This window comes from Micrasema longulum, unplaced genomic scaffold (genome assembly GCF_059751315.1).
Source record: "Micrasema longulum isolate JH-2025_06_02 unplaced genomic scaffold, ASM5975131v1 h1tg001119l, whole genome shotgun sequence".
NCBI lineage: Eukaryota > Metazoa > Arthropoda > Insecta > Trichoptera > Brachycentridae > Micrasema > Micrasema longulum.
This window is the reverse complement of record NW_028278307.1, coordinates 129,809-234,537: the sequence shown is the minus strand read 5'-3', so window position 1 is coordinate 234,537 and position 104,729 is coordinate 129,809. Positions and strand designations below refer to the sequence as shown.

Here is a 104,729-nt window from a genome sequence, read left to right as displayed (position 1 = left end):
TGAAGCGTAAGACTGATCATCTTACCTTAATGCAATCGATAATCGAACTATGCTGCATTTGGTTTACTAATGCAGCGTCCTATGCACCACTGAGTGCAGAAAGGGGATGATGATGATAAGAGAATACACGTATTTTAGCATCAGCGAAACGCACACCACGTTCAGATAGATATTCGTCTGTGTTGGTAACTCCTGGCCGTTGCACCGTCTAGGGGGGTGGTGGAGTACCTACCCCGATCTGCATCATCCCCCTCTCCTGCAGTTCGGGTACAGAATACAGGCAACAGGGGGGCGCCACTATTGATTCACGGGGAGACTACCATGACCGCTCCTGACCCCGCCAGTGGCAGTTTATATTAGACTATTCGGGTATTGCATTGTCATATCCAACTCGGGTTCCACCTGACGTCTCTTTAAATTTAATCTTCATTTTATACAAGCAGTAATAAGCGCTCGGGACAAACTAGAGAGACATGCTTTACTTAAGTAAAATGATTAAATTGTAATGTACAATTACAGCATAATTTTGTAAATCCGAATTATTTCGTAAATATTAATTTAATTGAGTATTTTCATACTAGAACGTTTTTTTTCATAGTCCTAGTAGTAAAGCTGATCATCTTACATTCATGTTACAAAAATTCCTAAGATACGCAGCGATTGGTGTACCATGCAGCATTCGGTGGGGAAAGGGAATGATGATGATGATAAATTATTATGCGTTTTATAATACTTTAGATATGCAATTTGGTATGCATTTATATTGATTTCATCATCATCAGCATTCCGCAGCGTATATTGATCATTTTTGATATGGAAATTGAGATGATTATTCTTGCTATTTATAAATGGAGCTTCTCGCTACTATCCGTGGCCCTGTTATAGGTCCTGTCGGATATACAGATCTGGTGGCTTCTAAAAAGAATTTCAAGGCTTTTAAAAAGTTTTGTAATCATTTCGGTTGATCATGTCCAATCAATTTAATTCCAGTCAGTGAAGAATTCACTTCCCTCTCTTCTCAATCCAATGAAGTACATATTATGTACTTCTAGATTACTTTCTTTCAGCACAAAGATGCTAAGGCTACCAGATTTCAGAGAGCTCCTTCGGGCAGCTTTTCTCGTTTGACAACGAGCAAATTTTCCGTGTATGTAGGCACCACCAAGGAGACTTATGTCCTCAGATGCGGTGTGCGGTATGTGGTGGGTAAGCTGCTCTTCATAAATGCAAAGCTGTATTTTGCGCTTTTTTACGCTGCATCATATTTACAAACTACAAATTAGGTTCCGGAACTTAAATTGAATGGAATGCAGGACAGGTGCTTAATGCTGTGTCTTGTGTAGGTATAAATAATATATATCAATACCAAATAATATTAATATTAGCATAAGTACGCCGCAGATATTGAGCCGAGAAACATGCCTCGGAGTATATGGCACTTCTACACTGGCCAGCTCCTGACAACCCAACATCTTCAAAAATACTTAACAATGTCATAGATAATAATAATATACTAATCGAAGTACTTTGATGTGATTTGGTATAGATACGTATTGTTTTTTTTCTGTTGCTTGAGTGCATGTTGTATGGGGCAAATTATTCTAATGTTTCCTATATGTATTTGGGTTTTGTGTCGTTGTTTGATTTGTTTGTATTACTACGTTCTTCTTCCTTTCCGACGCGGGATCTGTATTCCTTCACTGTCATACTGGAAAATTAGAAAAAGGTGATTGTGCTGACCATGTGTATTTGATTGATCACAAATTGACAATACTGCAGTGAGGGGTACAATGAAAGCTTTTAAAGTGTCTTTGTTTTGTTATTTCTGCGGTTTGATTGTACAGAAATATTACGTTTTCGCTTAATTAGTTTTTTTTAAATTCATATTGATATGCGAAACTGAAGAAAGAAAAGTCTTTATGAACAGTTTCGGGAAAGGGGTGGATGCTTTCATTATAATCGAAATACTGTATGGACATACACATGAAAACTGATAAACACAATGCGCCACTTGCAAGTTTTAACGATAATAAATAAACACTTCATGCCAACCATGCCGGGAATCGAACCCGGGACATCAAGCATAGTAGTTTAAATCAGTATCAACGCGGCGGACTTTCTTTACTCGGTGACTTTTTTCAGATTTTTTACTTATTTTTTTTTTACTATTGAGTTGAGAACACGTGCACAGTATTATTATATTGGACACATATAGGTACCTAGCTGTATTCTTTATTCCTCCGGACACAAAAAAATATTAATACTTAATCGACCTCTATTCCTGCAGCCAATGAGTCAATACTTCATAGCGTGCACAACATTGGTATTCCAATCGCAATGTATCTCAATCATTTGTTATTTTGAAGGCAAGTTGTCAGGTAACTAAAATATTTTTTACAAAAATCTTTCATGCCTTTGATTTAAGGAAAACGCAGCAAGCAACCCTCACAGGCCACGGAGGTTTTATGAGCTATATTCATTGTTTTAAGCTCTCAGAAATCAATAGCTGTCCATGTGATAACGAGAAACCAGAAGATGTCCCTCATTTCTTGACGCATTGTCCCATTTTCAGGTAAGAGCGAATGCAGCTAGAGGCGCGATGTAAAAGTCTGGATGAGGATCTAGAAGATATCGTAACAGTATTAAGTCATAAAGACTTATCGCATGATGTAATATTATACATGGTAAAATACTAAAGGTAATTGTTGAAATGAATAAAAATAGGACACAGAATGCCGACCGCTCTCAAAGTGGAACGGAAGGTCTGTTGATGCCTTTCAATAGTCCCGCTTCTCATGTTTCCTCTTCTTAAAGCAAATGCGGAGAAGTTCCTTAACAAGGCCACGGCCGATTATCCTACCAGATCCTCACACTATAGTCAGAGTAATTAAAAGGGACATACCTTCTGCAGTTAATATAAGCCTTGTACATAATGAGCAAAGCAAAAATAAGCAAATCCTATTTTTAAAAAAACATATTTTTTTTAAAGGCAAGATGTCTTACAGCACAGATTTTACATTATGAACCGCTCTCGCGGCACGATAAAACAGTTTTTCTCGTGTATTTTGTATGTTTCTCGTGTTTTTGTATTTTAGCATTTGGAATATCATCCCAGGGGTGCAATTATGAATCTTCTCTATCCCCTAGAGACTGTTTAATTTGGGGATATATTTTTTTCCATGCAGCAAATTTTTGCTTCATATGGCCACACTAATGATCAAACGTCAAACAATATGAACACGTGAAATCAAACATGATGATTTTCATTTAGAACATTATTGCAACCTTAAACATTACTCAAAACACTTTTAATTAGGTTGAATTGACCAAACCGTATAAGTTTTATTTTCGTTTTGGAAGCAGTTTTATACACCATTAACGTTTAATCATCAGTATGGCCATTATATGAAGCGAAGTGTCGTCGCATAAAAAAAAAATCTTCAAATTAATCACTCTATCGCGGGTCAAATCACTTCTGATCTGGATTCGGATAAGGAAATTAGATGTAGAATATAAATAGCACGATCAGCATTCAATGGCATGAAATCATTCTTCTGCAGTGATAGTCTTAATTTAAAACTGAGACAGAGGATGGTCAAGTGCTATGTGTGGTCAATACTGCTCTACGGGGTTGAAACATGGACTCTCAAGGTGAACTCCATGAACCGATTAAAGGCTTTTGAAATGTGGCTTCACCGGAGAATGCTGAAAATCCCGTGGACAGATTTAGTGACCAACGTGGAGATGTTGAGACGAGCCAGTGCCGAAAAAGAACTACTGTCCTCAATAAAACAGAGAAAACTCGCATATCTGGGCCATATCATGCGCGGAAGCAAATATATGCTTCTACAGATTATTATGATGGGAAAGATCGAGGGAAAGCGTGGGGTTAGAAGGCGACAGATGGCCTGGCTGAGAAACATCCGCGACTGGACGGGAGTGCGCGGGGTCGAGGCGCTGTTCCAGTTGGCGCAGGACCAGAATCCTCTAGAGTGATCGCCAACGTCGGGGAGACCTGATATGGCACAGAAAGAAGAAGAAGCGGGTAGAGAAAATCTAGAATACCACCCTGGTGCCAGTCAATAAAACACATTTTTTTAATGCATATTTTATATTGACCTAATCGAAAATCGAACCCGAGGCCTCCTGCATGGAAATCAAACTTGCTAACCACTTGACCACAAGGCGCTATTTTGAAATATTTTCTGATCTCTCTTAAAATTTTACCTGTAGAATGAGGAAATTCAGTGCTACAGAAAACTAGATATAAAAATGTTACATTTAATTGTACGACGAAGTTTCTCGGAAGCGCATTTTTTTTTTTTATGAAACACTTTGAGTTACGTCACAGGTTCTTCTTCCGAATCAACCAATGCTAGAGTGTTGTTTTAGATTTCCGGTGTCCGTGAAGCCAACTCACCAGTCAAGACAACTCACCGACGACAACTAGTGACGTCATTGGCGAGGTAATTTCGAAATTACAAAATCATAGCGATGATAATACGACACATAAAAATCTCATTATTTAATTTTCGGCTTAGTTTGATAGTCTATAAACAAATAATAAAATAGCCCCTGAGCTTCCTCTTCGCCGATCTTAAGATGAAATAAATCGATTTACTCTATCACACATTCAAAAAAATTACAACTGTGGACAGTAAAAACTTTGATATTTATTATATCTTTTGTTCGTTGTTTTTCGGTATCGCCCGAAAACTTTCTGTACATCAAAAAACTTGATAAACATGCAAAATCATTGAACACAGTGGCGGTTCCAATTGGAAAAACTAACACGATCACAATAATCAATACACGAATCGAATAACGTAAGTTCTTAAGTCTTCATTGACAAAAAATAAAATATGTTCATTAACATTTAGGTTAAAAAAAAAATTAAATAGCCAAGTTACGATTATTTTATTTTTTTACTATGCATGGCTTATTTGCCATAAATAAATACAATATTACACTAAATTATATACATCTACATTCAGTACATACGTTGGATTGTATAAGACATTTAAATAAACAAACTGCTTAAAAATTGTACAGTATAAAAATCCAATACAATTGGAGAAATTAAAATTAACCTTGAAAATACAAAACACCCTGTCACCAACCATTCAACATTTATTTTATTTATAAAACAAATAAAATTTGTTCATGATTAAATAATTCGTAGATATATTTACCATTAGATACAAAATATATTCGTATATGAAGAGAAAACATGGAGTTAAACATTCTTAATATGTTGGTTTTTAATCATTAATATTCCTTGCAGGCAATAAATAAAAGGGCTCATTATTTTTATTATTGTAAAAATAATGAGTCATGTTCCGGACGCGCATATGAATTGGATTAGATTGCAGACTAAATGTAAATAAAATTATAAATTAATTATTAAATGCAGCTAGGTACCCCGGTTGGCTGAGTGCTAGGCTCTCAACAAAGAAAAATAGTTCGTTTTCGGGCCTGGCCTTAGCGATACCGGGGACAAGATAGTCAGAGAATGACTTCATAAGTATGTTTTATAATGTTTGTAAAGTCCTAAAAAGGATTGTTGTATTGTATAGTATGTTGCGCGCATCGCAGCTATCGGTGAAATTTACGAGACCTGCGGCCAACGATGTACTGCGAGTGGTGGGGGTGGAGCTACCCCCGCCACTCTAGGCCAGCTGGCGCAGCGTTACGGCTAGCCACGCGGAGATTGACGCGTGCTACTTTAAAAGGCATGTAGTATTGAGAAATTTTAACCGTGAACAAGTGTTTTACTTAGTTTGTCCGCCCTGTGTTCTCCCATTCTTCGCTCCACCTTGCCAGCTGACTGCCTTTACCCCTCTACACCACTTGGACGAGGTGGAAAGTCATTTTCAGGGCTATTGAGGTTGATTTGCGGTCGTCGCAGTCCTGCCTACCTTCCGACATTGTTTTTGACTCTTTGTTTGGGATCGAGAGGCTTTTCCTTTACGCCGGGAAGTCTGACTGCGGCAGATGTGGGTGATGAACCACCACAAATCGTGGAAACGCGTACGTTACAAGTCTTTAAAAAAAATAATGTTCATGTTTTTTTTTTACCATACCTAGTACCTAAGTTCCTTCTACCTATAAGTTTTTTAACAATTACTACATTTTGCTTTATTTAACTATCCGATATTGCCAGTTTTTATTGATGTTCCCCTTTTGAAAGTGTGATATAACAAACATTATTATTAAAGTGTATTTATTTATTTACATTTTATAAAAACGCGTGGCAGACAGGCGCCGTGGCGCAGTTGGTAAGACGGCCAACTGTGAAACTGGCGTCGCGGGTTTGATTCCTGCCAGTTTCAAGAAAAAAATTGGTCTGGATGTTGTCGTGTATTTTTCATTACTTCCTTCCATATCTCCTCTATCCCATCTGCTGACAAGCTTCTAAATAGAGGCTTAGTGGGTTATTCCTTAAAAAAAAAGAAAAAAGGCCCTTCTAACTTTATAATAATGTACAATAATTGAATATACAAGATTATTATTTAGAAACTTTTTCTGTCACAATTTCGTTTCGTAAGATCGTACGTTCGTCATATGTATATCTTACTTTAAAGCAATCAAAAACGTATTTCGCTCTCGTTTCCTCTCATACGATACAAATGAGTTTACGAAACGAATTAGTTACAGAATAAAGCTAGGGTTTCCTAGGACAGCGGCGCCCGTATCTTAACGGCCGCAGTGAACGGTGATGCGGTGGACAGCCGTCGTAGTGGTGACTAGAGAATGGTTTTATTTTTTAACGGTGTTATCAACACCATTTTTATAAGAAACCACTATCTAGTCACCGTTACGACGGCTGTCAACCGCATTAATGTTCACTACGGCCGTTAAAATACGGGCACCGCTGTCCTAGGAAACCCGAGATTTAGGCCACTAAAGCTCGGGTTTCCTAGGACAGCGGTGCCCGTATTTTAACGGCCGTAGTGAACGTTAATGCGGTTGACAGCCGTCGTAACGGTGACTAGAGAGTGGTTTCCTATAAAAATGGTGTTGATAACACCGTTAAAAAATAAAACCACTCTCTAGTCACCACTACGACGGCTGTCCACCGCATCACCGTTCACTACGGCCGTTAAGATACGGGCACCGCTGTCCTAGGAAACCCTAGCTTTAGGCGTCTTTTAATCTTATTTTAATTTGTAATTTATTATTCATTGTTCATTGTACGATTCTATAAATAAATCAATTACACTAGCTCTTAACTCCTGTGTTGAGTTGGAACGAATAAAGTAGGTATTAATTCAACATTTTTTAAATATTAAAATATTATTGTAATAGGTGAAACGTATAGTCCACCCCTGTGTATGCTGTGTTGTTTGGTCATTAGTAATAGTTACAAATCGATAGTAAGAGTTTTATTTTTTAAACGTGACCTTTTTTGTGTGAAAATGGAATACTTTTTCAAAAATTTTAGCATTGCTTTTGGTTTAAAATTATTACTAATGATCAAACAACCCGACCAAAGTGCCTGCAAATAGGCAAAGTTCTCTTAAAGGTTAATTTTACTATATCTATAAACATGTTTACAGAGAGTAGATGTACTTTTTAAATTCAGCAATTGATAGTAATAGATTCCGAAAATATTGTTAAACTATTGATTTAGCAAATATGCCTATTACTAGATTATTACGAAGCGCCTTTGGACAGCGACGCGCGCCGCGTCTAGACGGCTCGTCCTTACCGCCATTCCGCCGCCCTCTGTCCTGGTCCTGTGTACCACAGCCGCCCACTGCCAGAAAGCGGGAAGACGCACGGGTCGTTGGGCGGGCCGTATTTGTTTTCATCTTCGTCTGGGAGGCGGTGCCAGACACTTAAACGCGAAAATTTTCAAAATATTTCAATCATTTCGTTACGAGCGAAAGAAACCATCGAGTTTTAAGTTTATACAAAGTGAGTAAAATTATAAATTATTGTCTCTGCTTTAAAAGTATAAACCGTAACAATAGCCTTCTGTCATTTTTGACAACTTTTAAACTAGTAAATTGTAATCGTTTGTTATAACCAGAATATTAATTATTTGGTGGGTAATTTGACGACTTGACAAGTGTTTAAATTTAATGCGCATTAAAAAATCAGATTTTTGTTTAAATTCACGCCTATTGTAAATAACTTTTTGTTTTATCTCTTTCTTTGTTTTAGTTACCAAAATGGAAAATGACATTAGCAAACCGTATAAACTTTGCGACTTGGAGAGAGAGAAACGTAAGGGTGTCGTTGCACAATCTTTGGAAGATTTAATGTCTAAGATTCCGGAAAAGTTAGAGTTTCTCGCGGATAGCACATCCATTACCATCGTCCTGGAATCGGATGGAACTGAAGTGGACGATGAAGAGTATTTCGCGACGTTGGAACCAGACACCAGTCTGATGGTACTTCGTGGGTCGGAGAGGTGGTGTCCGAACGTGCCGAAGTGCCACATCAGTCTGGACCAGACTGACGATGTCGGCATGGAAGACAAAGAACAAGTGGCGAGTTTGGTTGGCCGACTGCAGCACAACTTGTGCCACATCTCTCTGTTGGGAGGACAGGACTTAGAGCTGCTCTCCGATATGGACCCGGACAGCTTGGCTGATATTGTTTCTGAAAAAGATAACAAAATATTCCTCGAGCAACTAAAAGAAGCTTCGGGAAGGTATTTAAATATTTATTTTTTGCCCTTGCTCGTTTTTGCTGGCACAATTTTTTGACAATTTTTTCACTTTTTCTCATTTTTTATTTGATTGGTTATAATTTAAATGACTTTGTGGCGTTTGTTTATTATTTTATTCATTTAAGTATGCACATAATATTGTACCTATACTAGGTGTTAAAATCGTTGATATGTTTTTTTAAACAAATAATATCAATTATGGTTCATTTCCATGTTATGTAATGCTCTATAATCTATTGGCAGAATATCAACTCCTTTGTTTTAATCTTTTTTATGTTTATTCTTATTACTTGTTTTCTTAATTTAAAGCATTAAGTAATGTACCTCTCAAAGTTGGTAGATCTGCAAACATATTTTTTTTATATACAACAGGCTAGAAAGCCCAAATACAGCACAGAACACCCAGGCTTGATAGAAATCACATTTAATTTGTGTTCTCACCGTTAAAATGAACCCAGAGCCTTCCGTGCGTGAGTCAAGAATCTTAGCCATTACACCGTGGATGCTGCCAAAAAAAAACTTTACGATAAATAGACATAATTTTAATACTTGTCCTTATTTTACATAGATATGACATTACAAATATTTTATTTCTTTACCCTAAATTGTGATAGGACATCTAATTTGTTTATGGTGCTTAAAATAAAATATTTAGTATTGAGTTTCCCGCATTTTTATGCTGAATTATTTACTCAATCCACCCTTTATAATTATTAATTTATCTTGTAATTTAAAAAAAATAAAATATTCCCATATGTGACTACACAACATCAATTTATTTGTTGCAAAAAATACCTTTAATACATTCATTCAAATATGATAAGAAATAAAATCGTACTTATCTACATGTTATTATGTAACTACAGATTTTGCAATATTTATGTTACTCAGAGACCTATAAAATTGTTTTTTTTAAATAAAAGAGGCCCCAGAGAAAAATTATATTAAGATAACCTTTTATGTAGAACCGTTTCACGACATCACAAAGTAGAGCAGTTCCTTTGGGAATTTAACAGCGTAATGTACCTCGTAAACGTCTGTTGTTCTGTCATATAAAGTATATTCTACCAAAATTTGCTTAAATGAGCTTAAAATAACAAAGTCACAGTTGTGCGTTTACATTTATATTTTTAAATCATGCAATAAAAAAACATATCTTCCTTCTCATATCCTATGAGATTTGTCTTTACATAAAAACAAGCTGTATTTTCAATTATTTTATTAATCCTGCATTTAAAAAATACTTTTCTTTATATGTGGAGGGCTAGTTTTAAAAAAATATATGTACATAATCTTATAATTTGTGATTTATAATGAAAAAAACTTCCAATGGGGCTGGTGTATCCCATAATCCACATAAAAGATTCCTGAATTTTATCTAACAAGTAGTATAGGATTGCAGAAATGTTAACATTTTTATTTGAAAGTATGGCTTTTTTGGTTTTCCTTTGTATAATATTATTGTCTTTATTTTTTAGAATACTTTTGGAGAAGCGGCAAGCACATGATGCAATGGAATTACTGAAATTATACCACCAGAGTGTGTCTAATGGGACTGATGAATTGTCGGCCAAACAAGAGAGAGTTTAGACTCCTAAACACTTTCATCAATCAACACAACAAAAACATTCCTCTACCCCGTGTGTTGTTTTCCCAAAAATAACGAACTAATCATATTTTCCCCCCTGTGGTTTATTGGATGTTACCATTATTTCCCTATTATTTCATTCATAAACATCAAATGACCCGCACTTTCAAGTTGATGAAAGTTTTAATTATTTAAAATGATCAAATGTCAAGGTTTTACGCGATGGTAGTCATTGTAATACTAATTAATATTTATGTACACAAATTTTAATCTTTAGAAACTCCATCACAAACCCTATCGTAATTATTATTGTGAGATGCTTTTAAGCTAAGTGTGATATTAAGTTATCCACTCACATTAAGCTTGTAATATGATCCTCACAGTGGTATTTTATGTTGTATTGTAACAAGTATGCCTGTTGTATTGTGTAATGTAAAAAAATCATGTACCTATATTTTTTTACATCAGTCTAGTCTAAATAAGAATATTACACTAAAAAATCTTTTGAAGATTTAAAACATAAAAGTGAAATCTTAAATAGGCATAGACAATCGGTTATTTTTGTATATGCCAATTTCTCAACTGCAAACATTAGTAAAATAGAAATATTATGCTTTTGATATAAATTTACAGTTGGCATTTCTGAACTTCTCAAATCATCCAGTAAGCCATAGAGAGAATGGAAATGAAGAAATTTTGTAATTGAAAGTGTTTATTAATTTTTCAAGACTGATAGTTGTTAAATGTTTCTGTTTTCGCATTAGTCTCTAGTAATCATTACAAATGACTCCCAATAATTAAAGAAAAATTGCTCAACCATAAATTAAAAATAGTGGTAAGAGCGTCATTTCTACTTATTCAGAAAATAGAAGTAAAGTAAATCTACAAGGGATAGAAAATGATTGTTTTACTCCTTTGATAAGCAGCGCAGAAATAAAAATATGCTAGTTTCTTAAAAAATAGATTATACAGATTTTTTAACACTGAGCGTAAATGGATGTGTACATAAATATGTACATACGTGTTCATAGATATGTACACATGCACATTAATATTTATTTAAAGATTTAATTTAGTAGTAATAATCAATAGATTTTTATTACACATTATATAACTAGTGACCCTCCCCCCTCCCCTGTTATCAAAATATGTAGTGAGTAAAATCCATCTTATAAGAATAAATGTACTTTGAATGGGTAATGAATACAGTATTTTAAGTGGAATCTAAACATAATTATCACTTCTCAACCAAATAATCACCCATTATGTAACATTTTCTATGGTAACATTGTTTGGTAGGATTTTAAATACATAATCACAAATGTTTGACACCAAAATAATAAGAAATTCTTATGGTATATTTACATACATAATAAAAAAATATTGTAACATATTAACCCTATACGAATATCCCTAGTTATTAAACCCTTTATTACCATGTTATTAATATTACAATTATTTGTATGCACAGCTATATGATAGTAAAACCCCAAAACAATTTTGTCACAATTCCAACATTTTATGTAACACCGAATGGCTTTTAATAAAGAAAGGAATTGATCTCATGTGACTGTTTTAAATTAAATTATTTTTTATCTTAATCCACTAACAATAAAAGGTTTACAAAACCAGAGATAACCCCTTTTGTTTTCAAACTGAGATTTCTGTGAATTATAGTCTAGAGAATTTTTTTCTAGCAATTAACTGTAATATATAGTTTATAGAAACAAACATATTATGTAATATATATAAGAGCCTTTTTCTCTTATTCGTGACTTTACTAGAACTTATAAATACTGTCGATCTAATCTGCAATGTCTAGAAGTGGTACAATGTAAACAAAAATTGAAAATGAATCATCTTAAAACAGTAATGATTCATTTTATTCTAACTAGAATCTTAGGCTGCTTATCCACCTATGCTAATTATTAGCTCTGATGACTGCGAAGCACTCAGCATAGATGAATAGGACTCATTTCAGTCCCGTGCCGGTTGCCGCAAAGTATAGTCAGATGCTACTGTTATTTTGTAGTGTATCTATGTATATTTCGTAGTGTATCTGGTATATATATCTACAAAAATGATTCAGTACATCTTTCTTTTCATTCAGCTAATCTAGGGCGTCCCATAAACATTTCCTCTCATGAACTTTATTGGTTCATCAACCACACGCCTGGCGTCAATATTATTACTACGAATCATTTCAACTGTAACTATTGAACAAGCTCAGTATACTCATTAGTAGTGGAGGGCAACGCTACATGCTCAGCGGGACAATGGCCACTTAGCGCTGTTACATGAGTTTTATTATAAAATGCTATATTGTTAGAATACATATTTGCCAGTCACCATGACAAGAAAGATAATTACAATAAGACAAATTTTATGAACCAAAGCAGTCAACTGAGTACTTAGCAAATATTGCATAGCTAGATATTGTGCTTGCAATTAATAGTATTTTCGGCCCCGTGATGTAATTCATAAATATTTGGGTTATGCACTGTGGTGTCAGATTCGAATTCCGGCTAAATCTCAGTAATGATACCTATTTGTTAATGTTGAGATCCACAAAGTTTTCAAGGCCGAGACAGCCATTATCGACAAAAATAAGAGAGGAGTGATGTGTTGGTTTGTACATTTAGAAGAAATGAATACAAAAATAATGACTAAAGAGATTTATTAATTGCCCTGAGGGCTCTTACAACGGTTTAAATGTACGTAAAGTATATATAGCAACAGTTATGTAATATAATAATAGTACATAATAGTTTTAATTACATGTAAATTGTAAACAAAAAGAGTAGGCCTGGAGATTTCCAAAAACAATTTTCCCGTGGCCTTATGTCGTAGACTCACGGATCAAAAGTCTGAGGTTCGCATCCTGCTCTACTGCACCCTTATTCCCATTTTCTAATATTGAGTTATTTAAAACTCATTGAAAATGCCCCCCAAAAATAAAATATTTGGGTAAATCATAAGAATGCAAATGTTTTTTTTATATCAAAATAAAAATAAAACATAAATTTTTAGAGGAATAATTTATTTACCAAGCTTAAATTGAATAAGTATTAGGTACATAAAATAAAACAACTTAACAGCGCTGCTAGGACTAACACGATTTTTTAAAACAACATTTTTTATTGGAATGTGTTTTTTTTGCATATTTCCTAGTTCTGATACATACAAAAAATTTATTTGCCAGATAAGATAGATAGATTTATTTATTTATGACAAAATGCATTGTTTTACTTTACATATTACATTACGTATGAGGGGATATAATACACGGCTTTTCAGGGCCAGACCGCGAAACTTCAGAGGAACATTCCTCATAGTAAGCTTTAAAAAAAATCCCAATAATTTTTTTACAAAAAAGTCATTTAAAAAAAATATATATAAAATTTTTTGCTCTCAAAATGAAGTAAATCTTTTATTTCTCAGACTAGCATCCCTTCCGCAAACCCGCACCCCTACCCCTCTCTGACCAAAAAAAAAATGCCATAAAAACGTATTTGACCAATGAAGGGATATGCACCAGACGAGGACAAAGGAAGCGGCTGGGTAGGAGAGGGGTAGGGGTTTGTGAAGGGAGTGATTGTCCGAGTTTACTTTATTTACTACATTTTGAGATTACATTTTTTTTTTTCAAATGACGAAAAATTTTATTAGGATTTTTTTTAAAACTTACCATGAGGAATGTTCCTCTGAAGTTTCGCGGTCTGGCCCTGAAACACAAGTATATTATGACACTAATAAAAGTATGCCATAATTCATCTGACCCGGAGATTTATAGGATGCTAACCCGTTTCCTGAATATCACCATACAAACTTGTGGACTCCGGGTCAAACCCGGAGAGGTGGCAGCCCTAAAAGGAAGTAAAGAAGAATTGAGAAGAAAGAAAAAGTATATTAAAAAGAGTTGAAGAATTGGTCATTCGGCAGATAGGACAGCTGATTGAATTGGAGCAGGAGTAGTGTGGAGTAGGTCCAACAGCCCAGTTCTGTGCACGCAAGCCAGGAGAGAATGCCAAGTCTAGTGTTAACGTAAACAAATTGTAACATGTGTTAGGAGTCTGGTGATCCTTGGTTCTTCATGATGTGAATATTAATAATTGCAGAAAACTAAGTCCAAGAAAGACATGGCATAACCAAATACTTAAAGATGGACAGGTTAAAAGCTGGAATTATCAACATCTTTTGAAGGTGAGTTTCATATGTTAAGACAGAGTGGTGTGGCATCCTATCCTCTCTGACTACACCTATGACAAAATGGTGTGATGGTTTGTTCATTTTTCTTAAACACCGAGTGTTTTGTATCATTTTTATTAAATCACCGCAGTAATCGCACCTCTCGCAGTGAGAAAACATTAAGGAACACATACAATGTCGATACTGCAAATAGCATAATCAGGATTTAATATAACATTGTGAAGATCCATAATTGTTTCCATTGAAGGCTTGTTGACGGTCCAAATACGATTGGTTAATCAATGCTTTATTGTAATACGTTAATCATTATATGAACAGTAAAATATTAACCAATACCAACATTCAAATGAAACATTATTTCATTCAAATTAAATATAAAAAACATCCCCTATATAGCAATAAATTCTTAAAATATGTAATACTACCTACAAAGAAATACAAAGATAGTTATTTAACACCTTTATTTGGTTGATAGTAAAATAAAAATGAGTTACATATTTTGTTTATATATTTGTAGAGCAAGCATTCAAAAGGATCCCATTCATAATAATTTATGTATTTTTTTGAGAAAAAAACAAACTATCTCATTCATACCCATAATATTTAAAGAATAAATTACAATACAGTACAAGAACTCTTTTCGCGGAACGGATTAACTTTTTGGCTGGTGAAACCAACAAGCAAGCAGTCTTCCTGCTCATGGTCGGTGATGAACTTGACTATGTCCGCCACAGCTTTAGAGACGGGAATACGCTGTATTGCAGCTTCCCGCCGTAGCTGTTCCGTTACAGCACGCTGCTGCTGCAACGTAGACACCATCATATCCATAACGGCGGTATCTGATAGGCCTATGTTGAAGGAAAATCAACAAAACTGCACAAGGAGAATTGGGTGGGGCGAGGAACTTGTGTCCTTCGCAGCTGATTATGCTGTAACAAAGGTAAACAGCACGTTAATACACGCAATAAGCGTAATTATAAAATGAACTTTTTTAAAAGCAAATTTATAACTTACATGACAATAACTGGCCACAATTGCTTTCCAAATAATAGAACGGAAGGACGATGGAGGTAACAGCTAGGGTATAGCGGCCAGAAAAGTCAAATAACACAATTTAAATGGCTACTCTCCGAAATACCAACCTTCAAATGAAATGTCAAATTCTACCGTGACACTAGAATTTTTCTGAAACAAAAGTTTTCCTTTTATACTTCGAGGGAAATCAAAAATTATTTTTCTTGTTTGTTTTGTTATATTTTTTAACTTCTACATCGTCTTATGATATTCAATATTATATTTAGTAATCTTATCCGTAGTAAAATATTAAAACTAGTACCTGCACGTATTTTTATTTCTTTAGTTTTGTTAAACTGTTCGTCTAACATCACGGATACATAAATCTCGTGGGCCGGCGTTCGAATGTTCTTGAATCTCGAACACAACGTGGTTTATCTTTTATAAATTCGTACTTTATTAATTAACCTATTGGAATGGCTCTTCACGTACCAAAAGCGCCCGGAGTGGCCCAAATGTTAAAAGATGGAGCACGGGTAAGTATCTTTCAATAATTTTTACAATAGTTTTTATTCCCGAGGGCGTACTGAAGATGATTTTATAAATATTTTTTTAGATGTATTCCGGGTTGGAAGAGGCAGTTTACAGAAACATAACTGCTTGTAAACAATTTTCACAAAGTGTTCGTTCTGCATACGGTCCGAATGGAATGAATAAAATGATAATCAATCATATCGACAAGCAATTTGTCACAAGCGACGCTGGTACCATAATCCGAGAATTGGATGTAGAGCATCCCGCAGCCAAGCTTATTGTCCTCGCAAGTCAAATGCAAGATGCAGAAATCGGCGATGGCACTAATTTTGTGATTGTCCTCGCCGGAGCCTTACTGGAGGCTGCTGAAGATCTGTTAAGGTTAGGTATAACCACCTCTGAAATAGCAGATGGCTATGAACGCGCCCTAAACAAATGTTTAGAAATTTTGCCACAACTTGTTTGTTACGAAATCAAAGACTGCAAGGATTTGGAAGCAGTTAAAGTTGGATTGAAATCATCAATCATGTCAAAACAGTATGGGCAAGAAGATTTCCTTAGTGATTTAATTGCCAAAGCCTGTGTATCAATACTGCCAGAAAAGACAACATTTAATGTTGACAATGTACGAGTTTGCAAGGTAACTATATTATCTGTTACTGTACCACCACCACCAGTCTCAAATTTAACTTTCCTTCTTCTGTTTAATTTTCCAACGTACTGTTCAGGTTTCCTATATTATTATTTTTCTGCCTTTAAGAACACTAAGCAGGATAAAGACTTTATGACCTACCGAATGTAGTAAAAAACCCTCAAATATTTTCAACTTCACCTGGTACTTAAATAATAATCATTATTGCACCTAACATTTTTGGTAAAATATAAATTTTTGTAGTGTGTCATTTTTTACAAGAACTCGCACTCCGGGGCGGCTCAAACCCTCGATTTTAAAATCAGAAACTTTACTGTATAGTTTTAGCTTAGTAAGAATGTAAATTTAAGCACAGAATTGTTAATCGTCCTTGATGACTTTTCTCAAAAATGGCAGTATATAAATCAGTCAAATAATTTATTATTATTAAAAAGCTTTTTTGGTAAAAAGTTTGCACAGAAATTTCAATACTGTTTTGAATACTTTTACCACATTCCTAACTAAAGCCAGCTGCACCTGTATGCATCAATTTTCGGTGCCTCTCTACATGAGTTGTTGCAGCCTACAAGTCTTGTATGGCATGGGCATGAAGTTCCGTATGCAGAAAAAGTTGAGATTCTTGTTGATGGAGATGACTTCATATTAATTATAATATTTCCAATTATGACTTCAGATTCTGGGTTCTGGTCTCCTTCAGTCGAGTGTTGTGCAAGGAATGGTGTTCAAGAGGCAAGTAGAAGGAGATGTATCCAGCCTTACCAACGCCAAGGTTGCCTTATTCTCCTGCCCGGTAGACATCAGCCAAACGGAGACGAAGGGAACAGTACTCATCAAAACTGCAGACGAACTACTCAACTTCAGTCGAGGAGAAGAATCACTTCTGGAGAACCAGATTAAAGCTATTTCGGAAACTGGAGCCACAGTTATTGTTGCCGGTGCTAAGTTTGGAGATATGGCCATGCACTTCATCAACAGATATAAAATGATGGCCGTCCGTTTAAACTCTAAATTTGATTTGAGAAGATTAAGCAAAGCTGTCGGTGGTACAGTAAGTTTTCTTTTCAATTTTTCAATCAGACTTGGGGAAACCGGGGAGCTGCATTTTTATTGTTTTTACTCACTGGCTATTCTGTGTTTAAATACATTTAAGACCAAAAAGGGGAACATAATATAAGGCTAGAGCACCACACTCAGCGAAAATTCAGGTTGCAGATTTACCGCCGTCGCGGTAACATCCACACTAAATATATCAGTCGACTACCAAGCCTTATTCGGTAGACTCGGGCTGTCCACCGAATGTGGCGCATCCCATGAGAAAACTCGCAATACAGTGTGTCATACTATTTTTTAATATTAAATCTTACCTTGCGGCTAATAGTCTCAGGTAGAACTTGTTCTTTTTGATCTCAAGGTTCCTTGAAGGATAACATGGGTCCTTAGTTACTTTCCATTAGGTATTATTGCAAAATTCTAATAAAATACTGAATTTCTTGCTTGGTTGTGAACAACGGTGGGAAAAGACAGAATAAAGTGGTTCATTTCAAGTTTATTTATTACAAATCAGTAAAATATAGTTTTACAGACAACGGACATATATGTTTCTCAAGATGTTCAACAATTATTTATGAGGAACTTAATTATAGTAAACAGGATTAATAATAATTGGAGCAGAGATCTCTCCTAGTAAGAATTAAAATTGAAAATAGCCCATTATTAAAAGGATTCGAAATTAACCTACAATGTGATTACTTCTAAGTGTCCTAGAACCGAAAATAATTTGGGCAGCGGTTCCCCGTAATGAGGATAAAGATTTGAATAATCCTGCGTATCCATTAGTTCACTGTAGTATCACATTAGGAGTCACTAATTTTCGAAGTATATTTCCACCAACCTTTATGAAGAGATGCACGCGAGGTACCCACATAATCCTCTGAGAGATTCGAACCATTCTATATTATTTTACTTGAGAAGGAAGTACTAGGAACACCAGCAATTACGAAGGATCCTAGAAACGGCGTCCTGTGTCGATTTGCCATTGAGGAGAAAAACTGCTGAGTCACGCCTCTGCAGGATGAATCAAAGAAAATGTCGACAACTCAGGTTCAAGGGCGAGATTCCGGGGTAACCTGACTCTCCATACTACAAAAAAATGTATTTCTTTACAAACGGCTCGAGAAAGTAAGTTAAAAAAAAACAACAGTTCCGTGCTGTATACTGTACTTACTAAATGGAGATTTGTTAGTTGTTACGTGGTGTATAAGGCTAAACAGCCGTCATAATGGATTCTAGCTTAAAATGATCATACGTATCCGATCTGTGGACAATAATGAAAAATTACAAATTTGTATAAGCGAAACAAGTTGATTTATATATTCGAAAGTTGTTGAAGACTTACCGGAAGCTGGTTTAATTAGAATACAAGTTTTTTTTTGGGCACAGCTCAACATGGTGCATAGGGAATTATACCAAAACTCCCATAGTTATTTGCGAGGGAAAACTGGCCTAGCGCGGCGTGGGCACTGCTCGCGAACCAGATTGCAACTGGCTGGCTCGCCAGCGGCGAGTGCTACGGCCCTGTATTCAAAAAAACTAGTGTGGTGGGAGGTATCACGTGACCGCCGCGGAATGGCTGTTGACCGCTGTCGGGTAAAGCGTTTATTTACGCGATTGATTTGTTTTCTATATTCAATTTTACTTTTAAACTATAACGGTTCTGATTATCTTATAGGTATAATTATTTTTGTCACGGGACGCGACAAGTGTTTTTTTTTATTTTATTTATTTAATGCACAAAATACGCAATTTTATCATAGAGCACAAGTATAATTTTTTATGTCCCGACAAATCCGCCTCGTAGTGTAGTAGTTGGCGTGATTACCTAACCTGCTTGAGATCCCGAGTTCGATTCCTGATAAAGTCAACGTGAAATATTGATTAGGTGGTTCTACACTGCAATATTCTATGTTCCTGAACTGACGCCTGGAGCCTAAGGCTGATCACCTTATCTTTATGTGGTAGATGATCGGTATACGCTGCATTGAATGTACTAACGCAGTGCCCTATGCAGATTTTGTGTGGACAGGGGTACGAAGATATGATAACAATAATATTGTAATACTTGCGCAAAAAATTAAATGGTATCAATATGTACACGGTATTTCAGGGCCAGACTGCGAAACTTCAGAGAAACATTCCTCGTGGTAAACTTTTTTGAAAAATCCCAAGAATTTAAAAAAAACATTTTTTACTAAAAAAAATATTATTGCAATTTAAAAATGGAGTCAATATCTCGGGCTAGCATCTCCTCCACAAACCTCTACCCCTACCCTACCCAGGCGCTTCCCTATTCCGCGGCCGGTGCGTATTGCTTCATTGGTCAAATGCGAAAATCCGATTTTCCAAAAAAAAAAATTTGATGTTTTAAAATAACATCATAAAAATTAGTCCTCTGACGTTTCACGATATGGCCCTGTAAACCCATATATTTTAAAATAAATATGTTCATATTTGAATGATTAACTCGACAGGTTCTTCCCCGACTGACTGCCCCTACAGCCCAGGAGTTGGGTTATTGTGACCACATCTCTGTTCAGGAGTTTGGGAGACTACAACTGTAGTGTTCAGGCTCGAAGGTGCTAACTCCAGAATAGCTACTATTGTAGTTCGTGGTGCGACCGACAACTATATGGATGATATTGAGCGAGCCATTGATGATGGTGTCAACACATTCAAAGGAATTGCTAATGATGGAAGGTAAAGTTATTTTAATTAAAAGTCTCAATTGACATTTTCATTTCTTTAGTACTATTCCAAAAAATGTACTTTTAAAAAAATCGCACGATAGTTTTTTTTTTTTTTTAATTAATTGAGAAGTTACAATGTCATCTGTCTACCAGTTTCGTAGTTCATTAAAGTTTCTAGGATTTTTAGGAACTAGGTAAAAAAGTTAAATTCTATATATTGTATTTTTAGTATGTCCTAGTACATGTCTAGAATCTAGTACATGTCTACAAACATTTAGGTATCTCAAAATATTGTTCAACTAGTCCTATGAGTGTTTCTGTGTCAAGGCGGATGAGGAATAAAGTTCTGAGTGTTAACTAAAACCAGAACCAATGGCTTCTCTGGTAAAAATCCTGAAAAAGAAAAATGAGTGGAAATAAGCCGCCTCATAGTGAAGTGGTTGGTGCAATCGCCTACCATGCTTGAGGTCTTGGGGGGTTTGATTCCTGACAAGGTGGACCCGAAATACATGTCAACTTTAAAGGTGGTTCTACAATGCTATCTTTCATAGTTCCTGGTGATCACCTTACCTTCTATACAAAAAAAATATCAAGATACACTGCAATTGGAGTACCGATTCAGTGCCCCATGCACCACGGGATGTGGATAGAGAAATTACAATGATATATATAAATGTTCAAAACATAGGCAAAATGTTGAATATTTGTTAGTAGTCATACCCCTCCCCTATCTGCACTTGAAGGCCTGTAGGGCACTGCATTAGTACACCAAATGCAGGGTTTCACAATCATCTTTTATGTGAAGGCAAGGTAGCCTCACGCAGCAGGTATCAGTCGAATGACTGATATTTTGCCATGTAAACCCGTTATAAGAGAAGTTCTCCCCCCGTCTCTGTTATAATGTCTATCAATTTAAAAAAAAAAATTTTTAGGTTCTTAGCGGGGGCCGGAGCAGCGGAGCTAGAGTTGGCTCGCCACCTCACCAAGTACGCCGATACCCTCCCTGGTCTGGAGCAGTACGCAGTGCGCAGATTCGCCGCGGCGCTGGAGTCATTCCCCAAGGCCATCGCAGATAACTCGGGCTCTACGGCCACCAAGGTCCTGGCCAACCTACATGTTGCCCATCAGGTAATAACATACACCTTTAAGGTATTTTTTTATAAAATGATTCATAGTAAAATGATTCGTGGGTTTATGTCACCACGTGTTAGCAACAGCCATTAAATTATAGTGTTGCTATGTTGTAGCAACTATGGGCGATTATTATTGCAACCGTCAACAACTTTCCAGTTTCTGGGGTAGCCATGTTTTTGGTTAGTTTTCTGTGTTTATCATTATTATTACTTGTTATAGGCAGGCAGCCTTTGCAAATGTTTGGGGCACAAATTATAATTGTGCGTGGTTCAACTTTTAAATGTCAAAAATAAAAACGGTCATTCCTTCAAACAATGTTGTAGAATGACATTCAACATATGTTTTGATCACTAAATATATAAAAATAAATAATAAATAAAAAATTGGCTTAGTTTGATAGAATTAACAAATAAAACTATACATAATAAAACAATAAGAACAAATGGTAAAATAAATAAAAATCCCTGAACTTTCTCACTATACCAACTGCAAAATATATTTATCATACATATTAACAAAAACTTTTGCCTAGACTTCCACATTCCCTTCTCAGGGTGTTTTCCCTCTCTGTTGCAACACTAAATAACTTTTTTGTCCGCAGGAGGGTAAAAAGAACGCTGGTATCGACATTGAATCAGAATCTGATGCATTCTGTGACGCTAATGAGAAGAAAATTTATGATCTTTACTTGTCCAAGATGTGGGGCTTAAAGTACGGCACGGGAGCTGCTTGCACTATTCTCAAGATCGACCAGATCATCATGGCCAAGAGAGCCGGGGGACCTAAACCCAAGGCAGGGGGCAACAACAGCGATGATGAATCTTAAGTCCAGAGGACTGGATTTATTATTATCTAATCAATATTTATATTATATTCCTCGACTTTGGAGTGCTTCCTGATGTCGTATTTTAGCTTTATTTTATACAAACATTCACTAAATGTGAATGCCTTCAAGTATTTTAATTAACACGCTACCATCATCTAACCACACAAAAAAAACAAGCGAGATTCCGACTTGTAATGGAAAATCGGAAACCATTCATCATCATCATCAAAATAAATAAAGTAACACACTGTTTTGAGTTTTATTTTTAAAAATCATTGTTAATTAGCGTACATTTACACCTTTAAGTGTTTGGGAAACAATATTTCCCTTTCCGAGAACAGCGAGTGGAACTCCCTTGAAGCAAGCTTCCTTATTGTCATTTGTAAGAAGATCGGGTGCGCATGTTTCAAATATCTTTTTCTTTGGATTTAATTGAGCGTCGGGAATCCTTGTAAAGCCCTCACAGTGGACCAGATCTCCTGGAACAGCTCCTGCGGGTGGATTCAACACTTCTACTTTATCAGGAGATGAAGCACACATCACCATTCCTTCGGATGTAACTCCTCGCATCTGAAACAAAACATTTATAACATTGATGGTTTATCAATGTAAAAGAAAGTTAAAAATGTGTGATGCCAATTAAGGGGCGCAGAAAATAATGGAAGTAATTTTTCCACTCAATATCCCATATTTACGCATAAAAATTATAAAATACTCCCTAATATTTGGGTTTGTCCAAATGTTTGTAGACAAAAGACTTCATTTCCCAAGGAGTCATTAAGATCAGTCTGCCTCGTGTGGTCAGCGCATTTGCCTACCATGCAGAAGGTATTGGGTTTGATTTCTGACATGGTTGAAATGAAAATATCTATTTAAAAGGGTGTTTTTACACTAGAATATTTCTGGACTGGTACCTGAAGCGTAAGACTAATCATCTTACCTTAATATGACAAAAATAATCAAGATACACTGCAATCGGTGAACCAATGCAATGCCCTATGGACCATTAGATATAGAAAGGTAATGATGTTAATTAAAAATAAAATGCATATTTTATTTCTATTTTAAAAATTTTGTTTCGTGTAAATAACATATTAAACAATTTACCTTGACCGGTTTCAGGTTACATAGAACCATAACAAGTCGATTCTGCATTTCCTCTATCGGTATATGATTAACTAATCCAGATACAACAGTTCTAGGAGATGGTTCACCGCAATCAATTTTTTCTAAATACAAACTGTCTGCATCAGGATGTTTCTGAACTTCAACAATCTTCCCGATTCTCAAATCTAGTCTTCCAACATCAATAGGAGCTTCCATGGCAGGAGCAGTAACGGGTTTCTCGGGTTTGGGTTTTTTAACTTTAGCATCCTTGATAGGGAGATTAGTTTCCGTTACCTTTTGAGATTTACTTGGTTTACTCGTCGCTTCATTAGTAATATGTTTTGGTTGCTCTATTGAGTCTCTTTCTACGGGTAAGAGTATTTGTTTCACCCCATTTAATGTTTCCAGTCTCACTAATTCCTTTAATGCTTTATCAACTTGCTTTTGTAACACTGTGTTTTCTTCTTCTAAGGATTTAGCTCTTAATTTAATCTTCAATTGTTTAAGTTCTTCAAACTGTTTAAAAAGTTAGATTAGTATTAATGTTCTTGAAAAGGGTTAATTGATCATAAAATACGAAAATAGTATACCTCTTTTTTAACAATTTCAAGTAGTTTTTCTGCGTTAGCTGAGTTGGATTCCAATTTACTCATTGAAGCCGTAGGTGACATGATAATATTTTTATCGAATAAATTAGAAAAAGGGCTGGTAATTCGAGCGCTATGCAATTTGAAACAATATTTCAATTTCTGAGAATTTTTTGACCACATCTCCACATGTCAACTTATGAACTAAATCGTAACTTATTTTTTTCTCACCAATATTTGAAAATAGTCTTTATTGTCATTTACTTAAAGCATATTTTCCATTAAAATCTCTAGTGCAATTTCCCGTTTTATTTATTTAGACATTTTAACCTCCATGTGCATCTTCTTCTTCTTTTGATGCCTTGTCAGGTCCCCTTAACGTTGACAATTACATAGAATGAAAAATATAAATAGTTGCAAAATGTGGTTCCTTATCTGATTAATTGTAAAAAAAAACATATGGGGACACGGCTAGCAAAACAAAATTATAATATGCGATAATTGCTAATATGAAGAATTTACGTTCAAGGAAGTATTTTTTTAATTCATTTTAAAATATACGTTATTGACAGTTTTTTACAGTGATTGAACGTTAACATATAGCTCACAATAATGAAAACCCTATTTTTATTAAATATAAGCTGAGAGTCCCAAAAAACCAAGCCTTTATTTTTGCTTGTACTAACACTGCCTAAAAGGAATGTCGCGTATGCCATTCAATTATTTTTTAAATCTCTGGCTTGAATCTAAAAAGGCTAATTTGAACATTCTCGCGGCCGCTGAAAACGCTTTTTTAACGCGTTTCATATAGCGTACTTATATTTTAATAATTCTATAAAACGTTCTCTTAGTCCAGAGAATATAAAATTTCACAGCGTAAATACACATTATACATTGATTTATTAAATTACTTAAGGAATAAATATAAAAAAAAATTATATACATAATTTTAACTTTGCTACACTATGGGAGGTATTTTTAATTTTTTCTACCCCCTTGAGAGTGGTAAATATTAGGATATTTTTTTTATGCTACGACCATAGAATAAATAGTATAATGACTAAACGTCGAATGATGTATAAAATTGTTTAAAAATAAATACGGTTTGGTCAATTCAACATCATTAAATGTTTTTTGGGTATGCTTAGAATCGAATTAATGTTTTACATGAAAAGTCGTATGTTTGATTTTACGTGTTCATATTTATTTGACGTTTAATCATCAGTGTGGCCATATATAAAGCAGATGTAAACGCATGCAAAAAACAAAAATCCCTAAATTAATCACTCTCTAGGGGGTAGAGAAGATTCAGAATACCACCCCATGCATTATTAAATATCTTATCTGTATTGTATTTTTTGACAAATATTTATTTTTAACATGTATTTACTATATTAATATATGTCATAATATTTATAAATGCATTGATTTTAATATAAAAGAGTCCCGCTTAAAAAGGAATTTTCTAATAAGTTGGGACGTAAAAATGATGTAATTGAGCTAAAAGAAAATTGGGTGTATTGAACAAAAAAAATAATTTATATTTTATTAGTTAACCTTGTTTGAATTCTAACTCGAAATCTCATTTTTTGTAAGCAAACATGTTGACTACTACAACATGTATAAATGCTTGTGACCGAGCATAGTAGCAGCAGTTGATTCAGATTTCGATTACTATCTATACACGATGTTATTTTGTTTTGGCAAAAGGGTTAAAAGGTCCCAATAAAGGAAAAACAGTGTATCAGTGTTGGCAGTTTTATAAAAGTAAAAAACCTAAGATTATTAAATTCTCATCCCATTATTTTTAAATATTACAACTCTTCAATATCATATCAAAATCAAATTGACACATCGGAACAAATAATCAAATAATAATCCGGCATCTGGAAAGAGTAAAAAAGGGTTCGTAAACCCTCTAATAATTAATATATCGCTAAATAATATTATTAGAATATTACAATGGCCGCAGATTGGGAAGAAGTCAAAAGATTAGCTGCTGATTTCCAAAAAGCTCAACTTAGCTCAACTTTGCAGAGGTATGTTTTTATAAATTATAAGAAAATCCGTATGTTTTCAACGTTTGGTTACTACATAATTGCAATTTTTCCAGACTCTCCGATAGAAATTGCATCGAAATCGTCACGAAATTAATTGAATTGAATTTACTGGAAGTTATATTCACTAATGATGGTAAGGAATATCTGACACCTCAACAAGTCTGCAGAGAAATAAAAGATGAACTTTACGTACGAGGTGGAAGAGTCAACCTTGTTGACTTAGCTAAGGAGTTGAATATAGAGTTCTCTCAAGTTGCTGCTCGGGTGGGAGATGTTTGTCAAACAAATAAGAGTATTCGTATGGTGTTAGGACAATTATTAGATGAAAATTATATTACGAGAATTGCCCGGGAAATCAATGAAAAGTTGATTCAAAATGGACAGATCAATGTTAGCGAGTTAACCTTGTTTTATGATTTGCCCGCTGATTTTCTGTTGCACTCTGTTCTCGAAAAACAACTCGGAAAACTAATTCACGCCAAACAAGATCCTTTGGATTCGAGAATATTCTTTACCGAAGCCTTCGTTGCCAGGTCTAAGGCTAAAATCCGCGGTGCCCTCGCGGCGCTATCGAAACCGACCCCTGTTGCTGCCATTATCAACCAGTGCGATATATCGGAAAGACTTTTCTTCACATTAATGAGAGAAGTATCTTCGGCGGGAGCGGTGACTGGTAAACAAACTAGCTCTCAGTACATTCCCCATGTGTACAGTAAATCTCAGACAGAATGGGTAGTTAACTCATACAAACAGAGTGGTTACTTGGACTATGATTCTCTTGTGCGAATGGGAATCTCCGACCCCAAAACATTTATCAAACGCACTCTTCCCAATGAAGATATGAGCTTCCTCAAGACTTGCGCTATTGGAAACCAAATAATAGAGCAAGTTTCTACTGCCATTGAAGAATGCAACATAACTAAGAGCTTTGTAGATATATCTTCTGTATTGCCAACTGTGATTGGTGAAAAAGATATTGAAAATTTGATAGCTAAGGCATTAACTCCACAGTTGCAGAAGTCATTACTTGTGTTTGGTTCTTCAGGTATTTTTTTTTTATACATAATTTTATTAGTAATATTAAGACATTGTAGAGTAACATAGCTAAAGTAATCTAAATAAAAAGTAAATAAATAATTATTGTATGTAACCACTTACCGTAGCACAAAAATACAAAACCATTGCACACGCTTTTAGTAGTTAACATTAACGTTCACTGATTATATGTTTATTTATTTTTATGAATTTATACACTGATTCCAGTACTCAAATGAGATTTAGGTACGGTGTGAGAATTATTTCATAGGTTTAAATATTTCTAACAAAGTAGGTGGGAAGGATCTGATGTCATACTGTTATATCTGTTCATATTTGTACATGATATATGTAATGTCCCACTTGATCATTCCAACTTTAATAAATATGGTCTAAAATAGGTACTTTATTTTAAATTAATCTTCTTTTCCAGTAATTAGTACTCACTATGTTGAGAAAATCACAGTTCCTTGCTATACAGTGGTAAACAGCAAGGCCAAAGACTTTGTGGAATCAGGGGCTTTTCAAAGGCTGTTTACAGATAAACAACTGTCATCTTCTAAGGCTATGGACGATCATCCTACTCACGTGGATATGAAGGCCGAGCGGAGGGACGAGCGGCGAAGAAAAGCAGCCGGAGGCAAGGGCGGAGGGGGAACTCAGGGTAGAGAGACCAAGACCAAATCTGTCAAGAAGCACCAGAGGTCCAAACAAACAGCTCAGGATTCTGATTCTGATGAAGGACCCGCCGTAAACACCAAGAAAACTAATCCATCTACTCTGGAATTGCTCTCAATAAAGGAGATCAAGAAATGTATCAGCCCGGCACTCGAAGAAGATGGGATTGAGTACTTGGGAACATTTATTGCTGAGCATCTTCATCTGTAAGCTTAATTTTTTGCCCTATTTCTAAACAATTATTTTACTACTGCTTGCAGATTATGGATATATGCAGCTCCACTTCTACTGAGCTACAACTCTTTGCTAAGAAACTGCATTTCCCTAAATGATAAAAATAGGATTTATTAAAAAAAAATTAGTTAAACTTAAAATTTAGTTGATTTATTAACATCTTCAAAATCATTGGTTATACAGATTGAAAAATTTTAATTATGTAAATAATTGTGACATAAAAATAATAAATTATCAGTACTTTAAAGATTGCTGTATATTTTATTTTCTGATTTCAGGTTTGTAAATAAGGCAGGTGCAACTGAAGCGCAAAAAATATTCGAAAGCACCGTTGAGAATACTTCTCAGATTAGACGACAAACTCATTCTTCATTACAAGATAAACTTAACACACTCATTAATGATATTAAGCACTATGAGAAGGGACTCAAAACTTTACCAGCTGATCAACAACCTCAATTTGTAAAATATTTACTTAAAACTCAAGGCACGGACATAGCTTCAGAGTTCTTTAAATACGTCGCTAATGAGTGCGGGTTACAAGTGTCTGAGGAAGCTTTGTCCACGGATCAGAGGAACAAGTTGATAAATGATGTATCTGATGATTACAAGGGTGTACTGATAGCGCTCAATAAAAGCCTGATTGGAGCCAGTGTTGATGAATTCTTACAATGCGCAGAAAACTGCCTCGAGGGTTGTAGTATGGTCATGAAAAAGATAGACAAAAAGAAGGACAAGTATGTTTATTTATGTATTTATTAGTTTAAATTTGTTTATTTGCACAGTAATACTATTTTTAAAATATGTTCATTCTAATAAAAATGAAAAATATATTTAGTAATTATTATACATGTCGTCGCCTTAATTTGAATAAAATATTAGTCACTAAATGATAACTTTACAAGAGATAATAAAAACTTTATAAATTTGTTATTTAGTAAACTTTAGTGGTTTTTTTATATATATTTTTTTTATTTTTCCGGTAGGTACGATTTTTAAGTGTTCTATGCAAACAAATGTAAAATACAGTACTACTGACCACCTACTGACTTGCACGGTATTCTAATGAGATACTTATTTGAGATACACGTTATTAAAAAAATGTGTTTTATCTCTTTTCTTTCAACTATTTATTTGTTCAAATGACAGTGATCATAATCTCAAATACAGAAAAAAAGATACTGAAAAAAATTACCTGTGTTGTATTCAAATTAAGGCGACGATGTTTTTACAACATATTGTCATTATTTTTTTGCCAGGGTTTTCGAATTTTTTACCCGGCTCTCTATTAATAAGCATTAATATAATATTAAACGGTATTAATTTACTTAATTGCTATATGATTACTTAATTTTTTATTTTTTTTACATTTGCCTAATAAAAGTACTTCTTTTTTTTATAGTCCAGTCAGTAAAATATTTTTTGTGATAAAACATAACATAACACATAATTATCTTATATTTGTGTTATGATAATATATTGTTCGCGGTCTGGCAACATTATGCAGCCACTTTACGCATGCCCGCAAGCAAGATGTCATTTAGGCGCGGGGGGGTAATTGGGAAACTTTTGGACTCAGTGCGATGTATGCAAACTTAGTTCTACGCGCCTTCTGGTATATTATAATTCTATGTACTTACCCTTTTTTTTTAAAAGATCTTTTTTTTGTGATATACCTGGATAAATTAATTCGGTGGCCATTAAAATGAATACATATTTATTTAAAAGGATATTATATTGTTAATAATGTTAGCATATTTTGAATTCAAGGTCCCTCATTTTGTCCCATAAACACGGTCTCCTCGAACAACTAGAGTCGTGTAATGATGCGGCCCTTGTACTTCACCTCGCTGTGTTGGCCATCTTCACAATCACCACACAGACAATGTTGCATGCGTCTGGTCGCCATGTCGCCACCATTCTGGGATTCCTCAAACCACATCTAACTGAGGAACAGAGACAAGAGCTGTCCTCATTTCAAGGTATGTACTTACATTCCATTTTGGACGTTAGATCTTGTTGTGAACCATCTTTGATAATGATTTACTCTTAAAAGACTGTGCTAAAAATACCTCTGGAATCAGTGCTGTATCTCGTGTTTCATTAAGCAAAATATGACTATTTTTAAATACAGGTCACTGAATATTCCAAATTTGTGGATTAAAATATCACTCGTCTTTTATTTTCTATAATAAATTAAATACTGGTATTTATATTTGTTGTCTAATGTTTAGGTTCATATTGTTATTCTTTTTTGCTTGTGTTATTATGTTTATTTTATTTAGTAAATTTATGTAACTAGTTTTTGGCCGACATTATTGTTTTGGTAGAAGGCCCAAATAAAGAGGAAAAAAAGTAAATGCACGATTATTGAATTTGACGCTGATTTAAAAACATGAATATTAAAATAAACACAGCCAAAAAATGTACATCTCAATATATAGGTGACGGAATGACCGAAATCTTACGTAGGTGTTTAAGAGTTAAAAATAATCCTTTCATCCTTAGTAATGACAATTATGTATTTGTTTTCGTCGGTTACCTACTCATAACATTTTGTAAAAACATTTTTTTTAAAAATGTGGTAATGAAATACTTAGTAACAATTTACTTTTCAATAATCTGTTTTTAACATTCAAATATATTATTACGAAGTGTCCACCTCATGTATGCATCAAACAAATCAATGTTCATATTCATAACTATGGCTTGCATGCACCAATGCGCAATGTCCCGATTGTGTCGCATTGTAAACTCGAGACAAGACCTGGACTTTTTTGGTGCAAGTCTTTCTAGATGTAAACACTCACTAAGATAGACCAGATCTTGTCTTGAGGTAGTAATTATTATTTAATTTTTGTCCTAGCTTTAATTTTCTTTATTTGTATTTTGTTTGGAGAAGATTTGGCGAGATCAAGATATATCAATAAACACAAAAAAGCGGTTGATGGAAGCCCTGGTATTCTCCGTTTTCCTATATGGGGCTGAAACATGGATAATGCGTGCCTACGAGAGGAAGAGGATCGATGTATTCGAGATGTGGTGTTTGAGAAGGCTGCTGCGTGTGCCTTGGACAGCCAAAAGGACGAATGCATCGATTCTGGAAGAGCTCCATATTACAACTCCTCTGTCACTGGTGTGTCTGAGGACGATACTGTCTTTCTTTGACAATCTAGAAAAGGCAATAATGTCTGGCCGAGTTGAAGTTAGGAGAAGCCAGGGTAGAATCCCATATAGATGGATTGAATAAATAAAGGAGGCTACGGGGCTAAAATTTGATGTGTCGGTTCGTTGGGCTGAGGACAGACTGGAGTGGAACAGACTAATCAGAAGTGTTCATGGTGGTCACAATCCTCGGCATTGAGGGACCAACTTGGAAGAAGAAAAAGATTTGTATTTTATTTCTATTGTGCCTGTATGTATTATAAAGATTTGTGTTTGCCATTTTTTGAATGGACTAAGTCCGTTAAAAATAAATAAATAAATAATATTTTGATTATTTATGTGTCTTGGGTCTAAAAGGGCCAATGTTGGGTTTAATTTTTTCTTGCCAACATTTTGTAGAGGGTTGATGTAAATTAAAAAATACACATATTCAAAAATGTTATATACACGTAGATATGTTGGTAGTGTTTTTTTATTGAAAATAGTTTCAAACATCTAAAACAGTTCATTATAATGCCACAAAATAGCTGTAAAGTTACTCTGCCGTAATGTTGTGATTTACGACATTGGCCCTTTTAGACAGATTTTAGTGTAGTATTTTATAATGATATATATATATATATATCAGGGGCGAACCGTCCGTATAATCGATTATTCGCAGCTTACCATTATATTTCACTACCAATAATAATGTTTTATAGTAGTTTTAATTATAGGAGAATAAATAAAATAATCTGTATTTATTATAAATTAAAGTCACTGTTTATATCTTCCTCAAAAAATAAATATAAGCTGCTAAATGCGGACCCAGCGCATTGCCCGGTTCCGATTATTGCAGCTTATTTTTCAATACAAATGTATACTGTATTTTAACATTCAAAAACCCAGTGCGTATATTTTCCTTGCTAAGTTCACTTGCAGATTACAGATATTATTTCATGCTTCTCTATTTGGAGAGTAGCATTTCGAGCTTTATTTCCTAAAGACCATTTTCGTTTGATAGTATTCTATTGACATATGACGCCAGTTTTTTAGTCCGCGCGTTTTAGCTAGTGGCGCCTCGCTCGGTGTCGTCAATTTCTTGCATTATTCATTCTCAGTTTAAAAGGAAACAAAGCTGACGGCTCGGCGCAGCGCAACGCGGCGGCCACGACGGTCACGTGACATTTTTGTTGCAATATTATTGCGAATATTTCTAATGAATGTTATGGTTAGGTTATGTTATGTAATGTAATATTTAAAGTTAAAATTATGTATTTTGGCATAAATTAATTAATTTAAATCTAATCTTATTGTTTTTTTTTTAATTTTTCAGAAAAAAAATATATAGTAAAAGAAAAAAAAAAATTAGTGTACATAATGGGAGTGATGTCTTACAATAGAATGTTTACTTTCTTTTATATTAGTACCTAAATAATTGCAGTATAAAATGTAAATTACAAACAAATATACGGTGTTTTTAATCAGTGCCAAACAAAAAGGAATTATGAATATACTTATTTTATTATCCTTATTTTTTAACATATTTTATTATTTTAAACTTTTGCATACATGTTCTGTCTTAAAATAATGGAGAATATACCTACATATTACGCAAAGTTATTAATTATTTTTTGTTTGTTGGGTTGTTGGTTAAAATTATTTTGATTAAAACTAAGTAGGTATTGCGTCTTCTGTTGCCAGCAGGTGAAACTGGAGCTGGAGAGATGAAGTTGTTTTTACACAAAACCATAAAAAAAAAATCCGTGTACCTGGATATACTTTTTTTTATACGCCTCCACTCATTTGCGAGATTACTTATATGTGTGCAGTATGTATGTACATGCAGGACAAATTATGAAAAAAATTAAAGCTTACCTATAAAAAAAGTCACCGCTCGCCACTGATATATATGTATATATATATATATAATGAAGTGTTACGAAGCAAATGCCGATTCAATTAAGTGTTTTACTAGCCGCCATTTTTCTAAATAATCTTGTACCATTTACCAATTTATTTATTTTATGCAGTATGTTTTTTCAGTTACAAAATATTAATTAGTTTTTTGTTCTTATGATTCTAGATTTAGTGATGAAGCTACTTAATTTAGAAGAGGACAAACCTGAGAGAATAGACATCTTGAGTTCTTTAGAAGATAAAATTCCCAAAGTTAAACAGATTGCGTTTAATTTCAAGAAACTATCGCAAACGAACCAACCAGCTGATGTTTAACATTAAATATGAAGTTGATTGTATTTAGTTTATTATTCTGATAAAATATGTTATTTAATATTATTAATATTTAAAGCATTAACTTTATGGTCAAACATTTTACTAAATGTTATTAAATATTTGTATATAAACACTTACTGACTTTTATGTCTTCCGGTTTCGAGACGTACCTGTCTCTTCGTCAGGACACTAATTTAACCAAAATGCAAAACCCAATATAAACCTTTACCATAATTTTTGTACAAAAATATAAACCAACCTGTTTAATGAGGAAGTTCAGTGGTTTTTTTTTGTTAATAGACTACTAAACTAAGCAAAAAAAATGAACATTTTTATGTATTAGGCTATGATTTTTTAAAGTTTTGTTTTTCTGAAACTACTCCGCGTGTGACGTTTCAAGTTCTCTTCTACTTCTTCTCGGTCAGTTCTGCTGATTGGTCCATTGACGGTAAGGAAACCGGATATCTCCACAACTCTCTTATCATTGGTCGATTCATATAAACTAGTGACGTCGTTTAAAGCAGTTTGTTTTTATTTAAATATTTTGTAATACTATTTTTGTACATTTTCAAGAAATTTTGCTTTAATTTAATTGTCTAAGTTTTGCCGCGCGTATAGGTAAAAACATTTTTTGTATCCCAATTTCCAAAAAGGGATTAAGTTCATCATTAGTGTCCTGATGAAGAGACGGGTACGTCTCGAAACCGGTAGACATAGAAAACTTAATAAGTGGTTAATATTTAATTACATCTAGTAAACATGTTTTTTTTTAATTTACAAAAACACAAAAGCCATAGAATAAAAGCATTTTTTGTTTCATGCATAATGTAATCTCGTGTATTTGTATGACTCATGAATATGCGATAAATCAATGATGTATAATTTAATTTACAACCCTAGTAGCATTTATTGTTAGCAATCAGTAGGGTTGATGTAACCCTGTGTAATGATCGTCAACAATAAATGCAACTTGAGAAGCGCGTAACAGATGGCATTTCAATTTGTGGATAGTTGCCGTTCTGGCCTTCACTCTCTTACCGACTTTCGACACTACAAAGAAATGGAAATGCTTTAATTACACTGTAACTGTAAAAAACAGTACAAATTTATTGTGTTATTCATAAATATGATTTAATCTGTGGAATAAGTAAATAATTAATTATATTTTCAAGTGCATTTTCAAAATTGTAAAGTACATAAATAATAACACTGACAGTTGCCAGCCAGTGTCGTATGTATTGTAACGACTTGCATAGCAATATTTTCTCTATCTTAGATGTAGCTAGTATAGGAATAACATGTCTATTTATTATACGTCAGTGTAATAAGCATTCAATAACAACATTATCATCTGTATGACAACTTACGTGTATTGTTTTACACTAATTTATATTTAAAAAAGCTGCTATACTCATACCGGACTTCCCAAAACAAAATTGTAAAGTATTTATAAAAATACATATCTCTTTTATCGCTTGAGATGTTATAAATTGTTATGTAAATATTGTTTTTTTTGTTTACTGTAATTATATTGTGGATATGGTTAGTAAATATAATACTATTTTTTTTACTTCTTATTTGCTGTTAAATTATTTATCCCCCTGAAATAAGACAAGAAATTGTATTTTATATTCTAATTATTTATTATAATATTTCACAAGTCAAGAAACCACGAATTATACATTGGTATTTAATATGACCCTGGTTCGCCATCTATATTTGAATAATTTTTATGAAGCCAACATAGATAACAAAAAAGACAATAAACTCAAATAATTAATTGATTCTTTATGCTTTGAAAATTGTATATTTTGTAAAACAAATGAAAAGTTGGAAAGCAGTTACAAGTAGGTATCTCACAAATCTTTCCTTTTTATTTTTTGAGTTATGTTTTTTTGCATAATTTTATTTTGAATTCTGCTTTCATAAATGATAGGTAATTATTTAAAAAGTGTATAGGTTCATGATCATTTTCCTATCAGCACTTCTAATTCATTGGCATTCCAATCAGTGGTGTAGTTATGCCGGTACGCACCGGAGCGGCGCTCCGGCACTTTTTCTCTGAACGGAGCGGCGCTACGGCTCTGGTCAGGAACAACTATTACGTTCCAAAAAAATATCTAAGTCTCTTTAAACAATTCGAAATAATAACAAACGTATTTATTACCGATAACCGGCAAAAGTCTAAACATGTGTCATTTGCATATTGCACATGTTGTCATCCCATCCTTCAAAACAGGAACGGAAGAAGTTGAACTAGGTACCACCTAATTTCGTATTTCTTTTGAAAGATTTCTGCCAGTGGTAAAAGGTTGGATTACATACTGCTTTTTAGTGTTTATGTTTTATTGACCTACCAATTGTGAAAAAACTGTCTTGAAAATACTGACTTTTTCTCGTAACATTTTTTTCTGCATGCCATCCTATTTTCAGTACACGTTTTTACGAAACACAGATTTGATGATTAAACAATTAGTATTTTGAAAACTTTCATACTGGATGGTCATAGGTCAAAGGTCTGGTCGCGTTGCATGGTTTTTAAGAGTGACATAATTTTTAAATTGTAATCTTTGCAGAAAAATGTATCTTGATTAAAAAATAAAAAGGAATATACATATATTTTGAATTTAATTTGTTTTTAAATAATCAGCGTACTTTTTGATTTTTCATAATTATTATTTGTGCATCTATTAGTGATGTTTTTGCAAATCAGAGTAGATTTAGAGAATTTGAGTTATTAACGGGGTCGAATTTGTTTTTATATTTTTCATACCTGTAAATATCTTAAACATAAGATTAGGGAAAAGCATAAACAATCTATAAAAAAAAATTTTCTAAGAAATGCAAAGTTGAAGAGAAATTCCAAGAATCCTCTGAAGAAAATATTATGAATTTTTCATGAAGGAATTGCAGGTTTATGCGATTGTGGGTAAGTATTTTTTTATATCTAGGTAGGTACTTAATAAAAATAATTCACAACATTGTTTAAATCTGTATCTTGTGGGGAATGCAGAAACACAGCACATGCGGCATATTGAATATTGGCTGCAGACGACTAGGAAATTTCGTTTGTGATAAACGCGAAAGGATATTTATAAACCTAGGTACCTAATAATTAGAGTTCTTATTCTCGTAAGTACTTACAAAACAGTTTTTTTGTCGAATGTACGGTAGATAATAATATATAGAAACAAGGGTGTAAAAAAATATTCACAAAATTATATATGACGAGCTGATGATACCTCCTTCACCATAGGTGTGGCGGTACGCTCCGGTATTTTTTATTTAGGACTACACCACTGATTCCAATTGAAAATTGAAGCAATCTAGATCATTTGTGTTACATGGGGGATAAGGTGACAGAAGAACATTGAAATATTGCAGTGTAGAACCGTCTTTAAAATGAAATGTTTTGTATCCATCCTGACAGAGGAATCGAACCCAGGACCTCAAAAATGGTAGGTGAACACGCCAACCACTACAAACGAGGACTTTTCTCCACTCGATTTCATTTTTCAGAGTTTTTACCTGAGAGTAGCCGCCGAGCCAAAAACGCTTGTTCAGGGCTCTAATTCCTTTTACACTCAGAACTGTATTGTTTATCCACCCGGACGCAGAATAATAGGTATAGGTTCCCTAAATACATATTTTTTGAATGTCAGGTTTTTTTACATCTTTTCTCTTATAAATCGCTTTTTTTTAATTCGATGGGCTTTGGTCGGGCTAAAATTTAACTTATCTGAGTTTTTTTAATTAGTCGTTATGTCAATAAAACATTATACGTTTTTTCAAGCTTCACATTTTCGGATCATACTGATTTTTTATGAACTTTTGATGGGTACAAATTATATATATGTTATTTAATATTAATGTCGAAATGAGATTTTGCTGGTAAGATGAAATCAGCTTAAATATAATTTGTAAAAACCTACCTACGATTATTTTATTAGCAATCTAAAATTATCATTATGTTTTTTCAAACTGCAAGTAGCTACTTAAAAAACATTTTTGTGACTGGTATATAAAGTTACATCAGCTGATAGAAAAATCTTCCGATTGGTGGGGCTTAGTTCAAGGTTAGGGTCAATTTTCCCGATCGATTTGAATTTTTTCGCTATCAAATTAATATTATTGTCGATTTATTATTGTTACATTTATGTAATACAAAAATTATCGCATGTTTACTGTTTTGTCAATTAAAAAGTATTCTTTATCGATTCCTGCGACATGATTTAAGAACATCAAATTTATTAATTGATGCACAAGTGACATGCATCTCTGTATCATAAGGACATGCATCGCTGCATGTATGATAATATAAGTGCGTTTGTTATTGTAATTTGTGTTTCCGATAAACGTACTCAAAATGCTATAATTTTAGATAAATGTGAACTCCGTGACATAACATGAGATTGTAAAGTTATTAAAATTTGATTTAATATTTGTGCAGTAGACACTATTACGGTTATTATTTTGTTTTCTTTTCTAATTAATCAGTAAGAGGCATCGAGTTAATGATTTTTAATGAAACCGTTTGCACCGAACACTCAAATAACAATCAAGTCTAAGTACCCAACAAAGAACGAATAACAAAGTCAATTTGAACCACACGTCAGCTCGTGAGGGAAATGAAGAGACGCGATAAGCTTTAGTGATGCTTCAGTGTTTAGTGTGTAGTTTTAGTTTTTAGTCGCATTTCGCCAGTCAAGAAAACTGGTGGTCGGTAATTCGTGTAGTGCTGTTACTGTTGTATTTTTTGATCCGCGATCTCGGCTACATCATAAAAATAATTATTCCATTCTTATTTCTCATAATACACATTACGCTTATTTCATCAAATTAATGTGCTTTGATAGAAGTTCTTATATAGTTACCTGCTTGTGATTTTTTAAAGTAGTAATAAAATTATGTAAAACTCACGTATTCTAGGGACTAGGGACCTACCCGAACCATCGTCGAGTGTTTACCTGTTTTAAAATATTTTTTCGAAATTAAATTTTTTATAATAAAAATAAAACTAAAAAGCTCCAAAAGGAACAAACGACAATTGGTGGACGATAGAGAAAGGATTTAATTTGAATCCCTGTGGTGATGGAAAATTCGGACTTAATTAGGGAGGATCCTGGAACTGAACTAACGAGCCCCAAGGTGGTGGAAAATGGGCTTAAGGAAGATACGAATGGAGTGCAGTATAGACAGCCTCCTGATGGAGGCTTTAGAGCCTGGCTAGTCCTTGTCGGTTCCTTTCTTTGCAATGGAATTCTCTTCGGAGTCATCAATACATTCGGAGTCATACATTTCCATCTGCACAAGAAGCTCGAAGAAGCTGGAGACACTGAAGCCTCGAGCAAAGCTGGTAACTATAAGCTTCGTTTTTATACTGAAAATAAAATTACTTTCACGCTGAAAACATTTTTTGTGTCTTTTCTTGTTTACTATTTGCAGATTTCCAGAAATAGCGCTCTAATGATTTGACTATTTGTGTTTAATATAAAATATTATAGCGCCATCGTGAGAGGCAGAAGAAACTAGGTATTAATAAATTCTTGTTTTTTTTTTATATGTATGTTACCTAAAAGACTCAATCGATTAATTAAAATTAAGTGTGAAATGACTTTCCCGGACAAACATGTTCAATATTTACATTTTGCAATGTAATATGATAGTCGTAATAATTTTATGATAAAAGCATCATACTAAAATTTTCTTCAGCATCTAGTCTTTCGTAGCTCTTCAATGATATTTTTTCATTTTCTTTTTTATAAAAAACCTAGTAACTCCCACTACAAACTTTGGAATAAAAAAACGAAATTAGAAATAACTTAAGTACAATATTTACACTCGATACGTAATAAAATATATAATAATTTATTAATATTTAAACCATTAACTTTGTGGTCAAACATTTCACTAAATATTTGTAAATACCCATTTACCGACTTTTCTATGTCTACCGGTTTCGAGACGTATCCGTCTCTTCGTCAGGACAGCAATTAAACCAACATGCAAACCAATATGCAAAACCCACTATACACCTTCACTATAGTTGTTTTGTTTTGTATGTTGTCTTGCATGTTGGTTTAATTATTGTCCTGATGAAGAGACGGGTACGTCTCGAAACTGGTAGACATAGAAAAGTCGGTAAGTGGATGTATACAAATATTTAATAACATTTAGCAAAATAATTCACTTATATAAGTACATTTACGTACTTGCATAGAATTTTGCAAAACTCTTGAGTGAAGGATTTTAGTGTATTGTAAATACGGATGATATGAAAAATAATGTACTCTGTATTCACCATTGTCACCATGACTACAATATTTAACAATGTGTTAAGAATATATTAGTAATTCAAATATACCGTGAAATTGTGGATTGAAAAAAAAACAACTGCTTTTGAAAATTAAAATTCGTATACCTCACCGTACAACTGGGCTACAACAATTGTTTAATGTTGGTATTTCAACCAAACATAATAATAAGATTGCATCTTTACCAAAAATCCTTTTTTTTTTTTTTTAATTCTGACGTCGATATATATTTATTTATTTAATTATTATGCGCAATTAAGGTTCTAATTAATAAAATGCTAGAACCTCAATTGCACATAATAATTATAATTAAATTTAACTGTACCTATTTTAAAAAATTGCGTATTTTGTTTTTTTGTATTTCGTATTATATTTTTTCTTGTTTGAAAGAAGAAAAGAGGAAAGGCTGCTCTGTGGTTACGCTGATCCGCTGGCGAAAAGATTTTAATACCGAGTAAACAAAAAAAATAATTTTTCTTAATATGTTCCATTTCGTTATTATTGTAATATTTAATTTATTACAAGTTGAATTATAAGGGGGGGCTTTTCTCGAATACGGTTTTATTTTGAGATTGTATTTAGTTTTCCATATAAAACTATAATTGGACGATAATTTGGTACAATTTGTAAATATTGTTTTTTTTGTTTGTTTCTATAATACCTATTGTTTTCTTTGAATAAATGAAATAAATAATTCCGAATCTATTTTGGATAAACAAATCATTGACACCTGGCAATATGTCTCCGAAGAATGTGACAATTTCTATGTTAGGAAATTTTCTCGAAATTCGGCGCTTTTTTTAAATCTATTCTTTTACTAAATTAAATCTTTCGTGTCCATCCATATAATGAAAGCGCGAACCGTTATCCGAAACTGTTGGAAGGTAAACACGCCAACCACTACACTACGAGACGTCAATTATCTCTACTCGATTTTCTTTTTCAGGAAATAAAATCGAGTAAAAGCCTGAAAGTAACCATTGAGTCGAAAGGACTCATTCAGGATTCTGGTTTATATTAAACACAGAACTGAATACTTTGTCCGCCCGGACAGGTGAAAAAATACAATTTAAAAAGTTATTAATATCTAAAACGGTTTATTAAAATTCTTAAATAAATGAAAACGTTGTGATTTTATTCTTAATAACATAATAACGACCGCAGTTCCGATTTGTGCCCTACTTTTGACACATTTTCCAGAAATAATTTTTCTTTTGACTCCATACCGTTTAGAAAAATATGGGTCACTCGCTCTAGATACTTTTAAAAACATCACAAAAATGCAATCGTTATTTAAATTGCTTTTATTTTTCCGTTTTTATTCGTGACTACCGTATTCATTAAAGTAATAAATAGCATTGAAAAAAAATTGCGCGTGTTTGCATTTTCAATGATTATTTAGATTGAGTTAGGTTGCACACAAATTGAATAAAACATTTTCATTCTTATCAGTTGTATACGTAATAATATGTAGTAGCAAGCTTTACTGTCATAATAATATATACGATATTATATTCAGAATAAAAATCCTTGACCTTACAATCAGGACACAGTAAATGACACTAAAATATAAATAATAAGTCTCTCCCGAGCTTTGACCCTATATTGTGCTAATACACCCATATGTGTACCCGTAATATACAAAAGTGCTGTATTTATTTATAAAAATGTATTAATAATAATAATTTTAAAAGAGAATAGAAAGAACGAAAGCAGAGATAAACTAATTCTCACATACTTGCGCATTGTTTAGGATGTATTATCCATCACCAACTGTAAATTGTCTTTACCTAAGTATTATTTTGCGTCACTGTTATTTTTTTATTTAAAAATATATTATGTTTATTTTAAAGATTTTTACAACCTTTAGTAAAAAAATAATTTTCTCAGCCGCCAACCTTATATTTATTTTCACTATTATAATATACCTAATATTAAAATTTAACAAAAATACTATATTTATTCATTTGCTTTTCATTTCGTTTTGTATCTTTGTATATTTGTAAATTGCGAATTGATATACTATATTAAAATAAACAAATACAAATGAAAAAATTATAAAAACTAAACCAACAAAACAATTACGGAACTCGGAACACAAAATGTCTGAATGACCCAATAACTCTTATTCTACTTAATATATTAAGCCTTTCGTTAAATTTTAGTATTATACGGATCATTGCAATTTTCAATCAATTTTCTATAGTCTCTGAATAGACGAGTAAGTATAATAATTAGTACTAGATTTGTTAATATTATGTATTTTTGTCGCATTCATATATTTCGCATCCTAATTAGTGTAAAAAATCTAACATTTAAAAACTAAATAATAATATATTAATTCAATGATCATTAAAACCAATGCCATTTCTCCGGAAGCTCTTTTTACGTAACACTCGATTTATTTTTTATAATCAATGTTTTGTCACATATTTATCAGAAATATAGGTACTATGCCAAAAATCGTAAAATATTGTTGTGATTTATTTATTTTTAATTGAAACGGAGTAATATGAGATAATAATTTATGTGTTGTAATCAATATTTGCACTACAAGTCACGTAATAATAAATACAGTAGAACTCCAACTATCCGAATCAATTGGATAATTTGCCCCTTAACCCCTTTCGGATAATTTGTTTTTTTTTTCCGAAAAAGGGTCTATTTTACTCAATAGAAATGTACGTATGTATGTTGAAAATGGAAGAAAAATATATTTTTTAAAGAAAATGAGCTTTAAGAGCTTTAAATGAAAACGCAACACTTTTACATGTTAAGCGCTGAGGGGAGGACAATAGCGCGCGTAGACAGAATAATTATTTTGCGAATCGCAGTACGTTTCCGTCTTAATTTATTTTTTTGAATTTCTGAAAGCGATTCGGATAGTCGGAGTTCAGATAATTGGAGTTCTACTGTACTTCAATCCGGCTCAATTTCTTATTATTTGCAATTATTATTTTTTTAAAACACTCTTCGCTTGACGCGTAATTATAATTTATTTTTCAATAACATAGACATATTTAACTGCAGTAAACTCACTTTTAAAACCAAAATTAAAAAACTATTATTTGAAAAAAATTATGTTTCGTTATAAAAAAAAATATATATATTTTTACATTATAAAAACTTTTTTTAAAACTGAAAAAAAGTGAAAAAGAATAATACAAATCTAAGATGACAAATAAAAGTTAACATTAACATATTACAACAGAGATGAAGAACATTTTAGAGAAGGTAATATAGAAGTCTAGGCATCTACAGGGCTTATGACCTGTCAATGGCTGGTTTAAGTGGCCACTTTACACACTGTGTAACATTCACCATTCTGCCCATATTGAACATTTATATTCCTTCAATTCTTTCATCTGTTGATGTTTGTGAAGTTAAAGAGCTGAATAAAAGTTAACAATTAAAGTGAGAAAATCTTATGTTCTAAAAATAAATATAGCAAATTAAAATTGAAAATAATTTAACATAAAGTGACTAGTATTTTGCTAGGTCTAGGCTAATAATGAAAACGAAAAATAATGCTGCAATAAAATTTTATAAATAATACGTTTTTTGGATCAATGTGAAAACTTAAATAACACCTTCATTTTATCAGTTGGTTGGATGAAGTTGGAATTTGGCAATAAATCCACAAATGTATAATTCATATATAAAGAAATAAACAAAAATACGTATCCAAAAAAAACAAAGTTAAATTTAGTAATATATTTTTTAATAATTTCATTCCTTTTCTAAAAAACGAGTGAGATTACATTTTAATGCATTTACAGAGTTTGTATTGAAAATATCAAATATTTTTTCGAAATTATTTCCATACCCATGTATTTTGGATATAGGTGAATGCATTTCGAAGTTGGTACGAGAATTGTTACAATAAAATAAATAGGTACCTAATTCAAGCGTGCAATTCAATTGTTACAAAGTGTAATTAATAATAGATTAAAAAATTACTGAATAGAATTAAAAACAAGTTAACGTGGGTGTAAATACCAACCAAAGGAAACAAGAGATTTAAATTTAATTACTGCCTTTTAAAATACTATGTCGTTTGTAAAATAGTACTGGATAATATTTTTATTCGTAGTTGGTACCTCCATCTGACACTCCAGAGATCTCGGGTTCGATCCCCGACGAGGTCGATATGAAATGAAATATCTACTTAATACCTATGTGTTTTTTCGCTACAACATTTTTATGGACCTTGGACTGCAAAAGGTATTACAAAATATGATCCTTGATGTTCTGCGATTGCCTGTAGGGAATGTTGACAAGGTTGCTGTATGTAAATATTTTTTTCCTGTGAAAAGTGATATTTAAAATTATTTTTGTACATCTTACATACAGGCACATTATTTAAACATTATTATAATATGTAATTTAAGCCATTGGAAATCGGATTTTTACTATCGCCATCGTTCCAAAAATAGCATAGCGTCGAAAAATCTGAAATCTACAGTGGTAGGGAATTCGTTATGCGTAGAATCGCTTTGTTTTGATTTCGTCCATCTCTTATATACTTACTTTATGTTATTATTATGTATCTGTTAATAAAGGTGCTTACTGCGCACAGATTACTCCTTTAAACAAAGAATGGTTTAGTGAAGTAGCAAAAATTATAGCTGGTTAAATTGCTCACCAATATATAATTTAATATTTTGCCGTACAATGTGTACTGTGTATTATGTGCCATGCGTCGTGTATTAGAAAAATAAACGTGTTGCAATTCCGCATGCCGCATGACGCGCCAGTAGCTGCGAATAGATTCAATCTAAGCCGGCCGAAGTTCAGCGCGAGAGGAACCATTCACAGAGGGTCAATTTCTTTATCATTGGGATTTTCCGTGCGTTTATATTTTTCCGTGCTCTTTTTTTTCGTCCAGAAAATATTTGTACTTTTTATTTTGTGTGGCATTCTTGTCCAAAGTATCGTTTACATTCTTTGTTCGGATAACTAACGGCTACATTTATATATAATTTTAAAATAGCTTATTACTCAATTGTACAATCTTTGTTACAATATGGGTGGGTCAGAATATTAATGGATCAAGTCCATCGATCCTGATTCTGAGATAATTAGACCGTTGAAAGACTTTTGTAAAATCCAGGGATATTTTCGCTGCTAACATTTAATTTATTTTGATAGCATATGAATCAATTTAAATAAATAGACAAAAAATAAGTTACACAAAGGCTTTATTAATATCAAAAGTACAAATAAAATAAAATAAAATGGACATGATTCTCTATTATTATGAAAATTTTCCCAACGAAAATGAAGCACATAAAAAAAATTAAAATATAGCAACTTTGTTCTGACTGTCGAGTGTGGCTTTGTGTGGGGAGATGTTTATAAAAACAGTGGTAAATAGGTGGGATATAAGGAAACAAATCTAGCATATCTTTTTTTAAATATCTATAACCACTCGACGACAGATGTATAAAGAGTTCTGAACAATTGTACTCCATTGGACAGGTCTTCCAATGGAGCACAATTGTTCAGACAGGCTTCATCATTTAAATTTTCTTTGAATTTATGATACTTATGTAGAAATATTAACAGTATGATGGATTGTATAATCTGAAAATGAATATCAGTGTTGTTCAGTAAGAGTACTTTCTTAATTATTTAGAGCCACCAAAGTAATAATACTATGTAAGCACGTTGTAATAGCTATTTGAAGAAAACAAATAGTAATTCAATTAAACTCAATTGTTTCTATCTATATATGTGTACATAAAAAAATAAAGTATCTTAATTCATTCGTATAGAAATAATAAAAATAAAAAGACAATAAAATTAGGTATGTATAATAAAAATAACACGTTGGTATGCATCATATCATAGAATTAAGAATAGTCCAGAAACCGCATACGCACATCAAACAGAAGGCGAGTAAACTATTCATAAATGAGTAGGTTTACGTTTTGACCCATTAGTTTCTTTGCTGACGTAGCTCAGTACGCAACTCCTGATTTGAATTCAACTATGCCGTGTTGTGTCCTTTTAAAGTTTAGAAATACTGCTAGGATCTTAAAGAAACAGGATTCAATCACATTTCATGGGTAATTAGCAAATGAATGTGTATGTAACAAATGCATTACTTAAAAATTGAATTATTTTTCCATCTATCAGATTGTCGAAGAAACAAAATGAAAATTTCGTTAGTGTTGCTAGGGTAGTAAATTTTTTTACCCTACTTTGCTCATCTAATGAGAGAACTAATGCAAATTGGTTCTCGGGTTAAACAACTCTATCGTGCACATTTGACCGACATTATCTTTAAAACATCAAATATTTGCTCATCTACTTATTTAACATGATATAAAAATATCCGTTTTTTATAAAATAAAATTTGTTTTATATTTTAAGTTTAAAGTTCATTAATTCAATTACTCTTATTAAATGACCCTTTACTTATCTACTCTGTTGTGTCATCAATATTTCCGCGTGCACAATAAAATTTTACAAAAATTAACAGATTGCTTTTTTTACCTTACATTTGTGTTCAACACAGTCCGATGTATTCAAATATGATTCTATAAATATGGACTATTAATAATTCTATGCATAATATCTTTAGAATAATATGTTAAAAAAGTGAGAGAATCTTGTAACAAAAAACTCCCTGAGACGTGTAAAATTTCTATGTAGAAAATAATATTATTCAAAATAGAGATAATAAAGTTGTTCATAGAATATAAGGCAAAAGCCCAAAAAAGCCTGAGATAAAAAGCTAAGAAAAAATAATGTAAGCCTTCGAGTTAATATTGTGTCTTCGTAATATCTTCCGTTACAAGATCAGTTCTCCAGAAAGCCGCATAATTACTCTCCCTGTCACCTCACATTAAACGCATCGAAGTCAATTGAAATAACACAGTAGGTGTCAGTTTCCGGAGTGAAGAAAGTAGGAATGAATTCTATCCACATATTGTCACCTAATACAACGTGCGCGTATGAATATCTCTGGGCCGCGATTACAAACGCTATCTTCATCGGTATATTTATTTATTTACATACGGCATTTCTGCCATTTACATATATGTGGTATAAAGAGTGCTTAAAAATAAAAATATTAAAAAAAAAATCGAGTATGAAATATGAATATACTCGTAATTTACACATTATCAATTACTTGAAATACATATATATTTTAAAGAAATTATACAAAACAAAATACATTAATCAATCAAATTATAACTATTCCAACCCAATCTTCTGAAGATATAATATATATATATATTTGTCGGCCTCGTGGTGTAATGGTCAACGCATTTGCTTACCATGCAAGAGGTCTCAGGTTCGATTCCCGACATGGTTGATATGAAATATTATTTAAAAGGGTGTTTTTACACTATTATATTTCATAGTCCCTAGACTGATACCTGAAGCGTAAGACTGATCTTTCCTTCATGTAACAAAAATGATTAAGATACGTTGAGATTGGTGTACCAATGCAGTTCCCTATGCACCATTAGGTGCGGAAAGGGAATGATTCATATTATTAATTGTAGTGCTTTCACACTTATAGATTACGCAGACAGGGTATAGTCTAAGCTTATAACAGAGTTACACAGTTTAAACCCGCGCTGTGCCAGCGGGTACCCTGCAAGACATCGGACCCGCCCATGAATGATGATGAATATATAGGACATATGTAGGACACCTTTCGGACTTGGATGTTTGTTTGCAACTCCCTATTAACTCTAGCTCTCTGAAACCATAGGAAAATAAATATGTTGAACATGTCATCATAATATCTACACATCCTTCAGTCAGTATCACCCGCACCCACAGATTATATAGAAAGAGTACAGATACGACATTTAGAACAACGGTACTGTAACATAATTTTGACAGATACGTATTAGCGTCCGTTCGCAGTGGCGCAAATATCGCCTTAAAAACCTTTTAACTGGGAAATTCAAATTTCAAAAAATATTTAGAAATAAAAAATACAGGATTTAAAAACAGGAAACGAAATAAAAACGCAAATTATAGATACGACATATTTTTAATAATATAAATGTTAGCGTGGTCCACCACCACAGACTAGCGCAGCGCACGCACACACGCACACGCGTCTCGCTGACATATCACCCACGACACCCACTGCCTATTTCCTGTTCCGTGTAATCTGATATTTTTAAAACCGTATTACTTATCGTAATTGGCTTTTCTGGCGACCGATCAAAATATTATGTCCAATATTGCAACTCACTCTCCTTTGGCTGACACAAACTAAAAAAATCAAGATATAACATAAAAATTGTTCCTGAATTTGAGTTATGTATTTTATGACATTCAATATAAGTACGATGAAATACATTGCGTGCGTATTATACAATATTTATTATTATTTGTAGAAAATAAATCAGTGGTAGGTCATTAAACTAAAAAATATGTATGTATATAGTTAAATGGGCACCTATAGGCCGTACAGGGTATATGGGTACCTTACGAGTGTTTACTTTAGGCTGTTTACTAATAGGCATTTTCAGGACAATCTTCAAAAACCTCAGAAACTCATTTTAGAAACATGAAAAATATAACGACGTTCTTCTAACAAGCATAACAATAGGAACGTCAGTCATGTGCCTATATTATTTATATTGAAACTGACTGCTGGTAATGCTAGAAACATCTCCTTTCTCTTCCTTAATCTCTACTTCTTTCCTGTTTTCTCTTTTTTTCCCCATTGAGTAATAATATTAATTTAAGATAATTTATACACAAATACATTTATTTATATTTTTATATTTCTTTTGTTGGTTGGTTGGAATAAATTGCCATTTGGCAATATGCCCGCTAATGTACATTTAACATTATGTACAAAAAATAAATAAATAAAAAAGTAATTCGATTTACGTTATTTTATTGATGATTGAATCCCATTGTAATAAGGTAATAATTTTCATATTAGTTATAAATTAAAATACTTTATACACTTCCACTTGTTTATTTGACTAATTAGAGCTTTCACCCTGGCAAAATAGTCTGAAGATGCTGTTAGAGGGTGAAAGCTTTAATTGGTCAAATAAATAAGTAGAAGTGTACCGAATATTTTAATTTATATCTTGTATGAAAATATAAGTCATTACCTAATGACTATTAATTGGTAACGTGAAAAATAATGCTGTGCGTAATTTCAGGATTATTGCGGTAATTTCGCGCAAAAACCATATAAAAAAATCTAATGGCGCGTTTTCACACAAAAAGTTTGAAGCGAGAGCAGACGTTTTATCGGAAATCAGAATACAGTCAAAGAAATGTTGCTACTGATGAGATGCCATCTCTGTACATATGTCTGCATAAGAAAATTTAGCCTTTTCCACCATAAAATATTAGGTAGGCACATATACCTCCTTTAAATCACACATTCCCTGTTCAAATATTTTCATCTCGACCTAATTCAAAGTATATTTTTATTATAATAATAGACTTGGTATATTTTATTTCTGATACTTGAACGAATTCAATCCGGAAGCTGCATCATTCCATTTGAAAATATAACCACAGGAACTACAGTAGTTAAGTACCGTGAAATACCTTTTGATAAGTTTTATGTAGCTTAAAAGTTATATGTGTAAGTTAAATTAATGTAGTGTGTGTGAGTCAGGTTCAATGCACCCGTGTCTGGTAACTGATAGTTGGTAGCTATTACTTCTGGTTCAGGGTAGATTTGTTCGACACTGAAACCTCAAAAGTGAAGTTAATCTTTGGCAAAAGACAGCCCTGTTAATTGATAAGTTAGTTCCGATTTACAGTTACTATGTACCTACTTTTCATTGACTTCGATGTCGTATGTAATGGTAAACTAATAGTAAGAAGGTACCTATAATAATTAATAATACCTTTACACAAGTTACCGTACATTCACGGAGACTGGACCGCTGCTGGCGCTGTGCACGTGCAAATCACGAGCCCACTGCGTGATATCGTATGATTGGCCCATTTCACACCACGGAAAAAAACTACACGGCATGAGAAAATACAAAACGGCGTATCGAAATTTAGTGTTTCACAATTATTTATTTGTTTAAGGCATGGCAAACGCAATGACCAGTACACCATGAGACCGACTAATCTTCAGTCGATTCCTTTTGCAGATTTTTTACCAGAAAGTACTTGCTTAATTGAAATAATGATATTTATAAATTATCATTAAAATCTCTTTTGTTAACTTTTACTATATTATTTGAATCGGGTTGTGGTCCCGTGGCCAGTGTTGCGGACTCACGAATCAGAGGTCCGAGGATCGAACCCTACTCTACCGCAACTTGATTTTGAGTGAGTTAGAACTCGTTGAAAATGGTCACCAAAATTTAAATATGTGAGTAAATTATAAGAACAATATTTTGTGTATGTGTAAATGTTTGCAGACAGGCTGGATTTCCTCCCTGGGGAGTTATTCCGATCTAAATTTGTTCCAACAAAAAGCGAAAGCATTTTTGAGAAGGAAATATGGAAGTCTAGGCATTTACAGGGCGTATGACCTGTCATTGGGTGTTTTAAGTGGCCACTTTACACACTGTGTAACATTCACCATTCTGTCGATGTTTAAACATCCACATTTCCTCAACTCTTCCATCTGTCGACTTTTGTGAAGTAAAGGTTTCAGCTTCTTTAAATAAACGAAAAATATAAATATTAATAATTTTTTTTTAAAGGTACAAACGAATCTAATAAATATTAATCCATTATGATTTTAATCCACGATAATAGCCTATTTATTATACATAATAGCCTTTAGATGTGACATAGGCTATTATCCGTCAGATATCACGCGGCTGGTTTGTTTATTTGGAAATTCTTGTAATAATGAACAGACTTTAGGTAAATTCATTACCGGAGACTGGACATCTATAGGTATTGTACACGTGCGGACCACTAGCCACTGCGTGATAACTATTGGCCATTTTTAATTACTGCCCTTTGGTCAAATATTATTAAGCCTCAACGACACCTAAGAACAAAATATGTTTTACTAAAAATAACAATAAAACTTTGAATAAATAAATAGAGGTTTAAAACAAAGTTTAATGCCATTTTTATTTATACGTAAAACCACAAATTTCGTCCCTGTAATAGGTTAATGTGAATATATTATTTTTATTTATTTATTAGCATATTATTATGCACGCATACGCTCGATTGGTTTTACAAAACAAAAGTAATACCTATAATTAAAAAAACAAATTAAGACAGTGTTGTACAATAAAAAAACAACAGTGTTGTATTGTTTTTTTTAAATAGCGATAACAAAAACGTTGCAATAACTATATATAACTAAATATTACTCATAGTATAACTAAAAACAGCTAAAGCATGTATATAAAATTCCAAGAAAAGGCTCAAAGTCGGAAAAATAAATTATGGCTTATTGATATAAAATTCAATGGTTTATTTTATGCTAAACAAATCACACGAGTTAATCATATTTTAAATTTTGGGCCCAGGCGAATGAAGATTACAATTCTGTCAGTAAAATAGAACCAGAATCCAGGACGAGTGTTTTTGATTCGAATGCTACTCCCCTGTCAATTTAAGCTCAGTTTTAGATGGAATCTGTGTGATGATAACAAGTTTAGATGCATTGGGACATTCGGTTTTTCGTATTGTTTATCTTGAGGAGAGAAGTGAAAATAGACATCCGAATAACAGTATGAATGTATTTAGAATTTCAGATAAATTGGCATTAATAAAAGTATGCACGTTTTCTTAACAAACTGTATCCAATTATATTGCGTATATAAAAAAATATACCTAGGTACCGCAAAGTTGCAAAAATATCATTTCTGATGTCTAAAATTAAAGTATTATACAGTTCTATAAATATTAGGCAAATTAAAATTAACAGCTTAAAAATTACATTTAAAATTATGTCAAGTACAAAAAAAATTGTATTCAGCAAAAATAATGTTAAAATTAGCCACTCCTCTACTGGGTTCTTAATCATCATATTGGTCAATGTAGTTTTTTATGTTTTTATTTAAAAAATAAATATGTTTATGTTTTCTGTTTATATGCATAAACATTGTATATGTGCTATGTTTGTGAATCGAATCGCATATTTAAAACTTATCTTTATTTTTACTTAACTTATCAGTATTTTTTTAAAACTTATCTTTTTTTATTGATTACGTTTATACCCATACTATAACCTTTACTCTGTAAGAGGCATAACTGCCACCTATATTTTTTTAGTGCATCTTTTTTATTGCATCTTTTTTATTTATTTTGTGAAAAACCCTTTACAATGAAAGCACCCACCTCTTTCCCGAAACTGTTCATAAAGATTTGCGTCTTTCTTCAGTTTTGTATATTCACTATCAGTTTTTAAAAACGAATAAAGCAAAAATTTAATATTTCTTTACAATCAAACAGCGGAAATAACAAAAAAATAAACTTGAAAAGCTTTCGTTGTACCCCTTACTGCAACATTGTCAATTTGTGATCAATCAAATACACATGGTCAGTACAATAACTTTTTTCTAATTTCTCACTATGACAGTGAAGGAATACAGTGTTAGTTCCAAATTGTGAACGCGGCCGCATGCACCAGATTTTGCTTCGGAAAACAAAGAAGAACGTAGTAATACAAAAAAATTTAACAACGACGACGCAAAACCCAAATACATATAGGAAACATTAGAAGAATTTGTCCCATACAACATGCACTCAAGCAACAGAAAAAAATAAATATGCATACTAAATCACATTAGTACATCAAATTGAAAAAGTAAAAAACCATTTATTGTAAAAGCCCTCTATGCATTTAATGTGTAAAATAAAAAACAATTTCTTTCATTTACTTTCATGCACCCAGTGGTCCACATGACACTGCATGGGTACGCCAATAATGCAGCGTATTAAAAACCATCTGTTACATGAAGTTAACGTGTAGGTAAATTGCTCCAGGGATAGTGAAATATTGCAGGAACCTTTAAAATGAATATTTATTTATGAATCGATTTCCAGAATCAACCACTACGCAACGATGTGAACTTATTTATACTCGATATTTTTACTCAGGATTTTTACCTCCTGTCAGGATTTTTACCCGAGAACATTCATCGTTCGACTGGTCGAAACCACTCGTCCAAGGTTCTGGTTCTATTTCACACACATAACTGTATTATTCATCCGCCTGGACAAGAATACATATTAATTGACTACATGGAATTAATAGATAAGTAAAACTGTTTCGCGCTTAAATATCGTAAGTAGGTAATATTGTTTAATAATATGCATGCTTCCACTTTCTATTATGTTGTATCCCAAATCAACACAGGGCTCTTGGCCTCGTAGAATTAGGGATACGTTATTATTTTTTATGTAATAAATGTATTTGTGTGAATAAATGTATATTTTTGAAATGGTATCCTGAATTCTGAAAGTTGTCAGGTGAATTACCTACTGTTGTAGTGAATACTTGTAGTGTGTAGTGGGTAGTGTGTAGTGTGGGAACTGTAACGTTATACGGACTGACACGAGACAGAGCTATTTCGACTCTATAGTGAACTGAAAATAGTATCCTCTGGTTAATTATAAAACGAAATCTTCGAATTCAACCCGAGATGCTTTCACTTTATTTATCTATTGAAATAATTATATGACATCATTCAGCCAATAATAATTCTCTACCAATAAATTATTATTGTGAGTGTAGGTACCTATCAAGTAACATTTAGGTACCTTAGCAAAAATAACAAGTTTGTTTTAAAATTTGCAATAGGTTGCCTGATTAATCTGCGTTTCGCATTCGATTTTACATGTATAATTAAAGCTTGGTAGTAAGTGCTAACTTACTATTAACATTACAACAGAGATGGAGAATATTTTAGAGAAGGAAATATTGAAGTCTAGACATTTACATTTACCTGTCATTAGTTGGTTTTTTTAAATTTTTAATTATTTATTTATACGTTTACAACAACAACAACAAGGGTACATACCCCGTTCCAAGCTTGGCAATTATATTTTAATACATGATAATAGTTTACAAGTTAATAGAAAGCACAGAATAATAAAATACAAACTTACTAGTAAACACATTTTGATACAAATACATACACACATACGCATATATAAATATACATATACACATACATATATATACACATACATACATATATATATATATATATATATATATATATATATATATATATATATATACGCATACATGTTTATACACCCATGCGCATACACATACATAAAACATAGACAATTTATTTAATATAATGCAAAACTTCATGATTGCCACTTGTATATTTTTTTAAAGTTAGTATTATTTGTTTTCGTATTTTATTTTCAACGTCCAGTAAGAATCTCTAATCCGCGGCAAGCATCAACCTTTCTGACTCCCTACGACCAATGTCATGAAAGAGCGAGGTCAACACCTTCCGCAACTTGATAACACGCCCGCTTTTCCGTGATTCTGGCAAAAAGTTATGGATCTTTTTGCCAACGTAATAGTGTTGTCTCGATGCCAGAACAGTGTTGACCCCTTCACTTAGTATCATATCCCTATTGGAAGAGGTATCTTGTATTATGGTTGTGGGTATTTGACTCTATTTATGTGTGTAACCATTACCGTTCACTGACTAAGTTTAAGTAACTACTTTTCATACCGAGCGTCATTCACCACTTTGTCTATGTTGAACATTATAACTTAAATTATTTCAACTAATTACTGAAGTCAAAGAGCTGAAACCTTTATTGTTGTGAAGAGATTCATCTGATTAAATTATTTCACACACTAGGCAACTCCTGAAAACAATTTTCCAATTTTCAAAACCAGTTGGTTTTATAACAATATTTTGTTTGTCCAAATATTTGTCGAAAAGCGACTAGATTTCACCCTCTAAGGAGTATAAAAGTAAATACACGATACCTATTATGAATTCTGCTGGGATTCTATGTACAAAAACGTCAAAATATAATTTTGGTTTAGTCCACGAAACTGCTAAAAATAAATGCATCAAAGTCCTCTCCAGATAAGAATACCTACGCTCGCATAATGACCGCAGTGTGAAATATGTGTTGGCTTAAGCATTCTTATCTGGGGTGGTATTCCAAACGCTCTCGCGGCCGATTTTCTCGCGTATTTACATACAAAATACACGAGAAAGACTGTTTTCTCGTGCCACGAGAGCGGTTCAGAATAGCACCCGCGGCGAGGACTCTACCTTGGTACTCAAATAGTATGTAAATAATAGCGTACGAATCAAGGATAAAAATAAATCGAAATTAGGGATGTGCTATTTCACACACGCTAAAAGCTTCAAGAACCCTTGTTATTTTATTTCTTCTTTTATAAAAAAAAACATCAAAACATTCGTTTTCTTATTTACTCAAACATTGCAATTATTGTGCGGTCACATTCAGCTAGTCGTAAAATAACTGTCCCAGAAAATAGAAATACAGTTGCGGCAGAACGAGGTTTGAACGTCGAACTTCTGATCCGTGAGTCAGCGATACTACCACAGAACCGCAACTCGGTTCACTTAGAAATTTGTGTACTCACTCCACATGGTTTATCGTTTACTCACTCCTTTGAGTATTTTTTTCTTTCATAACTTCAATTATAGATCAGTTGATATTTTTACAACGTTCCTTCAAAGCAACTATTTCCGACAAAACCAGCTATAGCTCTATATTAAACAATATGGCCATTTTCACACCACAGGAAAAATTTACCCTACCGCGACACGTTAAAATAAAATCGGGTGGATTTATCTTATATATATTATGTATCGTGCTACCCGGCCCGGCAAAATTAGGGTGGGTGTATACTTATTTATTATGTTTTTTTTATTTTTATTTCTTTAGTTTATACTCTATATTTTGCTAAAGGAAATCAAGTGAAGAATAATCGGCCTCATGTTGTATTGGTTCGTGCGTTAACCTGCCAATTAATAAATATGAAAAAAAAAAATATTTGTATACATATTGCCCTTATTTTACCGGGCCGGATGGATTAGCGCGATACATGTGAAATGGGCATATGGCTCATAGGCCATTGGTCAGTGTCAGAGTGCGCTTAGCCACATGTCAGTGTCAAAGTGTAATTAATTTAGAATTCATCGAACGCCGGAGAAAAATCTCGTAATGTTTGCCCTGCTACACCAAAATAAATTACTATACAGTATTTTATTCGAAAATTTACATTACTTGTTTATTTCCACATTCTTTCGACTAACTAAAAATAAAAGGCCAATATTATAACGGCCATAATTCTAGTATTTTAAATAACGCTGCTCTTGGGGCAAAATGGGTGGAGCACAATAGGGTGGTACCCCGTTCCGCCCCTGATAATTTTTGTATGTATGTTAATTCTAACAAATATTATAAATACGACTGTTTGTTACGCTTTTATACCTCTACCGTTACTTTTTCAACCGCTGATGATGTGAACAAATATATAAAAATAAGAAAAACCAGCCGGCAGACCCGATCTAAAAATTTTAAGAACCAAGCTGTTAATGCAGTCGTAAGTGGAGAAATGAGATACGTGGCAACGCGACGTCCAATCGGTATGCACGAAAAATGCTCAATGTTTTATTTAGTTTATTTTTCCACGTGCAATGACACATCAAATAAAGAATACTTTTTGGTATTATTGGGGTTAGTACCCTATTGTGCCCTGGGGAGTGGGGCAGAACGGAAAATTTCCCCTTTTTAACACTATTTTTTTATAATAATTATACATTTAGATGAATTGTTTATTTCGTAAATAAACTTACAAATCGACAAATACTAGGTGTTATTTCTTTCAAACTTTCACAAATTACAATTAAAGCTTATCCACCCCGTTCAACTCCGGTATATACATATATTAGGTATAAAAATAAAATTGATTGAATACATAAAAGTTTTTTTTTCTTACCTATCGAATATTTTTAAGTAAATTTATATTTTTTTTATTTTACATAAAACAAAACAAAAATGAAGACATAGGCAATAGTCATGGGTGTGCGTGGGTAAAGGTTTATTTTTTTATTGTGAAGTGAACCTTAAAAAAATGGAAAGAGCGATGCAAGGAATTCCAAAAAACGAATAAAATAATTATATTATATTTTATTTTTTTATATTTGTTTGCACCACAACAGGCCAAGATACCCAATTACAGCGGTGAATTACAGCACAGAACACCCAGGCTTGAGAAAAATCAAATTCAATTTTTGTGTTCTCACCGGGAATCGAACCCAGAACCTTCCGTGCGTGAGTCAAGCGTCTAAACCACTACACCACCAATATATATGTATTTTTTTAAAAGAAATTGTGTTGTATTATTTCGGAACCGTGTAAAAAGAGGTTCAAGTGTATAATTATAGAGTATCATCTACATATGAGGGTAACATAAGCAAACTTAGAAATCTCCATTGAGATATTTGCGAAAAAATTTGAAAAAAGAATTGTGAGATTTAATCAGACAATATAGCATGCTGAAAGTTTGCGGCATCGAGTATAATTGAAATCTGTTTTTGTAAGATTCAGAGACGGTTTTGAATTACGCTATTATTTAGGTAGATAGGTTTTTATGTATAAGTAGTTTATTTTGGCATCAATAATTAATTTTCCGTTTTCAGTGGAGATTTCTAAGTTTGGTTCTAATACCCTTATACAGGGTGTTCTTTAAACCCTGTCACATCCGAAACTACGATGATCAGTATGGGCAAGAAGATATATCAGAATATTTCAAATATATTTAGAATAAAGAAAATTTAAAAAAAAAAAAACATTAAAAAAAACAAATGGTTGCTGACTTCTGCAGGGAAGAAGCGAGGGAGGCGTGGCCGCGCGGTTGACAGTGTATCAGACTTCCTCCCCCCCCCCCTCCTCGTTTATCCCCTGCACTAGTAAGCAACCGGTTGTTTTATTTGATATTTTATTTTTGTAAATTTTATTTGTTCTAAAAAAATATTTTCATGTGCCAATATGTCTTCTTGCTCATACTGATCATCGTGGTTTCGGATGTGACAGGGTTTAAAGAACACCCTGTATACCGTATGCGGTATGTGGGTAGGTAAGTAGCATAAAATCGATGTCTGCTAATATTATCAATTGTGTTTAATTTACCCATCCATGGTCTGGTTTCTGCGCTGCGCTGTTGTGTCCTCTAGATAAATTATTGAAAATTAAAACGATTTCTTGAGAACGATGGGCCTTACCAATTAAAAGCGAGCGGCGACTCACAATCTAATACGACTTATTCCTCTTCCATTCTTAATTTTCTAATGGGTTCTGCAATGCTACCGGCTACCGCGCACCGCCATAAGTGAAGTAGTTTGGTAGGTATAGTCGGGGTCTACTATCAAGGCGCACGGAAGGAATGCGGTAGTGTGTTGTGACGCCGTCCGCTTAAGTTTCGATAATATTTAGCTGGTCGATATTCACGAATATATTATATTCCTGAATATCAAGGCGCCAGTTTTTATTGAAACTCAACCGGGCAGCGTCAAAACACATTACTGCATTCCTCACAGAGTCGTAATTAGCCCGCAACAAATTACACGCGCACTTTGAATGGTTCTGACAAGCCACTGAGTAAAGTTAGTGACTAAAGCTTTTGAGGGAAGTTAGTGACATATATCTACTTTCGTCCTTAATGTACCAAATTTACCGAAATCAAATGGAAATATAATTTTTAAAGGTTGATCATAGATCCGACTTTTTGGGCAAAATATCCATCCAGGGCAAAATTGGACGGTTTCGCGGTACGCCGAAAGTGTCAAACATGGCGTTCACTTGTTTACGGAAAAGTGCCTCACAAAATCGTATTATTAAATCGATTTAGATCACTACAGTCTTTTAACTAATAATATTGCTTTTATTTATAGGAAACATATTCGAAAACCATATTTGCCGCAACAAATCGGTTTCTTAGAACAGGCATTTGCCCATATAGGAACCGATTGCAACATTAGGCGTATTAATATTTCTGGCTTGCCGACCCTTCATATACTGAGCCTACTCCTAGTACAAGCAGAATTTGCCAGAGTGTTTTTTGTGCCATTTTTGTAACATTGTATGTATAAACTAATAAATAAATAAAATAAATACAGTTTTGAGGCATATGTAATTCAGAAATATGTTGGAATTAAAAATCAATGTCAATTTCTCAATAAATACTACTTACTTTGTCTAAATTTCCCCTTGACAGCAATTATACGTTAATAAGCAAAAACTTTGGTAGGACACTGCCAGTGCTGCCAGAGTAGCAATTATACCACATGTAATATTATGTGCCGCGGAAGTTTCGTCTCAAATTACATTCAAGTCTCATGTAGTATGCTTTTACGGTACTTACTAGTTTTAAAATTATGGATGCGGCACATAAGTTTTGTTTAATCTATTACGTTTTTAAGGAATAAAAATAAATATGAAAAAACAGTGTCTTCGGCACGGGTTACCCCGGCGGGGACCGAATTATAATTAAATAACCGTGCTAGAAAATGGGAATCAAGTTATGATAGTGCGGAGGTCGAACCTCGGACTTCTTCGTCCGTAACACAACCATTTTATTTTTTTAATTTGCTAAAGGTGTCAGTACAGTGCTAAGAGTGTCATCAGAAAGTCTGAATTAATAACATTTTTAAAAAGAAGTTATTATTGTATAACATATAAATAATATTATGTTTTAGTTCGGGAATTACCTACTAGTTGTTTTTTTTTGTACTACTGTCTGAATATATACATTACATAAATATGTTGTAGCTCTGGTGGGATCCCTGTCCATCGGAAGCATGTTCCTGCTGTCCCCCGTGGCCGGAGTGCTGACGGACCGCCTGGGGCTGCGCCTCACCACCCTCCTGGGAGGCGCGCTGGCCGCCGGGGGCATGCTTCTGTCCTCGCTCCTCAGCCACTCCGTCCCCGCCCTCTTCTTCACCTACGGCTTCATGTACGGGCTCGGCGCCGCGCTAGCCTACACGCCCTCGCTCGCCATCTTGGGGCACTACTTTAGCCGCCGCCTCGGTCTGGTCAACGGCATCGTCACCTCGGGCAGCTCCGTGTTCACGGTCGTCATGCCCCTCATCCTGGAATACTCCATCTCCGTCTGGGGCCTGGAGGGCGCCCTCCGCGTCATGGCCGCCATGTCCGCCTTCGTCATGCTGTGCGCCCTCCTCTTCAAGCCGGTGCCGCACCTCGCGGAGAGCGGCAGAAAGAATCTGGAGAAACAAAACTTATCCAAGGCGCTCAAGTCCATCATCCACGTAGATAATTGGAAAAAGAAGAGATACGTCATATGGGTTATAGCCATTCCTTCCGCTCTCTTCGGCTACTTTATTCCCTATGTTCACATGGCTTCCTTTGTGGCTGTAACATTCGGCTCCAAGAGCAATTTACCCGTTATGTGCATCGGGATCACTTCCGGGATAGGCAGACTCCTGTTCGGGTACATAGCCGACCACCCCAAAGTCAACAGAATAGTCCTGCAGCAGATAGCATTTTACAGCATCGGAATACTGTCCATGTGTTTGCCTTTCGCTCCCAACTACGCTATCCTCATCACCATCGCTCTCGGAATGGGTCTGTTTGATGGCTGCTTCATCTCCCTTCTGGGGCCCATCGCCTTTGACCTGTGTGGCCAGCGAGGGGGCACGCAAGCCATCGGCTTCCTGTTGGGCCTGTGCTCCGTCCCCCTGACTATGGGGCCCCCCATAGCCGGCCTCATATACGACCACACGCAGTCTTACAAGCTCCCTTTCCTGCTGTCGGGGATACCTCCTCTGGTAGGAGCGTCTATCATGTTCCTCATGACATACATAAAGGATCCCGTAGTGGGAAATCACAAACCTACTATTAATGGTCTCGCTGCACCTTCAAATGCTTGGAAATCAGGTGAGTTTGCATTATTTTAATCAAATACCGTATGCTAAAAAACAAATCATATTTTTGTAAAAATTAAACCAATTTGAAATTTTTAGATACATTTTAAATAAGTAAAGACATTTTGTTTCCAGATTCGAATGGCACCAAAAAAGCGAAAGGCTTTTCAAGCAATGGGGAGTCGAAAGCATTGACAGCGATAGCATCACCAGGTAGATGTTGTAGATCCCCATATGCGCTCCTAACACCGAGCTTGCCCATTGCACCGCACTCTCGCTTGTTGCACCACCACTCCTCACTGCCGGCTTTCGTGAAAAGCTCTCCACCCACATACTACTCTTGTCCTACTAATACTCACGTGGACGTGCTCTCCGTATGGCCTGTATGCCAACACCAGTGTCAGCTCAAACTGTCTCCCAAAGGAGTACAAAGTTCTAAATACCAAACCATCTCCTTGGTTGATTGATTACACTATATAAAGTGAAAAACTTTAGTTCAAATTATTCTGTGAAAGACCCCCGTTACTCATTACTTTTTCACAACATTTGGACATCTTTTCTTTACTCTAAACTAAATAATTCAAATAAACCTACTATAAATACGCAAGTAATGCTCATGCACGCCTACTTTGTGTATTCTGTGTTTTCAAATTAAAAACAACACCTTTTTCACAATAGTTTGTACACAATACGATTTACCTGTGTGTAAGATCCTCCATTATATAAGGCTTAGATTTAGATCTCAGTTTTAGTCAGCATCACTTTTTAAATTTTCTTAACATTAGTGGTCAAATATTACAATTTAGATTGAAGTTTTATTTCAAGCAACTTGTACTTTTTTTTATAAACAAATTCATTTATAAAAGCTAATCACCATTATCTCAGTGTGTAGTAGGTAAAGTCTTAGAAGTTAATTTTAATTAAGTTAAAAAAAGAAAGACTTCACGTCCACAATCCACTGCCTATATATTTGTTTAGCATTTGATGTACCTAACAAAACAAATAATCTCATAATTATTAAGTACTTATATAACTAATAACTTATTGTGATACTAATTGTAGATACCCACCCTATTGTGACTAATTCTAATCTATGCAAATAATGTGTATTTTAAATACACAGTTTTTTTTTCATGATTGGTTAACAATTATAACAAAAATAATATAATGTATGTAACTTGATATTAACTTTAATTCTGTGATATCTGTAGTTGTGTTTGTTTATTTCTTAGTTAACATAGTATGTAAGAACACTCGATAATTAAGTTGAAAAAGGCCTGGACTCCTACTACAAGAGACAGTAAGAGATTTACCAACATTTGTCTTCAACTATTCCCCAAAATAGATTATTCAAATAAAATTAACACAATACCATTAAATTAACACTAAAATTGGCATTAACATGAAATTAACACAGTAACCGACAAAAGGCGATGAAGTTGGATGAAGTTGGATTGGCATGGTTTAGCTCAAAGTTTTAGGTCTTTCGTTTTTTTTAATATATTGTATACAATTATTGTTTTGCCCTTGTTTGTCTTTGCTAAATAGTTTTATGTTCTTTTTGTTCAGTTTCTTGCATTTATGTTTCTTCGTGCAACTGTTGTAATTGGCTTAGGCCGTATATATAATAAATAAAAAAGCAACATTTTAGAAAAATTATACAAATATTCTAGATATATCAAACAGTAAAGTTATATGACTTACCAGCAAACATTGGTAAATCTCTTGTTTAACCCTTTCAGGTTTCAATTATTTTGTACATAAAAAATATTTTGTGTTCTATATTTATGTAGGTACTAAAGAAATCATTTGAATTTTTTTATATATAATTTTTTTTTAGTTTTTTTTATTTTAAAACTATTTAACACTCACTTTTAATAAACGTTCGCTCTCAAACTGATAATAAATCCACAAATTCAAAAAATATATGTTATTATCTTACTATAAATGTTTATTCAAATTAGTTTAATTTATAATAAATAAAACTTTCTTGAAATATCATTTAGAACGATGACAAGAATTTCTCTTCAAAACAAACAAACTAGCCATAATCCAGCTGCCAAACTAAAAAAAATACTTTTCTGTGTAATGCAATGCGACTATCAATATAAGCAGAAAAAAATAGAGACGCACTTAGGGATACCAGTATTTATAAAATAAACTCGCCCCTTTTTAAACGTCAATTCAGTACAATTTTAACCATGGATCGTGTGACGCTAAACATTGAAAATAGTTGTTCAGTTGTGTTAACTCAAGGTGCATATCGTGGCCAACAAACACCGTCTGACAACATTATTCGCCCTTTGGTGTCAAATTTTCTCGAGCACGGGACAGTGGGAGATTGTCCACATGCTGTTCATCAACGCTCAAGACGTTCCAATGAACTGGTTGAAGCGGTAAGAAAGAGTGTTGCCGAAAACCCACATGTGTCGTATTGTCACCGCGGTCAGCATTTTGGCATCAGTGGAACCACTTTGCGGAGCATTTTGAAGGATGATTTGCATTTGTTTCTGTGTAAAGTGCAATTAACTCAATGAATATTGCTGACAGATCGTCCACGTCGCTTGAAATACTACCAAACAATCACTCGAATGGCTGACACTGAACCTGATTATTGGAAGCAAATTTTGATGAAGTCCTTCAAACAATTCATCATTCAACATTCGAAACAAGCAAAATTTCCTATTTGGGGAATGGAGAATCTACACGAGATCCATGAAACACCATTGCATGGCCTAAAAGTTACTTTTTGGGCCAGCGTTTGCGCCAAAACCATAATTGGGCCATTTTTATCAGAGAAGGCGAAACGTGAATCGATATTGGTGGATGTTGGCTCATTATACCTGCCCAGAAATGTGTGAAAAAGGTCTGGACGGTTACTGGTTTGAACAAGATGGTGCGCCATGCCACACTGCAGAGCAAACAATGCAGTTTCTGCAACAATAATTCCCTGGACGCGTGATGTAAAAAAAATATGACATTGACTGGCCACCCAGATCTCCAGATTTTACCCCTCCGGACATCTTTTTGTGGGGTTATTTGAAAAAACAAAGTATACGCCAGCAAGCCTTGGACCATTGACGAGCTTAAGACAAACTGAAAAACCCTATATATTAAAAATATTGAGAAATAAGAAAATATTTTCATGCCTCCATAGCAGCGGCATTCGAGTAACGCGGCGGCATTTGAGTGCAAAGTTTCTACTGTCATTAATATCCATTATTTCATTAATTTGTTTCTAAACTGTAACCATCACTAATATACCATTTTTTTGGCTTTTAGTATTGTATAAACATATATTTTTTCCCAGTCCTGTTTAATTTTAAGATATGATTTACCCCTATTTGAATGGATCATCAAAATATTGAATGTATGTACATTTCAAATGTTAAGAAAATTGAGAATATAACCCCATTGCAGGTGAAGTGAACAAACTGACAAAATGATCAAACTTTTGAATTCAAAGTTTCAACTCTGAGCTTTGTGCCTAACTTTTTTGTTTTTAATAATAATAATAATATTTGGCTGATTTATATAGCGCCATTTTTGTAAAAAATCACCTCAAGGGCGCTTTACAATTGTATGCCTAAACTTACATTCTAACTAAACTAAAGTGATATATTATATTTCCAGATTTAAAATTGAGGGTATGATAGTCTAAAGAAGTGGGATTTTAGTTGGGATCTGAACTGACTGGGACGGTCGATGATTCGTAAGTTTGAAGGCAATTGGTTCCAGGCAGAGGGGCCGGCGGCGGCAAAAGTACGATCTCCAAATCTAGTGTTTGGGGAGCGCCGGATTTCGACAAGTTTTCCTCTTCCTGAATCAAATGCTGACTTAAGAGTAGATTTTCTTTGACATGTATTTTCCCTAATACAAAGGTCCGATAGGTATTTTGGAGCCATTTCATGAAGGGATTTGAATACTGTCCAGCAAAGCTTGTATTTTATTCTCTCTGGGCTTTTTAACCAGTGCACATCTCGAAGATGTTGTGAGATGTGAGAATATTTTTTTACTCCCGTAATAATATACTGTTTGTATGCAAAGAACCAGGTAAAAAGGTTTTTGGATAATACTGATTAATGTAATACATATAAGCAATGAGCAATGAGTTTACTTCACCTTTAAAATATTCGTTCACTTCGCCTGCAATAGACTCATGTTGTGTACCTGCATATTTATGTATATATTATGGTATCATGTTGTATAAAATTTTATTATTAAATGTTTTTTTTCTAATTTCAGATATTTAAAAGAAAATAAAAACGTAAAAGATGTGAATTATCTGAATAAATAAAATACCATTATAATTAAATGCAGAAAATATGGACGTGGTTTTATAAAATTGCATAATACATCATTGTTCACGTAAAAGAAACTGTGATATTATATAGAATTGATGAACATCTCTCGACAGAAGTGAAATACAATTCATAATGTATAAGTTTGCTGTAAATAGGAACATGGCGTTTCATATTTTTTACTCATTGTGTAAAATACTGACCTCATGGAGATGAAAATTACATTTGAGAAAAAATCTGATTCACGAAAGAGAGAAAAACCTAATATTTTCCGTGGCATAACATTTTTTGGGTTTTTATGTAGATATTACTCAATATCCGTTAATACGAGCGCAGATCCAAAAATTCACAGAATGAAGGAATTATGCTCAAAAAATTTAGCTATGACCTTTCCGGCCGATTACGATAGCATGAACTTCCAGGGATGGTGTGCCCCTTTTACACCACTGCATGGAATCTTATTTTGATTCAGGTTCATAATGATGAGTCCACGTTTCATCTCCGGTCAAAAACCGATTCAAAACACTACCTTGTTGTCTCGGCAGAGGTCTAAGAAGTCACAGGGACTCTCGACGCACTAAATCTTTTGAAGCGGCGTAAGCATTTTCGGCATCCATCTCGCAGTGACGTTCGACTTGATGATGTAGGATTCTCTTAACACATGTAGATGATATTCCTACTATTTCTGCTAGCTGCTTTTTCTTGAAATGGGCATACACTAATATACGAATTATTTTTTAAAAAATTAAATTTGATGAAGAGGGCTCAACAGGACATCCAGAGCAGGAGTCTTCTTCAATTGACTCTACCATCTTTGTAAAGACTAGACAATTTGTAAATCATGGTTTTACTGGGACAATATACTGCTATATATGCGTATACTGCATCAGCTTTTCTATCATGAATGTATTTTTTTTATTTTTTAGTTTGAGAAAACAACAGCATTACAGAAAATATCTACATATTATTTAACAGTTTTATAAGACATTTATAGTTTTCTACTTATGGATATTTTTTTTTTACAAACTTTGAATTATATAAACTAGAAATTTAACACAAAAAAAACTGAAAAAATAGGTATGGTTTGTATATTTTAGTGAGGAAAGTATGTTAGAGAATATGTTACTTTATAAAAATATTGGTAAATTAAAAATCAAAATATAATACCATTATGATTTTCAACGGGGGTTCTAGCAGTGCGCAGGTATATATAAACAAAATAAATCAATATCGACAAAGACTTAATTATAAAAGTGTAGCATTCTCGGGATTGCTGCATTTTTATTATTTCTCATACTAGATGCCTCAACATAAAATAGTTGGTTCAATGTTGTGTTTTTGGTTCAATTGAGTTTAGTGAGAAACTTGATGACAGCTCGAAACTCAATTTTATCAATACTCAGTATTTTTTCCGGACTGACTCACTTAGTCCGTGTAACTTGGAAACTAATAACTCACTATTTATATGACTCCTAATATATATTAGTGATGAGTCACACTATTTAAGTACTCATGTATATTAGAATCCCTACCTTTATCCCTAATTAGTAACCCTTCCATTCTGTAAATTTTTGGACCTACCCCTTATACGTATCAATTTTTAAGCAAAATATTTTTAAGCCTTTGTGAAACAGATTTACATATCTCCGCTAGTTAAATGTAGGTACTTAAAATAAATCAAACTACATAATATGGAAATCCTTTAACTACTCTGGATTTTAGCTGTGTATTAATTTTTTCTAGTGTTTATTGTTTATTGTTAGTATTTTTTTTCAGATATCTGAAAAAAAAAATAACCAGGTTTTACATCATATTGTTCATAATATTTGGGTTTAAAAGTTAGTGAAAAAAAACATTTCATAAAGTTAAAAGGTTGCTAAACGTTGTTTTAAATGGTAATAATTATTTATTAAATCTAAGCTTCCACATTTACAAATATAATTATATACGCCACTGGCCATTAGTCTTCATTTTCTTACAGAAGCTGAACTTTGCTCTTTTTTTTTATTATTTATTTGACAAAAATATATATTTAAACTTTTTACTTATTTTTATGTATATACATACACATACATCACCTTAGTACTAAATAGATGTGGCCTTAGAAAATGTACCTAATGTATTTAATGTTTTAAGTTTAGTGAACGCAATCATAATTTATATTATAAATAGGTATATGCGTACATTTGTATTAAACCTTTTTTCAATTACTTGAATGACTTAACTACTACCTACTGATTTCGAAACACAATTTATAATTTAAAAAAAAAAAAAATTCCCAATATATTTGCAAGTAGGTACCTAAACGACAATATTCATCCATTCGGTGCGAGTATGTTTTAAGAGTAAGAAACAAATTAATATAGTAAAAACATATTTAAAGAGAGGCTGAGTTTTAAGACTAGTAAAGGTTTTTCAGTGGTTTTCAACAATATCTTAATATAATTGACACATTTCAATAGTATATCACAAAGCGTGCTTCTAATATTCATTATAAAAATGTATTATTTTTAAGTTTATTTGACACTTTTTTGCAAATATTTATTTAAATTCAGTGATACGAATTGTACCGCCCCAATAAACGAATTATGGAGATTAGGTTGAGTAAAATATTTAGGTAAACAATTTTTGTTTATTAGAGTTTATTATACACATTTATGCTATTATATTTTAGTTACAAACAAGAAAGGAATAGGAGACACAAATAAATCGTATGTTTGGTTTCACTGTTTTTATAATGTAAAATATCAACAGCTGTTTGAGATTAATAAATGAAAAGCACACAGCTGAGATCCATTAAACATGTAGAATATGATACTTATATAATTTAAACATCACATTATAAAAGCTAATGTTTATAAGAGAATATAAAATCTATATATTAAGGCATGGATTCCAAATGATATGTGTGTAGGCGTTTTCAGTTCGGTAGAAAATTTACAAGTGCCTAAAGTTTGCATAATATGTATGAGGAGTCATTCACAGTGGGATCGATAACAGGGTTCAGGGTGTTTTGTGTGTAAATATATGTATTTAATATTAATATTTGTGGGTACTCCCAAAATCTTGAACCCACTTTTGAATACTGCATTTAAAGTAACTAATACATGATTACGGAGGGTAACTTTTAATTAAGAAATAATAATGTTTGAAAAAGTGCTTGTATTTCCATATATTAGTGGACAATATTTTATATTATGAAAATTGAGAATGATGCATATGGAAAAGAGTGTACATTCAGAAGAAAAGTGCCATTAAACTAATATTGTTTTTATCAATTAAAGATTACAATTTTGAATTTACAAATATGCAGTACTTATATTTCTAAATATATTACGTACCTTCCGAAGTATGACACGACCAGTGCCCGAATTACTTAGGAGGATTTATTTCTTGATTGTTATGTTAACATTGTTTTTAAGTGCCATAAGCTCGAAGGATTTACAGTTATTAATCAATATTGACTAGTCTCGAAGAAGGCAAATATGAATCGTGATTCCGAGTGGGGAAGTTAGTCATTTGCACACTTCGTTGATTGATATTAATGCAAACGTTATGATTATCCACGAACATTAAGTTTAAAAAAGTGCATTTACATACTTATTCTTAATTATAAAATTACATAATACATCATATGAATATTATTCATTTTAGAACTTAAGATATAACAATACTGAAATGTTACTTGATATCTATTAGCAAAAATTAATTTTAGTTAGAAAATTGTTTAAAGAAGCTGTTTTTGTTTTTTATTAAATAAAATGTGTATTATCTTATTTTGTTTTAAATTATTAACATTTAAAATTTCCTCCCTTTTTTATAAATATTATGATAACAGTAAAGTTATATTTGGAGCATTTATGTTTTAGCGCACAGTGTTGGATTCATTAATACACACCGCACGATTAGAAAAGTATCGTAGATGTTTAGCTTAGAGAGAAGTGACTATTCGCATGCTGATATGGAGTCTGTGTAAATATTTCCAGCCTACGAAAATGTAGAAAGTTATAAAAATGTAAGCATATTTGTACAGGTAATGTGCATTAATTAATAACAGAAAATGAGAAAGTATGTCATTTTAGTTTTTTAATTATCTTAATATAAAATTCCAGTCAATTTCACCTAGCTACAGGGCCGATTAGTTAAAATATAAAATTATTTACTGTTTAATGAAGTAGTGATTTGATTTTGGTGAAAATTTAAAAATAGAAAAGAAAAATCTAATCAAATATAAAAAAGTTTTACATTTCTCACCTGTGCCATAATTTTTTTATTGTATTACAAAAAGAGGATTTTTAAATTACACACGGACATACATACTACATTAAATCAAAACACCAAACACATCTAGTTAGTGTTTTATTCAACTTGGATGTTGAAAAGACATAAAATACATGTAATTTGTATATTTCTTTTAGTTTAGAAAATTACCTTTGCACAAAGAATCTCTGTTTAAAATTTCATTTGTGATTATAATTTAATAATTTTTTGAAAAACATAATATTTGAATCTAAAGAAAGAGAAAATCATTTTAAAGGCATTTATGACTTACATTTAGTTCACAACAGTAAAATTATTTCAAAATGCTGTTTCATTGAACTAAATTAATAGCTACTATAAAATCGTGAAGAGTCGAGGAAGAACAATTATTTGTATGGTGCATTTATTTTGCAATTGATTGGGATGGCCAAAGCTTCAAGATTGTTTAAATAGAAAATGGAAGTATAAGGACAATACTTAATGTAAACTGAAACCATTCCATAATATATTATTTTACATTCTCAGGATTAAAATAAAATTTAATTAATACCAAAAGAGAGTGATCTAATCCTGAGCATGGGTAAAACATTTTATTATAAACATGCCTACCTGGTTAATTATGTTTGTAGCTTATTCAGTTAGACACAACTTTGTATGAAGGAGAATTAAGATTATCCTAAAAAATATACAGGATACCTACTTATTTTCGTAAATTTGATTAAAGTCATGTAATCATAAAACAAAAATAAATATAAAAAATAATATTTATTTCATTAAGTTTCATATGCATATATTTACAAAACAAATCATAACTAGATCTTAAAATAAAATTTATATGAAAATTTATACATAATTTATTGAGAATCAAAGTCAAATATTAGGAACTAAAATAACATTACATGATCATGCTTTTAAAAGTGTCAAGGAAAATCAAATGATAAAAGTACTGAGAAAAACACAAATACGCTCAGTTAATTAAAACTGTTGAAACAAATAAAATATTTCATGAATAAAATACAATTACTTTTTACATCAACAAAATACATTATTGTATTTGATCTAAACATTTAACTAAAGATACATATGTGTAAGACCTTTCTTAAGGGTATGACTTACTTAATGTAGGTAAGTTATTGGTAAAGTCAAAGAAGTTAAATGAAAGAGTTTTAAAAAAACTAACATATGTACTAAGGAAATAAGCTTAGTCAAAGCAAATAATAATCTCGATAATATCAATTTTGACTGCAAAAAAAACTACATTTCTCCAAGAAAGTTATCTTCACTTATCACAGCCATTTGGTGTCAAGTATTTTTTGCACTGAAAATCTGCTAGAATGCCTAATGTTATGAAAACATTAAGTACAAATGTAGAAAGAAATACTTTACTATATTTCGGAATTATCAATAAAAGTATTTGATTATCGAGTAAAAAAAAAAAAACATAGTGGGACAGATTATCTGTGTTATTAGGTGATGATTACCTATAGAATTGCAGTTTATACAAACCGAACGACTAGAATGTGGTTAATTTTCATTTGTGTAGGACTTCCTAATTCAAATATATTTTACTTTAAAGGTGTTTATGTTTTTTTTTATTTTTCAAAACCAGATAATCATTTGTTATTACTCGGATATTTTCATGAATTTAATGGATAAGTTTTTTAGAAGATACATAATTACGAGTTCCGTTGCGGTACTAACATGACGTAGACAAAATAGTGGGGGAATTTTTTATTGGATTATAACATGCGATGAGAAATGGATCTTGTATGACAACCACAATCGGTCATCGCAGTGGTCATATAAAGGGGCTCCAGCCAAACAAAGCCCAAAATGAAAAATCACCCAAAAGGTGTCTATGGTAACAGTATGACGGTCCTGTGTTGGCATTATCATAAAGATATATATATATCACAGCTTCATAAAGATCTGGCTCAACTGTAACTGCAGACGCATATTGTCAAGAACTGCAGGCAATGGTGGAGAAGCTCGCATAAAACAAGCAAAGCTGGTCAATCGCTCATCGCCGCTGCTGCTTCACACAACACCCTAGGAATCTTGCTTCAATTGATTACCATTTTTTTTTTCAATTCTGCAAACTTTTTACACGGAAATTTTTTTACTCCAAAGAGTCAGAAAAATGCCTTCATAGCATTTGGTGACTTACGGTAAAGACATTAATCAACTGCCATTAAAATGTCAAAACTGTATAGATACGAGTAATATAGGACAATGTTTTAATTGATTCAATATATAATTTTCCCACAAAAAATGTTTAATTTTTCTATATAAAATAGCAATTTAATAGGCAAGCACGTATACTGATTTTTCATTCAGTTATAATCCAATGTTTGAACATAATGTTCCTATATCTTGAAATTAATTAAATTATCAAAACAATTGTATGTACATATCATGGAATTAGGCCTTTATATGTAATATTTATACTTTTAAAAATATATTTATACCTAATGTCACAAAGGGTACTGCATTAGTGTTTTCTTGAAAATATTATTAATGAAAATATGTACACCTGATGTCTGTCCAGTAAAACATTATAATATGTACAACATTAAAAAACAAAAGCGGTTTAAAAACCAGGGGCTTTATGCATGGAAATATGATAAAATTCATACAGATTCATATGAAACGAAATATTAATAACATCGCAACTAAAATTCAAATTCAATTGCTACAAGTGGAAGCAAAAATGATTCAAAATCACTATAAAAACTCATTTTCAGAGTAGTTCGTAGGGGTGTATTTGAGTTATTGGTTTACAAGTATAAGAATAAATAATGTTACTCTCTAAAATGTTAATATTTAACATGCAACTGAAAATACTACAGAAAATTGGACAAAAATTTATTTGCAGTCATCTCAGATAGCTGAAAAAGAGGTAAATATATCGGCGCAAAAATATGGGTAAGTAAAAGTAATCAACGCATAAACATTAATAAGACATCTTAAAATTCAACACATTGAAAGGATTTTAAAAATACAACTAACATTTCATGTTACCAAAAAAGTCATTCATATATATATATATATATATATATAGCATAACGGAATATTTATTTTAAAAAAGGGCCGCAGTCTTTGTACAATTTGGAATTAAATAATTTTTGGAATCATTCCGAGTCAAAAATTTAAATCTAAATTTATTCAACTGAGTGGGAAAACATTTTTAATAAGGCATATGGAAGTCGAGTCGAGTCCATTTACACGAGTTATGACTTTACAAACTGTGTACATTTACACATTCTGCCCATGTTTAAACAAATGAATTTTCAGGCGTTGCCATTTTGGTGAAATAATTCAGCCAGAAGAATATCACCCGCACCGATAAAGGTTTCGGCTATTTTACTTCACAAAAGTCAACAGATGGAAGAATTGAGGAAATACGGATGTTTAAACATGGGCAGAATGGTAAATGTTACAATGTGTAAAGTGGCCACATAAACAAACCAACGACTGGTAATAAGTCCTGTAAATGCCTAGACTTCCACATTCACTTCACAAAAATGTTTTCCCTCTCTGTTGCAATAGATTTAGATCTTAAGGGAGTGAAATCCAGCCTGTCTACAAACATTTGGACATACTCAAAATATTGACAAAAATTTTAAATTACGAATAGATATACATCGGCTAATTTGTACTTCAAAACAAACTCGAACATACTTTTGAGGATGAGATTTTGCAGATGAGAGAAATGGGAGTCAGATTAGGCGGCTGTTTGCATCTCGGCTATGAACTTGTCGAAGTCGTCCCTGAAGCGGAGGCTGTCCTGTCTCTGGCCATCGAAGCTGTGCTGCGCCAGCGCGGCTGGCAGTCCGGAGCGTAGCTCGGGCTGAGCGGACAGGAGGTTGTATACGGCGGAGGACACGGGCCGCGAAACTTCCTGCAGAGCACCGCTGACACTCAGGCTCAGTAACCTGCAATTATAATAATCGCTTCAATTAAAAACCATTTACTTTGACGGTTCATAGTTGATAGTGATGTGAACATTTTTATTGAGACACTTAATTTTATTTTTTAAACTTTTGTAATAATTCTATCATCACCCCCCCTGTCTGAACCCAATGGTGCGTAGGGCACTGCACACTAAATGCAGGGCATATTGGTTATCTGTTACATGTAGGTAAAGTGATCAGCTTTACTCCTCGGGTGCCAGTCCAGGAACATGAAATATAACAGTACAGGACCACCTTTTTTATATTTGTTAGAGGTTAACTAATATACCTTTTAGGATACTTTTTAAGATAGTTAATAATGTTGGTAGTAAGACCACTCTCTACTATTTTAACTATTTGTGTTTTTTAAAGAAGGCATTGTATCTATTACTTACTTCTTGAATAATTTTAGGTGAAAATTTATTATAGAGGTTGGTTGAAGCTAAAGTCAAATTATCAAGATTAAGTGCAAGATCACTTTCTGTGGTTTAAGTATTTCAAAATGTTCTTCGCTAGTGAAAAGAGAGTGCCAAATAAGATACTTCACATAAAGCCACGGGATAATGTAGCATTGCTAGACGTTGAATGAAATGCAGAGGCATGTGTATGCTATAGGCATCAGGACTGGAGAAGTACATGGCAGGATAGAGGAAGATGGCGATGAATGTTGGAAGAGGCCAAGCCCCACTACGGGCTATAGAGCCAATGATGATAATGTGTTCCTGCCAGTTTGGAGTTTAGGTAAGTTCGTAGATTTGTTGGGATCTAGAAATTGTGGCATATACTATACCTCTCTGTAAGGGAGTGCAGGGCTTGCATGAGGCGGCCACCCGGGGGCGCTCCCTCACTGGCCAGGGAGGCCATCTCACCAAGCAGCTCGCACACGGGTCCCGCGCCACTCCCGCTCTCCATCCCCTCCCCGATGGACGCCACTGCAGCGTTGAAGTACTCCTCCTCCAGGGAGCAGATCTAGTGACATTAATATACAGTGAGCTAAACTTCAGCTTCAGAATGAATTTTTTTGAGGTATGAAACGCCTAAAAATTTGTTTTGATTATGCCAACATGTCTTCTTGCTCATACCGATCATCGTGGTTTCAAGGTGAAAAAAGAAAAAAAAAGAAGAAAATAAATCCGGTGATTGGAGTTTACCGTTCGCGCTCCCAGGTCCTGCAGCAGACGGTAGTACTGGCTGGCCAGCAAGGGCCGCGCCAGGTAGGGTGAGGGCGGAGCGAGGCGAGACAGTACGCAGCGTGCGGCCACCTTGGCTGCATACCGCCCCGCTCCCTCCGCGTCCGCCTCCTGCAGCCAGCCTGCCCCCACTACCCCGCTGCCAATCTCCATCACCAGGGACAGTTCCTAAACACCATACAGTCGTAAAATAATGTGGATATTGTCGAGTAGTATTTTTTATTTAGCTTAAAGTTAACAAACAGTAAAATATATCAATATACACTCATCAATTTTTATAAAATAAAAACATTACATATCTTTCACCAATTAAATGTGAACACTAATAAAATACACAATAATCAGAGTGCTGTAACATAGTGTACATGTAAAAGATGACATATTTTGAAATCGTCCAAAACATTTTATTTTTCCAAAAACTGATAGACAAATTTTGGGGTGCGTCTTATCATCCTCAAAATACAGTACTTTCTAGGCTTTGGACCTTGCTTCTATCCAATGTCCCGCCTGAATCACTCACCCGCTACTAGGTCGAGTACTGACTGAATCACATTAGCCGAGCACTTTAATTTCCGTTGAAGAGTAGTAGGTAACATAAGCGGTCTCACCTCACAGAACTCGTCCTCGTCGCCGGAGTGGCCGTGGCGCGGCGGGGGCGGTGCGGGCCGGGCGGCGTGCGCCAGCAGCGGTGCCGTGAGCGCGCGTAGCAGCGCGGGCAGTGCCGGCGATCCGGCCAGCAGCGCGGGCAGGCGAGCAGCGGCCGCGGCGCACACGCGCAGTGCGTCACTCGCCGCGCCACCGCCCGCCGCCAGCCGTCCGCACACCTCCAGACACCCGCACAGGCACTCCCACACGTACTCTGCCGTGCTGGACTAAACATTCCTTATCGTTATTCACTACATTCTTTTTTTTTAACAATATACATAATTAGGCTGGGAATAGACTTCAGATTTATTCAAATGATAGTAATATTCGTATATCGGAAGGCGTTCATGCTATAAATCTATTGAAACATTCCATAAACATGCGATCGATTCTGATCCAACTACTGGATCCAACGTTCAACTAGGAATTGTCGCCTATCTTATTACCGATCCAATTGTCTGAAGACACGCAATGCCAACTTTTGCATAAAAGTAAAATATAAGTTCTACTTTCTCTTTCGACTTGTCAGTTTGCATGTGAATATTATAATAAATATCAACATTTCTTATTCTTTCACATTAGTACAAGCAAATATGCAATCGCTTAAAGTTCTTAGTTACCCACATTGGGAAAGATCAGAAACGACTGAGACCATAAAATAAAAAAGACAATAGAATCGTATGTGAATTTGTTAAGTCGGATCTCATATAATGGGAAGCAATCTGATGCCTATTCCGTCCTTAAAGGGACGTGCTCTGAACCACACATATGACAAATATATATATATATATATAGCCCTAGGATTAATATCTGTTGGGTTATTGCGAAAAAAAAAGATTAACATCAATGTTCTTGAAATAGTGCAACAACTTCTTGGCAACATGAAATGGCTCTGAATTATTTCGAAACATTAGATCTCCAACAGCTTGTTTCAAATACATATCTCACAAATCCAAAAAAAAGTATAGCTCAAAAAATGTAACGAGCGAAACGACTGACGGGAAATTAGATTTAAAAAATGTTTTTTGAACATGGTAAAAGTTAGAGCATTTATTTGTACAGTGAAGTTTTTTAAAAATGCATGAAACAATTCATAAAAAAGTTTTTAATAAAAAAAAAATACTTTGCAAACGGGTTTAAATGACCCCGTGTATAGTAACCAATAAATTATAGCGTTGTTATGTTATTGTGGTAGTCAGCAACAGATTTCCAGCATCCAGGGTGGCCATGTTTTTTGACATTTAATGCGTTTTAACATTAAGCATGTACAAATAATTTGTACGGGGTTGAACTTTTAAATGTCAGAAACACTCACTAACTTGAACTCGTGACGTCATGGGCGGTGAAATTTCGAAGTTTCGGTGGGGATTTGCAAAATTAAAAAACGAAAATAAAGTTTTCATCATTCCCTTTCGCTAATTAATGGTGCATAGGGCACTGCATTGGTACACCAATCGCAATGTATCTTGATCATTTTTGTTACATGATAATAAGATGATAGTCTTACGCTTCAGGTACCAGTCTAGGGATTATGAAATATTCTAGTGTAAAAACATTTTTTTAAATAAATATTTTAGATCAACCATGTTGGGAATCGAACCTGACACCTCTAGTCAACAAACGCGCAGACCACTGCATCACGAGGCCGACAAAAAAAATCATAGAGATGATAATAAGCTACATGAAATTATTTTGGCAATTTGTCTGACAATTAATTTATTTTTTTTAAATCACGGAACTTCCCCATTCCCACAATAGTGTAAATGTCCTTACTTGCACGCCGTCGGCGATGCCCGCGTAGACATCGAGCGCCAGGTGCAGCTCGGGTGAGTCGGGGGCGCTGGCGAGCGCGGCGGCCGCGGGGCGCAGCAGCGCGCGCAGGCGGGCGGCGCGCGCGGGCGGCGGCAGCTGCGCCAGCGCCTGCGCCCCGGCGCGCGCCAGCCCGCGCCGCGCCACGCCCGCCATTGCCGCGCCTTCCGGCCCCACGCCCCACGCCACCGCCTCCCATAGCAGGGGGAAGTTGGCCAGGTCCATTATCCTGCGAGCGATATCAGATGCTAATGAGGATGTTATCCGCTACCCGTGGATATCAACTTGATAGAAACAGCCCAAAGAGGAGCCACAAAATTGTTGCCGAGCCTGAAACGGCTTCTATATGTGCAAGACTGGAAACTCTCGGTCTCACAACGCTGGGGGAACCACAAAAACGGTGTGATTTGATAGAACCATATAAAATACTCAACAGTCACTATAGCTGCCATAAATTTTGATTCCATGTTCAAACTAAAAGAAGATGCTTGACTTCGAGGTCACAGACTCAGGCTGGGAAAAACTAGATTCAACCTAAACTAACAGAAGCAATTCCTGTGCAATAAGGTTGTTGATGATTGGAATAAGCTGCCACAAGAGCTGATCTCAACATTTAGTCTTAGTAACCTAAAAAATGGGATAGATTTGTTTTGAAAAAGTGAAAATACGCCAACAACTAACTTTCATGATGAAAGTCCCTTTTCAAATGAAGGCAAAGAAGGCAACTGCCCAGGAATTAAAATGCGAATCTCTTAGCGCTAGTAACTTGTCTATTTAATTATACGATGTGTTTAGAAAATAGCGAGAGTTTTGCAATTTCGCGGGTTCGGAGAGTCCAATTGTCAAAACTTTTGGTATACATGCCCCTGAAGTATGCAAAAATTTTCAGCTGTAGTCATTGTTTACTTTGTGGTAGCCGCTAAGGTTGGATGTGTTCAGCGTGCTCGGCGATCCAGAATGCCTCCACTGGGACGATTAAGCCTTAGTTTCAACGCCATGCGTTTTATACCTAAAACATTTGAAAAAATTTCATGGCATGAGCCAATCAATATGCCAACATCATCAGCGACTTCTCTGATTGTGATCCGGTGATTGTTCATAACCATTCCATTCACTTTTTCCACGTTTTCATGGGGTTGTTGATGTGCTGAGGTGCCCAGGCCGGTTGTCATCTTCAACGTCTTCACGGCCATCTTGGAAACGCTTATACCACTCGTAAACTCTTTTTACTCAAAGCGGACTAACCATTTTTGTTTTTCAACTTTTTTTAACATTTAACACACTTTGATCCATTTTTTTCAACAAATGAAAATCCCCAACCTCATAAAAACACGTCCAACCTTAGCGGCTGCCACAGACAAAGTAAACAATGAATACAGCTGAAAATTTTAGCATACTTCAGGGGCATGTATACCAACATAATTTGTTCGTTTATTTGTTTATTTATAATAAAACAAATTGACAATTGGACTCTCCAAACCAGCAAAATTTAAAAATTCCTTAAAAATTATTTTCTGAACACACCTTGTATGTCATTGAATATTCCACAATTTTGTGCATTTGTATTGGATAATGATGCAACTTACTGCTGGCGGTTGGCGGCCACGGTGAGCAGCAGCGCCACGGCGCGGCGCGCCACATGCGGGTCGGCATGCAGCGCGCGCAGCAACGCGCCCGCACCCGCTGCGGCCGCTGCGCCGGCGCCACGCGGCAGCCAGCGCGCACCGGGCCGCGAGAAGGCGCGCAGCAGGCGCCGCGCCAGCCACAGACAGTCGGCTGCCAGCGCCGGACTGCCGCGCCAGCGCCCCGCGCCCCAGCCGCACCACCAGCACACCCGCAGCATACCGCTTGTCAATCTGGAGTTCAACAAACAAATGTGAAAATCATCATCATTCAGTTTAAGCGCCCGAGTACGGCTATGTTTGACAAAAATAAATAGTACAATAGCTTTTATACTTACGCACCCACACACACGCACCCCTCCTTCATTCATTTACGCATACACACATTAACATACACATGAATACAAACGTCACACACATACAATTACGTTAACTCTTTTCTTATATATTATGTGTCATTAGATTTACAGTGGATTTTTTTAATTGGCTTAAGTATTGTTAATATTTTTCTACTTATTTTGTTTATGTAATAGCTGTGAAAATCCCAAATCAAATAAAATTAAATAAAATTAAATAAAATAAAATAAAAATAATAATTTACTACCAATACAAAAAATTAAAAATTCTAATTATTATAACAGCTTACAAAATAAAGTAGTTAGTCAACAAAAACAATTTGACATATAAAGTTGCATACAAATATTCATAGCAGCTTTACTATGTCTACATGTACAAAAATTCCCGTTCAATATATTTCTATAAATTGAACTACATAATTTGATTGAATACATACATATTATACTTATATATCCTGTCGTTGTGAAGAAAGTGGCATCTCCAATTTTACATAAAATGAGTTATATCATCCATATAAGTTCAATACCGCGGATGAACCATTTGTCAAACTGTTCAAGAGGGACAAAAAACCTTGCAATTTTGTATAAAAAAATTATAAAAAATAAATTTAAAAACAGTTTATTTTGTGTTGTTGATTTATATTAGAAAATCAATTTTTACTATCGTATGCGTCTATGCGAAGTTAATTGTGACTCTGAATGTGTAGTTGTAATTCTGAGTGAACTCAGTTTACCCTGAAGATGGCTCCTGCAATGGTAGCCGAAACGTCGGAAAAAATCCAACACACATGGTATCACCCAAAAAGGAAACATATTGATAACAGTGACCGTGAAAACCTTCGCACCTATTTAATTGTGACAGTTAAACTGGCAGTTACGTATGGCTTATTCGCTGTATTGCCTTTACACAAATCGAGTACGTCTCATCAGCTGTATTGGATTTAGGGATATACGCGGTATTGTTTCGCTTCTTTAGTAGGGAGGATTCATTCGTGGTATTGAATTTAATAGAATGCAAGTAGTCTATTAGCCAATTTTGAAATTCAAATTTACCAATCAATGCAGTCGCTCCATTCAATTGAAAACACCAAAAAAACTTATTTAGATTTTTTTGGCTCTGTGATAGTGATATTGAACTTATATAAACTATATTATTTTTAATATCTTAACTACAATATCTAGTGCCAAACTTATTGATAGAGATAAGCAGGAAGCATTTTATGTTTTCTTGATTCTGCTGACATTTATCTTTTTTTAGAAGCCACTCTCGTCATAAGGACGGAAGTATCGTAAGACATGCTTCATAAACTTTGTTGATTCAACGTCAGTTTGAGAACCAATGTTCATTAAAAATGTAATAGAATTTTTCATTATTTTGTAATTAAAAACTGTGTACCTGACAACTTGGTGCGCATTCTGTAAGTCGGCGGGGTTTGGTGCAGTTTCCGTAGCCTCCAATAAGCGAATGGAAGCATCCGGGTCACCGGCAGCACCTGCTGTGTAGCGCAATAGTTCCCCAGGGATGGCCGGAGTTTCCCCTTCTCCATCTCCGTCTCCCTCCATAGTAAGAACATGTCCTGATGTCCAAATATTTCATTATTAGTTGAATGAACCTTTCGCAACAAAACCATACATTTCATATCACAGTACATAATGATTAAATATTTTTTTAAAAAACATAATATATATACATACACATATAAATAGAAACCATTAAAAAACCACCGAGCAAAACAAATATTTAAAAGAAAAAGTGTTAAGTAATTATATTAGTATTGGTAACATAACAAGAAGTTGCCTTAAGGCAATATGCCCGCCCTTATATGTATATAAAGTGTTTAATAAAATAACAACTGCATTAAAAAAGGTCACAAGAAAACACATTTTAAATCATAGAAGTTTGTATTGCAATAAATTCAATGTGCCTTTAGTGATTTACGCTTGTTGGGATTTTATTAAAAGTCACACAATGAAAAACAAATTATTTGGATTTACAAAACTTTTTTCTAGCGAAGTTACCTTGGTGATGTTTGCCTCTTGAAGAACATAATTTTACGCTTCGTATTAGAATTGCATATTCAACTCAAAATTGTAATTTTTAGGGCTAGTGACATTTGCCTGAATGGCGACGAAATATTACATTGCTCTCAGCAATTAAAATATATAAAAAAAGAAATATGTAGCAAATCACAATACATATGCTAGAAAGCTTCATGTTAGAAAGAGATATACATATTTCATATTTATTTATGTGTAACTCGTTACCATAAATACAACGCTAACTGGCAGCTGTCAACATTTTTCAAAATGTACTAAGAAATATAACTACTTATTCCATAAATTGGATTATATTTACTAATATAACGAAATATCTGTTTTGTTTCTCACAGTTGCAGTGCAATTGAAGCATTTTCTCATATTTCTGCACATTTGTGTCTGATCATGATGAAAGTCCGTTAGAGAATAAAGGCGCTCAAGGCAATTATTCACAAAATGAAATGCCACATTCTTTACGCTTATAACATATCTATTTAATTATGTATATGTTATATACATTTATTACATGAATAATTCCTAATTAATTTCATTTTAAATACAAGCAATTTTACTAATTCAATCTGCGAAGTAATTTAACATGATCATAGTAGAGTCCAGTTACAAGCTCAAATTTATAATATGTATATACAGAAAATAAAACATTTTTAATTCATTAAGTGAAACAATGCTAAAATATATTAATACGGAAAAATAAGTCACAACATAATAAAGAAACAAAAATCCTTTACTGACCTGCAAACATGAGTGTCCAGTGAAGATCTTCATACACATTGTACAATATCGGACTTTCCTCATCAGACTGGAGAAGTTCATGCATTCTACAAAAAAAACAGCCATTTCAGAAACATTTTATTTCAGAAAAAAACATAATAATTAAATAAATAATTTGAAATTGAGTTATGAACTTTAGCCACCAGTTTTGATCAACTAGCGACCAGATTAATCACTTTCTCGATATTTTCAGGACTATTATATCAATTAAAAAATAATTCAAATAGGGAGAAATTAATGATATATATTAAATACATGAAATTACACGATGACACGCTTGACAGAATGGACACGTCACGACATTTTGAATAACACGCATCGTTTACTAAAATCTAGCGATGAATTTACTCGCAAGATTTCCTTCAAAGTACTTTTGTGAGACCTTTCTCAACGTCGAATAATATTAAATCAAATTAAAAAAAGAATGACTGATGAAGTTTGTAACGCTTGATTGTGTTTAAAATGTACAAAATACCAACTTTCGATTGAAGATTTGGCAAATGCAATTCAACAACAAAAAAACCACTAATGTAAATAATTATTTGTTTTAGCCTTTTAATAATAATAATAATAATAATAAGTAATGTAAAATAAAATTTATATTTGAAGCACTAACTTTGTAGTTATTCATAATAATAAAATAAATATAAAACTTTATTTTTAACCACAATTTTTTTTCTTCTACCGACTGGTTTTAAAGCTACACATGCTTCTTTATCAAGGTATAATTAACTAACTTTATCAAGGTATAGTGGTTTTATATTTATTTATTTTAATAAACGAATGGTACAAAAACAAAAAATGTTTCATTAATGTTAGTAAATATTAGTATTTTGTGTCTACCGGTTTCGAGACGTACCCGTCTCTTCATCGGGACACTCACTACACCAACATGCAAATACTAAAATACACTTTCACCTTTACCATCACCATAGTATATATGGTTTTTATGAAAAAAATACATTAATTACACGCGAGTTAAAGGAGATGCAAACACCACCATGTCCTAACATGCACTAAAATTAGGTTAATGATATTCAGTGATATATTGCAGAATGTGTTAATATTTACTAACATTAATTAAAATGTTTGACCACAAAGTTAATGCTTTGAACATAAATAATTGACAAGATGTATGAATGTGGAAGAAGCTAGGAATGTATGCCAGGATAGACGTTTTTTTTTTTGCACCACAACAGGCCAGGAGGCCTAATTACAGTGGTGAATTACATCACAGAGCACCCAGGCTTGAGAAAAATCACATTTTAATATTTGTGTTCTCACCGGGAATCGAACCCGGAACCTTCCGTGCGTGAGTCAAGCGTCTTGACCACTACACCACGGAGGCCGCCGATAATTAAAAAAATGTTCTTATAAGGCTACAAAAATTATCACACGCCGAGCTAAAAAGGATTACCCATCACTGGTTTAGATAATTTTACTATTTGAGATAATAACCTGGCGCTTCTATTCTCCAGTATCCCACACAGCAAGGGGAGAGTGTGCTCAGGAGAAGCGCGACCAAGGGCGCCAGCTAGTTGTAGCATGGAGTCATATTTTTCTAAATCTGAGCCTTCTTCTTCTACCTCAGCCTCATTTTCTGCTCCACTCAACCTATAAAACAAAATAGTGATTAACTTACCAATGTAACCAAAACGATTTATTTATTAGTGGTATGATTTATGGAACATGTACACTAGGGTGTCCCAGACTATAAGGGCAATTTTTTTTTACAGATTGAGACACGCATACCCTCTTATTTTGTTCCATTTGACCTTAATAACTGAAATAATAAATATTATTGAAATCGGATAGCGATAACCCGACTTGATGTCAAACTTTGAATATAAAAGTTTGTATGGAAACCATAGGGGAATATTTTAACTTAATATTTATTTTGTAAATAAAACAATGGTACTTTGATTATTGTATCATATTTATTATGTATTATACATATTAATTATTTAAAGGACATTATTAATTAAATTTTCTTTTTAAGGTTTGTTTTTTACAGTCAGGATATACTTTTCTGTGTTCTTGTACGCAACGTAATAAATATTGTTTTTGTTCCTCGTCCACTGTGATTAAGCCATGAAAGTCTTGCATCAACTTAACAGCTCTTTCAGCCGTATCATTAACTGCTTTCAGTGACTGCACCTTCATTTTAGCGCGTTGAAACGAAGCATTAGCAGGCCACAAAATAGGACACTCCATGAAAGAACTGTCATCAATTTTGAGTCGCCTGAAAAAGGATCTGCTGTTCATGAAAACAAATTCATCGATGTTTTTTTCGAAAAGAGGCCCGCTAAGTTCTTCTCTCGATGGAATGTAGCGTTTATTGTGGACCGATGGATTTTCTTTGGCCAAATTAGCAACTATTTTTACCTTACTTTCTTGGTTAATATCATCGTCAAATAGAGACAAGATAGACACTTCTTCTGCTAAATACCACAAATGCTGGCAAAACTTCTGTATAGCCGCTTTTGATATAGTTTTGTCGACCATTTCGTATGCCTTTACAGCCTTCAAAAAGCACAAGTCCTGGTAGGGCGCTTTTACCGCTAAAGTGCATTGCAGCCAAGGCATAGGATGTCGCGATAAACAGGCAGACGTCTAATAGAGCTATTTTGTCCTTATTTGACATTTTGAATTGAGAACTAAACAACAATGTTTTTAATGAATAAATAGCTCTCGCCATCCATCTTGCTTGGCGCATGGCGCCTGGAGGCCGAATTTTAAATTCATTCACTTTATCTCCGCCAAGAAATATTATGCAGAGCTCTATTAACTCTCGATAGTCATCTCTTACAATTTCTTTGGTCAATTCAGTTCTGTAATACTCTAAAAGTTCATCAATTTTAGAATCGTTCAGACGTAATAGCGTTTCTTTGTGGCTTTGTATCTTCTCTACATTGATGTTTTTCCTGTTTAATAGAAAATTTTTGAATAAAGGGATATCAGGACTTGTAGTGACTTGGCTGATTTTGGCCTCGAACACAGCTTTTAGTACCAATTCGTAGATGTGATGGCGGCAAGCAAAAATCAACATTTCTCTGTTCAATTTCTGTTCGAGAAGCACACATGCACCATTAATTCGGCCTGTGTTAGAAACAGTAGTATCACAACAGAGGATCTGTGCTTTATCTTCAAGATTCCAGTCAACAATAGCATTCCAAACTGCTTGTGCCTGTTCGCTCCGTCCCAATGAGCTTTCTAATTTTGGCACAGCAATAAGTTGTTCTTTATTATCGAATGAAATATTGATTGGTAGACGTTCCTCTTTAGATTTGCGTACATCTAAAGCCAGCAACAGTTTTCCATCCCAGTGGACAGTTACAGTATCTGGTACATCGTTTTGAAAATTAAGTTTTATAGCTTCTGCGCGCTGTTTTCGCTTTTCTGTATGAATTCTTTGGATGGAGGACTTGCTTATAGGAAATTCGTCAGTGTTGTGGCCAAGTGCTTCAATAGTTGCTTCAATAATAAAGACAGAATCTCTCATACTTAACTGACACCTGTCTAATGCCGCCACCAGTTTCGGAGTAACAAAATTTTTCGTCACAGAAGTTTTAATAGTATCGGGCTGTTTCCTCTCAATTGGAATGGACAAATCTTCTTGTAAGTCCGTTACTTCAGAATCAGAAGATGAAGTTTCTTGTAATGGCTCATGAGAAGACGTAAAGGGTGTTATGGATGCCAAATAAGTGGCCAGCCGCTTTCGCTCCTGGATATTTCTAAGACTCGCCTTTTCCTCCTTTTCTGTCAATTTTTTGTCCACTCCAGCTAAATGACCGGGTCGTCCTGGCTCTCTCTGCTTTTGTAAGAAAATCTTATCTTCATTTATCTTTATTAATTAAAGCGCATCGGCATGTGCAATATCAAACATTTTTTTTGTATTTGTAACAAACTCTTGTCGACGCTGCTCAAACACATCTTAAGTTTTGTTTGCATCTTTTTGCAAATTTCTCCAATCTTGGTATAAGTTTCTTAACGCAGTTAGGTAAAGATTTAGTTGGTATACGTGCCTTTTCCCAATAAATAATGCACTCACGAATAGTAATATTTGCACTTTCATTGACGCTTAAATTGACTTTGCGAATATTATAAAATAAAACCGCCAGCACTTGTCCATTAGAGGGAAGTTTAGAACCTGTAATTTGATGTTTTATATCCCCAACCAAAAATATTTCCTTTTTAGAACTGCGTAACTCCACAGACATGTTGACACAACGAAAACAATCCGTTCACTAATAAAAACAAACACGATATAACAAGCACATTAACACTTAGTTCGCGCGCGCCGTGCTATGCAAGTTCTGACAAGTTCCAATGCAAGTCGGCACGGGTTACCGTGATTCAATTTACGTGAAATTTTATTTATAAGTGTTTTGACATCATTCAAACAAAATTAGAGGGTATGCATTGAAAAAATAAAACTTTAATTTTTCTGGGACACCCTAATGTACACCCTGTTTTAATAAATCATCTAAGTAGTGAACTCTTACAAGTGAATAGGTGTGTAGATTTTCAGTCGCTGTTATCAATGTTTTAAGTATTTTATTGTTTATCCGCCTGATCTGAAGACTGCTCACATTACCTTTATGAAAAACAGATGATTGAAATACGCTGCATTTGGTTTACCGATTCAGTGCCCTATGCGCCGCTGGATGTGGAAAGGGGAATGATAATATAGCTGCGTTGGGACAATAATTTTTTGTCAGGTCCCCATAATATACTTATTTATTTGACAATTGTAGTCTGCATTACTTTACAGGCTGTTTAACCTATCACACATTTATATAAGTTTGTGTAAATTCTAACCTGGTGCCATCGGGCGGCGCCAGGCGCACTCGAAGCATGGCTTGGAACAAGTGCGTAGAGCCATGCAGTATTGTGGGTGGCACGGAGGCAGGCGGGGGCTCCTCTGTGGGGGGCGCAGCGCCGTGCAGAAGCCCCACCCAGCCTTCCAGTGCGGCCTCCAGACCGTCCTTGCATGCGGCACTATTGTCTTCAGCCAACTCACCCTAGAGACCAGACATTGATTATGGTAGTGTGTTTTTTTGTGTGTTTTTATTCTGATTTTGTATGTCTCTATCAAGAAAAAAAAAATAATATCCCCAAAAAATATATATCGGTGTATTTTGGATATTGTTTAATCCTATTTAAATGACAAAAAATATTATCTCACCACTTCTTCGTAAACACTCATGTCCACGAGTTTCACAGTATACTCTACTATGGCACGTAGCAGGTGATCCAAGTCGTGTGGAGGTAGGGCCAACAGCTCCTTAGTATTATGCAATACCAGTAATCGAAGAGCCGGAGCAGCTGATGCGACCTGTTGTACATTATTAGATTATTACTATGTATACAACACTCACAATACAGAATGGTTACAATGTGACTTAAGTTTTGAAAATTCTTCAAATGAAAATACATACATGGGAATCGTATATCGCACATCCAATAAAATAGTCATAACTTTAAAAAAAATGATTTTTAGTTTAGTATACAGAAATATTGTAAAAAAAAACGTAAAAAACTGTAAAGTAAACTACGAATAAATGCATGAGGTTGGATTCCAAGTCAGATCCAAATCCCTGATGAACTGAGGTTGAAATCCTGATGCCTTGTAAAGTAGCCGAGCATGGTTAATACTCTTGGGAGACATTTACAATAGCCCAACCAGCAGTATCGACTCTGATCAATTAATTATATATTTTTATGTGTACACTTTTTATATTTTCTATTTATAATCATTTAACCTGTACATCTGTTTGTATTATAAATAAATCTATATTTATTTATAAAGTTGTTACTGAAAGTTGCAGCGACCATTGTCTAATTTCCTTGAAATCGATTGCATTTATTCTTTGGCGATTTTTGTATTGACTTTTTTAATTTAAAAAAATGTTCCCTCACTGGGGGTGTCCGGTGTCAAAAGAAATATTTAACATGTTTTTGAAACATGCTCTTAATACATATTAAACAAAATTTTAGTTTTAACATTTATCCTAAAATTACTACGAATAAAAACAATTTTTACCTAAGTATCACTCGTCTTTTATTTCTATAATAAATTACAATGAGTTCAAGAAGTTTCTTAATAACAATTACAATGAATAACTTGTAGGTATCAAGAAGTTCAGTGCTCGGGAGAGAATAAGTTACCTGTGTAGTACCATCCGACAACAGGGGGAGCAGGGAACGAGCTACGCGTAAAGCGTGCTCGGGGCGCGCCGCGTCGGGCAGCGCGGCACCGCTCAGGCTGGCCAGCTGGCCCAGGCACGCCAGAGCGGGCCGGCGCGCGCCGCCGCCCCGCGCCGCCAGCGCGCCCAGCACCAGCGGCAGGCGTGCATCCGCCAGCGCGGCGCGCCAACCCGCGGCGCGGCGCAGAGCGGGCGGCGCGTCGCTCTCATACATCGCCTCGAACACACCCACGAGGCGGCGGTGCAGCAGCGGAGACACGTGCCCCCAGCACAGCGCAGCCTCGGCCACTAGCAGCAGGCGCTCCGTCAGCGGCTGCCCGCTCGGAGCACCGGCCGCTCCGCTCGATTCCAACTCCTCCAAGACCTAGTTTTAATAATCATAGTTTATATTACTATGTCAGAGCCTGCCAAGTAATGTCGGTGAATGTTTTTTTTTTAATACTAGATTATTTTATTTAAAAACTTTCTGCCGCACTATGAGCAAAGGCTATTAAAGATTTGAATGGACTGTACTTATACATTATCCCCCATTATGAAAAACAATAATTAGTCATCATCGGTGGGGCTACATTCCGTTGCGGGCCCTGGCCTCCTCCAGATTCTGTCTCCATTCCTTCCTGCACCCTGCGGCTCTTCTCTAGTTTGTCAGGCTAATTGTAATCTTGTTTTTATGAATTGTACAACGCTGAGTTCACCATACGGTGCCTCTAAATCTTGATTAAACCGTTTTCTCCACACTCCATTTTGGTTTACACAAAATTTCTTCATTAATATTTTTTTTCAAATACTAATAACATAATATTATTTTCACCTCTTTTGGTCATAACCCAGCATTCGGCACTATATGCAATGACCGGTCTGATGATAGATTTGTGAATAATGGTCTTAGTTTTTCTAAAGAGCAATTTGGATCCCAGGTACTTTAATAAGCCGTAATAACATCTGTTTGCTGCCAATAGCTGTGCTCTCATCTCTGCACTATAATAATTGTTATCGTTGGTAATTTGAGTACCTAAATATTTAAAGCAGTTGACTTAAGAACAATTAGAATTTAGTCAAAATACGAGGGTGTATGACTTAGATCTGTTCAACGACTCAGCTTTCGGCTACAAATGGAAGCTCAGTATCATCAATTTCATAAAGTATTTTTTCTCTTTTGCAGCATGAAAATTCACAATTATCACTGTGCATAAGTATGTATTTATAGGCAGGTGGGTTTTAGAAAATCATTAAATAAGGAGTGTAGCCGAGATTTAGACATTACCTTGATGACAAATGTGAATATTGTCTTGAGTTCGGCGGCTTCAAACTGCTTCTTGATCTTGAAGTGCTGAGGCCAGGGGAGGCCGGGGTCGGCCGAACGCACGGTGACAGAGTGCTCCAGAAGAAGGGCCTGTAACAGGGCGGCTCCTAGTAGGGCTTCGGGCCTCCCGGGTCCCGTCCCCACTAGGGCACGAGCCTGCTCCATGTAGCGGCGCCTCTCGCAGCCCCCGTCATGGAGACTCAGCCGCTTCACCATGATGGCCATCAGCTGGAAACCAACGAGATTTATGTATTTATTTATCAAACTCATCTAAGATTCTTGTATCCATCATCACTTCTAGCAGGGATGCTGGATTACAACACCCTCAAACTAGTCATGACACATTTTTCTCGGGAAACTTTTCTATACGCTGATATCTATGCAAATAAAGAGAAGAGATATCGACTAAAGTATAAACATTAAACAAAGGACTTGTTTTTGAAAAATTGAAAACTTTTATTCATTTTAATTTCCTTGATTAGTGTGATGTGCTTAATTAACTTGTTTACTATTGTAAGCTTATTAGTCTTTTATCATATTATTTTTATAATTACAAGATTTTAGGTGGAAATACAAGTAGTTTTTGCTTGGCATTCCAGGGAATTAATCTGTTGACTCCCTTACCAAAGATGCTATTACTTTTGTTAATTACCATTGCCATCATTAAACACTAAATATTGCCACATTGATTCCAAAAAATACGACCTTAAGCATTTAAAATTAAGTCAGCATTTAATTTTTATAAAAAAATTACTGGAAATTTTTACAACCATATTTTATTTTTCCAAAAATAAATGCTGTTTTTAGAGTTTTTGCTAAACATTGCAATAAAAATAGAATAAGATTTTTTTATTACCATATTTCAATAAAATCTAAAGGTTTAGTTCTGGAAGCGCAGACTTGTATACACAGTATAAAATTAGCTAAGAACACCAGTATCTGTTAGCTGAGTGCTGAACCCTCAATAAAGAAGAAAGGTTCCCTTTTTCGGGCCTGTCCTCAGCGATACCGAAGAGATTATAAAAAATTATTATAATTAACCATAAAATTAAAATGTCAATGTTACGTGCGTCGTGGCAATAGGCGAAATGACAGGACGACAATACACAGTGAGAGACTCGCGAGCAAATTAACATCAGGCGGATAGCAGAAATCATACCCTACACAGATAACGACCCGATATTTACGGTGGAGGAGATTGAGGATATAATATCAAATATTAATCCAGAAAAGGCGCCCGGTGAAGACCATTTCACCGCGGACATCTGCCTTCACTTCTTCAACGTGGATAGGTCGCTTGTGCTGGGTTTGTATAACACATGTCTCAGAGTGAACCACTTTCCAGCTCAATGGAAAAAAGTGAGGGTCATTCGCCGGAGGTTATGCAGCAAATATACGTAGGCGCTGTAGAGCCTCTGATCACATACGCCTCAAGCGTGTGGGTGGATGCAGTCAACAAGAAAGTCAACGGGAAAAAACTGAACTCCATTCAACGACAAATAGCCATCAGGTCATGCAAGGGATACAGGAAAATCTCTGGTATCAGCACAGGTTTTGAGTGGATTCATGCCACTCGATCTGAGGATCAGGGAGCTTGCAGATGCATATGAGGTGAAGAAGAGCCTCACCTTGCAAGACTTGTCGCAGGACAGATTTTATCAGAGAGTGTGAGACTATTTCTCACTTCCACATTCAGCGGAGCGCTTTCCGATAGATCGTGGCTACGATGATCAAGTTTTGCCTGAGATGGCGCGGGAAGAGTTGAGGATCTTCACAGATGGCAGTCTCTTAGACGGCAAAGTAGGTGCAGCTTTTGTACCCTACGATGGCGTCAGAGAGCTACCATTGAGAAAGTTGAAACTTGGCATTTTCTGCTCCGTTTTTCAGGTGGAACTGTTTGCTATCAGAGAAGCCCTGGTCTATGTTTTGAAGAAGCCACCAAACAGATGGAAGAAAATAACCATCCTGACCGATTGCAAATATGGCGTCCATGCAATAACTAACCGAAACTCAGTCAACCCTATTGTAATGGACATCACATCAGATATCCAGAAGCTACGATGCAGACACCAGGACGTGTACTTTGGCTGGATAAGGGGACACTGCGGAATCCTTGGCAACGAAAAGGCTGACGAAAAGGCTCGGGAAGCTACGCTCAAGAAGACATTCCCCAATTTCACCGATTTCTTGCTCAGCTTTGCCAAAAGGAAAATAAGAATCAGAACCCTTCAACTCTGGGACGATCGTTATTTGAGTGAACCTACCGGAAGTTTTACTAAAATGTTTTTCCCTACAATTTTCCTTGCCTATGATTTCAGGAGAATGCAGAAAGCTGGCTACGAGCTCACCCAGATTCTCAAGGGTCACGGTGGGTTCATGAGCTACCTGCATTGCTTCAAGCTCTCCGAGATCGACAGCTGCCCATGCGACTATGAAACTCCTCAAGATGTCCCTCACCTGTTGATCCATTGCCCCTTTTTCAGCTTTCAAAGACAACAGCTGGAGGCGCGATGCAGAAGCCAGGGTGAAAATCTTCGCGACATCCCATTAGTGATAGGTAATAAAGAACTCACATGAGAGGTAGCATCATAAATGATCAATATAGTGCACGCAATCGGTAAAATAAACCAAAGTAGGGAACAAAATGCCGAACACTCTTCTAGTGGAATGGAAGGCCGGTTGACAACTGTCAACAGGCCGGCTTCTCCTGAAGAGTTTTAAGTGGTTTCCTCTTCACATGAGCAAATGCTGAGAAGTACCTGATTGGCCCACATTAGAATATCCTTCCTGATTCCAACAGTTTAGCTAAAATAATGTAATATAATAGCAGAAAAATCCTCTTTTTGAAATATAAACCTTGTATATTATAAGCAAGGTAAAAATTTTTATTTTTTTTGTAGTTGCGAATTATTTGTACCTTGCTTTTGTTATGTGCAAGGTTTTATCGAATACATTTATCTTTAAATTATATTCCGTTGACTTCAACATTTTTCACCGTAGACTTACAATAATAAAAATAAAGCAGAATCAGAATAAACAAAATAATTCTAGAAATATTACATTAACAAATAATAAAAAATAAAAAATCGTAAAAGTTGGACACAAAAAACAAAAGGAGCTAGATACCACCATTGAATAACTTAGCCTGCTTGATCGTCCCTGTAATGAATCGAACAGTCTCTCTTCGGGTATCATTACAGTTCAGAAGCTCAGCTAGGTTATTAGTCGTAGCAATCCGAGTGTTTATTTTGCAAATAAAATAAATAAAAAATGATGCAAGGTAAAAAATAATGCAACCCCCATATAAAAGGAAAAAAAATAGGCAAAATAGCAAAACGGAGGGTGCGCGCCTATTTACAGGACCTGCAGGCGACACAGTATCTCGAGTGGTGGGGGTAGTAGGAACCCCTCCACTCCTTTGAGGTTGACTTGTGGTCGGTGGAGTCGTGATCCTACCTTCTAGTTTTATCTTTTGACCCTGCCTGAGAGGGAGACCTCCCATTTATGTCGGGAAGTCTGTTTCTCAAAAGAGTGTAAGAAATACAACTAATTTTTTTTTTAATTTATAACATTTTACTTATGATAGATAGAACCACCCTTTTAGTTTTTTGTCGATATTTTTTTATGTATTTTAATACGACAACAGCCGTTCACATGAGCCCGGGATACATTGTATATTTGGCAGTTATTTTTATTTTATTCCAGTGTGAAAACACCCTGCTACTAGAGAGGATAGCAGAGGGCAGAATAAATGGGTAAATTTTTATCCATAATCGCATGTTTCTGTATATGTAACACGGGAAAAGTGTCATGACCACTCTGTAGCACGGTGTTTTAATAATTACGCAATTACTAACATCTGAACAAACACATCTAAAGGGCCCTGGTTCAAGGGTCGAGGTATAGAAGAATATGTAAAGCAACATACAAAGATCAGGTATAGATGTTCGCGTTTCCATTTTCTTTATAAAAATAAACCCACAAACCTGTAGTATTTTTTCTCGTACAAAAGAAGGAATTTGCCTATGGAGCACATACTCCATCAAATAATTCCTCAAAGACAAGATATCTGAATCACTCAGGTCCGCCCATTCTTTTATCAAAGCGGTTTTCAATAGGCCAACAGCTTCGAAAATTACATATTCGGAGGAGGACGTTTCCAATATTTCTTTGCATAGTTGATATGGAGATTTGATTTTTCGAAAGTCTAAGATGATAGACTCCGCTTCACGGCGTTGCTCAGCAGACACTAAACTCGGAGGAGCCTTAAATAATAAAAAACATATATAACAGCACTATTTTTTTGTATCATTTATAATTTTATTATATTTTTAAAATTGGCATTGAGCTGTCAATGTCTTAAGGGTTATTTACTTTTATATTTTATAGGTTAAAATGCGAATTACCAAAAATATTTGCGAAGCGGTTTCTAACGTTTGTATTGCCGGATTCGTCATTGGTTATGTTGTGTACAATGTTAATTTATTTTATTAAAATGTGAAATCATAACAATGAACTGACCGAAACGAATTTCACGGACAAAATTATTTGAGAATCGAATTTCTGAAACATCATAGATAACGATAGAAAATTAGAAATACTTGAAAGTTGAAAGTCTATTGACAAATTGTATGGTCCAAGTCGGTGTTATATGGTCCCAAGTCCCAGGTCCTAGGGACTGATACATGTTCAAAAACTAATTCTGATAAAACGAACGTTCAGTGTGCACTAACATGTGAACAACAAATATGTACTTTTCCTTGTGATTATTTTTGAACAATATTTTGAGTTGTTTGTTCGTAAAGAAATAAATGTTTATTGATTCGGTATTCCCTTTTTGAACGGAATGGCGCATAGGGCACAGAATTGATACACCAACCGCAGAGTATCAGGAAGTGTGAATCTGAACGCTTTTGCGGAGGTAGAGAATGGGGTACTTGCAAATAATTAGCATGTAAATTACGTGCTAGCAACGCATTAATTTTTTTATAACATGGAAGTAAGATAATCAATCTTATGCTTAAGGTTCTATTCCATGGACTAAGAAATATTTTAGAGTTGAAACAGTATTTTTTTAAATAAATGTTTGTATCGACCCTGTCGGAAATTGAACCCGAGACCTCGTACATGGTTGGCAAATTCATTGACCATTTGACCTCTAGGTGGACTATTTGACCACGAGGCGGGTGAAAAAGAAACAATGTGGTTGATATTTGGCTGATTTGAGTACGTTATAGTGATCACTACTTCAAAAATAATTTTATTGATTTGAAGTACTCCACATTAAGTTAATTTAAAAAAAGAAGACTTATCGGTTTATATTTCACTTAAAATATTATTATAATACTAATCATTCTCTATATAATATATAGGTGACCTTCGTGGTGTAGTGGTCAAGACGCTTGACTCACACACAGAAGGTTCCAGGTTCCCGATGAGAACACAAAAATTAAATGTGATTTTCCTCAAGCTTGGGTATTTTGTAATGCAATTCACCACAGTAATTGGGTCTCCTGGCCTGTTGTGGTGCAAAAAAAGTAGTTCTATAAAGCTTCATTACATTACGTAATATATGATTCGTTTCCATAACACAATGCATAGTATTTTCAATTTTAGTAGCCGTAGGTACTTAAATAAAATTGATTCAAAAGGTACATTTTTCAAGTTGCAAAATATTTAGCGGCCTCCATGACGTAATGCCTAGACGCTTGACATGACTCACGTGCGGAAGGCTCCGAGTTCGATCCCGGTGAGAACTAAATAAAATAACGTAATTTTTCTCAAACCCATATATTTTGTGTCACCCTACTGTTTTGTGAGTATCAGATTTTCATTGGAGGGATTGGACATGTAGTATAATCTGTGCATTAGACATTGTCTTTTGTCTTTGGCTATCAGTTGTCAGTTCGGTTGTCAGCGGTTGTCAGTCGTCAATGAATTACACAAAAATCTGTAAATTGAACTAAATACAACCCATTCCCAAATATGGCGTTTTCGGAACGAATTTCTATCAGTGGAACGGCCTTATCGTACTTACTTAAAGAATGTGTAAATTCTCCGAATAGACAGGTAAAATTTAATCATATTGTCTTGCTGTTTGCTGAACTAACCATCAAAAGCCACTCGATGTATCTTATATATATCTTAATTACTAATCCGCATTTTTTAGGAGGGGTTTTTATTCGGAAATGTCACCAAACTAGTCACAAATCATATATCGGATTCTAGAACCGACAACGCGAGAATTGATGTTGTGATAAACGTTTCATCTATGCTGCCCACTCCCGAGCCAGGGATGTTCTACAGCCCTTCCGGCAGGATCAAGGATGACGCGCTGCGAGAGATGCTCGACGGGGTGTCGGATAACGTCGCCGGCTGGTATCATTACAGGCAAAACAACTCTCTCAAGCCAACTGTGCGTGATAAAATTATCTCCAGAGGATTGCAGAAGTATTTCGCTAATTCCGGTTTCGGGTATTTCTTGTGTTGCAATATTACCAGTAAGCAGACGGCGTCTAACTCCACGCACACGTACGCTTATAGATTCTACAAGGTAAACAGCAGGGGCGAGATGGAAACGCTGTCCGACATAACTGGGAATCTAGGCGAGAGCGTTTCGGGGTATAAAAGAACCTCAGCGGGGGATAAAAATGATCCGTATAATATAGCGGTTATGGAAGCTGCAAAGGACGGATCACACCGGGTGACGGAGTCCGTGCATCTGACCCTGGAGAAGGCGGCAGAGGACGCAGCGGTGTGGGAGGCAGCGTCGCGCGAGGTGTCCAATGACATCAGCTGCATGCTCGCCATGCTGGCGGGGCACCACGGGGCGCGTCGAAGCCGGGGCGAGCGCGCCGCGTCACGTAGGGCGGAACGCGCCGTCATCCTGCCACTGGTGCAAGCGCTCACGGCGCCGCCCCCCAAGCCGGCGGAACCTTTTGATTTCGTCACCGACATCATAAAGAACAATTTGAAGCGGGACGATCCAGCAGAGAAAAGTATACCCGATTGCGAAGATAGAGTTACCGCGAGTTCTCCGGCATTAGGTCACAAGAGAATACATTCTGAAGGAGCGGCCCCCTCTGCAACATCTTCGGTAAGGCATATGATTATTTTTATTTTAAGTGAGCAGCTTAAAGCTGATGTGCTCAAATCTATTTCAGCGAATGTTAGTTGTTGCCATATTTAAATTTTTTCAAAACAAATCTATCCAATTTTATAAATGATTGAGATTACCTGTTGAGACCATCTCTTGTGGCAGCTTATTCCTATCACCAACAACCTTAAAATATGTACATATTTTTAACTTTTAATATTTCTTATTACATAACTTTATTCGCCACCGAATGGTACTTTACATTACATTACACAAATTGCAGCTTGCCATTACGGGGACTTCATATTGTCGTTGCTAGGAATCGAACCTGAAACACAATGCATGGTAGCCAATCAGCTTACTAATACACTGAGGTAGACTTAATGTGATAATTGTTTCAATCTTGTATTGATAAGCTGGGAGTTTCCATTAGAGTGTAGCTTAAAAATAATTTTATTTTCGACATTAGCCCTGGTATTGTGTATTCTTATCTTTTGAACCCAAGTCACATAGTAATTTACCTTAAATTATATACAACTTTGTCGTACTTTGTTAGTGAAGATTTGTTGATGTTTTTATTAATGAATCATTGCAGTAATGTATGGTGTCATTTAAAAAAAACATTATGTTAAATATGCTAGCATAATAGCAGTTGAAAATCAGTACATGAGTATTTAAAGTAAGATTGGTGTTATTTATTTTTAAATTACCACATAAATTAGTTTGAGGTAATTCTAACATGTTATGTTATATGTGTAAAATACATAACTTTTTAATGTATTTTCTTTTACATCCTAAACAATAAAAAAATAATGTTTCAGGTGCAAGGAATTGGTAACGGTACCAGCACAAGAGGCTGGGAGAAACCAGCCACACCACACAGTGACCATAATAATTTATCAAATGCTTGAAATAGCGACTTTCTGTTAAGAAGCAAAAATTATATAATGTTTCTCTCCTGACTAATTGTTGTAACGAATTTTAAAGGCAACATTGTTTCAAATTCTAGTATTATATTTCAACCTGGAAACTCTTTGGGTAGCATGTTGTCGGGGATATAATATATATTTTTATGTACTGTACAAGTCATATTTTTCCTAGTTTTTAAATCAGTTTACTGGTTGCACCAAATTGAGGGTTGCTATATTCAATTAAAATTTGCTGCCTGAACTCGGATCAAAATGTTACAATTTCACCGTGGCTAACCATCTTTTCTTTCTACGGCAATAAGGTATTTGATTGTCAACGCAAGTGCATGTGATTGTATATACGTGCAACCATTTAAGTTATTTGAGTAATCGCCATTGTAAATTTTGGATCCTTGCACCACGCAATTGTCTAGAAGATTTTAAGTTATAAAACCCATTGTGTTGTCATGCGCGACGGTTCAAGATCAAGTGCCTTGTTCAATCTAGCATCCCATAGAACTTCTTATAACAATGTTCGAACTCCAGTATAAGGTGAGTGCTTGACTTCATTTTGTATTGGAGTTCAGCAGTGTTAATAATGCAATTTGCACATTATAAAATTTGCAAACCAGCGACCTATTAATCATGCCCCTCCGGTAAGTGATAGGATCATTAAAAATCATCATCATTCCCTTTCCGCACCTAATGGTGCATAAGGCGCTGCATTGGTACACCAATTGCAGCGTACCTTGATCATTTTTGTAACATGAAGGTAAGATGATCAGTCTTTTAGGTACTAGTCCAGGGACTATGAAATATTCTAATGTGAAAATACCCTTTTAAATAAATATTTCATATCAACCATGTCAGGAATCGATCCCAAAACCTCTTGCATGGTAGGCAAACGCGCTGACCATTACACCACGAGGCCGACGGACAATACCATGTTTTATTATCAAGGAGAGGGACAGTATTTACAATGCAAGTTACTCTTCAAAATGTGATGTGTGTAAAATTCACATCATTTTTGGTAACGTGATATTAAGTAAGCGCTTTATACTACAGATTTATATTTTAAGATATTAGGTTTATAAAATGTATTCTTGTTTTATTTATAAGAGTATTCTAAATATATTTTTTTTACTTGTCCGCAAAAGAGAAAACACCAATCAGTTGAAAAAATTTAAGAAATGAAACCAATCAATCTAGTAAATCGCTAGCTACCTGTTTATAGTTCATTTTTACAACCCTTCTAAGTGTATAAGTCATAGTAATGAGTGGTTATTTTTATTGCTAATAAAATATCTTGTTCTACTTTTATATTGTTTTCCACATAATAGATAGATGGGCTTCAATTTTATTTAGCAAATGAGTTACTAATATTAATGCAATGAGGAACTTCAGCCCTGTGAGAAATAGGATACAAAAAATGTTTTCTTGCGCAGGGTAAAAATTGGAGCATTAAATTGTACAGCAAAGTTTCTTAAAAATGTATGGAAAAAATTATAAAAAATATTTCAATAAAAACGCACTACTTAGAATGACATCACTGGTTCATATGAATCAACCTATGATCTGAGAGCTATGGAAGATTTCCAGTCTGCTTATCGTTTCTGGACCCATGGGAAGAACTGAATGAGAATATGCAGAAATGAATCTCTGACGTCACATGCGGAGTTATTTCAGAAATACAAAACTTTAAAAAATCGTAGCGCTGATAATACGATATATAAATATTGTAAAAATTTTTTTTAGGCTTAGTTTAATAGTCTATTAACAAATAAAAAAAAAATAAAAAACCACTGAACTTCCTCATTGTAGATACATACATTTAAAAAAAGAAATGAACAAAAGAACTTTTTTACATTTAAATTACGTGGTTAAATTACTTTTTTACATTGATCTAATTTCATAAGTGGTAAAATCATCTCAGCCAATATTTAAACTTTTTGAAAATAAATTTAAATATTATTCTGATGCAAATACTTTTCTTTTATTACCATGTGCAAAATATATTTTTTTAATTTCAGCAGTATACAAGTGTATTGCATACCTTTTAAATAAATATTTTAGAAAATGAATAATTACATTCATGTACCTTTTACAAAAAAAATTATATCGTATTTCGTAATTTGTCACATTTTTTAATTTAAAAAATTACAAGTGGTGCATTTTTTGCAGTTTCACGATGCCCAATTTTTTTCAAATACTGAATTTTAGTTATGTTGGTTTTGTAAATATATTTTTTTATCTTGATAAAGATTTTATTAATTTACCTGCAATAAAGAAATCCCGATAAACAAAAATAATTTATTTTCATCAGTAAACCAAATTAAAAATGGATCTTTTGCATTTCTTCATTCTCCATGAACTCCAAAAGTAATGATAGTAAATTGTAGTCAATGGGATAAAAATGTCTTCATCATTATGTAAGTATATTATTTTTAAATAATACAAAAGGTTTTTAATATTTTCCCAAATTACAAGTTGGAGAATTACCATAAAAAGTTACCAAATTGACATACCAATGTTGAACCGATTACTTACCTAAAAACCTAACCACTCCTTTCCTTTCCCTATAAATTAATGAACTTGACACTGTTGCTCATCCATTTTTAAATCATTGTCCTTCTTGATTTGTTTTTATTTATTTAGTTTTTTATATGCAATGACTCTCACATGTCCCGGATTTAAAAAAATGATTTAAGCCATATTTTTTAAAAAATAAAACAAGGGTAAATACTATCAAAAACATTTATTAAGAATATATTTTTCACAATTTTAAATGATTTGATTATGGTAGGAAAGATGAACGCAGATAAAATATGAGATTAAATATACAATGGACGTTTGTTGATGGTGATGTAAGTTTTTCTAATTCTTTTTTGCAATTGATTTAATTTTTGTACTATGTACGCATTGTCAAAAACATGATTACGATTTTGATTAGAAATATGGTCTAAGATCAAACATCTCATCTGAAACATCATATTTTGTTGGTTTAAAATTGATAGTATGTACATACATACAACTTTTAAAAATGTACCTTTTGCAACTATTTTATTTGTATGTATAGCTACTAAAGAACTATTCTTGTTCAAAATACTACACATAGAATTATAATAGTCCAGAAACCACATGAACTGAAGCTGACTAAACTACTCATAAATTAGTAATTTTATGTTTTGGCTCTGGGCTCTGTAGACGTCGCTTAGCATGCAACTGCTGATTTAAATTCAACTATGCCGTGTTTTGTCGTTTGTAAGTGTCAAAATACTGCTGATATTAAAAGGGAATAGGTGAGATCACATTTCACGTGTATGTAACGAATTAACAAATAATATTGTTTAAGAATTTGATTATTTTACTCTCTGTCAGATTGTTAAACAAAACAAGGTAGACATTTTGTTGGTATTGTCAAGGTAGTCCATTTTTTTTACCGGGCTTTCTGTTAATAAACCTTAGTTTAATATTAAAAGGTATTAATTTACTTGATTACTAAATAATTATTTGATGTTTTTTATTACATCTGCCTGATAAAAGAACCTGGTTTTTTATAGTCTAGTCAATAAAATATTTTTTGTGGCAAAACATAACATTACAAAAAATTATCTTATATTTGTGTTATGATAATGTATTATTCGCGGTCTGGTAACATTACACGACCACTTCGTGCAGGCGGGATGTCAGACTTTTGGACACAGTGCAATGTATGTAAACATGATTCTAGGCGCCTTCTGGTATATTATAATTCTATGACTACACATAATGTTTTGGACATAAACCGAGGCTGATATGTTTTATAAAACTAATTTGATACAGAGAATGATTAGTGAAATATTTACGATCTTATAAGTATATATTTTTTAAAATCTTAATATAGAGCACCCTTCAAAACTTTTTTTAGTTTATCACTGTAGGTTCCTGTTATTCATTTCCAATGTTTACTTTTATAAAATTTTGAGTATTCTTTTACATCATAAATTTACTTATAATTGAATTATTCTCGAAAAACCCGTTTTTGGTTTTCTTTAGGGGTCTCTTCAAATCATCAGTCATTAAAAAAAAATATATATCGTTGCAGAGCATAAAAAAACGCTTCCTTTGATTATTTTCAATTAAAGATTATTTAATTACTCCAAACAGTTAAGCTAAAATAAGATACACTGTCTTTATAGCTTTCCAATAAGGGGTTTATTTTTTAAAATTCCATATTCTGTGTAATCAATGAATGGCATATGATTGTATAAATAATACTATTTTTTACGATACATTATAAATCAAACCAACAAAAAAAACACTTGAAAATATCAAGAGTTTTGACTGAAATTTAATTAAAGGTAAAATCGGGTGACAATAATACTCGTAGATTATATAGTAATTAAATATAATATTTAAACTTTTACTATTTTCTACAACATATTGAGTTGATTGTTTATATATTAATATCTAATTGTGGCACACAATATAGAGGTATCATAAATAAAGTTAACTATGTATTTATTCAATGAAACATTACATAAAAGTTCAAATTTGGCACTTGAATTGAATGATGATATACATACATACATACAATTTTTCATAATTAAACTATATTGTGAATCAAGTAAAATCCAAAAATATTTTAGAAAAGCTCTTTAGCTCTATTGCACAAAACAAGTGTTCCGAATTTTCAGTTTGATTTTTAGTTTGTTGTTAACAAACGTGTAATGGACGGTTTCGGTTTGTGCTTACGATTCTCGACCCATGTACCTACACCCCGTTGCATTGCTGTAATCTGTAGCTAACTTCGTGGTTAATTATCATAGAATGTTTTTTCTCCATATGGGTGACTCTATTAGCCTATGGCGTGTTATTACTTTACGCAATTTTGTCCAATTTAAAAGAATGCACTTACAAAAAAAACATATTTCACTTATTTGATAAAAAAAATAGGTAGTTGAATTTTACCTTGCATTTGATTTGTATTAAGATTCAAATTGATATTTATTTATTTATTTATATACGGCATTTCTGCCATTTACATATATGTGGTATAAAGAGTGCTTAGAAATAAATAAAATATTATGACCTTATATAAAAATATAAATCACGCCATATTAAAAATGTTATGGAAAACTCTCCATGCACTGTTTTCTATTGTGACAGTAGTTTCAACATGTGAGATATAAAATTTACACATGCAATCAATAAAATAACACAGTACCATACTTGGTAGATGAAATTTTACACTGTCCGGTTGTATATAAAAAATAATTAAATACAAATAAATGATTTTATTACAATTGCATGTAATAGATAAATGCATTCTGAGGTAAATAGAGGCAAGTAGTAAAACATTCTAAGGACCATAATTCTTTGAATTACTTATAAAGATAAGACTTTTTCAATTGCTACTAATATGTATTAAAACAGAAGAATTCATATCACAATACAGGTGATGTGAACAGTCTCAATATTAGAATTCAAAATGTTGAATCAATATTACAACAGAGTTTTAAAAATACATTGAATTAACAAAATTATTTGTAATATTATGCATAATATAGAGATAGGTAATAAAAAAGTTGCAATATATTTATATAAAATAAGTAGATAAATGAACTCTTAAAACATAGGTAGTAGATACTCAATAAGTAGTGCATGATTATAACTATTATAGAATAAATGGTAACACTTGTATTGAGTGATTCAAGAAAACTAGTTTTTTATTAGTTGGTCATATTTTATATCACTTTCAAAGATTCTAGAGACGAGGTTTGCAATAGTGGAAGAAAAAATGAAGTTTTACAACCCTTTATTTTAATAAGTTAAAAGACACTAACCAAAAGCTAAACGCATTCAAATAACATGAAGTTGACACGAAAAAAGTATATTTCAATACTTTTTATGAAATATCTAAATTAAAAATACAACCAGTTTTATTCGAGAAATTTAGTAGCCGTATATGTGATTAATAAATACTTAATTTTAAGAATACAGTAAAACCTCATTTTTACGTTTCTTAATTTTACGTTTTCCCGCTTTTTACACCAAAATATTTAGGTCCCATTTTTTTTCCAAACATTCTCATTCATTTTCCCCCCCAATCAACGTTTTTTTACATTTTTCATAACCCCGGTTTTACGTCGAATTTTTTTCATAACTCATTCGATCTGTCAAAAGACGAGCCGCTATGATTGGAGAATAAAATTGAGGTAAATAAAAAAATGTGTAAATTATTGTTATAAATTAAATTCAACGTAGGTGCAGTGTAATCGACCATTTTGTTTAAGTGTCTAATTTTGACATTTTAAGAAAAAGTGACATGCAGTTGACGCATGTTTAGGAAGAATAAAGTCTTAACATCAATAAATTACGATGTCAGTTTAAAAAATTGGCAATATAAATATTATTTGATATTATACACACATAATGTGAAAATGAGATAGTTTAAACAGTTATTTTTTTATTTTATGAAGGCAACAGAATACAACACAATAAATATATCAAAACAACAAGTAGGGAGAATAATGCTTAGGTAGAAAATGACATTTTAGTTGTATTCCAATTAGAGCCTTAATCTTTTACTGAGTATGTCAAAACAGGGTGTGTGTGTGTATGAGTGAGAGAGTGTGGGTGGGAGGGTGTGTATATGTGTGTGTGCGAGTGAGAGTATCATAAAAAAAGATATAAGTGAGGATAATTACAGTTTAAGATTTAAATTTTTTTCAGAATATTATTCTAGTAAAATGTCGATGTCAAAAGTATCTACTTGATTGTGCAAGGTAAAGGCACGATTAATGGGTGAATTTGTTGCTGCATTCGTATTGTATTTCGATATATGAAAAAGTTTTGTGTGTCTTGTCTGCCTAGATAGGATATTGAAATGAATCAAGGAGAGGTCTGGGCAGTCAATTTGGCCGTGAAGTATTTTATGAATAAATAAAAGGTCCGCAAGAGCTCGCCGTTTCTTTAAAGTTGGAAGTAGGTGACACGTATTGTTGTTGCCGTATTTGAAATGAAGATATTTGACGAACTTGTCTTGAATGTGTTCCATTTTATCTATATATTTTTATATTGCGGATTCCATATTGTAGATGCATATTCCAGTAGACTTCTGACAAGTGCGCAATAAAGCATATAATGGGTTTTGGGATTTTTTTTAAATGTTCCAATTCTAAAAATAAAACCGAGCATTTTATAAGATTTTGAAATAATGAAGTCAATATGTAAATTAAAAATTAGTTTCTGGTCTAGAATTATGCCGAGATCCTTGCATTCAGTTTTAGACACAATAAGTTGATTGTACATTGAGTAAGTAAAGGACGGTGCTTTCTTTTTTGCTGATATTAAGGTTGAGACAATTTGTAATGCAGTAATCACATAATCTGTTTAAATCGTCTTGCAATTCCTGACATTCAGCGTAGGAGCCTATAGATCTGAAAATTATCGTAAAAGTGTGAAACAGTCCGTGATGTAAATGACAGTTGAAATTTTATGGTGCCATACTAAAAAAGTGATACCATATAAATTTCCCAATATTTAGGGAAAAAATCGTTGGATGCATTTTACGCAAACTCAAATTTTTATTTTTGTGTTTTTAAGGTTAAGTAACTAGATAAAATTATTTATGCATGTATTTTTTAAAA

At 34.0% G+C, this 104,729-nt stretch overlaps 8 protein-coding genes across 12 annotated transcripts; 5 read left to right on the top strand and 3 right to left on the bottom strand.

The window, feature by feature from the left end:
* Positions 1-7,698: 7,698 nt before the first annotated feature.
* Positions 7,699-11,833, top strand: LOC148276959 (DNA fragmentation factor subunit alpha-like). Of its 2 annotated transcripts, none has more exons than XM_088233552.1 (3): positions 7,699-7,920; positions 8,170-8,662; positions 10,159-11,833. In XM_088233552.1, the coding sequence occupies exons 2-3, from the start codon at positions 8,178-8,180 to the stop codon at positions 10,268-10,270; spliced, it is 597 nt and encodes a 198-aa protein (XP_088089678.1). In that variant the 5' UTR covers positions 7,699-7,920; positions 8,170-8,177; the 3' UTR covers positions 10,271-11,833. The 2 variants fall into 2 exon arrangements, with proteins under 2 accessions (XP_088089678.1, XP_088089676.1); XM_088233550.1 differs by lacking the exon at positions 7,699-7,920 and adding an exon at positions 7,935-8,050.
* Positions 11,834-14,923: 3,090 nt separating this feature from the next.
* Positions 14,924-15,852, bottom strand: LOC148276958 (guanine nucleotide-binding protein subunit gamma-1-like). 2 transcript variants are annotated; one of them, XR_015823622.1, is made up of 3 exons: positions 15,814-15,852; positions 15,492-15,662; positions 14,924-15,406 (listed from the first exon to the last, which is right to left on the bottom strand). XR_015823622.1 is itself a non-coding variant. In XM_088233553.1 (2 exons), the coding sequence occupies exon 2, from the start codon at positions 15,303-15,305 to the stop codon at positions 15,093-15,095; it is 213 nt and encodes a 70-aa protein (XP_088089679.1). In that variant the 5' UTR covers positions 15,306-15,406; positions 15,492-15,596; the 3' UTR covers positions 14,924-15,092. The 2 variants fall into 2 exon arrangements, 1 of the variants encoding a protein (XP_088089679.1); XM_088233553.1 differs by lacking the exon at positions 15,814-15,852 and having other exon boundaries at positions 15,492-15,596.
* A 13-nt stretch (positions 15,853-15,865) lies between these two features.
* LOC148276957 (T-complex protein 1 subunit theta-like) lies at positions 15,866-22,628 on the top strand. Its single transcript, XM_088233548.1, is given in 7 exon segments — positions 15,866-16,027; positions 16,108-16,665; positions 17,351-17,725; positions 20,205-20,277; positions 20,280-20,430; positions 21,353-21,548; positions 22,156-22,628. Coding segments are annotated over 7 exon segments (1,638 nt in total). The 5' UTR covers positions 15,866-15,967; the 3' UTR covers positions 22,381-22,628.
* Positions 22,626-24,238, bottom strand: AIMP1 (aaRS-interacting multifunctional protein 1). The gene is made up of 3 exons (XM_088233549.1): positions 24,078-24,238; positions 23,488-24,003; positions 22,626-22,950 (listed from the first exon to the last, which is right to left on the bottom strand). Exons 1-3 carry the CDS (start codon positions 24,156-24,158, stop codon positions 22,663-22,665), a joined length of 885 nt encoding a protein of 294 aa, XP_088089675.1. The 5' UTR covers positions 24,159-24,238; the 3' UTR covers positions 22,626-22,662.
* Positions 24,239-25,902: 1,664 nt separating this feature from the next.
* Positions 25,903-35,035, top strand: LOC148276955 (E3 UFM1-protein ligase 1 homolog). Its single transcript, XM_088233556.1, has 6 exons — positions 25,903-26,113; positions 26,188-27,179; positions 27,603-28,053; positions 28,360-28,818; positions 29,852-30,063; positions 33,312-35,035. The coding sequence occupies exons 1-6, from the start codon at positions 26,037-26,039 to the stop codon at positions 33,458-33,460; spliced, it is 2,340 nt and encodes a 779-aa protein (XP_088089682.1). The 5' UTR covers positions 25,903-26,036; the 3' UTR covers positions 33,461-35,035.
* Positions 35,036-37,631: 2,596 nt separating this feature from the next.
* LOC148276954 (monocarboxylate transporter 10-like) lies at positions 37,632-68,694 on the top strand. Of its 3 annotated transcripts, XM_088233541.1 has the most exons (4): positions 37,632-38,816; positions 59,506-60,630; positions 60,753-60,830; positions 64,863-68,694. In XM_088233541.1, the coding sequence occupies exons 1-4, from the start codon at positions 38,552-38,554 to the stop codon at positions 64,868-64,870; spliced, it is 1,476 nt and encodes a 491-aa protein (XP_088089667.1). In that variant the 5' UTR covers positions 37,632-38,551; the 3' UTR covers positions 64,871-68,694. The 3 variants fall into 3 exon arrangements, with proteins under 3 accessions (XP_088089667.1, XP_088089666.1, XP_088089668.1); XM_088233540.1 differs by having other exon boundaries at positions 60,753-68,694; XM_088233542.1 differs by lacking the exon at positions 37,632-38,816 and adding an exon at positions 38,917-38,992 and having other exon boundaries at positions 60,753-68,694.
* LOC148276953 (exportin-4-like) lies at positions 67,628-93,673 on the bottom strand. The gene is made up of 15 exons (XM_088233539.1): positions 93,501-93,673; positions 93,081-93,359; positions 89,056-89,322; positions 87,754-88,155; positions 86,771-86,920; positions 86,404-86,606; positions 83,041-83,196; positions 81,544-81,629; positions 80,150-80,330; positions 78,362-78,631; positions 76,740-77,004; positions 74,930-75,193; positions 74,283-74,489; positions 73,922-74,100; positions 67,628-73,113 (listed from the first exon to the last, which is right to left on the bottom strand). The coding sequence occupies exons 1-15, from the start codon at positions 93,549-93,551 to the stop codon at positions 72,903-72,905; spliced, it is 3,171 nt and encodes a 1,056-aa protein (XP_088089665.1). The 5' UTR covers positions 93,552-93,673; the 3' UTR covers positions 67,628-72,902.
* A 1,143-nt stretch (positions 93,674-94,816) lies between these two features.
* LOC148276952 (BRCA1-A complex subunit Abraxas 1-like) lies at positions 94,817-99,404 on the top strand. The gene is made up of 4 exons (XM_088233538.1): positions 94,817-94,843; positions 94,921-95,163; positions 95,264-96,190; positions 97,012-99,404. Exons 2-4 carry the CDS (start codon positions 95,080-95,082, stop codon positions 97,099-97,101), a joined length of 1,101 nt encoding a protein of 366 aa, XP_088089664.1. The 5' UTR covers positions 94,817-94,843; positions 94,921-95,079; the 3' UTR covers positions 97,102-99,404.
* The last annotated feature ends 5,325 nt before the right edge of the window (positions 99,405-104,729 follow it).

Coding starts and splice junctions, on each gene's coding strand:
- AIMP1 (XM_088233549.1), bottom strand. CDS start 24,158: ATGTCACCTACGGCTTCAATGAGTAAATTGGAATCCAACTCAGCTAAC. Junction 24,004..24,077: donor TTGAAATTGTTAAAAAAGAG/GTATACTATTTT, acceptor CTTTTTAAACAG/TTTGAAGAACTTAAACAATT. Junction 22,951..23,487: donor GTAACCTGAAACCGGTCAAG/GTAAATTGTTTA, acceptor GTTTTGTTTCAG/ATGCGAGGAGTTACATCCGA.
- LOC148276952 (XM_088233538.1), top strand. CDS start 95,080: ATGGCGTTTTCGGAACGAATTTCTATCAGTGGAACGGCCTTATCGTAC. Junction 95,164..95,263: donor TAAATTCTCCGAATAGACAG/GTAAAATTTAAT, acceptor CGCATTTTTTAG/GAGGGGTTTTTATTCGGAAA. Junction 96,191..97,011: donor CCCCCTCTGCAACATCTTCG/GTAAGGCATATG, acceptor ATAATGTTTCAG/GTGCAAGGAATTGGTAACGG.
- LOC148276959 (XM_088233552.1), top strand. CDS start 8,178: ATGGAAAATGACATTAGCAAACCGTATAAACTTTGCGACTTGGAGAGA. Junction 8,663..10,158: donor CTAAAAGAAGCTTCGGGAAG/GTATTTAAATAT, acceptor TTTATTTTTTAG/AATACTTTTGGAGAAGCGGC.
- LOC148276955 (XM_088233556.1), top strand. CDS start 26,037: ATGGCCGCAGATTGGGAAGAAGTCAAAAGATTAGCTGCTGATTTCCAA. Junction 28,819..29,851: donor ATAGACAAAAAGAAGGACAA/GTATGTTTATTT, acceptor TTTGAATTCAAG/GTCCCTCATTTTGTCCCATA. Junction 30,064..33,311: donor AGAGCTGTCCTCATTTCAAG/GTATGTACTTAC, acceptor TTATGATTCTAG/ATTTAGTGATGAAGCTACTT.
- LOC148276954 (XM_088233540.1), top strand. CDS start 38,552: ATGGAAAATTCGGACTTAATTAGGGAGGATCCTGGAACTGAACTAACG. Junction 38,817..59,505: donor TGAAGCCTCGAGCAAAGCTG/GTAACTATAAGC, acceptor AATATGTTGTAG/CTCTGGTGGGATCCCTGTCC. Junction 60,631..60,752: donor TTCAAATGCTTGGAAATCAG/GTGAGTTTGCAT, acceptor TTTTGTTTCCAG/ATTCGAATGGCACCAAAAAA.
- LOC148276958 (XM_088233553.1), bottom strand. CDS start 15,305: ATGGATATGATGGTGTCTACGTTGCAGCAGCAGCGTGCTGTAACGGAA.
- LOC148276953 (XM_088233539.1), bottom strand. CDS start 93,551: ATGACGAATCCGGCAATACAAACGTTAGAAACCGCTTCGCAAATATTT. Junction 74,101..74,282: donor AGGACCTGGGAGCGCGAACG/GTAAACTCCAAT, acceptor TAATGTCACTAG/ATCTGCTCCCTGGAGGAGGA. Junction 73,114..73,921: donor CTGCACTCCCTTACAGAGAG/GTATAGTATATG, acceptor TTATAATTGCAG/GTTACTGAGCCTGAGTGTCA.